A 144179-nucleotide genomic window follows, 5' to 3' on the forward strand; every position below is an offset into this window, starting at 1 on the left:
AATATGGAATGTGGGTGCAGAAGAGGCGAGGTGATGATCTTTTGACGTAGTCCAATTTACGAATATTGTATTCAAAGTAAGGGACTCTATCTAGTGTTTCTATGTTTTCAGTCCCGTTGCGATGCCCCTCGTGAAAAATCAAACTGAGTATCTGCTGACACCATATAGTACCTGAAAAATAAATAATCTTATTTTCAGTGATCAAGTCGGTTGTTTTGCGCCTGGACGCTGTCCCTGAGCTCTTCCCTCAAGGCTAGCGCTCTACCACTTGAGCCACAACACCACTCCTGGTTTTCTGGTGGTTTAATGGAGATAAGCGTTTCACTGCCTTTCCTCAGGAGCCTGGGCTGGCTTTGAATCATGATTCACAGATCTCAGCCTCCTGAGTAGCTAAGATTACAGGTGTGAGCCACCAGCGCCCAGCTTCAAGTCTTTCTAATAACAAATGTCAACTGTTAGGCCATTCATCTTAAAATAGTGTTCTTTTTTCTTTTCATAACTCCAAGGATGCTCATTTATTTGTCTAATTTTGTTGTGTGAATCTAGTGGTAATGGTAAAAGGCAAAGCCAATCTTGAAGTGAAGTAATGTATTTCAAAATGATTTCTACTTATTTTTATGGCCAGATCATGTTTGACTGCCTTCTTGTTTTGGGACAGTTACCTCATAAGTAAAGAAGTTTATGTGAAACCTCAACCACAGCTCTACTTCTTAGTCTGCTTAGGCATTATAAAAAAAACTCAAGTCGGGCTGGGAAGGTGGCTCAGTGGTAGAGTGCTTGCCTTGCATGCATGAGGCCCTGGGTTCGATTCCTCAGCACCACATAAACAAAAAGAAAAAAGCCGGAAGTGGTGCTGTGGCTCAAGTGGTAGAGCACTAGCCTTGAGCAGAAGAGCTGAGGGACAGTGCCCAGGCCCAGAGTTCAGGCCCCACGACCGGACCCAAAAAAAAAAAAAAAAAAAAAAACTCAAATCCTACCCAAAAATCATGGTTGGGCACCATGATCTTTTCAATTGCAGCCTCCAATGTAATTTGTGTAACAGGTATGTGGCATTGATCCAGATAAGGGTTGAGAAGCGGGTTTTCTGAACTTTTGGCTCTGGATGGTCCTAAACTATGTTCCTCTTGTCCTCAGCCTTCCATGTAGCTAAGATTACAAGCATGAGCCACAAACATCTAGCTGGAAAACTAATCTCTATGGGAGACAATGCATCTTTCACAAATGAAGCATTTACTACTTGGTGAAATGATTTCTGGCTGGTTCAAATCTATCCCACAGACTAAGCCAGTAGGTCAGTATTTACCAAGTCCTACTCAGTAGGACTCAGTATTTGTTATCAAAATTGACAACACATAAAATGCAAATGGCCTTATATTAAAGTCCCTTTGTATAACTTTTCTCTGATTTCAAACGATAGAATAAGCTACTGCTGATTTCTGGAAATGAGCAAATTTTATGCCTATATTACCAAACCAAAGCAATGACTAGCACATAATGGCCTACTACGGCACAGTGCTGATATCTCACATCTGTGATTATAGATCATGGAGAGACTGAGATCTGCAGGACTATGGTTATCTGGAGAGAAGAGTCCACAAGATTCCATCTTTAAAACAATCAGCAGGGGCTGGGAAGGTGGCTCAGTGGTAGAGCTCTTGCCTTGCATGCATGAGGCCCTGGGTTCGATTCCTCAGCACCACATAAGCAAAAAGAAAGAAGCTGGAAGTGGTGCTGTGGCTCAAGTGGTAGAGCGCTAGCCTTGAGCTGAAGAGCTGAGGGACAGTGCCCAGGCCCAGAGTTCAGGCCCCATGACCGGACCTCCCCCAAAAAAATCAGTAAAAAGCTAGACTGGAGCTGTGACTCAAGTAGTAGAATAACACATGAGTAAGCAAGTGGGCCAAACAAATGTACCCTTATTCATACCCAGGGCAAACAAACAAACAAAACCAAGACCAACCAAACAACGAAAGATGACCCACTATTTTCACTTACCAGATTTTGGATATGTAATTACAAAAACATCATCATCCCTAATTTCAAAATCTTCTATATTTTTAAGGAACTCGATGTCAACTAAAGTGCGTTCAAAATTATAGCCTCTAAAGTTTAATAAGTATTCATTTGTATTTTCCATGATTATTCCACCTGCAAGTAAGAACATACAATTCTCAAGTTCTTTGGATTTTATAATAACTATTACTTATGAGTGTTCAATATCATAGCCTCATTTAAGTAGTTTCTGTGTATCAATATTTACTATAATAAACACATTACACATATTCAGTGATTTAAACTTCATAACAATCCAAGTTGGTTTTTTAAAACTTTTTCCTATTTTATATATGAAGAAAAAAAGTTAAGCAGACTCTCCTAAAGTCCTAGGAAAGAATTATCATGATTCTAAACAAACAGATGAGAAAATTAAGAAGAAACAGAGAAGCCAACTAAAGTATTCAAAGTTGCACAGCTTAGCAAGACTGAGAGTTGTGGATAATACAATATGGCTACAGAGTTTAAACTTTTTAGAGTTCCTTATTATTTTCTATTTATTATTTTTTAGTTATTTTCTTTTACTGTGCCAGTACTGAAGCTTAAATCAAGACCTTGCACGATAGCTTGGCCTGTTCTCTCTCAGGCAGAACTATACAATATGAGCCATGTCTGGCTCTAGTTCAGGGTTTTGTTGTTGTTGTTGTTAATTGGAGAGGAATCTCTTAGATGTGTCTACCTGGCTGGCTTCAAGTGAAGATCTTCAGATCTCAGACTCAAGAGTATCTAGAATTATAGACATGAGCCACCACTACCTACTAATATTTTCTATTCTTATTGTTTACATAAAATAGAAACTTTCAAAAATAGAAACTCTTTAATAAATGTGATTTTGTTTGTATTTTTTTCTAGTATGTGAATGAAGAAGCTTCTGAGGTTTGGGATGGGAGGTTCAGGTTTTCCATTATTCAAATGAATAATGGAAAATTCTTACCTGATACCAATTGGTTTTACTCTACGAATGTTCTTCCAAATGGCTCCAAGATACTACATGGAAATGATCATTTCTAACAGAAGATTCTAAATCTGAAATTGGATATAACTTTAAAGTAAAACACAGATAAAAAATCTTTTCAAAATCTGGACCAACCAAATTATTTTTATCCAATCAGCCTGAGAAACATCTACTGGTTGGGAAATAGGTAATAGTATGCAAAAGAGTAAGTTCTAAGAACATTCATTTTAGAACTGGTACAAAGTTGTAAAGTTCATTTTTCGACATAACGACTTGTACATCTTGTTGCAATGGGTCCACCTGTATCCCTATTTAAACGATTTACAACTTTGGCTGGGGTAGGGAGGGTGGGTGGGAGATGGGAAGGGATGGGAAGGGGAAACAAAGGAGGAGGCAACAATGCTTGACAAGAAATGTACTCATTAAAACTTGTCCATGTAATTGTAACCCCTCTGTATGGTATTTTAGCAATAAAAAAAGAACTGGTACATACTAAACTGTTTTTTAAAGAAATTTTTGTGCACACCAAAAAGCTGAAAATTTGGATTTGTCTGAATGACATGTCAACAAACAACATTTACATTTTTGCCATCCAAATACCCTGGCCTGATAGAAGAAATCCATCTTCAGTCATTTGCAGAGAACCAGTAGAAATCCTATTAGAATCAGTTGGGTAAAGCTTTGTGGGCTGTGACTTGTCTTGAATTGAAAGTTGTAATTAAGATCTTATTACCATTTACGCGTTTTGTTCTCCAGAAGTTGAAGTCTATGAATCCTGAGTTTTAAGTACGAGGACTAGAAGAGCTGGGTTCATGGATCTCAACAAACGACTTCAAGAGAGATAGATACAGAGCTATTTTGATGATGGCATTGTAAGGGAAACCTTAGAGAATTCTGTCCTTAAAAGGTAGTGTCTATCCCATGGACAAATTAATAAGTACATAAGTGAAAAATAAGGTTGAGGTGAAAAGCAAAAATGAAGTGTGGATCACTACCACACACCTCCTAATAGCCCACTACACATTCATCAAGGATTCCAGAAACTGAATCTTGAGAAAAAGAGAATGTCAAGTACTCACTACAATCATTCTGAATGAAACTTCCCCCACGCTTGTGATATTTATTATGCTTAGATCCTCAACTGGTGTGCTTTTTACACCAGAGAGAGAGAGAGAGAGAGATAGACAGAGAGAGAGAGACAGAGAGAGAGGCAGAGAGAGAGAGAGTTCAAGGCATTTGTGGCAAGAAATGAGATAGTAAAAGCAGTGTGAGAGGAATTTATGTAGGGGATAGACAGGGGTAGTGTATTATTTGAAATCTCTGATACATCGATAGATAGATAGATTTATATATATATATATGAAAAAGATTGTAGAAGTAGCAAGGGTTGGCTAAAGCTTCTTATTCTTTCACCATAGTACAAAGAGAAGAAGGGAAAATAAACACAGGGGAAATTCAAATACATATTATGTGGAAGAGGGGGTGCAACCTGCAAGACACTCTCAACCTGCCTTTTACTACTCACAGTTGTCGATCAGCCAATGAAGCAAAACCTCCTCTGATGAAACGTTTAGACGGCAGGAATTGAGTGCTGCTGAAGAATAAATACTCTCTACAGAACTTGTTTTGACCAACGAGGAGTGTTCTACGAAATGACCTGCAACTCAGCTTGAGTAAATTAGATAAGACTTTGCTGATACCAGGAAAAATATATCAATAATTACAGGGACTGTAATTACCTAGAATGAATTGTAGAACAAATATCACATTTACTCAATTGCAACAATTACAGAACTTAGAACAAGTATGTTGTACAGCTACAAGTACAACATGATTTGGACAAATGCTTGGCTATGATTGCAGGTAAGTAAATATTTTTAGACTTCAGATTCAGGTCCATTCTTCAGGTCTGTTTTTGGACATACTGTCTTGTATATACACACATATTTGTACTGGTCCTGGGGCTTGAATTCAGCCTAAGCACTCACCCTGAGATTTTTTTGCCCAAATTTAGTGATCTATCACTTGAGTTAGAGCTCCACTCTGGCTTTTTTATTTTTTTGAGAAAGTTATTGGAGATAAGTGTCACGTGGACTTTCTTGCCTGGGCTAAGTTTTTACCATCGCTGCCTCCTCGGCAGCTAGACTTACAGGCATGAACCACCAGTGTCCAGCATCTTGTTCTATTATTAATCTGTCTATCCGTGTATTTGTTCTGTTGCAAAACTGGCTATCAAGGATGGCAGGTTCTAGTTGCTTTATTTTTTTTCATGGCAAGACTCTGACCTTTGTGAGATGTACAGCAGTGACATTTTGCCATCCTCATAGGGAGAAATAGATGTATTTAGGAATGTCCAGACCTCATTCTTCACAGAAATAGAACAAGAGCTGCACTCCTTCTATTATGCTACCATTTTAGGATAATATCAGAACACAAAACTCAATTTATTATTGCTAATGGAAAATATGCCACCTTTCCTTGAATGTATTTTTGAAGGAGCTTCTAAATATTCCAATTAGGGAGATTCATTCTCATCCTTTCCAACATGTTATATTCTCATTTGGGCATGGAAATGTATTCTGTGCACATGATAATAACATGAAATTTATTTCTATATACCACCATAAGAACAATTATGTAATTTATTCATATGAACATTTGCTCAACCATATATGTAACTGCTTATTATTTACACATCGTAAGATCTAATCTATGCCCTCTGGATCAAAGAATATGCAGAGTAATAAAGTACAGTAATTTATATTACAGATTTCTAATCTTTTTAATGAACAAATCTCTCTGATAAGGATTAAGGACATAGTGTGTACTCTGCAGATGATTTAACCTTGTGAATGTCGATCCTGTCTCTTGTTTCTCATAAAATGTGTGTGTGTGTGTGTGTGTGTGTGTGTGAAAGAGAGAGAGAGAGAGAGAGAGACAGAGGGACAGATAGAGACAGAGACAGAGAGACAGAGACCCTTCCTCAAAAATAGCTGGGTATGGTGTCTTATGCTTGTCCTTCTAGTTGGGAAGCTAAGATTGGGAGGATTGTGCTGAAAAAGTCCAGGAGCCCCCAAGGTGGGCATGGTAGCATGCACCTTTCATCCCATCTATGACATGAAGTAAAAAAAAAAAACAGGAGGGAAAGGGCCCAGGCATATACCTTGATGGGAAGTGAGACTCTATTTAAAAGTAGCCAAGGATCAACTTCATGAAGTAGGTGAAAGATCTCTAAACTTAAAACTGAGTAGCTGGATAAGACACAAATAGACGGAAAGGCGTCCTATTACTTAATTTTTCACATTGCTAAAATCTCCACATACTTAATTTTCAGATTTACTGCAATCGCTATTACAGTATCAGTAATCTGACCCCCCATAAAGCACACTCAAGATTGAATTTCACCTCAAACATCAGCAGGGAATCTTGGGGATGAAGGTATTGTTACAGGAAATTCAAAACAAGATATTCTCTGAGCTCTAAATCCTTATGTCTACCTATCACTTGGTCATTCTATCCTAGAAATTTATCCTTTCCTATCTAAAATCTAATCAACCCCAAGGAAAAGCTTTAGGGTTTCATGAAAAAGTTCAGTTCTTCAAGCTGAGTGCTGATGGCTCACACCTGTAATCCTAGCTACTTGGCAGGTCTAGATTGGGAGAATCATGGTTTGGGACAAAGTTCAGAAAAAGTTTCTGAGACCCATTGTGAATGGAGAGCCGGAAACGGTGATGTGTGCCTAGGTAGGCCATAAAATGGAATGATGTCCAGATGTATGCCAGATAGGGAAGCAAAGAATAAGCAGCAGTAAACAGGAGTTTATGGCTCAGTGATAACATAACCTGCCTAGAAAGACTGATGATTCAAGTTCAAACCCCAGCACCCCCCCAAAAAAAAGTACCTCAAAGGCAATTCTCTGAATGCAGCTCCAGATCAATCATTTGTCATCAATATATACCTTAATCTTTCCACACAAGAAAACTACCCTCCTATAAAACCCAAGACCTGCCGGGCGCTGGTGGCTCACGCCTGTAATCCTAGCTACTCAGGAGGCTGAGATCTGAGGATCGCGGTTCAAAGCCAGCCCGGGCAGAGAGACCGTGAGACTCCTATCTCCAATAAACCACCAGAAAACCGGAAGTGGCACTGTAGCTCAAGTGGTAGAGCGCTCGCCTTGAGCTGAAGAGCTGAGGGACAGCGCCCAGGCCCAGAGTTCAAGACCCACAACCGACAAAAAAACAAAAAAAACCCAAGACCTGTCATTCTCTTAAATAAATTTCATTGCCAAATCTCTGTCATGGCTGGGTACTATGAAAAATGACCACAAGTAGGCTGTGCTTCCTACTTTTTCCATCAAAAGCCTTCCATACTGGAAAATTATTATCTGTTTAACCCAAACATCTTAACCCTCATTAATTCTTGAGAGCAAAATGAATTGTGATCCTCACTAGTGATCCCTCATCTGTTCTTTGAGAGACTTCATGTCACAATTCAAGTGCACCCAGTCCTGTCTTTTCTATCACAAATGGTTATGTCCACAACTATTCACCCATTATCAATTCCTCTTTCAGCTGGGAGAGATAATTCTCCAAATTGCACTTACTATAAATTTTTCATTGTCATGCTTCTATGGTTGAAGAATTTACTTCCTCCTTAAAAGTAGTATCTATCTCTTCCTTGTTAATGATCATGAAACTGCTGCATTGTTGGTGGGAGTGTAAACTCGATTTGACTTTTGTATGCAAGTATTGTGTAAATCAATGTCAGTACCGTTCATCCAGTTATTAAAGTCAAATCTAATAAGGAGAAAAAAATGATCATGAAATTGTATTTTTGGCATATTCTTTCTCTTACCAATCTTTGGAGAGTATTTTCCTTCTTTTGACTTCATCCTTTTCAATATGCCATTATAAAATCAGAACTGATCAATGGATACTTTTCCTTTATGCCTTAAAGAAGGATATCCCACAAGAACAATTTCAGCCTTGATGGTATATTCCAATCTCTCAGAGGAGCTGAGCCTCAGTAACCAAGAAACTATCAAGGCTCCACCTAGTTCACAAAATGAAACCGACTCCTTGGCCAGGAGTTGTTCTTCAGAACTGCTGCATCTTGGAAGTGCTCACAGCAGTTCAAAGATACTTGTTCTTTTTTCAGAAGACTGCTACTCTGGTATTAACAAATCTATCAGAATCTAAGATCATATAAGATATCTATTATATCAAGAGATTCATTTCAAAATAAACTTTTTGGGGAATGATAACTTGCTCTAGGATTGTCCTGGGACAATCTTAGGTAGCTTCTTCCTACAATTGAGTTCCCTAATCTCAATACTTCCAGCATAAAGTTTTGGCCTTATGATTTTGAAATGCCTAATCTTTCAGGTAAAGTAGCTCCATTTACATTTAATGGTTCATGTAAGATTCTAACCACTTCCTCCATAGGATCAGACAGCAATATCATCTTTTTGATATACTGTGATATGTAGTTTCCTTTCTGATGCATTAGAATTACATCAGATCTCTCAGCTAAAAATCCTAAAAATCCAAAGAAGCATAGAATAATGTATTTCAAGCTCTGGGAGTAAATTATTGCCAACTAAATATATTATGTGCAGCTAATTTATTCTATAATGTTAAAGGATAGGTGGCTCACGCCTGTAATCCTAGCTACTCAGGAGGCTGAGATCTGAGGATCGAAGCCAGCCTGGGCAGGAAAGACCATGAGACTCCTATCTCCAATAAACCACTAGAAAACCGGAAGTGGCACTGTAGCTCAAGTGGTAGAGTGCTCGCCTTGAGCTGAAGAGCTGAGGGACAGCGCCTAGGCCCAGAGTTCAAGCCCCATGACTGACAATACATGACCGACAATAAATAAATAAATAAAATAAAAGTTTTTAAAAAAAAAAGGGGGGGGGGCTGGGAAGTTGGCTCAGTGGTAGAGTGCTTGCCTTGCATGCCTGAGGCCCTGGGTTCAATTCCTCAGCACCACATAAGAAAAAAGCCAGAAGTGGAGCTGTAGCTCAAGTGGTAGAGTGCTAGCCTTGAGCTGAAGAGCTGAGGGACAGCGCCCAGGCCTAGAGTTCAGGCCCTATGACCGGACCCAAAAAAAAAAAAAAAAAAATCTCCTAGGATAAGCACAAATTAAAACAATTCATGACTAATAAGCCAGCATTAGAGAAGATAATTGAAGAAATTACATGCAAGAAGAAGAAAAAAGAAATAACTATCGCAAAGCTCATAGAACTCATAAATATTAGAGACTGTGATAGACAATTTGCTCCAGGAAAGTTAGAATGTGTTTGTGACTTTAACTGAGCATCACTATCCCACAATACTGTGAAATTTGGGAAATTATGTAACCACTAAGTCACAATAAAAAATTTGAAAAAAAAAAAAAAAAGAAAAACTGTCACAAACATGAGATTATGAAAAAATAAATTTCACAAGAGAAATGAAAACACGTTGATTAGAATTAGGAAAGAAGCAATCATTATCAATTCAAATCAGCAACTTCCAAAGATTAGCAATGGTGAAAGTGAAAAAAAAAACCTACTAAAATCAATCAGGAAAGAAAATAATGAAATAGCAATAAAATAGCAATCAGAAAACACTTCTCAGAAACAACTCTAAATTAATAGCAATTCTAATTAAAATACACAGATTGACATCACAATACAGAGAGTTTGGCCAGAGAGGGAAAATTCAGGCAGCTTGGTTAAGGAGACAGATCTGAGCACTTGCCAGTGATCACAGCTGCTGCCGCTGCCACCATATCAACAGAGAGAGTTCAAAGGCACCAGATGTGGTTTGGGAGAAGATTCTACTCACTGCCAGCAAGAACTGACAAGGAGCAGAAATCTTCATCCTGCTGATCACAGACCATGGACAGTCTGGAAACCAAGAGAACGGAGTGAGTAACCCCAAGACATCCTCACTCCTTCTCATGGAGCAGCAGTGGGAAGATAGTCCCTCCCCCACCATCGGAGAAGAATTCCATCTTTGTTTTTGTTTTTTGTCAGTCATGGGGTTGAACCCTGGGCCTGGGCGCTGTCCCTGCACTCTTCAGCACGAGGGGAGCATCCTACCGCTGGAGCCACAGTGCCACTTCCAGTTTCCTATTGGTTTATTGGAGATAAGAGTCTCATGGACTTTCCTGCCCAGGCTGGTTTGAACCATGTTCCTCAGATTTCAGCCTCCTGGGTAGCTACGATTACATGCATGAGCCACCAGGCCTGGCAAGAATTCCATCTTTGATACTGACAAAGCAGCAGCTCCAACTCAGGCCTTCAAAGAAAACAATAGGGGCCATTCAACTGGTAACAGGAATCTGAACAGCTCACTTATATCCCAGGGAAAATTGCCCTTCTCAGGCAGAGGCAGTACTGCCCTCTGAGGAGTGACTTTCCTTACTAGGTAAACAGAGCCAGAGGCTGCCCCTCCCCAATGCAGCTATGCACAGCAGCAGGAGGGGTAAAAGAAAAACAATTGACACTCAGTAAACATAAATCTTGAGAATGGCTCCAGGCTGGGCTCTGTGAATGTCTCAGAAGCTAGCCCCTCAGGGAAAAGATGCTGATTGCTGATAAACTTCAACCCTACCCACAACCTATCTTCATCACAACTCCCAGCTAGAGGAAACAGCCATCTCCCACATTTGTGATACTCAAAACAGGTCTCCCTCTCACTGAACTAGCCTAGGAGGAGGATCACAAAGTCCTGGGTAAGGCAGAATTATCTGCCTGCTCAAACAAACCAACTTAAGAAACCAATCAAGCCACAGGAAAACCAAACACCACAAGCAAACCAGAAACTCCACCCAGAGACTGGTTACAGACACAGGGGAGATACAAGGTCCTTCCCCACTCCCCCAAAAAACAATCAAAGAACTCTTTTTTTCTACCTAATTGTTTTTAAATTAAAAAAAAAATGTTTTCTATTTTTTTCTTTCTTTTACAATTTTTACTTTAGGTGTATGTGATTTTTTTGTTTTTACTTTTGTTTTTTAATCTCTTTTAACCTTTTGGTCCTCTTTTCTTTTCTTTTTTTTTTTGCATGACTTAATTGCTGTTCTGCTCATCTCTAGATATATACCCATCATCCATTATTAGACCTTATCCTTCATGCTGTGCATACTTAATTCAGAAATTGATTACTCAATTTGCAACCTCTTAGGCTTAACTCCTTTAATAGTATTATTTCTTTATACTTATATAATTTTTAAGTATGTCATTTTTAAATTTTTTATTCATTTTTCCATTTTCCTTTTTATCTCTCTCCTTCCATTCTATCCTTTTCTTCTATCAGTATTATTTCTTTATACTTACATAATTTTTGTGTTTCATTTTTTGAAATTAAATTTTTGCTTTTTCATTTTTTTCTTGTTTCTTTATCTCTCTCTTCCTTTCACTCTGCTATATCAATTTCTTCTCTGAAATTAGGGCTTGGTTAAATTCACTCTTCTCTTTTACCTCTCCACATTCCTCTAATCCTATTTTTTTCCCTACAATTCTCCCTAAACCTATGAATTTCTGGTCTGCTGAATCCCTCTTTGACGTTCTTAGCCCATTAATCCATGGTTATTTGGTGTTGAATTAGAGTATATCTGTTGAAATAGCTTGTATCTGCGGCCATTTTAACTGCATCAATCAGTCCGTACAACTACAGGACTCTGGTTGATGCTTGCCTTAAAATAGTGTTCTAGCATGAAATTGGTGTTACTTTCATAGCAAATGGGCAGAACAAGCCAGAGAAATACAAGAAAAATGGCAAGTCTGGGTATCTCAACTCCAACTCATGACAATCAGGTGACAGAACAGTTAATAAATAATCCAAAGGAGAGTTCCCAAAAAGCTCTACAAACACTATTGGTAAACATGGTGAATGAAAAGATTGAAAGTCTGCAAAGGACTCAGTGTGAGAGTGATAGGGAACAAGATGAGGCTAACTAAAGATTAATGCAGGAACTTCACAAGCATAGTGAGCCTAACCAAAAATTAATACAGGAATCTTGTGAGCATGAGGAAGCTAATCAAATATTAATACAGGAGTTGCATTGAAAGACCCCAGACTCCTGGGATACTTTCGTCTACGGGAGGGTGCCCCAGAAACCAAGACTCCAAACCAGTAGATGCAACAAGCAAGAGGAGTTTATTCAGCCTTTGCACAAACGGTCTCTCTGCCCCGGCAAGGGGGAGAGCCCTGAGCAGCGGTTACAGGCATTCTTAAAGGCAAAATCCACAAGATTAGCATATAACACCAAGTGTCCCTGGGATTGGCCCGTTTAAAAGTCACTATGTGCTCCAGCAATCATTTTTACTACGTGGGGAAGTTTATAACACTCTTTGTAAAAACAATTGGCGTGGGTGATTTAAAGGAGGTAGTCACTCTGGGAGGTAAGAGTTAGGGGAGTTCACATAGTAACAGGCTTGTGATTGATTAACATTTAGCCTAGTTTGCTGGACTTGCCAGGTGGTCCTTATCTTGGGTCCCATTCTTGGGTCCCATTTTTGGGTCCCATTTGGCCACTTGGGGAATTTACTTGTTTATTCTTTATCTATGACCACAAACCTTGTCCCAGGGCCGGCATCTGGGCTCCGAGACTTTTTACTCAATTCCTTATTTCCAGAAGGGAGGGGGGGTTAGTGCTAGGGCGAGCAAGTCTACAAAAGCAAAATCAGCAGTTAGCAATTGTAAAATGTAATTCTAATTTTTAATCTTTCAGCATGAGCAGGCTGAGAATAGTCAAAGAGTAATACAGGAATTGCACGAGCGAGATGAGAATAGACAAAGATCAATAGAGGCATTCATGGAATCCACAAACAGACAGCTGAAGGAATCCGGGGAGGCCACAAAGGGAATGTTGAATGGAGCCCTACAGAAGGAAAGGGAGTTCAATGATACCATATCCAATCAACTAAGGGATTTGAGAATAAACACTGAAAACCAAATTAAGGAAGTAAAAGAAGTCCATTCAAGATCTAAAACAAAGCTCCCACAAAGAATTTGAAGCCAACAAAGCCAATCAATTAGAAGGAAAGGAAATAAAAAAACGAAGTAGGAAGTCTTGATTGTAGGTTAGACCATGCAGAAGATCTGGGATTGAGGACAGCCTAGATATTATAGAGAAAGACAAGACAAATCCAAGAAATATGATAGATCTATTCAACATTTGGAAGACACCATCAGAAGGCCTAATCTGAGGATAATGGGTGTAGAGGAGCACCTAGAGACAGAAATTAATGATCTAAAAAAATTCATTAAACAGGATCCTGGCAGAGAACTTCCCAAACTTGCAAAAAGATAGGCCTATTCAGATACAAGAATAGACCAGATCTGAACAGGACATCCCACCATCACATTATAATCCACACAGGATCAATTCAGACCAAAGAGAAGAACCTTAAACTGTCAAGGAGAAAAGATCAATCACTTATAAAGGGAAACCAATTAGAATAACCTCAGATTTCTCAGCAGAGAAAATTAAAGCAAGAAGAGCCTGGAATAATGTATGCCACACCCTAAAGACAAACAACTATCAACTGTACCCAGCTAAACTCTCCTTCATAATGGAAGGTCAAATAAAACCTTCCATAGCAAAGAAAAACTGAAACAATATATCTCCACCAAACCACCCTACAAAAGATACTTAAAGATGTCCTACACATAGAAAACCAAGAGCACTGGGAAGGGATGTGAAGGGTAAACAAAAGAGGAGGCTGCAATGCTTGATAAGAAATGTATTCATTATCTTGCTCATGTAATTGTAACCCCTCTGTACAGTATGTTCACAAAAAATAAAAATAAAAATTAAAAAAAAAAGAAAACCAAGAGCACAGTAAAGGCCAAGAAACTGCACCCAAACTGAAAATCCAAGAACCATAGGAAGAACCCAGTTGTCACAGCCTCCAGGCAGAAACTACCAAACACCTCTCAGTCCTAACTCTCAACATTAATGGACTTAACTCTCCAATTAAGTGACAAAGACTGTCTAGTTGGATTAAAATGCAAGATCCTTATATCTGCTGCCTTCAAGAGTCACACCTTATCCATAAAAACAAACATAGTCTGAAAGTGAAGGGCTGGAATAAAAAATCTACGAAGCAAATGGCCCCCATAAACAGGCAGGAGTTGCAATCCTAATAGCAGATAAAATAGATTTCAAATTAAAATCAGTGAGCAGAGATAAAGAAGGTCGCTACATACTAATTAAGGGATCTCTACTTTAGGAGGATATTACATTCTAATCTATTCACTAAACAATGGAGCACCTAAATTTATCCAAGAAACACTACTTTCTCTCAAATTTCACATAGATCAAAGACACTAATTCTTGGGGAGTTTAACACACTACTATCCCCATTAGATAGATTAACTCAGCAAAAACTCAACAGAGAAACTGCAGATCTAAACAACTACATAGATCAACTGGATTTAACAGACATCTACTGAATATTTCACCCAGCATTCTCAGAATACACGTTCTTCTCAGCAGCACATGGAACATTTTCCAAAATAGACCATATTTTAGGTCACAAAGCAAACTTGTCCAAATTCAGAAACATTGAAATTATGCCCTGCACTGTCTAGGGGAATAAAATTAGAACTCAACACCAAAAGTCACCAAAGAAAGTCCTGTAACACATGGAGGCTGAACAATACACTGTTGAACCACCAGTGGGTCATAGAAGAGATTAGAAATGTTCATGATATTCAACAAAAAAAATGAACACACAAATTACCAGCTCCTCTGGGACACAGCAAAGGCAATACTCAGAGGCAAGTTTATAGCTCTGCATTCCTACATCAACAAATTGGAGAGATCTGAAACCAACAACTTAATGAGACATTGGAACCTCCTTGAAAAAGAGCAGCAAGCTAAACCCCAATCCAGTAGATGGAAACAAATAATTAAAATTTAAATCAGAATTGAATGAAGTAGAATCCAAAAAACCATAGAATCAGCAAAACAAAGAGTTGGTTCTTCGAAAAAATTAACAAAATTGACAGACCCTTAGCAAATCTTATCAGAAAGAGAAGAGAACACATCCAAATAAACAAACTTAGAGATAAGAATGGAAACATCACTACAGAAACAACCAAGATTCAGAACAGTATAAGGGAATCCTTCTCAAACCTTTATGCTAATAAGTCTGAGAATTTGGAAGAATCGAACAGGATTCATTTCAGGGATGCAAAGCTGGGTCAATATATGCAAATCAATTAATATAATTCATCACATCAACAAGAGCAAGGATAAGAACCACATGATTATCTCAATAGATGCAGAAAAAGCATTTGACAAGATCCAACACCCTTTTTATGGTGAAGGCTCTGGAAAAATTAGGAATCCATGGAACAGTCCTCAATATAATAAAGGCTGTTTATGACAAACCTACAGCCAGCATACTTAATGGTGAAAAGTTAAAGCCATTTCCTCTAAACTCATGAATGAGACAAGGATATCCACTGTCTTCACTTCTCTTCAATTTAGTATTAGAATGCATAGCTACAGCAATAAGACAAGATGCAAACATAAAGAGGATCCAAATAAGGAGAGATGAAATAAAACTCTCCCTCTTTGCAGATGACATGAACTTGTATTTAAAGAATCCAATGGACTACACTCTCAAAGTACTTGAGCTGATTCGAAACTTTGGCAAAGTAGCAGGGTATAAAATTAACCCTTAAAACCAATGGCTTTTCTGTATGCCAACAATGAGAAGAATGTGGCTGAAATCAGGAAAGCAACTCTTTTTGTAATAGCCCCACAAAAAATAAAATACTTAGGAGTTAACTAAAAAAATGAAGGACCTCTACAATAACTTTTTTAACCTGAAAAAGGAAATCAAAGCAGAACTTAGAAAGTGGCAAAAACCTCCCCTGCTCCTAGATTGGAAGGATCAACATCATGAAAATGGCAGTACTTACTAAGGCTATCTACAAATTCAATGTGATACCTATCAATATTCCAACCTCATTCTTCAAGGAAATAGAAGAGGCAATCCAAAAAATTCGTGTGGAACAATAAAAGATCCTGAATAGAAAAAAATGATCCTTAACATAAAAAATAGTGCTGGACAAATATCAATACCAAATTTCAAACTATACTACAAAGACATAGTAATCAAAATAACTTGGTTCTGGCACAAGAATAGCCTGAAGACCAATGGAATAGAACTGAAAATCTAGAAATGAACCCACAGACCTATAGCCACCTAATCTTCAATAAGGGAGATAAAAAATAGACGGAAGAAAGACAGCATCTTCAGTAAATGATGCTGGCAAAATTGGTTATTCATCTGTAGAAAACTAAAATTAGATCCTTATATATCACCCTGCACCAGAATCAACTCCAAATGGATCAAAGACCTCAGAGTCAAAGCAGACACCCTGAAAACATTCAGGAAGGAATAGGAGAAACTCTAGGTCTCCTTGGCACAGACCAAAATTATCTTAATAGAGACCCAGAAGCACAATAAATCAAAGAAAGGTTGGACAAATGGGATTGTATGAAGCTGCAGAGCTTCTGGATGGCAAAAGACATAGCTAGCAAGATCAATAGAAAGCCCACGGATTGGGAGAAGATCTTCACTAGCCATACAACGGACAAGGGTCTCATATCTAAAATATACTTGGAACTCAAAAAATTAAGTCCTCCAACAACAAATCCTCAAAGAAACAACCGTCCAATTGCAGCTCTGTTTACATAAGCCAAACTGAAATCAGAAGTGCCCCAAAATACATTAGTGTATATAAAATATGCTGTACATGGATATATCCCATGCCATTATATAATCAATATTATTCATCTACAAACAAAATTGAAATTTACCAAAAAAGTGAATGAAATGAGATTGTCATGTTGAGAGAGATAAGCCAAACTCAAAAAACTAAATATCTCATAATTTATAAGATGTGGATATAATGGGAGATGAATATAAAAGAGAGACTTCTAGAAGGGGAAGTGGGGAGGGAGAAAAGAGAGAATATAGGAGGGATGAAGAGGCTTGAAGGACATTATACACACACACACTCACACACACAAATACAGCACAAGTGCTCTTTGAAAAAGAAGATAGGAAGGGAAAGAGGAATGCAAATATGGTGGAGGAGGTAAATTCATTCAGAAAGCACACTGTGAACATGTATGGAAATATAATGAAAAACCCACATATTATAAATGTATGTTGTTGACTCAAAACTAGTGTTTTTAATACTTGAAATAAAAATCTCAGAACTCACATAGTTACACTATAAATAGGACTAAACATTTAAAGGAATAATCCTACACAGTCTTCCAGAACATGGAAGAGGATGAAATACTTCAGCATTCATTTTACATGACCAGCATTATGGACAATGGTTAGAAGGAAGCTGTAAAGATCAGGCTACGAATTTTTTCCTTTAATCCCAAGATTAATGAGAAGCAATAACTCTGGGATTACTAAGAGTCCAGCTCTAGACAGAGCTTGGGTTGAAGCAGGAATAATAATGAGCATCTTTTTCGATTGCTCCTTCCACTGAGCAGAAAGATAAGCAAGTTCTAAGTATCTATTCTTCCATGATTCTTTTTACTTGGCCTTTCCTCCCTGATCTGCCTTCATTTTTTTCAAGGAGGGGAAAAGGAACAGCCTTTGTCATGTACCTCCAGTTATTAAAGAAAAGATTCACGAAGAAGAAAAATTCTGATCCAAATCTCTATGCCAACTATGGAAAAATGCAGTTCTAATTTATCTTAACCTTTTGTTTTGCTTTTAGAATTCCCCAGAATTCTAAATCTGAAAGATATAACTTTAAAGAGTCCCATCCCAGTAGAAATTTTACGAGGTATGTTGTGAGTTTGTACACATGCATATATTGAGAAAGAAAAACAGCCACAGCTTTTACCAACTTACTGAAGATGTGGCGATTTCCCCACTAGACTGGGAGTGGGGCCGGGGGAGGTGCACTTAGAATTTATTGCCAATATTTTTCTAAGTGGAAATCATGTCAACGGAAAGTGTCATGTGTTAGTGAATTTTTTAAAGAGAGAAAGGATGAGTTAACATGAAAAACTTTTAAGTGAAAGCCAGGTGTGGTCCAATCCCACTCCTTCTTCGTGGTGAAGATAGCATACTGTACGTTGTCATAATCTTCACCTTAAATCATTGCAAGATTATGAACTCACACTTACATGAATGATTCTATCATATCTCTATCTTTAGGGTGAATCTGAGTTTTAATTACAAAGACCAGGAAAGCAGTGAAGTTATATATACGGTACATTTCTGCATTGCCTTCTCCTTGAAAATAATATTCTACCTACTCAACCCGAGGCTTCCATAGGAAGGGGAAGAGCAACCCTTCAGGACTTCCTTGATTCTCCAACATTCTCCAGACTTGGTTGATTGGCTCAATAAGCTAACTTTCTATGCCCTCTAAACGCGCATCCTGGGCTGTCTTGGTTCTCATCCTGGGTGGATGTGGGTGTGGGTGTCTTATCTTTAGCTTCAGGGTTGGATGCTCAAGTTCTTCCCACTCTCTACCTTCCCTTCCCTCTTCCTTTTCCACCCTCCTCCTCCTTTCCGTTCTACTCTTCTTCTTTATCCTTAGCTAGCTCCCTTTCTTCCAGTTAGGTCTGCCCAGGAGAGCAGCCCCTTTCCCCCCACCCTCCTTTTCGTGAGCGGCAGCATGTAGCCTATAATCTCTCTCCCCATCAGTCGGGCTGCCGCTCCGTGCATCTGGTGCAGTTTGGTTTGGTTCTCCTAACAGACTCTCTTCTGCCTGAACCGCGTGGTGGTCTCCTTCTGGCACCCCTTGCATCGCCCTCCTTTCTTCTTGGCTGCCTTCCCTCCACTCCTTTCCCTTCTCCTCCTCCCCCTCCTCCTCCTTCTTCCTCCTCCTTTCCCCTCCTCCTCCTCCCCCCAAACCCTCCCCTTCCCTCTCCTCCTCCTCCCCCTCCCCCCTCTCCCTCCTCCTTCCTCCCCTCCTCCCCCCTTCCTCCTTCCCCCCTCCTCCTCCCAGCTTCTCTCTCTCAGACACACAGATGGGAAAATGCATCCTCTCTCCACGAATGCACGAGTCACTCAAAGCCTAACTTGAGTCCGGTTTTCACACACACACATTTCCTCCAGCACCGGCTCTCGGTTCTCCCTTCCCAGTTGGGGCTCCTGGAACACCACCCGGAGTTCTCAGGTTTCTAAACAAGAGTCCAGGCCGGATTGGCTGGTGTCGAAAGAGGAGCAGAGGCTCCACCAATCACAGTGCTGCGCTTTCCGTCTTTCTGGCCGGCCTGCAGGGTGCTCCCGGAGGAACGCCCCCGGGGGTTGCTAGGGAGACGGGACGCTGCTGCGCCGTCCCGCGCTGCGAGCCCCGAACCCGCCGGGACCCCCGCGGAGCGGCCGCGCGGCGCTGCCCGCGTCCGTCACTGCACCGCCTGCGCATCCAGAACGCTTTACTGGGGAGGGGGCGCGCTCTTGATTGCTTCCATGGAAAGTTCGTTCTCCTTCTTTCAAGAAAAAGAAAGGCAAGAACTCGGCGGGGCAGAGCCGCCCGGGGAAGAAGGAGCCATGGCAGCTTCTCCTCCGGAGCCCGAACCCCCGTCCCCCGCGCCCTGGGAGGCCGAGCGGAGCCCAGCAGACCCCGAGCCCGGGCCTCTGGGAGACGTCCCCGGACCCCGGGGGCCAGCTCCCGCGGCCCCTCCTCGGGAGCCCTCCGCCCCGACGCCGGGCAGCCCCGACCCGGACCTGGCGGCCCCCTGGCGGCCAGGCAGAACCAGCAGCGCGGGCGCGGGTCCCGATCCGCGCCGCCGGCCGTCCGAGGAGAGGGAGTCCGCACCCCATCACGCGAGTCCCTCAGAGGAAGCGTCCTTCCCCTGGGCTCCACAATCCGGAGCTGGCCTGCGTGGGCCGTGGGGTGCCAGCCACGACGACTCCCCGCGGGAAGAGCGCGGGGTGATCATTTCTCCGGAGGAAGACTCAGACGGCCACTGGGACCCGGCTCTGCCCGAGCCCCGGGCCAGCGAGGAGGCCCCCAGCATGCTGGACATCGCCATCCAGAATGCCAAGTCCTTCCTACAGAGCACCAGCAGCAAGACAGGCTTAAACCTGTAAGATTGGGGGGGGGGGGGGCTGGCACAGTGATAAGGGGTTTAGTGGTTGTGGATGGGTGGAAAACCATTTGTTAATAAAAGCAGGGCAGTGGTATAGCTGCATCACAGACCTGCAAACAGCCCACTGGTGGGGACTCTTTAAGGTTCCTTGAGGACCCCAGGCACATAGAAATAAAAGCAAGAATTTATGGAGTCTTGGTGCTTGAAATAGGACATCACATCTCAGCATCCGTCCAGGATGCTTGCAAATACAATGAGCAGCACTTATGTCTGCAATCTTAAGCGATGGGAGGGAGGGAAGGAGAGGGAAAGAGGGAACAGCTGACACTAAGCAAAAGGAAAGAAATGTACATATCACCCGATGTGGAAGAAATCATTGTATTGTCAAAGCTCATAGAATTCACAAACGTGGGCCGGGCGCTGGTGGCTCACACCTGTAATCCTAGCTACTCAGGAGGCTGAGATCTGAGGATCGCGGTTCAAAGCCAGCCGGGACAGGAGAGACCGTGAGACTCCTATCTCCAATAAACCACCAGAAAACCGGAAGTGGTGCTGTAGCTCAAGTGGTAGAGCGCTCGCCTTGAGCTAAGAGCTGAGGGACAGCGCCCAGGCCCAGAGTTCAAGCCCCACGACCGACAAAAAAAAAAAAAAAAAAGAATTCACAAACGTGGTAGACCATGATAATGACAATTTGCCTCATGAAGGTTAAAATGTGTTGTGACTTTAAGTATCACTATCTCACAGTATTGTGAAATTTGTGAAATTTATGTAATCAGTTAATCTCAATACAAAATTATAAAAAATTAAAAATCAAGAAAATGTGATTTACTATTCACTAGTAGATTCTATTTGAATTTGCAAAATAAACTTTAAGTCATAATTCCTTGGATCAAATGAAGAGCTTGATCTTCAAACTACTAAAATTTAAAAAGAGCTCATTGTAAATACTCGTGAGTTCATAAAACTTTTAAATGGGATTGGAAAGCTAAAGTGAAAAATCTCTTTTACTCAATTATTTTATGACTGGTGTTTCTTTATATTTACATTTAATTTCATTTTCAAATTCCTTTTCCATGGTAATCAATATGTTCTATGACATGCATTCATCATCGTCATCCTCCTCCTCCTCTTCATCTTCGTCTTTCTCTCTCTCTCTCTCTCCCTCTTTCTCTCTCTGTCTCTGTCTCTCTGTCTCTGTTTCTCTGTCTCTCTCTCTCTGTGTATGTGTATGTGTGCGTGCACATGCAGGTACCTGTGTGTGCCTGTCCCCCTGGGAATCCCCAGGGCCTGGATGCTGTTCCTGAGTCTTGTTGCTCAAAGCTAGCACTCTACCACTTGAGTCACAGCTCCACTTCCACTTTTTTTGTGTTAAGTGGAGATAACAGGCCAAGGTGGCTTTAAATTATAATCCTCAGATCTCTGCCTCCGGAGTGGAGGCATTTCCTAAGGAAACTTGTTGAATAGATTCTTTCTGGTATGCTAGAAATTACCTACACTGATGATCTCTGAATACTTAGAGTTGTTAAAGTTGACAAAAACCTCCAATAACGTGGTCTGCATGAGATGCCCTTGATGTGTACATTATTTCAATGTTCTTGCTGTGAACATTGAAAGTTTCTCTGTTGAACAGATATGATCATCTTGCTAACATGCTTACCAAGATATTAGATGAGCGTCCTGAAAATGCTGTTGATATCATTGAAAAAATCAGTCAAGATGTAAAACTGGCACATTTTAGTAAAAAATTCGATACCCTGCAAAATGAGAATGAGCTGCTTCCAGCATATGAAATTGCAGAGAGACAAAGGGTTCTTTTTCTTCAGGGACATTTGGAAGGAGCTGATCAGGAACTGGAAGATGAAATGGTAAGTCATGACTACAAATTATAAATGAATATCAATGTCTATTATGAGTCTGGCGATTTGGGATTGTGGAATTTTTTTTTAAGTTCTTAAAATTTTTATAGTATTTGGATATTTTTTTCTTAAATGTATTTTAGGCTTTCTCTCATCAACATTGTTTAGGGGTGTCTCATTTTGTGTTTGCAGTTTTTATTTATTTTACAGGCCTCTGTCTTGTCATATGCTTGTAGGCTGAGCTTTTGTTTTAATATTGTCCAGCTTGCCTGGTACAAGTTTGTGTGGAGAGCTGTTGCTTCTTAGTAAATATTTGTTGAATAGTGAATGAAGTTTTCATAAAATTATGTATTAACTAATAACATTCAGGTAAATGACATTATATTTATGATAGTGATCATATTACTATATAAATTTTTAGTAAGCACTGAGTCCTGGTGGCTCACAATTATAATTCTAGCTACTTAGTAGGCGGTAACATAAAGGATCTAAGTTCAAAGCTCCAGTAGAAAATTCTAAGAGAACCCATCTTCAATTAACAAGCAAAGGCTGGGTTGTAGGCGTGGCTCAAATTGTAAAGGACCAGCCATGAGCAACGAAGCTGAATGAGCCCTCAGTTCAAGCCCAATACACAAAAAATAAAGTTTGTAGTAAGCTGAGCAGTGCATAGCATAGTGACATCAAACCCATTGTAAGGTCATAACACAACATATTACGTGTCTATGCTGATGCTGCTGTAAAGAAACCTACCTCAGTGCACTCATATGGAAGTCAAGCATGTACAGTTGTGTACAGTAGGTACATTTGGAATTCGTAAGTGTATTCTTTTTTTTGTTCTGTTTTGTTTTGGTTGGCAGTGGGGCTTGAATTCAGGGCCTGGGCACTGTCCCAGAGCTCTTTTGCTCAAAGCTAGTGCCACTTCCAGTTTTCTGGTGGTTAACTTTCCTACTCAGGGTGGCTTTGAACCATAATCCTCAGATCTCAGCCTCCTGAGTAGCTAGGATTACAGGCATGAGCCACTGGTGCCTGGCTTTCTATGTTATTTTCATAATACAATTGCCAAAGGATGTGTTTCTCAGAATGTATCCCTGTCATAAAGGGATGCATGACTATAATTTAAAATGAGGTTTTAAGTCAAATTTTGTATTTCCATAGAACACTGGAAACTACTTCTAATGGCATTTTCCTTCTCTTTGTAAGCAAGTTCCTTTATATCTTGAGGATTGTGACAGTATCTGCACATTAATATTATGGGTACAGTATTTATTAATAGAAGAGAGGAATAAAATACTTGTTTTGATCTCGAGAAATAAATGGTGAAAATATTTTGAAAAAGAATTGGCTGTCATGGGCTAAACATCTTTATCAGAGAGTACAATCAAGAATAGCACAGGAATTTTAGCTTTAACCATTTCAAAAGAGTTGCCCAAATTATGCTTCTTAAATGGCTATATCCTTGCAACTTATACATATCGTCTGAACATCTATGCCTTGATCACCAGGTTATCTAAAATCTGTCTGTGACTAGGAAAATTCAGGGGATGGATGGGCTTGGGAGAGATGGGGTAGAATGATGAAAGGGGTGATCTTGACCAAGATGCACTGTACTTAGAAACTGACAGGTTGAATGGTAACCCATTTGTACAAGTTCTTAAAGATCATTTTAAAATAACCATAAATAAAGTGATTATGTAGATGAAAATTTTGGTGATTAGAGACATATATGCAACAAGGGATCCTCTGAGAGAAGAGAGGGAAGGAACGCTGCCTGACATAGCCGCACCCCTAGGGCTCAACAGCCCATGGGAAGGAACCTTGCTCACAAAGTAGGGCCTGGAGTGCGCAGACAAGAGGAACAGGGTATAGATGTCAAAGAGATGATGCTAACTTGCTTTAACAAGGTGGCAGGTGGCTGTGTGCCATATATACAAAGATAATGGGTGTGAGAGAATTCAACACGTGGGGTTCAGGCACACAGGCAGACATTCCCAACAAGACATGAGTCAGCCTCCAGTGGAAGAGTATAGGTAAGAATAGAAATCTCACAGTGAAACCTCCTCATAAAGGAAAAAGATTAGATCATTAGTATCAGTTGCAAATGCTCTCCATTTCTCCATCCGATGGGCCAATACTTGGTCTTGAAAGTTGTCTGAAGTTTTTTCTTCACTTCCAATATACTCACAAATGCTTTAAAACTTCTATTTCTGGGGCTGAGAAGGTGGCTCAGTGGTAGAGCGCTTGCCTTGCATGACTGAGGCCCTGGGTTCGATTCCTCAGCACCACATAAGCAAAAAGAAAAAAAGCCGGAAGTGGAGCCACAGCGCCACTTCCGGCTTTTTTTTCTGACCTGGGCGCTGCCCCTCAGCTCTTCAGCTCAAGGCTAGCGCTCTACCACTTGAGCCACAGCGCCACTTCCGGCTTTTTTCTTTTTGCTTATGTGGTGCTGAGGAATCGAACCCAGGGCTTCAAGCATGCAAGGCAAGCGCTCTACCACTGAGCCACCTTCCCAGCCCTCTATTTATTTTCTTGTAGGGAATTATTTTTCTCTTCATTATTATTTATTTTCATAGAATTGTACAAAGGTCTCATTATCTTAAATGCCAAATGGTTTATTGTAAGTAGGAGCAATTGACTATATTATACCATTATATATAGATTATGCCTACACACTGTTATATGTTCTTTATAATTTGTTACCTTATCTATGTTAATTATCATATTGATATTTATTTGCCATACACATATATGCCCTTGTAGTTAGTAAATATTTTAATACTATGACAATATAAACATACAGACTCAAAAGTACATACATACATATCACATATGTGTATTATATACATATATATATATACGTATACATATATACACATACTACATACATGTTCTATGCCTTAGGATAGTAAGAGAATTGCAATTCTTTTGCCAGTCCTACGGGTTGAACTCAGGGTGTGAGCACTGTCCCTGAGCTTCTTTTGCTCAAGGCTAACACTCTACCACTTGAGCCACAGTGCCACTTCCAGCTTTTTCTGTGTATGTGGTACTGAGGAATTGAATGCTAGGCAAGCACTCTACCACTAAGCCACATTCCCAGCTCAGTCACAAATATTCCTATAAACAAACCTGTTAATTAAATTTGTTCAATTCTTTCTAGAGACACATAAAACAGGTTAATTATCATATCAATGACTCAAAGACACTATTAATATAAAAAGCAACATTCACAAGTCACAGGCCCATGCTTGTAACTCTAGCTACTCAGAGGTCCCAATTAAAAAAAAAAAAAAAAAACAAGCATTTTCCTTAAGAATAGAATATTAACCAAATCATTTGTTTTTCTAGGTAGAAAACTCTCTTCCAAATGTAATGGAGTCAGCATATTATTTTGAACAAGCTGGAGTTGGCTTGGGAACAGATGAAACTTATCGCATATTTCTGGCCCTCAAACAACTTACTGACACTCACCCAATCCAAAGATGCCGATTATGGGGCAAGATCCTGGGCCTGGAAATGAACTATATTATAGCTGAAGTGGAATTTCGTGAGGGGGAAGAGGAAGAGGAGGTGGAAGAGGAAGATGTTGCTGACGAGAAGGACAATGGAGAAAGTGAAGCTGAGGATGAGGAAGATGAACTACCAAAGTCCCTTTACAAGGCCCCACAAGCTATACCTAAAGAAGAAAGTCGAACAGGTGCCAACAAATACATCTATTTTGTTTGCAATGAACCAGGAAGACCATGGGTGAAGTTACCATTAGTTACACCTGCACAAATTGTTACTGCAAGAAAAATCAAGAAATATTTCACTGGGCGATTAGATGCTCCCGTCATAAGCTTCCCACCCTTCCCAGGAAATGAGAGCAATTATTTGCGAGCACAAATTGCCCGGATTTCAGCAGGAACCCACATCAGTCCTCTAGGATTCTATCAGTTTGGTGAAGAGGAAGGAGAGGAGGAGGAAGAAGTAGAAGGTGGACGAGATAGCTTTGAGGAAAACCCTGAATTTGAAGGCATCCAAGTAGTTGATCTAGTGGAATCTCTATCCAATTGGGTTCATCATGTACAATATATTCTCCCTCAGGTAGGAGACTATTTGCCAGGTAATGTATAGATTTAGACTTAAGTGTGTTATGAACTTACTCTATTTTTGTACAGTAAATATGATAGATAAAATAACTATTTTTCAAATTATGCAGATACATTTATTATGGAAACTATTCTATTTCTACAACACATGGAACAATTTTTTTACATGGATACTTATGTTAGACACTAAATATTGTGACAAAAACAAAAATAAGCAAACAGTGCTAAATAGCAATTATATAGTATTGCACTATATGTTGTTAGTAGCACTACATGTACATTATGTATAAAATTATAGAGAGACATATAATTTACTCCTCACAACAACCCCATGAAAGATTCACTGTTACTACATTTATATTGCAGATGAGGAAAACTGAAGCAGTGCTTAGGGAACATGACAAAAACAATATAGCTACTAAGTAACAGAATCAGATGTGAGGCTGTACAAAATGGACATATGCATTCTCTAAACCACTCTGTGGTACTTTCCATGTGCAGTTAGAAAATCTTCATGACACTCTGATCTAGATAAGAGATGCTTTCAAGTATCTCTAGATAACATTTAGTTCATTGAGAAAATTTAACTCACTCCTATTTTTAAATTTTATTGTCAAGGTGATGTACAGAGGGGTTACAGTTACATAACTGTATAGTTACATAAGTAATAGTGATTATATTGCTTGTCTAACTTGTTACCCTTTCCCTCATTTTTCTCCATTTCCCTCTCCCAACTCAATCCCATTATCACACTTAACATTTTTGTTATTAATATTCATAACTTCCTAATTATCTTGCACACACAAATTATTATAAGCCAGTTTGTTACATTTTTTTTACAAGACTTTACCTTCAAGTTTTGTAACTTCAAAATTACTGGCAAATACTTCAAATAAATATTTTTTTGCTAGAAATAAACCTGGATGGAAAACAGACCTTTGTAAGTATGATAATTGCTTCAGTCTAAATGAATATTATGACGTGTGTGCACGCATGCATGTGTGCACTTTGTGTCAGTACTAGGGCTTGAATCTGGGGCTTCCAGCTCTCACTTATTTTTTTTTTTAACAAGTCTGGTGCTCTACCACTTAAACCATACTTCTGCTTCCAGCTTTTTGTTGGTTAGTTGGAGATAAGAGTTTCACAGACTTTTCTGCCGAGGCTGGATCTAAGCCTCTTGGGTAGTTAGGATTATAAGTTATCAGCCATCAGTTTGGTTTATTCTGAGACTTTTTTTTTTTTTTTGCTGGTTGTGGTGCCTGAACTCTGGGCCTGGGCACTGTCCCTCAGCTCTTCAGCTCAAGGCTAGGGTTCTACCACTTAAGCCGCAGTGCCACTTCTGGCCTTTTCTGCTTATATGGTGCTAAGGAATCGAACCCAGGGCCACATGCATGCAAGGCAAGCACAGTGAGCCAACTTCCCAGTTGTATTCTGAGATTGTAAGTTTTGTGGCATTCATCTCTAGGGACGCTGTAATTGGTTCAACCCCACACGAAAAAACGAGGAAGAAGAGGAGGAAATAGAAGAAGAAAAAGAAGAAAAAGGTGAAGAGCCTGACTACATAGAACAGGAAGTGGGGCCTCCTCTTCTGACACCTATCTCTGAAGATTTAGGTAATTTTAAATAACTTAATGTGGACACACACAAACTGTATACCATGTGATTAGATAGTGAGTATCTGAGCGTTGGAAACCTCTAAAAGGTAGAGAGGAGTCATGCACTCATCCTCTTTTCCCTTCATGGGTTCTGGAATGGTGGAAGGAAAGAACGCTTCTAGCCATTCCATCATGTTGCATACTGAAGGAATGATGCAGAGAGAAAACTCAAGTAGCCTGTAGTTCTTACTGAGACTGGTAACAGTCATTTAGTCATTTGTGCAATATTCCTGTCTTACATTCTGCAAATCATAAACATGGCATAGCTGTAGAAAGAATGCCCCATTATTTTCTTGTTTTCTAATTAACTCATGTCTACATGTTTTTGTTTCTTTTTCAATTTTGTTTGGCTTATTACCTTTATTCTCTCCCATGGCAATAACCTTTGCTTTAGTTACCAGACAGCATTCCCTCTAACACATAACCTTATCTATCTTACTGGTAAAAACAAGCATACATCTACTTCAAGTTTTCTTTTTTCCAAATCAAGGGACTGCTCTACTGATTTGTGCTTTGTTTTTATGCTGCTGAAAAACAGCATTTTTTGGCATAGATGTCATACACTGATAACATTTTCATATATGCAATTGAGTTTTTTGAAAGTATTAGATATGGAGCTTTGTGCTTGCTAAGCAAGTGTTAAGCTATTTTAACTTTTTTTCTATAACAAATTTGTGTGTGTGTGTGTGTGTGTGTGTGTGTGTGTGCGTGTGTGTAAAACCAAGATTTACAAAAAAGTAACTTTGGTTAAATAGTAGATTCTTACCTACATAAGGGCTAAGCTTTCATGTTTCTTCTTTGGTTCTAGAGATTCAGAACATCCCCCCTTGGACAGCACGGCTATCATCACATTTCATTCCTCAGTATGCTATTGCAGTCCTTCGTTCCAATCTTTGGCCTGGAGCATATGCTTTCTCCAATGGCAAGTAAGTATCTGGCCATTTATAAGGCCAGAGTAAGTGCTGGAAATGGTTATCACTGGAATGTTGAGGCACTAGTATTTTAACTCATCTTTGGCATATGAGGTGCTAGTGGCATAAGTTTTATTAAAATACCTGTAGGCTGTATGCTGGTGTCTCAACCCTGTGATTGAAGCTGCTCAGGAGGCTGATATCTGAGAAATCACTGTTCAAAGCGCAGCCTAAGCAGAAAATCAGGAAAAAGTTCAAAGTGGAGGTGAAGCTCAAATTATATATATACATATATATATATGTATATATGTATATGTATATGCATATATACATATATATAAAAATATATGCATGTATAAAGGAGTGGAGATACGTCTCTATAGCTATTTATTATTTATATCTATCTCTGCTCTTGCCATGTATCTAAATCTGTATCCATATAGAGCTACACTTTCCTGAAGGCTGGCATTCTTCTACTTGACTGGATTTTTTTTTTTTTTTAATTTGCTGGTTAATTTCCATAAGGGTCCTACCAACTTTTCTGCCCAGGCTGGTTTCCAATTGTGATTCTCAGATCTTAGTCTCCTGAGTAGCTAGGATTACAAGGCAAGAGCTATCAGCATCCAGCAAATTTTCTTTTTTAGCAGTCTAGATGTAGGGTATATTTTGATAGAGTCTGGCCCTATGGTTTTCTTAACCAGCTTAAGCAGTTTGGATCAAAATAGATTCCTTATGGTAGAATCATTGAGGGCTTCTTTACCTCTGGTATTTTAAATGTATAGCATATTGCTTCAAAAGAATCTGTATTTATTTCTTACTGAGTAGAATATTCCAGTGACTTTTGTTTTATATTTAACAGAAAGTTTGAAAATTTCTACATAGGCTGGGGTCATAAGTATAGCGTGGACAATTATACTCCTCCAGTTCTACCACCAGTTTATCAGGAATACCCGAGCAGATCAGAGGTTATAGAAATGGATGACCCCAGCGTGGAGGAGGAGCAGGCTCTGATGGCTGCAAAAGAAGCATCTGAATTTGTGGCAGAGGAGATTGAAGAATCAGAGGAAGATGAATATGAGGAAGAAGATGAAGACTAACAACTAAATTAGCCCACTCTTAGGTGTCCTTAATATACACATCCAATGTAGGCAAGGGGTGTGTGTGATTATATGCATAGATAAAACTCATGTGCAAAGTGTCATTCCTTGAAAACACCAAACTTGACATTTCATACAATTTTTATAGAAAGATGTCCAAAGACTTTCCCGAGGCTAAATGACATCACTGTTCTCATGACTGCAGTAAGTGTATACTGTGTCCTCTATAAATCTCACAGTTCAGATTTTAATCCACAGAGCCTTTTTGAGACTTCTATAAAGTATTGAGGGGATGTGGAGATTTAAAAAAAAAAAAACCAACAAAACACATATTGAAAACTCCTTAACTCCAGCATGTATTTTGTTAGCATTGTAAGAATGGAAGTAGAACATGTAGCTTTCTTAATCCTGCTTTACCAAGCCTATGTGTGATATTTGTGTGCAATTGTGGTGTATGTGTATATAATCTTCCCTGGGTGAATGTTCATAATTCTATAATCACTCAGTCTATAGAGACACTCCATTTTTTTTATCCCTTTTGTTACTTTTCAGCTTCCTTAATCAAAACTAATTTGTGGGGCCAGGTAAAGAGATTTGCAAGTATAATCCCAACTACTCAGGAGGTAGAGTTTGGAAGATCTTAGGGCTGGCTCAGGCAGAATTAACAAGACTCTCATCTCAGAGAACAAGCCAGATGTGGTGAGCAATGCTGTACTCCCGGTTATGAGGGGGAAGAATCATGGTCTGAGGTCAATTCCATGTAAAAATGTGAGACCCTACCTGAAAAACAACTAAGGCCAAAAGGGCTAGAAGCATGGCTCAAATTGTTGAGAGCTCACCAACCAAGGACAAATTTCTAAGTTCAAATCCAAGCAACACAAAATATTAATTTGAATTAAGGAAAAATGATAGGCAGAGAAGGGAAGGGGGGATTATCCAGACACCTTAAAGTTCTTTAGCGTTACTTCTTTAAAATATTTTCATTTACTGAGAAGTATTTTTAAGTTCAAGTGTACTAATCAAAAGTAGGCATAGTTCACAGAAGGGAGGAATTATGAGAAGGTAAACAGAAAATGAGACTAAAATATAGCCTGTAGTATGATACAATCCACTACAAGAGGCCATAGAATAGCACATGTCAAATTCTGTGGAAAAGGAACAATTAAAAAAAAATTTCAGCCAGGGATTGGTGGTTCATGCCTGTAATCCTAGCTACTCAGGAGGCTGAGATCTGAGGATCACAGTTCAAAGCCAGCCCGGGCAGGAAACTCCCTGAGGCTCTTATCTTGAATAAACCACTCAGAAAATTGGAAGTGGCACTGTGGCTCAAGTGGTAAAGCACTCACCTTGAGCTGAAGAGCTGAGGGACAGTGCCCAGGCCCAGAGTTCAAGCCCACGACTGACAAAAACAAACATAAAACATCAGTCCAATGCTGCTGTTTTACCAAATAAAAATATATCAGATGAATTCTTAATTCCTGCACTTAGACTGGAAGTCTATCACTAGTCTATAGTGAGCATAACACTTTTGTCATGTATTTAGAAGGGCACTTAATCTAGACTTGAGCAGGTCAGGAAACACTAAATTAAGCAAGCATGACCAGGTATAGTAGTTTTGGGCAGTGCCAATTGTTTGGACATGAGTTTGTGCTGATAAAAGCGCATGTATTGAAGGCTAGGCCCCAGATGATCAATTCATGTCCAAAGTGAAAAGCAATTAGGTATAAGGGTTGTGATTAACATATTTATCCAGCTAACCATCAATTGATCCAAGGATGGAATCCTAATACGATAGAATTGGGAGGCCATAGAAACTGAGAATCTGATTGAATGGGCAGGTCACTGGTTTCATGTCTTAGAAGGGTGTATCGCTTTTGTCAGTCGTGAGCTTGAGCTCAGTGCCTAGGAGCTGTCCCTGAGCCTCTCTGTGCTCAAGACTAGTGCTCTACTACTTCCAGCCTTTTCTGTTTATGAAGTACTAAGGAATGGAACCCAGGGCTTCATGTATGCTAGGCAAACACTCTGCCACTAAGCCACCATTCCCAGCCTCTGGAAAGGTATATCCTGGGTGAGATTATAGGTCAGTTAGAGCAACTGCCTAGCATAAACAAGGTCATGGCTCAATTCCCAGCCCAAGTTGGTATACCTTTTTTACAGCCCCCTTTGTCTCTGCTTCTGGCCATCATGAGGCCAGCAGCTTAGCTCCACTATACCTGCCTCACAGCTGGCCCAGAAACAACAAAGCTGGCAAGAATGTACAGTAACCTCTGAAACCATGAGCCAAAATACATCTTTCCTCCTTGATATTGCCTCTCTCAGGTATCTGTTACAGTGATGAAAAATCTGATTACCGTAATGGCCAAGCTAGCCAAATGGTATAGTGTTAAATGTTTCAAAGTGAGAGGCCAAGGTTTGTATTCTGGATCATTATCAGGTTCTTGGGCAAATTCCTAACCTTTCAGAGCTGCAGCTTCCTTATCGGGCTACTGACAGTACTTTCTGAAAGAATTAAATGGAAGATTAAAGAAATTGATGGAATACAAGTTAGGACCTGATACAAACTCTGATATTTGAAACATGGATTAAAAAAAAACAAAACCCATAATGCAAACAAGATGTTTTATTGAAATAATTACTAAGTAATGATATACTATGAGTAAAGGCATTATAGAAACTTAAATAACATGCTTAACATTAAGGGAATTCAGGTATATTACAGAACTCAATGTCTGAATTTGGAAAACAAAGTATAATTAATTCTACCATTATTCTTCAAGGAATCTTCTCTGCTGTAAAGACTTGAGATGCTTGTCTTCTAGCCTTGAAAAGGAATTAAAAAATTATTTGAAAATGAACTCCAAGAAATGGAAACAAGAAATTTTTCTTTGTTGTTTTTGTTTATTTTTCTTTTTTGTCTTGTTTGTTCGTTTATCTGTTTGGGAGGGTAATGGGCACAGAAATGGTGAGACAAACGGTGAACAAATGCAGCAGTGGTACTCATTAGACACTACGTTGAGAATGAACTATACAACTTGTGAGAGGGGACAGGAAGGAAAATATGGGAGAGAGGAAAGGAGTGACATTTTCCAATAAGAAATGTACTCTTTACCTGACTTATATAACTGTACCCCTCTATACTCATCTTCATAACAATAAAAAATTTAAAAATTATTTGAAAGCTATATTTAATTGATTGTACTATATCTATGATTAGTCTATTGTGGTTAAATTTTATGACTCCATAACATTTAACTTGAGACAATATAGCTCTCAAGTGATATAACTATAGGTCTATCATTGGTAAACAAACATCTTCATAGTTTAAAATAATTAAAATGAACCCCTAACTTAATATGACCAAACGAGAGGTTAGGTAAACAAACAAACAAACAAAAAAACCCAAGAGTACAATTTGGTATTTAGGTCATTGCACAGAAATCTTCTGAATTTTGAGTGGGTGGCTTACACCTGTAATCCTAGGTACTCAGGAGGCTGAGATCAATTGAAGTTTGAAGCCAGCCCAAGCAGGAAAATCCATGAGACTTTTTTTTTTTTTAATCTCCAATTAGCCACAAAAAGCCAGAAGTGGAACAGGGCTCAAGTGGTAGCTTTGAGCAAAAAAAAAAAAATCTCAGGGACTGGGATAGTGCCTAGGCACCAGCATGGAAGAAAGGAAGGAAGAAAGGAAAGAAGGAAAGAGGAAGAAATAAAGGAGGGAAAGACGAAAAAGGAACCTTTTTGAAGCATTATAATTAAACTGAATAGTTTACCCTTACATCTCAAATTATTAGGTTAAAAAGATTAGCTATTTCTCCTTTCAAATAAGTTTATTGCTTTCCCCTCCCCCAAGATCCTATTAGTTTCCATGTTCTTTCCAGTAGTGTATTTCATTTAGCTTTAGAGTGAAATAATCAATATGAAATACCCTACGGTAACAATGTGTGGCTTAATATCCCGAGGCCTATGCATCCTCCAGACTTAATGTGCTATCATATAGCTTCAGTTTACAGCAAGTGGAGATTTTTCACTTCCTAGAAACTTTGCTGCAATATGCCAGTTAACTAATACCAATTAATTGAATAAAGGCAAGAGCTACATTCACTAAATCATTAATATTTACCAAGCATATAACACAGAACCCAAGGAATCACAAGAATTGAATTTTGATAGTAATAATAAAACCAGAAAAAATAGGTTATCAGATTGAGTTAGGTTTAAGGAATCTTTATCCATCACAAGGCATTAAAAATTGTTACAGCTGGGCACTGGTGGCTCACACCTATAACCCTATCTACTCAGGAGGCTGAGATCTAAGGATCGTGGTTCAAAGCCAGTCTAGGCAGGAAAGTCCATGAGACTCTTATCTCCCATTAACCACTAGAAAACCAGAAGTGGCAATGTGGCTCAAGTGGTAGAGTGCTTGCCTTGAGCTGAAGAGCTCAGGGCAGTGCCAAGGCTCAGAGTTCAAGCCCCACGACTGACCAAAAACAAACAAAAAACAAAAAATTGTTACATATGATAAAATGAGACTTTTTTATGAAGCTGAGTGAAGCAACTGAAAGTCTTTTAAGTACCACTTAAGTTTAAAATGTTCAGCCCAGAAATTTATATAAAAACAAACCTATTTGTTCAATTTAATGAAATAGGATAAACACAAAGGGATAAAATGATTTTAAACATTTTAAACTACATTTGGGGAAAAACAAAACCTGAAACAAGGACACAGGATGACCCACTGCAACAATGATACCCATAGGACAGTATGTTGGAAACAAACTACAACTTTGGGCATGTGGGGGGTGGGGGGAGGTGAGGGAGGGAAGGGATAGTGGGATAACAAGGGAAGGGGTAACAATGATCGACAATGTACTCATTGCCTTACTCATGTAACTGTAACCCCTCTGTACAGCATCTTTACAATAAGATTAAAAAAAAAAAAAATAACCAGTAAAAAAATAAAAAATAGGGGCTGGGAAGGTGGCTCAGTGGTAGAGTGCTTGCCTTGCAAGCATGAGGCCCTGGCTTTGATTCCTCAGTACCACATAAGCAGAAAAAGCTGGAAGTGGTGCTGTGGCTCAAGTGGTAGAGCACTAGTCTGGAGCTGAACAGTTGAGGGACAGCGCCCAGGCCCAGATTCAGGCCCCATGACAGACCAAAAAAAAAATAATAATAAATAAACAAAATAAAAATAAATAAAAAACAATATTTGGCCCACTCAAGCTTCCCATACTGAGATACTTACAATTTTCTCCTCAGGGGAAAGAGCACCCTCTACTGCCACTATTTGATATTGCTTGTGTTTTAAATTTCCCACAAACTTCCGAAGCTGTTTGAGACTGCTAGCCTCTATATCTTGTTTTAATAATTTCTGCATTTCTGGAGAAGGACATCCAGGATCAAATATCAGTAAACATAATGTTCGATTTTTTCTCTCTTCAATTCCAACAACTGTTCGACTATGACCTGTGAAAACATAATATATAATACACACACACATATATGCATATATATAATATCTATGCTATACACACAAATATTGTATAATTATTCTGGTATAATTTATACAGCATGTAGACATATGTAAGTGCATTTAGAATATAAACATTGTTAGTTTCTGATGTTTATATATCTGAGATCTCTTAAATGATTCGTTTTACTTCCTTTCACTTTTTTGCTTACTTTTAGATTTTTAAAGACTCCATTACAAAAAATTCTGCAGCTATTTTACCACATGTCACTTTTCCTTTCCCAATTTCTCATTGAAATAATCTCAAAGGAAAGGACTAGATATTTACCTAGCATAAAACAAAAGGTGAACAAAATAAAGTTAAATATACTAGAATAGCAGAATAGAGAACTTCATCTTTATGTTCCACACCCTCAACAGTGATTGCTTCACTTTATTTCTGTCAATTCAGACCATCCATTCAATAGTATTTGTTAAATATCTGCATTCCAGGCACTATCCCAGTAGTAAGTTATTTATCAGCAAACAAGACAGACAAATGTGCCTGTCTTCATAGAGCTTCTATTCTAATAGAAAGAGACCCTCTATAAACCAGATAAACAAGTAAAGGAAATACCAGTGGTGACAGTCTGGGGTAGAGCTGTGCTTTTATATAAGGAGACGGCTGGTGGGGAGGGCTTCATCTTAGTGACTTCTGGATAAAGACTTGAAGGAAGTAAAGTATGAACCACGAAAGAAGGCAAAGGCCCTCTAGAAGCCAGGAATACCATCATTCATTACCCGAAAATGTACTGAAATGACAAAGTAGCTCTGGAAATCAGAGTACGTCACAGTACTCCCAGCTCAGTTCTAATCTCTTAATCTGACTTAAAGCAACAGATGTTTTGTTGTCTTATAAATAACACCACTAGCTATGAGTTACACTCACCTTGATGTTGTAGATAGATAGGAGGTTTAGATGTACATATGACCTTTGAATCCCCTTCCCTCTCTGAAGAATAATAGTTCAATATCCATTCAAACAAGCGAGGATGTGTACCCAAGGGACCAGTTGGCTTGTGGAAATCAATAATACGGCACCTATAAAGAATCGACAAAAATGGATTACTGACAGTGTACTTTGAAAATATTTTCATCAATATAATGATCTAATATACAAAGAAAGAACAAAGGAAAAATTAAAATTTTATTGTATATTTGGAAAACTGCCATTTTCTTAGAAGACATATTTAAATAACCAAGATAAGCTTGATGGTTGACTTAATGGTTGTATTTTTTTTCTAACATATAAACATCTCCTTGAATAGCTAAAGAGATACTTGCAGTTGAGTCTGGCCTGGGAAAAAAGGGAAAGATCTGATCTGAAAAATAACCTAGAGGTAGAAAAAGTTGGGAGCTTGGGTCAAGTTGTACTTTCCCAACAAGCACGAGAATGAGGTCAAAATCCAGTATCACATAAAAAAACCAAAAAGGTCATATGGACGATGATTCCAGAACAGACAAGAGTGCGGTGAGAATATGGAGAAGCAAAAGAAAACAAGGAAGTATGCGACCACGAAAAGAATACTTAGTCTGAGAGATGAAAAACTTAAAGGATAGGTTAAAGCCTAAAAAAGACAAAAAGGATCCTAATGTACTAAAGGAAAGAGAAGTTTCCCCAACATCCTTCCTGCTTATTTTTCCAATATATAATACACAGCTGGGCCCACCTTACCACATCCTGGTTAATAGCAACTTTATCAACTTTTCCATTAAAGGCAAACTGGACTTAGTACAGTCAATGATGGACTGTCTGTATGCCAAGTGTATCTATCTCTTGCATAAGACTGTGTAATGGCTGAAACTGAGAAATTGGGGCAGAAGTATCAAGTGGTTCTAAGAATAGTCAAGGATCAACAATTTGAATGATGACCATGTACACACAAAGGAACCTATGCAGATGACTGCTTAGTTCAAAGAGCAACCCAGCACAAATGTTACACTGTGGCTACAGCTGACTGTGACCTTAAAGGAAGAATCTGAAAAATCCCTAGAGTTCCTATCATGTACACAGATGCAACATCACAGATACAACATCAAGTGGAGGTCAGATGATTATGCAGCCCCTCAGTTCTAATTCTTACAAGACACAGTTCTACTACCTTCCTTGGACCAAATTTCTTTATTGCCAGTTCATACCAGTTCAATAATCAGCATGATTATTATTCTCTTCACTCACTGGCTCTATTATGAGCTGAATATGGTTAAATACACTCACTTTTTGTTTTTTCTTAAAGAAGAAAAAAGAAAAAGGTAAATAATGGTTGCCTCTGAAAAACAGGACTTGGCAGTAGAGAAAGCAAGAGATTTGAAAGTAAGTTGCTGGGTTTTACTCCTTTTAATGCTATCTAATTTTATCTTTAAATTGTTCCTTTGATAAAAAAAAATAAAGTTTACAAAAACAAAAGAAGTTCCCTGCTATGGCAGCAACATTAACAAGGCTTTCTAGGTACATACTTCACCCTCAGGGAGGTCAGAAGTGTATATATTTCACATGCTCCGATCCAAGCCTTTGTCCCCTGTAACCTGTTATTGAGTTGAGAGGCTCCTTGAGGATCAAAACCTTCCTTCCACGCATCTTCAATCATTGCCTGAATTTTTGGAATGCAAGGAATAGACATACCTAAAATTATATAAAAACAAGTTATAAGGCTGTTTCAAGTCATTTAATGATTTTGTTTGCTAGTATATCCTATACTAGAGGATCCTATACTAGTTTTTCAGTCATTTCTGTTATCTTCTAGTATGTCATGCCTTCCAACCAGAATTCTAGTTTTTTTATATAAATTTTCAGTACAATGCTTCTTTGTTAAAGCTATTCATTATTCAGGCTATGCATTAATTCACTCCTTATCACAGATATTATCGTTTGTTCAGTTCCGAGAACCGTATTTCACATACCTTTCAAGCAATCATCAAAAGTATCATCTTGTAGTAATGATGAAAGTAGCATCTGGAAGTTTCTATAACCACATCCCCAACCTTTGTCACCTAAAGATGAATGAAAATGATCCACCACTGCAGAAAGCCACACATGCCTCACATCTGTGGCAATGTTCTGATAGTATCTATGAAGAGCTTCAATAATCCCTAAAATAGAAAAGAAATTAAGAGGATTTAGAAAGAGCTATATTATATATTTCTAACATCAACCTCCAGCTCTACAGCCAAATCCTATCACTCCATCCATTTTTTTAATCTTCTCTCTGATATAACCCTCAAGTTTATGTTCTTGTTATAATCCACGTTTCCTATTGCTGATGTGTTACTGGGTACACTGAAATAAAACTATATTACCTCAGTATCTGTAGGACGTGGCAAAGGGAAGTACAACTGCTAAATGCACACCCTCATTTCTGATTTGCTATACATGGTACCACCCAGAAATCACTCAATTCTGATCAATTTGCTTTCAAACAAAAGACAAGAGTGGACATGTAGCTCATAAGCAGTGTCCTGAGCTAGCATGCACAAGGTCCTTAGCTGTTATTCCCCAGTATTGCAAACCTCATGGGATCATATCAATCTATGGTATATGAAATTATACAGCAAGCTAGCCTCAACCTTAACTTTATTTTAGATCACTATTCTTGCCATAATCTTGACTCTGGTCTAACTGAACAATCAAATTTTGCCCATGGTGTTTTAATTCAGTTCTAGTCTTTCACTTTGTACATATCTTGTACTATAACAAATACTGAACACAAAAAGACAACTGTGACAATACTTGAAATCTCATGAACCCAGACTGCAAGTGTTATAAATGGATAAACAAATGTTATTAAGACAATATTCATCCCAAGAGTCTGGAGATGATGCCTATAATCCTAGTTTTTCAGGTGGCTGAAATCTGCAGGACCACTGTTTGAAGCCAGCCTGGGCAGAAGAGTTTGTGAAACTCTCTCTAAAATAAGCAAGAAGGTAGGCCACGGGAAGGTGGCTCAGTGGTAGAGTGCTAGCCTCACATGCATGAGGCCCTGAGTTTAATTCCTCAGCATCACATAAGCAGAAAAAAGCCAGAAGTGGTACTGTGGCTCAAATGGTACAGTGCTAGCCTTGAGATGAAGAGCTGAGGGACAGCGCCCAGACCCAGAGTTTAGGTCCCATGACAAACAAACGAACAACAATTACAAAAAAAAAAAAAAAAAGGTAGGCCAGAGGCATCATAACAACACTGCTAGCCAGCAGCCAGCCAGCTATCAAGCAAGTGAGCGAGTATGAACAAGGCCTTGAGTTCAAATCCTAGTTCAGGTGGGAAAAAAATGATACACCTGATTTTGTCCCTTTCCTTCAATTAGAACAATCACCTTATAGTTAGAATCCTACATATAAGATCCTTAAAGGATCAAATACTCTTGTCTGCAGAGGTCCTTTTTCTGAACAATCACTGCATTTATTCTTTGTGACTCCTAGTACTTCCAGATTACATTCTGACATATTAGAATATTCTAGCTCCTTGTGTATATTTTATTTACTCCGTAGATTCTGTGAAGGCCTATCGGTAGTCTTATGTAGCCCATTCTTTCTCATAATGTGGTATACCAAAAGGAAAATCACTATTTTAAACTTGGATGAAGGGGATAAGTGTTTTTTTTTTTTTTGTTTTGGTCTTTAAGAAGGTAGATAAAAGGTGAATAAATTAGTCAAAAGGAACCTATAGTAGTTGTCATGCTTAGTATATAAAGAACAGAAATACAGATCATTTTAACCATTTCCAAAAAACTCAGAAAAATAGACTTGAAACTTAAAGAAAAAGAAAATTAAAATGTTTACAACTGAGTTCTAAATGTTGTGAGTAAAGAGCAGGACAAACGTAAACTTCGGTATATATAGGTATCCTTATTACGTATAATTAGGAGTACTTTGCTATTGGGAAACTGCCTCAGTAATCACATCATGTAACTGATTTAAGGGAAAATTTTTGCATAATCAAGTATTTTACTTTCCAAATTAATTTACTTTTGTTATTAAAATACAAACAAAATTGCAAGTATATATTATAAATGGACACTAAGAGATGGTTGTTTCAATCAACTTGATAGAATAATAAAAACCTTTGCCACCAAATCAATCACTTCTAAATTTCAATGAAGTTTATAAAAAAGATGGGGAATAATGCCATTTATTCTTATATAAATATTTTTATTTTAAGCTATATGCACTAATGCACTATAGAACACTAATATAAGTAGACATTTTTATGTTTTTTCCCCTGTACCCTAATGGTTCATATTTCATATCAGCTGGAATGTCCTGTGACACATTATACTTTAACATGGAAACCCATGAAGTTAAAAAAAAGTTTTCAGAACAGACTCCTGGATATAAAAATATATAATATGTGGTATTACAAATAAATAGAGAAAACAAAGGCTCAATAATTGGTATTGAGATAAATGAACCCTTAGAAATGTTGTTACAAGTGGAAAAAAAAAGATCCCTACCTTCCCACCTACCCCTCCTACAATTCCTAGTGAAATTAATTAGCCAGAGGCTAGTGGTTCATGTCTGTAATTCTAGCTATTCAGAAAGCTGAGATCCATAAGATTGCAGTTCAAGGCCAAACAGAGCAGAAAAGTCTGCCAGAATCCATCTCCAAAATAAGTTCTACCACTTGAGCCACACCTCTAGCAAAAAGACAGGCAATTGTGAGGTTGAGCTCAAACACATGTACCCACCTAAAAGGGGGGGAAAGTAAAACAGAGAAAAAAATTAACTTCTAATTAACTGCACATTCAACATTTAAAGGCAAATCATAGATTTGTAGTCTTATATTTACATTTATTTACCCAACAAAGGATTAGTTGCTTGAACAATTAAAGGACTCCCAGAAATAAAAAATAAAGACAAGCTAATATAGACAGAGTTAGCAAATAAGTAATTTCTTTTTTTTTTTTGGTCGGCCGTGGGGCTTGAACTCTGGGCCTGGGCGCTGTCCCTCAGCTCTTCAGCTCAAGGCGAGCGCTCTACCACTTGAGCTACAGCGCCACTTCCGGTTTTTATCTGGAGATAGGAGTCTCACGGTCTCTCCTGCCCAGGCTGGCTTTGAACCGCGATCCTCAGATCTCAGCCTCCTGAGTAGCTAGGATTACAGGCGTGAGTCACCAGCGCCCGGCCAAATAAGTAATTTCTTTCAGCTAACTCAGAAACACTCAGAAACATATAGAGTATGTTTCACCTCATGTTCCATTAAATGGCAAAAAAATCACTCAGTATTCCTGTATTAATTGACACATATAATTATTCACACATTAGTGTGAATGTAGATTGCAATTATTTTGGAAAATAATTACTTGGTTAAGTTGAAGGTGTTCATACCCTTTAACTTAGCATTCAGTTCTGAATGCAGTTATTAAGAGAAACTCTTAAGTTTTTTAAATTTAAAAGCAAATAACTAGAAATAAAAGGTCTATGTCTGTGAAAACAGGTAAGATGGAATTCATATAGGGAAATATGATATAGCAGAAAAAGTGAAGTATAGTAACAAGAATCAGTATATTTAAACATAGTATTATAGCCCATGTATGAGTAGATTAAATACATGTAGAATATTTTTACAGACATAAATACATATGTGGTTAAGACTAAAAAACATGGTTTGGAACAAAGCAGACTTGATCATAAATCCAGAGAAGTCAATAACTAGCTGTAGCACCTTGCTTTGGGAAGTTATTTAACCTATGCCACAATGACCTCATTCAGAATCTGTAACAGTACACAAAAGGATATTTATTTAGAGTTAAATGCTAGAATATATACAAACTTCTTAACATCCAAAACTGTGGGGTAACAGAGTAGCCACTAGCTATGTTATTATTCAGCATTTATAATGTGGCTTGTCTAATTGAGATGTGCTATAAAGTATAAAATACGTAATAATTAAGCAATCTCAATCTTAATATTGATATTAAGTTGAGATCATGGGTTTAAGCTCCTAAAATTTGGTTTTTATAAATCTGATGTAACTTTTTCAGTAAGATGTTCCCTTTACAGTAGTAGTAGGAAAGGAATATGCATTCAGTAGAAACCATGATCTCTGACTCTTTCCTGAGTTATGGATATGCAGTGAAGTAAGCTCCACAGACTCTAGGGAAAATAACTGGTCAATAACCAGTACACTGGGGGCTGGAAAGGTGGTTCAGTGGTAGAGCGCTTGCCTTGCATGCATGAGGCCCTGGGTTCGATTCCTCAGCACCACATAAGCAAAAAAAGAAAAAAGCTGAAAGTGGCGCTGTGACTCAAGTGGTAGAGCTGAAGAGCTGGACAGCACCCAGGCCCAGAGTTCAGGCCCCACGACCGGCCCCCCCCCCCCAAAAAAAATAACCAGTACACTGCAGAACACTATCTTGCTATGATGTACAGTAGTTTATTTATATTAAACGCACTTTCAATTTAGGATATTTTTTTGGTGTACAATGGGCTTATCAAAACACAATTCACTTCAAGTTGAGGAGCTTCTTTTACCTTTTTAAATATTTGTTTTCAATGGTTTTAGGAAATTTAAAATTCCTTGAGGCTCACATCATATTTCTATTAGATAGCATTAATCTAGAACATATAAACACTCAATAAAAACTCCAAAAATTGATTTCCAGTAACAAATTACACAATATAAATTATCTTATTATAAAAACATGCCTACAGATCCTTCAAAAAATATTTTAAAAAATAAAAAATTAGGGCCGGGCACCTGTGGCTCACACTTGTAATTCTAGCTACTCAAGAGGCTGAGATCTGAGGATGGTGGTTGGAAGAGCAGAAAAGTCCCCATGAGACTCTTCTCTCCAATGAATTACTAAAAAAACTGTAAGTGGCGATAAGAGCAAAAGAGCTCAGAGACTGCGCCCAGGCCTCCAGTTCAAGCCTCACAACTGACAAAAATAAAATAAAAGCTGGAGAGTGAGAAGTGCAGCTTAAGTGGTAGAGTGCTTGCCTAGCAAACTTATGAGTTCAAAGCCCAGAAATATCAAAACAACAACAACAACAAAATCAAAACATACACGCTTAATTGGTTCTATCACTTCAGCAGCATATGCACTATTAAAATGATGGTAGTGATGTTTCAGTACTTACCAGAAGTTTTTGTTTGCCCATCATCAATACCAAGAGCCAGTGATTCCATCATGCCAGCTTTTACTCTATGAAATTCAGATGGAGGCATTCGTCCCCTATTTACTTCTATTTCCATCTGCCGTAACTGCTGTTGTTTATATCCTCCAGAATTATCTAAACCATATTGTCGCTTTTGGACATAAAAACAAATTACTTAATTTTCACGTCCCTGTACTTCAATGAGATGTTAACTTATTACAGTTTTAATATTTGGAAATTGATTCTGAAATATTCTGGTTTATATGTCATTTTTTAAGTCCCTAACTTAATAATTAACCATTTTTCTATAACTATGATAGCACTTCTTTGTAAAAACCTGCTTGCTTTCCTTACACTAAACCGATCTTTCTTCTAAAGGCAGAAGAATTCTGAATGTTGACGTTTTTAAAAAAACTTGTCAATCTTTGGTTCTGAGGTTAGTTTGCGAAGGCTTACTAAATCGTCATTCAGACAATCATACTGTTTAGTAAATGAATTTACATTTGTGTACATTGGACTAAGAACTCACATAGCATGCATAAAACCACCTACGGAAAAGCTTCTTGAGATATAAACAATTGCAAAGGTACAAGATAAACCTCTTTAAATATTCGAAACATTTTGTTTGGACAATGTTCAAAAAACATTTTTGCCTTAGCAAAAGCCAATTTTCTTCTCTCTCAATTATGGTAAAAATATTTTGCATATAAATAAATCAACACCGAGTAAGAAATCCTAAGTCACATCTTCCAAACTATATTTCAAGGAACTATCCATGTGTAAAGTCAGAAAAAAAAAGATTTGAAGGTTAAACAAGCTGGAGGCTGGGTATAGTGCTGGATGCCCACAGTTCCTGCTACTTAGAAGGCAGAGACAGGAAGATCACAGTCTAAGGCCAGCCTGGAGCAAAGTTAGTACAACATTTTATTTGAAAAACAAGCTAAAAGCAAATAGGACTGAAAGTGTGGCTCAAGTCTTACGTGGCAATACCTTGAGTAAAGTGTGGCAAAAAATGAAAACTGAAAAGGTCTAGAAGAGATGTTTAACACTCAGGTTTTGAGAAGTATAACAACTTGTCAAACTTAATTGATTAAAATCTTTTTTGTTTGTACTATCCTATTAACACACTAAAAACTAAGTAGTAGGCTGGGAATGTGGCTTAGTGGTAGAGTGGTAGCCTTAGCACGTATGAAGCCCTGGGTTTGATTCCTCAGTACCACATAAACAAAAAAGGTGGAAGTTGTGCTGTGGCTCAAATGGTAGAATGCTACCCTTGCGCAAAAAAGAAGTTCAGGGACAGTGCCCAGGCCCTGGGTTCAAGCCCAGGACTGGCAAAAAACAAAAACAAAAAACAAAACAATTAAGCAGTAGCACAAAAGAAAAAAATATGTTAAATTTGTGAGTTAGAAATGAGGGCACTGGGAAGGTGGCTCAGTGGTAAAGTGCTTGCCTTGCATGCATGAGGCTCTGGGTTAGATTCCTCAGCACCACATAAGCAGAAAAAGCCAGAAGTGGCGCTGTGGCTCAAGTGGTAGAGTGCTAGCCTTGAGCAGAAGAGCTGAAGGATAGCGCCAGGTCCATAACCAGGCCCCATAACCAACCAAAAAAAAAAAAGGAAATGAAAAGGGAAATAATATCCATTAAATGCATTAAAAACATAATGTGCTACCAATTTAGTTCAACAGCTGCTACTGTCCACCTAAGACAAATCTATCATCAAAAAGTACATTCCAATAATGCCCAGCCAGGTACTAGTGGCATGTGCCTGTTCTAGCTGCACAGAAGGGTGAGGCCAGAGGCCTGAAGTTTGAAGTCAACCTAGGCAGAAAAGTCCATCATGAGATTCCATCTCCAAAATAATCAGCAAAAAAAGTAAGGCTGGGGGCCAGCTCAAGTGGTAAGGTGTCAGCCAAGTGAGCCAGTTGAATAAGCTGATCAAGTATGAAACCCAGAGTTCTAAGCCTAGTACCAGAGGAAATAATAGAGAAAACAACAACAACAACAAAAAAAACCCTAACAAACTCCCCTCACAAGAATGTCTAAAATTAAAATTGTTAAAGTTTAATACAAAAAAATAAGAAAAAAAAGAATTTAAGATTGAAGACACATAAGCTTGTAATCCTAGCTATTCAGAAGGCTGAGACCTGCCCTTCAAAGCCAGCCCAGGCAAGAAAATCCCTGAGACTCTGATCTCCAATTAGTATTAAAAGGCTGGAAAAGGAGCTGTGGCTCAAAGTGGTAGAGTGGTAAAGCTCAGGGACAGTGTCCAGGCCCTGAGTTCAAACTCTAGGACCAGAATTTTTTTTTTATTTCTAAGTAGCTATCAAAATAGATTTGGAGTATCAGTTCCCTAATTTGTCCTATCAAATTATATAGATTTGAATATAAGTTTCACCACCTAATCCTTGACAAATGATTTAACCATCTCTTCCCATTTCTTCATCTGCAAAGTAAAGGAGGAGGAGGGACTAAAATAACACCTTGTGGATTTAATGTGAAGGTTTTCAGATACTGTATTTGGCCAAAATAAGTACTTATAGTGTTCTTATAAACTGTATTATATATAGAGAAAAATAGCTTAATGATAAGGACAAAAATAATAGTCTGAAGTCTTGTAAGTATATTGGAGAACTAAGATCTCTACCAAAGCAACACATTCTAAATGCTATTAATCATTATACCTGTAGTTTTTGAAATCCTTCCATTTCTTGTCTGGATTCCTCAGATTTCCTCTTTCTGTCTTCTTGCTTTTGAAGCTGGAAAGCCAATTCTAGATCACTAGAACACTGTACTTCATCCATGCCTATTAGATATTTTAAATGTTCAAAAATTTAAAAAAAGTCAAACTTAAAAATGGACACAATCAGAGCTTACTTAGTAGGAAATATTTTGTACAGTCAATATAATTATTTGCTGTTCATTCATGCCTATGCTGTCATAGAACCATGGAGCACAAATCTAGCAGAACTGCTAAGGGAATGACATACATCCAAATAAAAAATATCACTGAGTGCTTAAACTACACAAGCACTATTCATTAGTTACCTGATTTCATCTTCATGACAACTTTATGAAGTAGGTATTACTATCTATTGAGAAAATAAAATTTAAAATGGTTAAGTAACACATTCCCATTGATGCTTTTTTTTTTTTTTTTAAACTGGTCCTGGGGCTTGAACTCAGGGCCTGGGCTCTATTCCAGAGCCTCTCTGTGCTCAAGACTAGACCTCTACCATTTGAACCACAGCACCACTTCTAGCTTTTTCTGTTTATGTGGTACTGAAGAATCAAACTCAGGGCTTCATGCATACTAGGGCAGGGACATTACCACTAAGCCACATTCTTAGTCCCACTGATGCTTCTTAATGTAAGTACAGCAGATTTGTTTCTCAAAGCAATACTAAATAAGAAAGGCACATAAAAGTATACATTTGTAAAGTACAGGTGTTAAATACTAACAAGAGTTTAGCCTCAAACAAATTGTGTCACTGTACAACATCCTGCCCTGCTTCCTCTCTCCCAGTGGCCTTCAGGATCAGTGCCTTCTGGCTTGTATCTTCTCTCTCTCATATCTATATTAGTCAAGAACCTAGGGAGAAACTGAACAGAGAGGAGGTAGGGGAGATGTGAGGGAAGAAGAGAGAATGGGGAAGAACTGTGTATACATCATGAGGAGATAGATTCTTCGATAGGCCATCTGAAGCCTAGACAAAGAAACCCAGGGCTAGGAAAGTAAGGGTGGCAGCCTTAGTCTAAGTCCAAAGGCTCAAGAGTCCTGGAAGAAGGACCAACTATGCAAGTCCCTGAGTAAAAAGGATGAATGAAGAATCTGATTACCAGGGGGGCAGCAAGAGAAATAGGTTCCAATCAAGAAGGAAGAGCCAAAGTGAGTCTGCACCTACTTAGCCTTTCCTGGTCTACCTGTACTTTCAACTTAATTGGATGAGACCTGCCCACATCTAGGAAAGGTCTTCCCCAATCAGTTTACTGACCAATTTCTTCTGGAAACATCCTCACTGACATACCCACAAGCAATACTTTATCTGTTTTCCTGGCATTCCTCAATATAGACAAGTTATATCCAGCCTCCAATCTGGTCGTTTAATTAAGCAACCAAATAGTTTTCCTTCTCAAATCTCTCACCTGATGCCACATCTTCCCATTTGGTCCTCTTTCCACTAAATCTTAGGGCATGTAATCCAAAATTTGTTTATTTCCTCCCATTCCCTGAGGCTATATGTAGTGATGTGCTGGGACCATATCTTTCTTCACAACCTACTACAGGCTTACAGTATAGGTTGGGCAAGCAGGTAATGTACATGGAGATCACTGATACTGGTATTAGATCACTGATATTAAATGCTAAAGACCCTTGCATTGCTAGGATTATCTATACACCTTCAGAAACAAACAGAATATAATTCATTTCTTTTAGCACTCCCCCCACCCAGTGGATTTGAGGAACCCATGTAAGATCCTTCAACTTGTAAAGCACATGAATGATTACTTAATGCCATCATTAAAATAAAGGAAAACTTTTATAAGATACCAATAAGTAACTTTAGAAGGTGGGGCAGGCAACTAGAAATGCAAACTTTTAGTCTGTATACTTCATGTGCAATTAGAAAATTTTAAGTCTCATTGGCAACTTCCTAGTTTAGCAGTTTTACTGGCTAAATACTAAGCTGAAGCTGAGTTATTTCTATCTGATAAAGGAGTTCTCTCAAATTATATATTGTTGCTCCAGAGAAAAACGCAAGAAGTAGAAATTAAATAAGGTATTTTTAACTTCAAATGCATAAACATACCTTGTCTATAGGTGCTTTCTTCTAAATGCAAGTTGACATGTTCCTGGAGAATACTGTAATTTGTACAAAGGAGCCCACACATAGGACAGTCATAGAGTGGTTGATCTGTATTAAAAGGCAGAAGAAAGCTGGTTTATTTTGACACGAGATAAGAAAGCTCCATAATACATATGCAATTCAGGACACTAGAAATAGAAGAGATGTCAACTATGCTTCCCTTTATCACTTTCAAATAAGTTTTCTTTTTTCTTCTTCAAAAACTCCTCATGTCACTAGACTATAGCATCCTATTCCCCTTCTTGGTAGCTAGGATTTTCTGAAATGGTGGATATTTTCTTTCATTTACAAAGATTTCAGCACCCGAATCAAAAGTCCTTACACTGTGATCATTTTTAGCTACTTCAATATGCCAGTGAGGTGGTTCTTTGCTTTTACTTCCAACAATCCTTTCCCTTCACCCTAACTTAGACACTCAGTAACATTATTTGATTCTTGATTATCATGAGTATTAGCTGACCAATCTCTGAAACAGTCTATTTCAAACAATCATCATCATATTTTTTGTGTATTTTATAACTATAAAGTATCTAGCTTAATTAAAACCTATGATATAGAATACATAAGTTGATCCTAAAAGTTTTGTCATTCATCCATCTCCCTCATGATTGTTTGCTTTTCAGTCTAGATTCCACGTGTTCTCTGTGGAGAAAATAAATAAAACAACTAGATAAAATACCTTCAACATCTGTAAAATGCCTTGCTCCATATACTGTATATAAGCATTAGTTAAAACCTACTCCATTTGATTTTTGTACCTCTAATGACAAGTATTTACTTATTCAACTAAACATGCAGACTCCTGATACTATTATAACTGACATACTTAACACTGAGAAACTTTCAAAATAGTGTGCCAATAGTTTGGTGTCAAGCATTTCTCAAGTGGGAATTGTTGTACTAGCCCATAATAGCAGTCATTAACAGCATCTACTTAGAAAACTGATGGGATCAATGGATAACAAATTAGAAATAAGACTAGATATAGTTATAAACTAAATTTGATATTATGTCGACAAACTTGCAAAAGTTAATTAGATAAGAGAAAACATCCAACTCATAAGCAATAGAAACTATAATCTATATAGGAATAAAACTAACACAATTTCTAAAGAAAATAAAAATTCATGCCACCTTGATGGATTACTGTGAAGATATATTCTGATCTAATATCAAGTAATATTTCAATAATATTTCAACAATATTCTCATAGGACTTGAAAAATTATTCTAAAACTCAAGCAAAACCATAAAGTGAACTTGTCAGTTAATACTGAAAATGAAGAAAAAGGGAAGAACTTCCCTGTCTGATATTAATGGTATGTTACAAAATTATGGCTATTAAAAGTAAGACAACGAATAATAGCCAACTAAATAAAAATTAAGATCAGGAAACTGGTCCACAGAGAGATGTAAAAACTTCTAAAATACAAAAAAGTCAGTGTTAAGCCCAGTATACAGATGCACACAATTTAAATAGAATAAAATAAATATGAAAAGGCGAACATAAACATTTTCAAGAAAATGTGAGAGTGCTTTAGGCCCTCAAGAGTCCAGAACTCTGCTTTAGACAATAAACAGAAAACAAAATTTAAGTCCTGCATAAGACTGAAGTAAGCAATAACCTATGGATTAAGCTGAAGTTAAGGATTATACTGGAAAAATATTTAAAAAACAACAAAAATCAATATATATGAACAAGAATAGAAGCAATTGAAAAGCACATGACATAGAAAACAGACAAAATATATGGCATATACAACAGAGGAAATTAACTGAGAAAGACATTTCACTTACAGTCAGGGAACAGCATTAAAAAAGAACCTAAACACCAACTTTATGTCTTTTACAAATAAAAAAAAAGTCTTGCAAAATTTAAGTCAAATGAGTTAAGCTAAATGCAAATCTCTAAAACTTTTAGAATTTGGTAGAGTTTTCAGATACAATACCAAAAGCATGACCCACAAAGATGAAATGAAGATGTGTTGCATAAAAATTAAAAATGTGTACTGTAAGCTGGGCACTGGTGGCTCACACCTGTAATCCTGTTCTCGGGGCACTGAGATCTGAGGATCATGGTTCAAAGCTAGCTCTGGCATGAAAATCTGTTGAGACTGTTTGAATGCCAGAAGTGGCACTGTGACTTAAGAGATAGAGTGTTAACCTTGAGTAAAAGAAGCTCAGGGACAGTGGCAAAAGAGGTCAAGCCACAGGATCAGCAAAAAACAAAAACCAAACTTGTACTGTATAAAAAGCAAAAATATCAGTCATATACATATACTGGAGAAAGTATTTGCAAAACACGTGTCTGATAAAAAGTTTGTATCCAAAATATCCAAAGAACTCTTAAAACTCAAATATAAGAGCTGGAAGAAAAAACAAATTCATCATTACAAATGGAGATTTCAACAATTTCTTCTCAAAAACTGACAGAACTACTAGATAAGAATTGAGCAAGGAAAATAATCTGAACATAAAACAACACAATCTATCTGACACATACAGAATTCTACCCAACAAAGCAGAATATACTTTTTATTTATTTCAAGAATCCAGGAGATATACCAAGATAGATCACTAATAACTTGAGCTACAAAACACGGCTCAATAAATCCAAAGGAGTTATTATACAGGATATAATTCCCTGACCATAACAGAGTCAAACCAGAATTCACTAACTGAATAGAAGTTTATCCTCTGAAAATTAGGACATTTCTGCAATTATTTTAAATGTAGTTAAAACATTTTGTATCTGCATCAATATTTTTTTCATAATTGTATTTTTATATTGCAGTAATTGCAAATAAGCAATGTTATGGACATGAGCTGGATTTTAAAGCATATTTACAGCCATCTGACTTAAAAAAAAAACACAACTTCTAGGAGACCACACTCTAAGGAGACTGTTAGTTATAATTATTTATAATAAATACTCAACCTTCCAAAACATTGGCATGTTTTGTTTTCATGTGGATTTCCATATCGTCACTACATGCCTCTACTTTGCCACAAAATGGACAGTCAGGAAGACTATACACTGCTTCATAAGTTGATCCTTTTATTTCAGACAATCCAGACTGCTTTTCCCTGCTTTTCAGCATTTTTCTAGATTCTGTTAAGTTTTCTGAGTAAAAGGCTTCCTGTTTAAAAGGAACATCTTTAGGCAGGCTTTGAGCTGAACTTTTTGGATGGTTAGACGCACATGCCGAACGATCACTTGAATTAACTTCCCCAGTACTCTGTAGGGTATTGTCCTTGTTATCTGAAATCCCAAACTGTGTTGTGTCTGTCCTCTCAAAATTTCCTTCTACTGTATTCTGCTCAAAATGAGCTGTTTCAATATGAAAACATATCTCATCATAATTTACCCCCGACAACTTGCAAAATGGACAAGTAATTTCATTTTCCATGTGAACAATTAGGAGGTGAGTCTTCATATCAGGTTCTGAAGCTACTGTTTCACCACAAATATCACAGCAAAGCATGGTAGCTAGAAAAGAACACAATATCATTTTTAAGTTTCAAAGCCAGGATTTAAAGGAAAATACATTTCACAAAATGATATGACAATTCTTTGGTACTGTTGTATTTTAATGGAAAAATTTCCAGTGTATTTACTGTTCCAAAATATACAACTTTATAAATCTCAAACAAAATTTCATCAGAATGATAAAAAACTCATACTCCAAATGCTTCAAAATTTGAACATCTTTGTTTTGTGTTTTTGATGCTGGTCCTGGGGCTTACACTCAGGGCCTTGCTCTCTCTTAAATTTTTTGCTCAAAGTTGGAGCTCTACCATCTGAGCCACATCTGCACTTCTCAAAATTTGAAACATTTTAAGGGTTGACATGCCACAACTAGAAAATTCAGTATCTGACCTCGGGTAAAAGGTGGCAGTCAAAACACAGGCATACTGAAAACAGTGTATAAATTCACCTTTGGGCTATGTGCACTACATATGACACCAAAGTGAACTTTGTGTTTAGAGTTGTCTCATCCCCAAAACATCTTATTATGCATTCGTAAGCACTCCAAAATTGTAAAAAAAATTCAAAAATTAGAAATATTTCTGATGCTGTGCATTTTAAATAAGGAACACTTAACCTGTACCTCATGTCCAATTTATAATTTCAAGAATTCAGTACAAGCAATAAAACAAAATAAAGGATTAAATATTTAAAAATAAGGAAGAATTATGTTTAAAAAGCTATCCAGCCAGTCTCATGCCTATAATCAAGAGGTTGAGATTCATAAGTTTACAGTTCAAGGCCAGCCTGGACAGAAAAGTCTGCTAGACTTCTCTGTTTCCAGCAAAAAGCAGGGCTCGAGGCACAGCTCAAGTGGTAGAGAGGTAATTGGGCTCAACTACAGAAGAGAAGCAAACTTGGGTCCTTAGATTCAACCCCCCCCCTCCCCCAAAGTGTAAGATAGCTAGATTAAAAAAAAATACATGTCCAGCTACTAAGTCGCATAAAATACTTTAAAACTTATTAATTGTGAGGGAGTATAAACATGTCCTAATGTGAGAATCAACACTAATAACACTTCAACAGCTTTACGTTTAATAAATACTACTCTATCAGTCCACACATAAGGAAACCCTGGCGCTAATAGATCTCAGAAAATGGTGGTATTCAAAGTGCTAGTACAGTCTGCTCCACAGCTTGTACTCTCAGCCGAAAGCACACCAATAGTAGGAAACAGCACTTCCTAGCCTAGATAACCGACTTCGGGCCTCAGGTTCTATCACTCTGGCTTTCTCATCTCTTCCAGTGTCAGTCTACAAAATGGGTTACATTAGATTGGCCAATCTCTTGTAGACTTTAGGGGCTAGTTAAGTCTCACTACTCACATGAAGGTGAAAAACCAACAAGAGAAGCAATCACAACCACCACTCTCCTACACCGTTCAGCTAAGTACTTTGGGGAAAAAAAACCCCACCCAAGAACAGAGAACGTTGTTCCCTCCGTTTACAGAAAATTAGCTTTACAAAACCTCCCTACATTGCTGTCCTTCTGCTCCTCCTTTCTCTCCAGACAGGTAAAAACTAGTTTCTACTTCTACAAGGACGGTGTCTCGACTCCCCAGTGTCTTCTCGGAGAGGAGACCTCCAGACCCCGAGGGCCTCCGCAGCGAGAGGGAAGTCGGCCTAGGCCGGTAGCAGGTGCGGGGCCCGGAGGGGGTGGGGAGGGCCGGAAGGCGCGCAGCCGGGCCTGGGTAGGCCCCAACGTCCCGAGTGGGCCCCAACGTCCCGAGCGAGGACACGAGAGACAGTTCAGACGCGTCCCTGAGCCGGAGCTCGAAGCCCGGGAACCAAGACGCCACCGTCGGCGTCCACCCACCCGGAAACCCAGCGGCTCCGACACCGTGCTTCACTCCACCCGCTCCGGGTCCCGCCGCCGCAATCGCCGCGGCCTCGTAGGCAGAGGAGTCCGAGCGTGGCGCCCAGCCTCTCTCCTGACCGTCACGCACTCAAAATACAGCTGACCGCGAAATGAAACGAAGACTCAAAAACACAAAGCACTTCCAGCCCTCGAAGGAAAGGAATCCCAGCATGCCCTGCTCCACGCGGGTCTGTAGTGCATTCTGGGAGTTGTAGTCTTTTTATTCATCTCTTTCGCGCTTCCCCCCCTCCCCCTTCTTTTCCCTCCCGGTTTACTACTAGACAAACTAGACCCAGAATTTTGTTTTATTTTTATTTTGTTGCTGGTCCTGGGGCTTGAACCAGAGCTCAAGACTACCGCTTTACCACAGCCACAGCACCACTTCTGGCTTTCTGATGGTAACTGGAGATGAGTCTCAAGGACTTTCCTGTCCAGGCTGGCTTTGAACCGTGATCCTCAGACCTCAGCCTCCTAAGTAGCTAGGATTACAGGCGTGAGCCACCAGTGCCCGGCTCAGATCCAGAACATGTTAAGGTCTGAGAAACTTCATAAGGCCCGATGCTAGGGCAAATGTATCTATAGTTCTTTATTTATAGCTTGGTTGAGTTACAGGCTATTCTTTGTATTGGTAGAGGAGTTATATAACTACAACATGTCAAGCCCAAATTAAGTTCTATAGATTCAAAATAACTAAGACAAGTCATTTTTTTCAAGGTTACAAGATCATATGTACATATTTATATTTCTCTCCCAGTTGTTATTTATTCAACAATAAAGATCGCCCAAAAGAACCATTATGCTTGGCACTGGAGATGCGATAGTAACCAAAATACAGGGCTTTTGAAGCTTACATTCTTGTGAGATAGTGGAAAGAAACTAGTGATAAAAGTCTGGGAAGATGACTCAGTGGTAGAGTGCTTGCCTTACCATGAGGCCCTGAGGTCGATTCTTCAGTACACATAAGCAGAAATAAGCCGGAAGTGGCGCTGTAGCTCAAGTGGTGGGGACCTAGCTTTGAGCTTTGAGCTGAGGACAGTGCCCAGGCCCAGAGTTCAGGCCCCACGACCGCCAAAAAAAAAAAAAAAAAAAAAGCTATAAAGCAAAACGGAGTTAAAGATATACTAGCGTTATTAGAAAAAGTCTTATTGTGGAGGTAAAGGAGCTGATGAATAAATCTTGCACCAACATTTCATTTAGCTAAAACAATAGGAAGGCAGACTTAGATGACTCAAAAAAGAACAAGTAGTCAACAGAATATAATATTAGGGAGAAGGGGAAGAGTGATTATAAAATTAGGTCAGAGTTACAGACACTAGTCAAATCACCTAGGACCTTCTAGAATACTACTGAATATCTAAACAGAAGAATGGCATGATCTGATGTATGCGCAATATAAGGTTTTAAAAAATTATTCTGCAGGGTGCCAGATAGGGTAGCTCATACTTTTAATACCAGCTGTCAGGAGACTGAGGCAGGACTGTTTGATCATAAGTTCCAGGTTGACCTGAGTCATAGGTCAAGACCCTGTTTCAATAACAGCAAATTATTCTGTGGGTTTATGGTTAAATATGGAACACTGAACAGGACATTTGTATTTCTTTGCTTCTCAACAATCTACTAAAATAACAGTATAAGAACAAAAATAGGGCTGGGAAGGTGGCTCAGTGGTAGAGCGCTTGCCTTGCATGCCTGAGGCCCTGGGTTCGATTCCTCAGCACCACATAAGCAAAAAGAAAAAAGCCGGAAGTGGCGCTGTGACTCAAGTAGGAGAGCGCTGGCCTTGAGCTGAAGAGCTGAGGGACAGCGCCCAGGCCCAGAGTTCAGGCCCCACGACCGGACCCAATAAAGAAAGAAAGAAAGAAAGAAAAATAAACAACTAACGAGTGCTTACAAATTCTGGAAGCTAGAATGAGCAGTAATCACCTGAGAGGTCAACCAAAACCAAGCCATTCACACTCCACCAGAAATTTTTACCAGGTTTCTTGGACTGTTGGATTCCCCCCTCTCCAAAAAGGTGCGAGTCAAAGATTAGTCTTCTCAATCAGCACTGCACTGTAAGACGGACAGACAGATGGATGAATTGGTGACCCGATGAGAACTCATTCCTTGTGGGTACGCAGTGGATCCGTGACGGTCTCGCCACTGGGAATGAGAAACTGAAGAAGTGAGAGAAGAGCTAAGGGGTAGCAGAGGTCTGCACACACAGCGCGCTTTTCTCCGCCCCGCCCACAATCGGAGCCACGCCTCCCCTCCTATAGCCACGCCCCCTGCCGCCTCCACCGCCGCGGCCGCCGCGGATAGCAAGGGCTTCTGGGAAGCGAGCGGCGGGGTCTCGGGGAAGGGGCGCAGGTGGCCGCCATCTTGGGCTGCGCTCGGGGGCTCTGAGGGAGCAGTGCCTATCGTTCGGCTATCCGCCGCGGACGTCGCCGCCGGGGACCCGCAGGTCAGGGTGCCGGAGAGTTCCACTCCCATGGGTAAGTGGGGTGACGTAGGCCCGGTTGGGGGGATTCTAGCGCTTGGACTCTCCGGCGGGGGGCGGTAGTTAGCGGGACCACCGGGTTTGCAGCTGGGTCCCCGGCGGACAGCGGCATGGGGGGGGCGGGGGGCGTGGCAGCCGCACCGCCGGGCGCGGCGACCGCGGCGCGGTGACGCCGTCGCTGACCGGCGCGGGGCTGTCGTGCTGGGGGCCCCGGAGCCGGGTCGGCGGGGCCGCGGCCACGGGTCACCCCCGCCGGGTCCGCCCCGCCGGGTCCGCCCGCCCGGCCGGCCAGCCGGCCCCCGGCGCTTGTCTCCCATACCTGGTGGGGCCCAGACGTCCATCTGTTGTGGACGTGCCAACCCTAACCTCACGACGAGACCGGTGATCCTGGGGACCCTCTGTGCCTCACCCCCACCTGCCCCTGCCAGCCGACCCCTGCTGCCGCGAGAACATTTCATTGCGTTTCCTGGATCACGCCGAAGAAATGGGAAGATTGGAAAGCTGTGCGATTGCACCATGATACTTCAGAACGCCAGCAGGGAAATTTTACTCTTGAGCTTTTTGGGGCGCGGACACACACACACACACACACACACACACACACACACGAGAGACAGAAGGATTTATAACTTGCCTCTCTATTTCGATGCTTCATAATGAGTCATATTTTGCAGGAAGGAGAATAAGTAAGCCAGGAGCAGACACCTGTCCTGTCCTTCAGACCTAAGTACTGCTTGTTGTAAGTGCGCCCAGTCTGCAATCCCTCATAGAATCTTGTGATATTCTAACTAAGCATCCAAACATATAGACCTGGCTTCAGAAATCCAGGTTGTAAATTTCAGAAAAAGAAAACTTGGACTGGAGGTGTGGCGCAAGAGGTAGAGTGCAGGTCCTAGCCATCAAGCTGGCCCAGTGTGTTTGAGATCCTGAGTTCAAAATGTTAGTACCAACAGCAATAAAAATAAGTATTTTTATGAAATCCCAGCCGATGAAGAAAGACAGTCCAAATATTTTATTTCCAGGAAACAGTTTCATTGGGTGAGGAAGCATCTTTAGAGATTTTTCCTTGGCCTTGACATCCTTTTTAAAGCAGCACTGTGAAAATGAAGACAGCGAAGAAAGAATAACATGACATATGCAATGTTGGGGCTATATTTTATTTGGAAGACAAATTTATATTGAAATGTACCTGTTGAAATGGTTTAGTTTGGCCAAATAGGTTAACAGTTGCAGAAGTGGTTTCTAAATGTACCTGTGTGATGGAGTAGGCCCAAAGTGGTATGATCAAACGTGGTCAGAAAATATTAGTAGTTTTCCTTTTAAAATTATTCTTTTTTAAAAATGCTATTTCATTGTGAATTTAATGGTGGGGTAGTACATTAAGATATTAACACATGTATAGAAATAAGTACTGAGGATAAATGTGATCTCTCTTTCATACATACAGATATGTGATCAAAAACGTTTAGAGGTCTAGAATATTTAGTAGCCATTTGGGGGAATTTTTTTAATATATAAAATAATTATCCCTTTTAGTATCTGGGGATTGATCTTACTGTTTCATTTTGATATAGGCAAGAAAATGTGTTCTTTGCGCATAAGTATCAGAACAAATTTTGTTCTGTGTAATATGCCTGAATTTAATGGCCTTAACGTAAGCCTCTTACAGTGTGCGAACTATCTGTTTTCTTCTCTTAAGATTCCATGGCTAGTCCAGGGAAAGATAACTATAGGATGAAAAGTTATAAGAATAAAGCTCTGAATCCTCAAGAGATGCGTAGACGAAGAGAAGAAGAAGGAATACAACTTCGAAAACAAAAAAGGGAAGAACAGGTAGAATTTAAAAATAATTTACTTAACACAAATGTATTCAGGTTTAAAATTTTACTATTGCCAAGTTTGAGATAATTTTGAATGGAAATGTGATTTAGAAAATTGATTACCACTAAATCTAATGTTTAATTACTAAATTTTAGGTATAATGTTTGTAAATATTACAGTTTCTATTTGTCACTGAGAATGACTTTCCTGTTTTATCAGTGAACTTTTTAATGTTATGTCTGTACCCCACTGCTAAGAATGTTTCAGCAAAGATTTATTTTAGTATAGGCTTAAAATAGGGAGAAATAAAAAAGAGAGAAACATTTCTTGCTCCCAGGCAAGAAAGGTGAATTAAGACTTAAAATGGTGGCTTCTATATGTACCTTGTACCTTTTTGAGGGAATATTACAAGGTCATGTCATCTGGCAAACTTGTAATTCTTAGTCGATAAAATAGGTGGAGCCTACCCAAAGCATAGGTAAGCTTCTTTTGCCAGGTATTCCCTTTCATTCAATCTCTGTCCATTTATAAGGAGTTCTGAGATTTTTATCATTTCAAAGGAAGCAGATTTGGGTATGTGTTGCTTTGTCTTTTTACTTCCCCTCTCAAGGCGAGGTAGTACTCTACCACTTGAGCCTACCTTGCTGGTTAGTTGAAGGTAATAGACTTAGATTGTCTACCTGAGCTGGCCTCAAACTATGATTCTCAGATCTCAGCCGTCTGTGTAGCTATAGTTACAAATGTGTGATACCTAAGTCCAGTAAGAAATTAGATTTAGATACTCCTTCCTATAGGAGATTTAGGCAGATTTAGATAGCCCTTCTCATATTTTCAGTTTTATACTTTAATATTAGAAGAGATCTGATAAAAGTAACTAATCTACTTTTCCAGTTTGTTTGCTGGGTTTAACTTCTTATTCTGACTCTTGATATTTGTCAAGTAAAAATAAAATAACTTCTCTGTTTCCTTCTCTATCTGTCCCTTTTCATTGCCCCTTTAAGTGAAATGACTGGTCCCTTTTAATCTTTTTTTTTGGTTGGTCATGGGTCTTGAACTCTGGGCCTGAGTGCTGTCTCTGAGGTCTTCAGCTTAAGGGTAGTGTACTTGAGCCACAGTACCACTTCCAGTTTTCTGGTGGTTAATTGGAGGTAAGAGTCTCCTGGTCTTTCCTGTCTGGGCTGGCTTTGAACTTCGATCCTCAGATCTCAGGCTCCTGAGTAGCTAGGATTACAGACGTGAGCCATCAGTGTCTAGCTTCTTTTAATCTTAAAAGGGATAGAGAGAACAGATGGTCTATCTTCTATTGCTGTTTTCTGCTCAGAGTGGACAGTTGTTGGCTCTGCTTGGAAAAAGTGAACTAAAAATTATTATCCTGTCAAATTTCAGAGATGACTTGGAACATTCATTTGGCCCGAAACTCTGTTGACAAGCTGCCATGATCAAAACCAGAAGATGATCAGAATCAAGATACTGTTATCTTTTAACTAAAAGAAAGAAGTTAAAGAGATATTACTGAAAACCATCCTTTAAAAGCAAACAGCATTTCCTATGTGAATACTCAATAGCGTTTTTTTTTTTTGTCCATCTTTGGGCTTGAACTCCAGGCCTGAGTCCTGTTCCTAAGCTGTTTTTGTTTAAGGCTAGTACTCTGCCACTTAGAGCCACAACTCCATTTTGGTTTTCTGGTGATTAATTGGAGATAAGAGTTTCACAGACTTTCTTACCTGGACTGGCTTTATACTGTGATCCTTAGATCTCAGCTTCCTGAGTAGCTTGGATTACAGGTGTGAGTCACCAATGTCTGGTGAATCTGACTTCTTGTTTCTGTTGCAAAAACTTAAGCAGAAATAGGTTTTATTTTGAAATGTAAATCTGAATGCAATTGTGTCTAATAGTTTTGAGAAACTTTTATTCCTGACTCATTTTTCATTTTTTGGTTTTCCTAGAACTCAAGTTCATTATAGATGTCTCCCCATGTTACTCATTTTCTTCTATCTCTAGTCTCACCCACCAGGTCTCTTAACCTCTTTACATTTGTGACTTTATAAGGAATAGAAAATCACTTAAGAGAGTATATCTTGCTGGGTGCTGCTGGCTCTTGCCTGTAATCTGTAGGTACTCAGGAGGTTGAGATCTGATGATGTCAGTTTGAAGCCCAGCCGAGAAAATCCATGAGACTTATCTCCAATTAAATCACAAAAAAAAGCTTAAAATGAGCTGTGACTCAAGTGGTAGAACATGATCCCTTAGTACAAAAAACTCGAATGGTGGGGCTGGGAAGGTGGTTCAGTGGTAGAGCGCTTGCCTTGCATGCCTGAGGCCGTGGGTTTGATTCCTCACCAGCACATAAGCAAAAAGAAAAAAGCTGGAAGTGGCGCTGTGGCTCAAGTGGTAGAGCGCTAGCCTTGAGCTAAAGAGCTGAGGGGCAGCGCCCAGGCCCAGAGTTCAGGTCCCATGACCGGACCCAAAAAAACCTCAAATGGCTCCCAGGCCCTGAGTTCAAATCTTAGTACCAGCACCAGAAAAAGAAGAAAGAGTATCTCAAATCTTGACATTCTTCATTCTAATCAGTATTAAAATTTAGAAATATAAATAAAAGAAGAGGATATGGTGTCATCTACAAGTTAAAACTGATGTGTTTTAAAGACTAGTAAAGAAAAAACCCTGTCTTAGAAGTATATCTAATTTGTTATCTCCTTATCTGTAGTGTCTTGAATAAAACTATATAATAACTGAAAATAAAGTAAATAATAAAATGTCTTCTACCAGAAACTATAGAATAGTGGCAACACACTTTTAGTTGTAGCTACTTGGGATGTAGAGATAGTAGGATCGTGATTTAATACTAACCTACAAGAGAAAGTTAATGAGACCACCAAAGTTGATGATCCACCATAATACCCACTATAAAGGAGACAGGGAGATCCTTGGCAAAAAAGCACAAGGCCCTATCTGAAAAATAAAGCAAAAAGGCCTGGGCATGACTCATGTGGGAGCATCCCAACCTAGCAAGTGTGAAGTCCTGAGTTTAAGCTCCTCATCAGAAAGCAAAGAAATACATACAGATAGAAAAATAGTATTTATTTAGCTATCAAAGAAGAATATAGCCAGATTTATCTTAATTTTAATTTAGGAAATGTTCTTATAATTTTCCTTTAGTGACTTCACCATGTCTCTGTCCTTCTCTTCTACATTATTTTAATGTACTCCTAAATTTAAAAGTATGTGGTCCTTTTTCTTGAGAATTTTTCTTTACTGCTTGTTATTTGGATATTCTAATTTTTAATATACTATGTGTTATCTCTGACAGATTTGTTTAAAAATTCTTAGGTATAATCCAATGTGGTTATATATATATATATATATATATGTATATATATATATATATATACTCTTAAATGGCTTTAAACTGTATAAATATTTTTATTAGCATCAGTTATACAGGGGGTTGTATTTAATATTTTAGATTACTAAATTTTTGTTTTGCTTGCTCAGATGCAAAATGGAATTCTGTGGCAATTGAATATTTAACGGAAAGATAAGTCTATAAAGTGGTTTCTCTGTTGCAGCTGTTCAAGCGCAGAAATGTCTCTTTGCCTAGATGTGATGATTCTATGCTAGAAAGTCCTATCCAGGATCCAGATATCAGCTCCACCGTACCCATTCCAGAGGTATACTTTATAAAAAATACAGTAGGAATTGTACCTCAGTAATACTTAAGACCTAGTACATACGTCAAATATTACTCATGTAAAATACTTTATGTTAATTCTTTTTGTGTGTTTTAGGAAGAAGTTATTACTGCAGATATGGTTCAGATGATTTTTTCTAATAATGCTGAGCAACAGCTAACAGCAACACAGAAATTTAGAAAGCTGCTTTCTAAAGGCAAGAATTAATTTAATGTGCTCATTTGATATAGGATTCTATAGTGGTTTTATTTTATTAGGTAAATTTTAAGATGTTTCTTTGCCACTAGTCTTAGTTTCTTAGGCCTTTGTTTTTTCTTTAAAATATACTTGTAAATAACATTTTAAAGCATATTATCAAGGTAACATTGTAGAAAATTGCAAAATACAAAATAATTTGAATAAATATGAAGGCAAAAATAATATTGTGCTAAAAATAAAGTTATAAATTCTTATAGAAGCATTTTTTAGGTTTTTTTTTTCCATTGGATGAGAGGGTCTTGCTATATATAGTTCAGAATGGTATCAAACTCTCTAGAAAGCCCTAACTCAAATTCTTGATCCATGTTGTCAGCCTCCTAAGTGTATGACATTGTACCTAGCTAGCTGCTTATTTATTAGCCAATGGAATTTTTCTTCGTTTATTTTATTTATTTATTTTTGCCAGTGTAAGGTTTTGAATACAGGGCCTTAAACTTGTGTGGTTTTGCTTGACCCACTGACTTTGTACAGCTGGAGTCATGCCTTCAGCTTTGTTTTTTGCTGGTTATTTTGGAGATGGAGTCTCTTGGACTTTTCTGCCTAGGTTGGACTTCGATTCTCCTGCTCTCAGTATCCTAAGTAGGTAGGATTATAGGTGTGAGCCACTAGTACTGCAGTTTGGTTTGGTTTTTGTTAGTTTTTCTTCTTTTGTACTTTCAGTATTAGGGTTTGAATGGTAAACTTTGTGATTATAATTTCCTGTTTGTTATTTATCTAATTTAATATGAAGTACGTAAAACTTCATTAGTAAAAATGTAAACTTTTGTGTTTTCATGTTATTTATATATTAGCAATCCTTATGTGGAATTACATATATGAACTGATAATAATTTTAAAAATGTCTTTGGATCATCTGCCGTATCTTTGAGAAAGATAGAATTTATTAAAACAGGAGTAATGAAAGAAATCCTTTAGTCAGGTCAGCATGGATTCTAAGGCTGTTGTCATTGTTTTCTTGTTTGTAGTACATATTCATGAATACATTTCCTTTTGTGTTCATTTTCATCATTCATGCTGAAGTAATTCAGCAATGTTAAGAAATCTTTATACAATCAATAATCATTTTTCCTCCTACTATGTAAAGATTTTTGTCTTTTTTTGTCAGATTCATATTTTTACAATAATTTTTTACATTTTCATATTCTCTTTCAGGATTTCTTTTTGATATGTGCCTGATATCATAACTGATTAGCAGAGCTCCTGTCAGTTTAATGATGTTTAAGAGTTTTAGAGTTTGTCCCCATTATTTTTATACCACAACTTCACCATTCTTGAACTCATGATTTTGATTGATTATGGTAAGAACATGGCTTGAAGAATTTTTTTCTCTAAAATCTTTTCCTGTGAGAGTTGCATTAGTACAGTTCCTTTTATGTCTTTACATGTGTAAATAATATCTTCCTGGTGCCTTTGAGCTATTTATCTGAATTAGAATTCTTTGGTTAGAAAATTTCATTCTCATTTGCTGTAATAATGCAAAATATTGTATTTCTGTTAAACTATCATCATTTTCATAGAGGCAGTCATTTTTTTCTCTGTTCTTCTTGATCCTGGGATTTTGTTTGCTCAGATTGGGTTTAGAGCAATCGAGATATATTTCTGCCGTACCTGGCAGGCCTGGAAAAATAGTATCTTGACTATAATTTTACTTGATTTGTCAGTGGAGTTTTACTTGATCTGTCAGTATAGGAAAGCAGCTATACCTAGAACTGTAAGCAAACACAGCAGGAGGATTTTTTTTAACAAAATAACTTATTATGTTATTAAAACACATGTCAGATAACTCCAGTAATTTGACTTAAAGGCATATAGATTTACTTTGTAAATATACTTTCATATTTCCACAATCCAAGTGGTCTGTTTCTTTTTCTTCAGGTTGAGTGGTACTTAAGAGAAACACAATTCATTAGACTTTGTCTTTTTGGGGGAGTATTTACTTATTGTAATCATTTTACTGTTGGCACTAGGCAGATATTGCCTACCCTCTGCTCAGAGCTTTTTCTTCTCTGATTTAAACCATGATAAAACATTTCATAAGATTTATTTCCCTATCATAGCCACTCTTGTGGATATAAATCATAAATGACACTTTAATCCGAGTTTTACAGAAATTTCTCCACTTTTTTTTTGTTTTCATCACTAGTGCTGTTAAAGCACAACAGCACTATTTTGCTTATATTTTTATAACATATATTGTCATAATGACAAAAAGTCTATTGTGTAGTAGTTTTCATGTTTATAAGATAATGTAGAATATTCTGTAAATAATATAATTTCAGTATTCTATAGATCAGTATTCCAGTTCAGATTTATGTTAGATTCTCTGATGATCCAGTTCCACTTTGAATGATTTCTTTTTTTTGTATTTATTTTCTAAATGTATTGCTCATAATTCTCCATGAAGAGACCATATTTGAGTTCTTATTTATGACATTTAGAGACATCACTAAACTATATGTATTGATATAGCTGATAGTCCAATATCTACTTCTCAGACCCTCTAACCACAACTTTTTCTTTTCTTTTCTTATTGTAACCTCAACTCTTATTCCTTGAAAAGACAAGGAAAAAAATCTGTTCTTAAGCTTAAAAAAAAAAGGTAGTATATTTAGAATTTTGGAAAAGGAGAAGGTAAATGTAGTAACTACATTCTGAATTTTTATTTATTTTTAAAAAGGAAGTAAAAAGGATTAATACTGTATTGTTCTGTTTTATTACTATAACAACATATTGAGCAGCTAGAATTAACATTTTGAAAAATCTAAACTGGGTATAATTACACAAGTTAGAAGTAGAAATGAGAATTCTGTGTGTAACTACATGGGCAGATGACACAGTACTAGACAAATTTGGATTGTGGACAGGAAAAGGTTAAAGAGTAAGCAGAGTTATGTGTTTGATTTAGGTTATGTTACATTTTAAAGGTGTGAAAATGAAAATGCATATAATGCTTAAATCTGGTCTGAAATCTAGGAAAGAAAAAAACCATTTAGGTACTTTGTTAGCTATCACATCTGACAATGATGATTGAATTAACAAAAAAGTTACTGAACAGAGAAGATACTGAACCAAAGGGTACAGTTTTTATCTGTCCATGGATAGAACAAGGATTTCTCTGTTCTCGGTTAGTATTTAAAATAACTTTCTGAATTTTCCATAAATTCTCCGGAGATTTTATGATTTTAAAGACCTCTAAATTTCATGAAATTTATTAAGAGTTTTAGGTAGTCTAGTAACATTTCTGAACATCATAAATATATCCATAAACAAGAGAACTTCATCTGGCTGAGAGACTTTAAGCAAGTTCTGGTCAATAGTGAGGAAGAGACCTTTGAAAATTGAAGATAGTATTGTAGAAAGTTAATGAATACTTTCTCATCTGCTGTTTTCAGTATTAGATTGATATTTCTCTCACATTCTAAAGGTGGCTTCATAAAATAGGCCTCAGCTTATAAAATTTAAATACATAGAAAATACTGTTGAAATTCCCTATTTTTTAATAGAAATGTAAAATTTGCTTTGCAAAAATGTTTATTTTGAAAACACTTGTTTTCAGTTACATTCAGATAATAGCTTTAAACTTAGATCAGTGAAAATTTTTGTGTGCCTGTTAATTGAATGACAACCACATTATTGTCTTTTCATGTCTTGTTTGATAATACTTTTCTCTCAATTTTTAGAACCTAATCCCCCAATAGATCAAGTTATACAAAAGCCAGGAGTTGTACAGAGATTTGTAAAATTTCTTGAAAGAACTGAAAATTGCACTTTACAAGTGAGTCTCAAGTTTTCATTCTTAATCTCTTTATAGAAATAATATATTAAAGTTTCTAGTGGAAACAGTTTCTTCTTGTAAGCATTCAGTGTTATTTGGTAATAAAAGAAAAAGTAGTGTCAACTGTACTGTCCTGGACATGGTTATAGTACTAGTTTATTTTGTCCGTTGCGGAGCTTGAACTCTGGCCTGGGCGCTGTCCCTCAGCTCTTTAACTCAAGGCTAGTGCTCTACCACTTGAGCCACAGGGCTACTTGTGGTTTTCTGAGTGGTTTATTGGAGATAAGAGTCTCATGGACTTTTTCTGCCCTGGTTGGCTTTGAACCTTGATCCTCAGATCTCAGCCTCCTGAGTAGCTAGGGTTACAAGCATGAGCCACTGCATGGTGCTTGCCTAGTACTGTTTCTTCTGAGAATTGTCTTTTTTTTTGGTCGGTCATGGGTTTGATCTCTGGGCCTGGGAGCTGTCCCTGAACTCTTCAGCCTAAGGCAAGCACTCTACCACTTGAGCCACAGCACCATTTCCCTGAGAATTGTTTTATTGAACAATTCTGGAAAGCATATATAAACTCATTACTAACATTAATAAAAATGTTTATAGTTGTTAGCCTTAATAACTTTATGTTTTAGAAACTTCAAACTAAGATATAGTTAAATTAATTCTTAGATGATCATAGTTCACTTTTATCCCTAAAGTCATTTTTCATTGATCAGTTAGATTTTTTTTTGAAAAAAATACTAAGTCCAATCTACTAAAAAGTGTGATCATCGTTATATTGGTCTTAAAGATCATTACTTCTGAACCATGATACTATTACAGTTTGAGAGATCTTTAAAATAATTTGCTGACTGGGTGTGATGGCACATGCCTATAATCCAAGCTATTAAGGAAATGAAGATCTGGAGGCCACACTAGGCAAAACGTTAGGAATAACCCATCTCAACATACAGGCCAGGCAAGGTGGGCCATGTCTGTAATCCCAGCTGTGCAGAAGGAATAGGATCATGGTCCAACATTAGCCAAGACCCTGACTAAAAATTAAAGCAAAAGGACTCCAAGGAAAGGTCAAGTGGTAAAGTACTTACGTAGTAATGGCAAGGCCCTGAGAATCATTACTAAGAGGAAAAACAACTTTTCCATTTTATAATTACTCCATTGTACCATTGCCTTTGATACTTTGACTCAGCTTTTGATAAAGGTGAAGACAAATAAAACCAGTTCTTATGTAATTTACTACTGATAATAAAACAAGTTCTTATGTAATTTACTACTGATAATAAATTTACTAAAGTTTACAAATATTTTAATGTCAAAAGCCCTCTCAGGTTTTTGTTGTTCTGTATGATCTGTATGTTTTGTTTTTTTTTTCTTTTGAAGTATGGTGTTTGGACTCAGGCCAGGAGCTTGCTAGGCAAGTGCTCTACCACTTGAGCCAGATTTCCAGCCTTTGACTTTTAATTTTCATGTTTTTATGTGCAGTTTAGTGCTAACTAGGAAAATAGGTACCTCTTAAGATTCTCTTGCTGTATTAAAGAAACTACTAAAAGCTGGTGCTGGTGGCTCACACCTGTAATTCTAGCTACTCAGAAGGCTGAGATCTGAAGGTAGCGGTTCAAAGCCAACCAGGGCAGGAAAGTCTATGAGACTCTTAGCTCCAATTAAAAAAAAAAAAAAAAGTATTGATTTTTGAACTGTTTACTTTGAACAGCAGACTCCCTAATAGTAAGCATTACAAGCTATAGGAATTACAAAATGTATTTATTGTTGGGATTACAAATTTCCATTATGTTCCTTCTTGTCTTTTGATTAAATTCTAATTTTTCTTAGCTAAGGGTTTCTGTCTCTGAAACCTGACTTCACAGAGAATCTTATTTTACTTTTACCCCTTAGTTTGAAGCTGCGTGGGCATTAACTAATATAGCATCTGGAACTTTTCTGCATACCAAAGTAGTAATTGAAACGGGGGCTGTTCCAATCTTTATTAAACTTCTTAATTCAGAACACGAAGATGTTCAGGAGCAAGTAAGTTCTAGTTTCCATTTGTGATTATGGCTTGTGATTGATTTTGTGCCTAATGTGCCTGTGCATTGCATTTGTTAAAATACACCAGTTTCTGTACAGTTTCTCTCAAATTTGAAGAATAGAAGAATGAATTGCCTGGGGCATAGAACTTGGGTTCTCTCTATGTGTGATCTGGACTAGCAAAGGAGTCACTGTTCTTATTGACAGAAGAGTATAATGAGACCCTGGAAAGTTAGTAGCTCAAGTTAGTATTTAAAAATTGAGCCTTGGAAAGACTGTTCATGTTTATGGAGAAGTAGAATTAATATTGTAAAAATGGCCATATTGCCAGAAATGATGTACAAATTTAATGCAATCAAATTTTAATGCAATCCCCATCAAAATTCCAATGAAGTTCTTTACCAAGATAGAGGAAACAATCCAAAAGTTCATATGGGACAACAAAAGACCTCAAATAACCAAAGCAATTCTAGGCAAAAAAAAAGTAATGCTGGTGGTGTCACATTCCCAGACCTCAAACTCTACTATAACACTATAATAACAAAAACAACTTCGTATTGGCACAAAAATAGACCCAAGATCAATAGAAGAGACTATAAGACCAGGAAATGAAACTATATACCTACACTTATCTGATAAGGGAACCAAAGATACACAGAAGAAAAAAGATAGCCTCTTCAGTAATTGGTGTTGGGAAAACTGGTCATTCATATGCAGAAAACTAAAAATGAATTGCTGTTGTCACCATGCACTAGTATCAACTCAAAGTGGGTCAAAGATCTTAACATCAGACCTGTAAAAAGAGAGTAGGCAGAAACTTTCTGAAAAAAGTTCCAGGTGTGCAGCAGATAGGAGAGAGACTTGACAAATGGGATTATATCAAACTAAAAGTTTCGGTACAGCCAAGGACAAAGGACATAGAAAGTCAGCCAACAAACTGGGAGATCTTTATGGGCAATACATTAGACAAAGACCTAATACTCAGAATAAACAAGGAGCTCAAGAAACTAGCCCCTCCAAGCTAATAAACCAATCACTAAATGGGCAAAGGAACTAAGGAGAGACTTCTCCAAAGAAGAGCTAAGAATGCAAAGAAACACATGAGGAAATGTAAATCATCCCTGGCCATAAAGGAAATGCATATCAAAACAACTCTTAGATTCCATCTCACCTCAGTTAGATTGGCCAACATCATGAATTTGAACAACAAATGTTGGGATGTGGGGGGAAAAGAACCCTATTATACTATTGGTAGTAATGCAAACTAAAACTAGTACAACCACTCTGGACAGTAGTCTGGAGGTTCCTTAAAAACCTAAACATAAATCTTGCTTATGATCCAGCCATTCCACTTCTGGGCATCTGCCTAGAACATCACAAGCCAGGATGCCGTAAAGATAACTTGCACATCCATGTTCATTGCTGCACTATTCACAGTAGCCAAACTATGGAAACAGCCCAGCCCACAATAGATGAGTGGATCCAGGAAATATGGTACTAACATACAATGGAATTTTACACAGCCATTAGAATAATAAGCCATTTGCAGAGAAATGGGTGGGCCTAGAACAAATCATGTTAAGTGAAGATAAGTCAAGCGCAGAGAGACAATCTGCATGTTTTCTCTCATATGTGAAAGCTAGTTTTAAATATACGGGGACATGATAAACTATATGGCACACTGGGAGGATACTCTTAGGAGAAGAACACAAAGGTGCAATGCCTGTGTGTGCCTCTTCATATAAAATAATATTTATCAAAATAACTCCAGGAAATGGAATCGAGAGGTTTTATTTCTTTTGATGATGTTCTTTTGTTTTTGTTTTGTTTGTTCATTTATATGTCTTTGGGAGGGTAAGGACAAGCATAGAAAAGGAGTGACAGAGGGTAAAATAAACGCAGCAGTGGAACTCACTAGACACTTGAGAATGAACTGCTTGTGGGTGGGGAAGGGAGGGAAAAACGGGAGAGTGGGAAGGAAAGAGTGATGTCAAAAAATAAATGTACTTTTTACCCGATTTATGTAACTAACCTCTCAGTACCTCACCTTTATTATAACAATAAAATTGTAAAAGAAAAAAATTGGCCTCTTAAAAAATAAGAGCAAGTAATACCCTCACTAACATTATAGTCCACAGGATGATAAGTATCTTCACAGGGGTTGTTTGCTCTTTTCAGGGATTAAAAAAAAAATGCAAATAGTTTTAAGTAGATGTTAAAAGTATTTACTCATGTTTAAATGTCAAAGTTTTCCAAGTTGAAAACACAATGTCCTTTGTACTTACATGAAAAGTTTGAAATTAGAATATAATAATTTGTATTTGCATAATTGGTTATTGAATTGGAATTTAGAATAACTAATTTTATCCTTTACTAACATTTATTAAAAAAGTATAATATACCCTGACCAATTTTAAATTTATACTCATATTCAATAATTATAATATACCCTGACCACTTTTAAATTTATTCTCATATTCACTGTTAATTTTTGTCAGCTTTATTTCTTTAAAAAAATTATTTTAAGCTTGTGGTTTGAACTCAGGACCTTGCCTAACTAAGCAAGTGCTCTATCACTTGAGCTATGTCTCCTGCCCTCTTTCTCATCTTATTTACAAGCCTTTCCAGTTAGGGGGTTTCTTAGCATAAGCGCAAACTTCAGTATAAATATATTGGAAAATTTGCTAAATTTGACTCTCCATGTAGATTGTTCTCTGTGTTGAATGGAATAGAAATTTTTACTAGAATGTAAGGGAAACTTTTTAAATGCTCTTTCAATTTGATTTAAAATACTATAAAATCACCTTTTATTCTTTTTTCTTTCTTGTTTTCTATTTTAATTTTGCTTTCTCACATTGCTAAAAATTATTTCCTTACTCATTTTGTACTGAACTCTTCCTCTTAAGAGACAGCATCTTACTTAAGATACTGAGAGAATATTCTTTCTTACTTTTCTAAGGCTGTGTGGGCACTTGGTAATATTGCTGGTGACAATGCAGAATGCCGAGATTTTGTTTTAAATTGTGAAATACTTCCTCCTCTTTTAGAGTAAGTATTTTTTTAATTGTTTACAATTCTATTTTTAGAAAACAAAATTTATACTCCCATATTTTCTACATGTATAGTTAGTGTTTTATAATTTTGCTTAGAATTAGCAAGGCTAATTAAACCATATTTAATGTCAGGAGTATAAAAATAAAAAATCTTAAGATAAACTTCTGTATTAATGCAGCATTATTCTCAGTTGTGTGTATTTCAATGATTAACCAGCCATTTCACCGTCAAGAAAAACAGGCTAGTCCCCTGAAAGGATCTTCAGTTAGGCTAAATGCCAGTGGCAAGGAAAACAAAAACTTTTACCATTTATCAGTTCTGTATTATTCTCCATTTCTAGGTGAAGATTGAGTGGTTAACTTCTAGACACTAATATGTAAAATATTTCATTCCTGTATAAAAATAAGTAGTTTCTGTGGGCAGAAATAATTTCTCCAAAGGATTTTAAGTAACTGACATTAATTGAGGAACTACTCTGAAGCCACCAAACCACTTATAATTTCATCAATTTTGGTTTTATCCAAACTTAATGTTCCATTTATGAGAGTTTAGCTGAATCGTAAAAGAAAATACTGATAGAGTTCAATATCAGAGTCATTCTGAAGTCTTCATATTAAAAACAAAGTTTCAGTATGACATTCTTCTGAACTGCATATATGATGATATATTAACTGAGCATTTAGTTTGTCTTTTTACTTTTGGTGTCTGTCCCTAGGTTTCTTCTCTTTCGTATCCCAAGTTGGTAGTAATATATAAAATAATAAGTATGTAATAAAAAAAAAAGGTTAAGTCAGGTTAGCTATCAGTTGCTGTCACTTCAAGAATGGTTAAAAATTATGAATTATCTGTTTTTCATGTTGAAATTCACACTCAGCGAATGCTAAAGTAAGTACACATTGATCAGAAGACAGTGCATTTATACTCTGTCTTGTAGAATCTAAACCCCTTTGTATGACTTAAAAATATAAAAAGCAGGGGCTAGGAAGGTGGCTTAATGGTAGAGTGCTTGCCTTGCATGCATGAGGCCCTGGGTTTGATTCCTCAGCACCACACAAGCAGAAAAAGCCGGAAGTGGTGCTGTGGCTCAAGTGGTAGAGTGCTAGCCTTGAGCTGAAGAGCTGAGGGACAGCGCCCAGGCCCAGAGTTCAGGCCCCACGACCAGACACCCCCCCCCCTCAAAAAAAATATTGTGGAAGAGATGACAAAAAATAATATATATATACACACACACATATATGTATGTATATACATGTATATATATACATGTATATACACATATACACACATATATACATATATATAAACACATATTTATAAAGCAATTTCTCTTAACATTCAGTTTTGTTTCAATGAAGTTTATTTTGTTGCTAATTCATTTGAGTCTCAGTAATATAAATCTTTTATTACTATAGGACAGATTTGCCTACACATTGCTTAAATGTACCTAAACTTTAAGGAAAAGATTTACATAAGTATCCCAGTTACACAGAAAAAGGAAAGTTTATGCTCTTAAGCCAAATCTGGTTTGTTTCATGTCTTTTCAAATAAGCTTCATTGGGACACAGTAATATCCGTTCACTTAGTTAACATCTAGTTGCTTTCATACTCCATCAGCAGAATTAAATAGCTCCAGATAAAGAATCTTTAAGAGTTCCTGAAAAAACAGTTGTCAATCTCTTTACACAAAATCAGTATAATTATTTTATTTCTAGTGATTTTATATATACACATATATGTATATACATACACACACATATATATAAGGAAGCCTCAAAGCTATTTATAGGAATATCTTCATAATATTTTTATGTATAAAATACATAAGTAGCTATTTTAAAGTATACAGTTCAGTAGAATTAAGTATATTTCTAATACTGTTCAACAATCATTTCTTTTTACTTCCTTAACATTTTCACTAACTCAAATAGAAATCTAATATCCAAATCTAATATCACATACCATTTTAGCATCATTTTAGCCCTTTGTCTTTATGAAATTTGCCTGTACTGAATATTTCATAAATGAATCATCTAATATGACCTTTGTTTCAGGCTTGTTTGTCTTAGTATATTGTTTTTAGACTTCATCCATATTGTACTATATATAGAGTAATTCATTCTTTTTATAGCTGAATAATATTCTGCAGAAAAGGTCATTACTATTTTGAATGTCTATATTGTTTTGCATTGTATTTTGTCTTTCAATCAGTGAACATGGGATGTATCTGTATGATAGATTAAAATTTCATCATTATGTAATGTCTTCTGTCTCTTTAAAGTAATATTTTTTCATATTATCTATTTTATCTGATCAGTGTAACTACTTTTGTCTCTGTGTTATGCAAAGTAGCTATTTCTATTTTTTTTTCCTTGGCAGATTATTAGGAAATTCAAACAGACTCACAACAACCAGAAATGCTGTGTGGGCCCTCTCAAATTTATGTAGAGGCAAAAACCCTCCTCCAAACTTCAGTAAGGTATGCAAAAAAATATACTAGTTACACAGTTTGTCTCTGCCAAACAAGTTGCTTTATGAAAGATTTTTTTCTTGAGGTTGAAAGTACTCCTTTTTGTTAGTATATATTTTTCTCATTATCCTGACAGTATTTGCACATTCAAAAAATTCAAAACCTTTGAGATTTACAGATTTCTACTCTCTCATCCATCCAATTCTGCTGCCTGGAGACAACCACTATAATCAAGTTTATGGGTTTTGTAGTTGACTTTAAAGGTATTCTAGTTTAGTTCTTTGAAACTTGAAGCTACTTGTATTTAAAAAAAAATAAATAAAAGATTAAGGTGTTTCATTCAGGTCTGTGGTTGTAAAGTTGGGAATATAAAATGGCATAGATACTTTGTATGAAATGTCCAGCATACTTATGTCTGATACTTACCGAGAGATAGGGAATAGTATGTCTATAAAAGACCTACATGCAAATATTTATTGCAGCTTTAGTCATTGGAACCAAAAACTGGAAACAATGCAAATATGCACAATTGGTGTGCAGATAAATAAGCTGGTATGTTTATATGATAGAATACAACTCACTATGAAGAAACAAACTAGTCCATGCAGTAACTTGCATTAACCTCATAGGCATAAATGTAACTGAAAATATACACATAAATGCTGCATCTTGCATGATTCCACTCATATAACAGAATCATTTTGGAGAAGGCAGACTTAGGATAAAAATATTATTGAGAAATGCCTGAGGAAAGAAAATTGACTACCAAGAAGAGAACTATTCAGAATGATAGAAATATCTGTAGTTTGATTGGATGATGGTTTACATTTCTAGTAAAAAATCTACATTCCTGAAATAGACATACTGAATTGCATACCTACAAAGAGTATAGTTTTACTATATATAACTACTTTCTTAAGCCTTATTTTTAAGGTCCTATTAAAGATACATAACATGAAATAATCTTTGGTTAGATTTTTCATCATAATTTGTTTTTTTATTGTTTGTGGGGCTTGAACTCTGGGCCTGAGTGCTGTCCCTCAGCTCTTCAGCTCAAGGCAAGCACTCTACCGCTTGAGCCACAGCACCACTTCCAGTTTTCTAGTGGTTTACTGGAGATAAGAGTTTCACGGACTTTCCTGCCCAGTCTGGCTTTGAACTGGGATCCTCAGATCTCAGCCTCCTGATTAGCTAGGATTACAACAGGCGTGAGCCACCAGCACCTGGCTTATATATCATAATTTTTAGCTTAAAAATCAGAAGGTGACATTTCCTTTAGATAATAATGTGTCACTGTTAAATTATGTTATAATTATATTGTAGTAAAAAAAATGGGATTTCCTTGTGCTTAAAAAATGTATGCTAAACCATAATAATGTTTGTAACTAATTTTTAAAGTGATCTAGTTTTTAAAAAATAAGGAAAGGGCTGGGAAGGTGGCTCAGTGGTAGAGCGCTTGCCTTGCATGCATGAGGCCCTGGGTTCGATTCCTCAGCACCACATAAGCAGAAAAAAAAAAGCTGGAAGTGGCACTGTGGCTCAAGTGGTAGAGTACTAGCCTTGAGCTGAAGAGCTGAGGGACAGTGCCCAGGCCCAGAGTTCAGGCCCCACGACCAGACCAAAAAAATAAAAATAAAAAATAAGGAAAATATGTGTGTGAATATAACTGGTTCTCATATCTAGTTTTTAAAAGGAAAAATATGTGTATGCATGTACATGCATGAATGAATTTGGGAAGAGAGTATTTGTTAACTGTATGAATGGTATATAGATGTTTTTAGCATTGAGTGTTTTTGAAAATGTTCTATGGATTTGAAGTTTTTCAAAGTAATACATTCAGGAAGCATCTATATTACCTACATGGTGTGTACTATCTATGTCATCTGGATTATTTCAGTCTAGCAAATCTTGCTTTTGACTTTGCCCATGGGACCTGGTTGCTATCCCTGAGCTCTTCAGCTCAAGGCCAGCACTTTACCATGTTAGCCACAGCACCACTTCTGGTTTTCTGGTGGTTAATTGGAGATAAAGAATCTCACGGACCTTTCTTGCCTGGGCTGGCTTTGAACCATCATAATCAGATCTCAGCCTCCTTAGTAGCTAGCCATGCATCATTTTTCTCTTCCTTAGAAATTGGCCAGAGGTTCCTGTTAAAATATTTCATAATCCACATTTGTTCATAAGCATGCAATTCCCCTGTGTATTTTATTTAAAGCAATAGATCATTTCGGCAAATATTCAACAAGAACCTTCTTAACACCTACTATAGAATGGGAAATTTACCTAGATTCTGGATATCTTAAAATTGGGCATTGGAAGGAGGTTTTCATCAATCTGTGGGTGCACTTTTACTGAATCTTCATAGATCCCATCTGCTGCATTTCACCCTTTCTCTGTCTCATGTCTTAGTTACTGTACTTCACGTTTTGTTGTCCATTTTCCTTATAATTAACTTCGACTTTTTTATGGCCTTGAGAATGCTAGTCACCTACATGTATAGTAAGCTTGACTTGGAGCTAAAGTCCTTACTCAGTATTTCATTTTTAGCATTGTCTCCCCTGCCTTCTGTGATGCTTGAAGCCTCTGATTTCTAAGGCACTTGCTGGAAGGTAAATTAGTATACTCCTACCTCAGTTTCTTTTTAGGAACTTTTCATCTTAATATATTGTAGACAGGATTGTAATGTCTGCTTGTCTCCACAAAGATGAAGTTTATATGTGTTTCTTTTCCTTGTTTCTAACAAGATAGTAGGGCAGAAATGTTTTCTTTTTTTAATTGTAAGACTAGATATTTTTTCTAGAAACTTAGTGCTTACTTTTTATTTAACTCAATAAAAAGGCACTTATCAGCTAATTCTGGTGTGTGTGTGTGTGCGTGTGTGTGTGTGTGTGTGTGTGTGTGTGTGTGTGTGTGTGCGCGCGCGCGCGCTCGCACACCAGTCTTGGAGCTTGGACTCAGGGCATGTATACTGTCCTTGATCTTTTTGATCAAGGTGAGCACTCTACCACTTGAGCGACAGCTCTACTTCTAGCTTCTTACTAGAATAGTTTTATCAGAGAGAAGAGCCTTATGGACATTTCTGCCTGAGCTGGCTTTGAACCGTAATCCTTAGATCTCAGCCGTCTGAGAAGCTGGGATTATAGACCTAGCCCCTGGCACCTAACTTTGATTTCTAACTCAGATCTGTTTTTAAAGTTGCATTTATGCATAACTGTTTAAAGAAGGTATTTTTGTCAGGGATGGAGGCATGATTATTGAGGAATGATCTAGATGTGCTTATTCTGCTTACTAATCTACAACAGTTACAAACACTATGATAGAGTTTAGTTAGAAAAAAATACATTAATTTTTTTATCCATAGGTATAGAAATAATACAAAATATATTGAAGTCCCTATTATCCACAGTTTGAGGCATCCATAGGTCTGTGGAGGAAGAGCTATTATAGCTCTTATCTGAGGAAGGACACTATAGGATAAATTAACTTGACAAAACCTTAAGGAAAAGAGAACACTCATCATGTGAGTAAAAAAAAAAAAAGATGATTATTTCAGTGGTTATTGTATGCCAGGCATTATTCTTAGATGGTATATGCACTCTTATAAATTTATTAGTACATTATTCCCATTTTATAAATGAAGACATTTGAAAGGTGTTGCCTACCTCTACAACTAATCAGTTTTAACGTTAATAAGGATTAAAGTAGCTATACTTAGAGGGATTACAAATCTGCTTAGGTGTTTAGTTTTGGATTTTTTATTTTGTTGTTTTCATTTTTGTTTGTTTTTATTTTTGAGACAGTCTTCCTCTGTAGCCCAGGCTGGCCTCAAACTTAACAGTTCTCCTATCTCAGCCCTACTAAGTGTTACAATTATACATGTACACCACCAGACCTGGTCAGTTTTGATTTTGCTTGAAGATTTAGGTTCTATTACATTAAGAGCAAATATATCTGGTTTGTGATTGGTGATGCATACCTGTATTCGTAGCACTGAAGCAGGACGATTGAGAGCTTGAGGCCAGATTAGGGGATGTAGCTTAGTGGTACACCATTTGCCTGGCATGTAAGGTCCTAGGTTCAGTCCTCATAATCACAGGAGAAAAAGAGAAAAAAAACTCTAGGTCAACCAGCACTGCAACCTGTCAAAACAACAACAGAATACAGTTTATTAATGACTGCTATTTGAACATCTTTCAGAAGTACATTTACTTTTATATTTTCTATAACTTTTCCACAAATGGATTAGATTTATTTCTAGTAAAGTTCATGTAATGAGTGAAGTAAAACTTATTTAGGTCAACAATTCCATGTTTGTTACAGTAAACACTAAACATGAAGTATTTAGACCCCTCACAGTTTTTATATATGTTTTGAGGAGTATTTATATGATATTAACAAAGACAGGAGATAGCACATATATTTTTGATTATTTAGAAAAGTCTTCACCACATATTTTATTCAACATAAGAATCAGTATCACCTATAATCAGTTGCATGTTCATATATGTGATGATAATTTTGAAAGACTTTTAATTTCTTTGGTATTTTTATAAGATTAATTGTTTTAAGCTGAATTTATAAATTTGCCTAAGGAAAACTGGTTTTGAATAAAGAAAAAATTGAAATTTAACTCTTTCTTCCCTTCCAGGTTTCACCTTGCTTAAATGTCCTCTCAAGATTATTGTTTAGCAGTGACTCAGATGTGTTAGCAGATGTATGTTGGGCCCTTTCTTACCTCTCTGATGGACCCAATGATAAAATTCAAGCAGTCATTGATTCTGGAGTGTGTGTAAGACTGGTGGAACTTTTAATGTAATTATAATTTATGCTTTTATAATTGTATAGTTTTGTAATAAGATTAGCCCAGTAAAGAACTCCTCAGAAGTCACTGTCTTAAAGAGTAGTTAAAAAATTACCAGTCATACACTTTACAGAGTAGCTATAATCCTAATTGAACCTTAAACTCCTAATTTACAAATTTAACTATTATAATTTACAAATTAGTTTGTAAATTAATCTGTTTATTTTTATATGTTTTTCTTCTGAGTAAGGAAGATTTAATTCAACAAGTATGTATAAATGCCTTGGTATATGAGACACAGTAAAATACAGAACACTATTTCTTTTCTAACAATCACTGATTTATTCATTGCAATAATTTTGTATAAAAGGTCATGTACTAAAAATCATTTAATATCTCACTTGTATAAAAGATAATGTTTATAACGTTTGTCTTTAACAGGCTGGTTAGCTGTTTTCTTTTTAAAAGAATAGCATTTCCGTATAAATAAAACTTGGTTTAAAAGACACTATAAGCTAGGTGCTGGTGATTCATGCCTATAAGCTACTCAGGAGGCTGAGACAGGAGGATTGAGGTTTGAAGCCAGCCCAGGCAGAAAAGTCTTTGAGATTATAGCTTCAATTAACCAGAAAAAAGCTTGACTACAAGCATGTTTGAAGTAGTACAGTGTCAGAATATTAATAAAAAAAGAAAATGAGAACATATAGGCCTTGAGTACTGACATGCATGCTCACAGAATATTTAGCTTCAATATCATGAGAAGAATGTGTGTGTGTATAAAACCTGGATAAAATTAATAGCTTGTGATCTTCAAAAATGATGAGATTATGAAAATCAAAGGAAGATTGAGGAACTGTTTTGATTATGACAGACTGGAGTGACATAACTATTTGGGTGTAGCACATGGCCTCGAGTTTGTTTTTTTCTTTTTAATTACTTGGAATTAGTAAAATGTGAATGAAATGACTGAATGAACAGAATAGAGGGATTGGTACTGTGTAATTTTCTCTAAATTAAAATTTTTTAGTATATGAGGTCAAATTTTTATTTTTTAGGCACAATGACTATAAAGTTGTATCACCTGCATTAAGAGCAGTTGGTAATATTGTGACTGGTGATGATATGCAAACACAGGTAAGTTCAAACTTTAATATGACAAGTTGCTATGTTTTGTTTATTATGTTTCATACCACTTAGTTGTATATACTTTATAATAAGTGCTACAGTGTTTTATGCATTCAGGGCAGTGAGCATATTTTTGATAACATGTAATCTGTTTATACATCTGTTTAGGAAAATACTATTGTAGATCCAAAGAAATATATGATAAGCTGGGTGCTGGTAGCTCACACCTGTAATCCTAGCAACTCAGAAGGTTTGAAGCCAGTCAGGGCAGAAAAGTCTGAAAGACTCCGTCTCCAAAATATCCATGAAATAAACAGGGCTGGAGGTGTTAGGTCAAGTAGGAGACTGCCAGCTGAGAAAAGAGGAGACCCTAAAGTCAAACCTCAGTACCACCCCCCCCCCAAAAAAAAGTATATGATAAATATTCTTTCAGGAATTTATATCTAATTAAGGAGAAAATATTTAAATAAAGCAAATAAACCTAGTTGATATGTATATATGAATAATCAGTGGACCAGACAGTAAATGTTGTAAAAGTTTTTGAAGAAGATCAGCATACTAAATTTCGTTAAGGAGTTAGAACTAAAACTAGATGCTAAAAGTAGAGAAATACAGGAGTTAGAACTAAAACTAGACGCTAAAAGTAGAGAAATACTTAAATAGAAAGTGTTTTTGTGATGATAAATGTAGAAGCAGACATGTGTAAGGACTGAAGTCAAAAGCCAGCCCAGGTATGAAAGTCCGTAAGACAATTATCTGCAATTAATCACCAAAAAAGCTAGAAGTGGAGTTGTGGCTCAAGTGGTAAGGTCCTAGCCTTGAGCAAAAAGAAGCTCACAAATAGTGCTCAGGTCCTGAATTCAAGCACCAGGACTGGAAGCAAAAAAAAAAAAAGCATTAAACCTAACCAGAAACATTAAATGGTAACTGATTGTAAATAGGTTTCAAATGGGATTAAAAATAGCACGGTGAAAATAAATAATTCTAGAATTAGTGATTAGCTACATGTATATGTGTATGTCTTTGAAAGAAAGATGAGACATCAAATTAAGGTTTGGTATCAGGATTCTCTTGTGTTTACCATCTTAAAAGTATGTTTGTTTGTTTTTTTAAGTTCTAGTCTACATTTTGTTTTGTTTTGTTTTTGTCAGTCATGGGTCTTGAACTCTGGGTCTGAGCGCTGTCCCTCAGCTCTTCAGCTCAAGGCTACTAGTGCTCTACCACTTGAGCTACAGAACCACTTCTGAGTTTCTGGTGGTTTATTGGAGATAAAGAGTTTCACGGACTTTCCTGCCCAGGCTGGCTTTGAACCGAGATCCTCAGATCTCAGGCTCCTGAGTAGCTAGGATTACATGTGTGAGCCACCGGCACCTGGCCTACATTTTTTTTTTTTTTTTTTTAGTTTTAACTTTTTAAATTCTATTTAATCACCAAAGTAAATAAGCAATTGATTCTGGTAACTGATAGTTATTCTATCAAAATACCCATTTAATGAAAACACTGTGTATTTTCAACTTAATTTTTACTACAGTGCTCTTTACATTCTTTACCAAAATTTAAATCATTTTTGAATATAGGAACATAAAGAATTAGAAGAACCGGTGCTGGTGGCTTATATCTGTAATCCTAGTTACTCAGGAGGCTGAGGTCAGAGGATTGCAATTCAAAGCCAGCCTGGGCAGGAAAGTCTGTAAGACTCTTTATCTCTAATTAACCACCAGAAAACCTGAAGTGGTGCTGTGGCTCAAGTGATAGAGCACTCACCTTGAGCTGAAGAGCTGAGCGGACAGTGTCCAGGCCCAGAGTTCAAGCCCCATGACTGACGGGGGGGAAAAAAAAGAATTAGAAGGGAATAAAGACCTTTGTATAGTGATAAAGTAGATCTTTACCTAAGAAGTAGAGTAATAAAACTTACTCTGCACATTAAGGTTTCTTCTTTTTGTGTGTGTGTATGGGGGATGGTTATGAGTATTGAACCTAGCATTCTTCTCCTTTGTGTATGTGTATAAGTACAGGTCCTGGGGCTTGAACTCTGGGACTGGGCGTTGTACCTGAGCTTATATGCTCAAGATTAGCTCTCTGTTTCTTGAAGTACAACTCTACTTCCAGCTTGTTGGGTGGACTTTCCTACCTAAGCTTGAGCTACCCGTACCTGGCTTGAAACTAGAATTCTTGAGAATGCTACTCAAGCATTTTACTATTTGAGCAATACACCTAGCCTTCATCAAGGAGAGAGAGAGAGAGAGAGAGAGAGAGAGAGAGAGAGAGAGAGAGAGAGAGAGAGTATGTGTGTGTGTGTGTCAGTCCTAAGGCTTGAACTCAATGCCTGTGCATTGTTGCTTAGCTTGTGTGCTCTACCACTTGAGCCACAGCTCTACTTGCAGCTTTTTGGTGGAAAATTGGAGATAAGAGTCTCATGGACTTTCCTGCCCTTGCTGACTGAACCTTGATACTTAAGATGTTCAGCCTCCTGACTTGCTAGGATACAGGTGTGACACAAGCATTGGCCATTAAGGATTTTTTAAAATGTCAGATTGCTTTTAGATTGCTGCATATGTGTGTGCGTAGTGAAATATGTATCTATTTGTATAATAGGAATTATACATTTCTGTATAGATTATTTACTGTAAAACTTTTTGTTTCCATTTCTAACTTGTTCTAGGTAATTTTGAATTGTTCTGCATTACCCTGTCTCTTACACTTGTTGAGTAGCCCAAAGGAGTCAATTAGAAAAGAAGCCTGTTGGACTGTTTCTAACATTACTGCTGGAAACAGAGCTCAGATTCAGGTAAAATACCTTACCTATCTGAGACAAGAACAAATGTTACTTTGAACAAAAGCTGTCATTTTATCAGTGACTGTAGAGAATAGTACTGCTATCACTAAAAAAGGATGTATTTTGAAAGAACCTTCCTGAAAAGTATTTCAAAGAGCATAGTATTTCCTCCTGTAAAATAATGGCATTGTTTTTGGTATTCTAGTGAGGAACAGTAATTACATTTATTAAAATGCTTAATGGTGCCCAGTGTAATTGTTAGTTTTTAGAAAGTAATGGTTTTTCTTCAGTTTTAAGTAAGTTAGGTTGTTCTCTCAGATTTTAATGATTTATTAGGGTCTTATCAAGCTCCTTGGGTTGGTGAATGTCTCCATTGTATCAATTATATACCTGTGCTTTACTGTCTTTAAGACTTATATCCTACCCTTATCATCTTTATTCTTTTGTTTGTTTTTTTGGTTTGTTTTTGTCAGTTATGGGACTTGTACTCTGGGCCTGGGTGCTATCCCTCAGCTTTTCAACTACCACTTGAACCACAGCAGCACTTCCAGTTTTCTGGTGGTTAATTGGAGACAAGAGTCTTAGGGACTTTCCTGCCCCGGCTGGCTTTGAACCGTGATCCTCAGATTTTAGCCTCCTGAGTAGCTAGGTTTACAGGTGTGAGCCACTGGCTCCTGGCTCATCTTTATTCTTTTATTTTTTTATTTTATTTTATTTGTGAACATACTGTACAGAGGAGTTACAATTACATGGGCAGGATAATGCATACATTTCTTACCAAGCATTGTAGCCTCCTCCTTTGTTTACCCTTCACCTCCCTTCCCAGCCTCCCCCCTTCCCCCCACACCCAATCCTTCCCCCCTCCCCCCCCCCCCCCCCGACATTGTAAAGCTCGTTTTTGACATGACAATTTGTACTTCTCATTGTTGCAACAGGTCCACCTGAATCCTTAAACGACTTGTTTTTCCCCATCTCCTCCACAAGTTATACTGACATCATCTTTATTCTTTTGAAAGATAATTTCCAGCTAGACATGGTGGTGCACACCAGTAATCCTAGCATGCAGATATTAGGATAGGACCATACCAAGTTTAAGGCTGGCCTGGGCTATAATGTATCTCAAGACATACACAAAATAATAAAGGTAATTTCCTTTTAAGAAGAAAGTATTTGCATATTTGTTGGCAGATTAGAGATCAAATAGTTTCAAAGATTTTGTTAGAAACCTGACCCAGGTTTATGGCAATTTGGAAATACTTAAGTATTTATAATCAGTACATCTTGAGCCTGGGAAGGTGGCTCAGTAGTAGTGTGCTTGCCTTTAATGCATGAGGCCCTGGGTTCCATTCCTCAGCACCACATAGCAGAAAAAGCTGGAAGTGGCTCTGTGGCTTCAGTGGTAGAGCGCTAGCCTTGAGCTGAAAAGAGCTGAGGAACAGCGCATAGGCCCAGAGTTCTGGCCCCATGACTGGCAAAAAAACAAAACAAAAAAACAGTACATCTCTACTTAGTAATGCTTTTAGAAAATGTTTTGTACTAATGTTGTTGCATCATTTTTCATCCTCCTCTCAGGCTGTTATAGATGGAAGTATTTTTCCTGTTTTGATTGAGATTCTTCAGAAAGCAGAATTTCGCACCAGAAAAGAAGCAGCTTGGGCTATAACTAATGCAACATCAGGAGGCACTCCAGAGCAAATAAGGTGGATTTAAGTTTTGACAATTTTTTAGGAGTAAATCAGACAGGATCTGAATTAAAACATGCTCCTTATTTAGTGATGAAACTAACATTTCTGTGCCCATAATTATATAAGCACATATTAATATGAAACAATATTAGCTGAATCTTTCATAATTAAAAAAATGTAAATGATAATTAGCACCATCCTCTTTTGCAGAATGGTGTTAATTTGAACAGAAACTGTTTATTTTCAAATTATACTGTCATGAATGTTTTTCTTTTTTATTTGAGGTTTAAGCTCAGGGCTTGGTACTTGCTAGGCAAGTGTTCTACTGCTTAGGCCATGATTATAGCCTTTTATATCAGTTGATTTTTTGAGATAAAGTTTTGTTGTTTCCCAAGGCTGTCCTGGACTGCAAACCTCCTGTTTACCTGAAGTACCCTTGGTCAAAATCCTTCTGATATCAGACTTACTGTGACTGGCAAATTTTTTTTTAAAACATATTCATAGAAATCTTAACACTATTACATAAAAGTGACTAATAAATTTGAATATCAATTACAGGCAAAGTGAAGTACACATTTAATGATTCTGTATTCCTAATTGTCATACCAGTGTTTTTTTGTTGTTGTTTTTTTGCACTGTCCCTTTTGCTGCTCCTTTTGCTTAAGGCTAGTGATTCACCACTTGAGTCACAGTGCCACTTTCCTCTGATTAATCGGAAATAAGAGTCTCATGGACTTAGCTAAGCCAGTGCTGGCTTTGAATCACAATCCACAGATTTCAGCCTCCTGAGTAGGAATACAGGCATTAGCCACTGACCCAGCTAACTAGTGGCATTTTTTTTTCCTATTCTAGTTATATTTCATATGTACTAGTTTTTGTTTTTTGTTTTTATAATTTAAGCTTCTTACTAACTTAACTGGTAGTTGTAAATGGGCATTTAAATCAGACTAGTTTCAAATTTTACTTTAGTAAAAATTGTGTGATCTTAACAGAGTTATTGATTCTAGTGTCTTTATTTTTTTAAGTTCAATAATACTAGTATCATAAGTGAAATTTATGCATTTAAACTGTTCAGCATAGTAATGATACCTGGAGTTCTCAAGTAAAATTTGCCACTGTTAATCATTTTTGTAACCATATTTTTTTATCAGTATTAACTTTTTAGTCTTTTGAACTGTATTTTCTATCTTTTTATCTCCAGTAACCAAGTTCCATTTTGTGCCTCAAATAAAAGTTTGATTTCCTACAGAATCTTACTTTGAAGATTCCTCCACCTGACTCAAGAATTCTTAGGTTTCTTTCTTTTTCTTTTTCTTTTTTTTTTTCTTTTGCCAGTCCTTGAACTCAGTGCCTGGACACTGTCCCTGAGCTTCTTTTGCTCAAGGCTAGCTAGCACTTTACCATTTGAGCCACAGCGCCTTTTCTGTGTGGTAATGAAGAATCAAACCCAGGCCTTCATGCATCCTAAGCACACGCTCTACCACTGAGCCATATTTCCAGCCTTTCTTATGTTTCTTAAAGTGACTAAAGTTACATTAGTATTTTATAGTTCACAGGATTTTATGGATTTTGGTTTGGTTTGGTTTTGGTTTTTGACACAGGAGCTCCCATGTAACCCAAGCTAGCCTTGAGTTCCTAGTGCTCTTACTGCCTTGCCTCAGCCTCCTAAGTGCTGGAATTACAGGCATATACCACTGCATTCAGCCAAGTCATTGTCCTATTCCTGGCATTTGTGCTATTATTTTGTTCCCTTAAATTCAGAACTTATGTATAGTGATATTATATTACCTGTTTCTATTTTATGTTTTCCATATTACCTCATTGCTTTTTATCAGTTTTTCCTACTTCATTTGTGTCATTAATAAAGTAGTAATGAAGCAATATCATTCCTTCGGTCTTATATTGGAATACTAATTTATTTGCTTTGAGTTGAATGTTTTCTTGTCTACAATTAGATGCGTATTTTTTCAATTTATTTTTTTATTTTTCAACTTAATTTTATTTTCCATGTATGATCTTTTAAGCTTATTATTTGGATCAAGTGTCTTAATGGATAAATGATTTTCTAACCATTTTTGTCATCTTGTTAACTATACATACAGGAGAAGAAAGCTTTAAATTTTTCCTTTTTTTAAATGTCAGTATTAGGGCTTGAATTCAGGGCCTGGACACTGTCTTTTGGCTTTTTTGCTCTCTCACTTCCATAGTTCCACTTCTAGCTTTTTGATAATTAGAGATAAGAATTTTCTACTAGCTAGCTTCATTTGTGATCTTTATACCCCAGCTTCCTGAGTAGCTAGGATTTACAGACCTGAGCCACTTGTGCTAGAGTTAGAATTTCTTGAACTCAGATTATATTTGGCCTACATTCCACTTGTAGTTGTTAAGTACCAGCAATCAGGTACTTTTATGTCTTATAACTGAAGTAGTTATTCATTCAACAAATATTATTGCTTAATTATAGTTCAGTATATAGGAAGGATGTGCTCCAGTGAAGGTACATCCATTTATTAAAGTTAATTTTTATTAAATGCTTTTACTCTATTCTCATAGCCTTATAAAATTGACACTATTATTATTCCCACTTGAACATGGGAAACAAATATCTAGTAGTTACTTAGGGTCATACAATTAAGAGTGAAATTAAGACTCATGGTGTCTGACTTCAGACCCTGTTCTTAACTTTTGTGCTTAATATGAACTTTTTGCCAAGTGAACAGATTAGTTACTTCATTTATATTAGACAGAATGGAAAAACGTGCTAACTAGGAAAGAATGAAACATTAGGAAATGAATGTAATATTTCAATGAACATTTTTATGAATATTTACAGGATGACTTGTTTCTGGACATCACTTGCATTTCTTAAATGTAGCATGTTTAAGAATATTATAATTGCTTCCAGCCCAAGCCTCACCTTAAACAAAACACAAAAAAACAAAAAAGAGTGGAATCTACTATTTTTAGTGTTGATATGGTATACAGAAACAAATCCAAGTATCAGTTTGCCTGTGTGTATAATTTTTAGTATTTATAAAATTGTTTATTACTAGTTATTTTAGAGGAATATAGAATATAGGATTTCAGGTTCCTGTGTACATAAAAAATATAAATGTTTGTTGGGGCTGGGAAGTTGGCTCAGTGGTAGAGCGCTTGCCTTGCATGCCTGAGGCCCTGGGTTCGATTCCTCAGCACCACATAAGCAAAAAGAAAAAAGCCGGAAGTGGTGCTGTGGCTCAAGTGGTGGAGCGCTAGCCTTGAGCTGAAGAGCTGAGGGACAGCGCCCAGGCCCAGAGTTCAGGTCCCACGACCGGACCCAAAAAAAAACAAACAAAAAAACCAAAAAATATAGATGTTTGTAATATTTAAGCTTTTATAGAAATATTTTTCATAACTGCTTGTGCTTTGTTATGAAGAATGTTTTTGTTATTATAAAATACAGGGTTTATTAAGTCTTAATTTTTTTAATTTTACCCACTTCTCTTTTTTAAATTTCTTTAAAGGTATTTGGTAGCTTTAGGTTGCATTAAACCCCTTTGTGACCTTTTGACTGTAATGGACTCCAAAATAGTGCAAGTGGCTTTAAATGGACTTGAAAATATATTACGTCTTGGAGAACAAGAATCTAAGCAGAATGGAGTAGGCATTAACCCATATTGTGCTCACATTGAAGAAGCATATGGTAAGCTATTAGTTAAAAATATGTAATTTTAGTTAATTATTACCTGTCTGAAGTAGTTTCCCCTTGTGCCATAAATTGTTTTTACTGTAAAAGCAAATTTACCTATAACTTTTCCTAACCATGTATTTTCACTATTTAGCTTTATTTTTACATTGTTCTTATGCAGAAATATTGACTGATTATAGTACATATCTGGTTTTATGTTCTCCTTATTAATATTTTAAGACATACATTTCTTTATGATTTTTTCTTTTTTGCCAGTCCTGGGAGTTGAACTCAATCTGAGTGCTGTCCCTGAGTTCCTTTTGCTCAAGGCTAGCACTCTACCACTTGAGCTACAGCACCACTTACGTATTTTTTTCTGTAATTACTTGGAGACGAGAATCTCATGGACTTCTTGCCCAGGCTGGTACAGGCTAAGTAGCTAGGATTACAGGTATGAACCGCTGGCAACTCAGCTTCTTTATGATATTCATGCTTACAAGATCCATGGTGTTATATTGAGTGAGCATTGAGAACAGTTTTAGCCATATACTTACAGTTTTACATTAGTTTGTGTGCCACCTTATATATGCTAAAATAAATATCCTTCTACATATAAATTTGTTTCTTCTGTTCAATCAGTATCTTGATATAAATTTTCAGGAATAGAATTGTTGAGTTTAACCTTCCCATAGGTTTTATTCTGCTTTCTAGAAGCCCGTTACCTCAGAATGTCAATGGTTTTGTAGAAATGTCCATAGCTTCATAATTGTTGAGCTGCTGTTGTAGCAGATGCAAAATACTATTTCAAGTTAGTTTAAGTGCATTTCTTGGCTTATTTCTTATAGAAAAGTATGTACTATCCATATGCTAGTATATTTTGTCCTTCCAATTAAGTATTTATTGTACTTTGTCCATTTACATATTTGACTGTAACTTTTGAAATAACTGTTTGTACTTGTTTACTTTGATATGGCTCCTGGACTTTTTCTTACTTAGTTGACAAATTCTGTTCATTCATGTTTAATAAGTACTCAGTTTAATTCTGTGTCTTCAGAGTTTCCAAAGTTGCTGTTACTGGTGGTCATTTGATGCAAATTAATCTTTTTAGTAACCAGATTTTTCTGATTAGATTATTAAAGTATTTAACTCATAAAATTTAGTTAAGTATAAATCTATTACTTATTTGACTATTCCCTTTTCTAGATTAAATCTCCTTATATTTTATGACAAGTCAAACTTTTACCTATGGGTTTTAAATGAAGCCCAGAAAAATCGCATTGCCTTTATTTTGCGTTATATATTACTGATTAAAACACTATATAAACACAGGATAGTAATTACCAATTTAAGATATTTCCTTATTATGGCTACTATTTTGATCCCAAATTCTATTACTATTTTGTGGCATTCTATTGTATAGATGTGACTACTTTGCTTACTCTTTCTTCTATAAATGATTTATTGTAAATGACTTACTTTTAAATGAAAAAGTACCTTATCATTACTCAGATATATGTAGATTGATTGATTGACTAATTCATGCAGTGCTGGTGTTTGAACTCAGGGCCTTTCACTAGGCCTTTCACGTCGGAATGAAGTTTCTCCATTTCATTTATAGATTGCATTTTTGATAAGTTGTGTAGCAGTTAGCCATACATAGTATGTTGTAGTGAAAAGATGTCATGGGTTTGCAAATGATTTGCATTTATTAAGAACCTTCAGCTCAGCTTTTGATGTGTTCATTGAAGTTTTGTCACTTTCTTTTGTTGTGCTTTCTTTTTTAATGTAATTACTTTGGAAAGGACCTGTGGAGGTCCTAGCAGGGTGGTTGGTGTTCCTGTTCCTATTCCTCAAATACTGTGATCCTCTTCGCATCCTATTTCCCCAGACTCTCATTGTTAAAGAATAAGGCATAGATTGGCAGTTGATGTGGACATTAATTGAAAATAGTCCTATTGCCAGTGGAGTAGATGGATGCTGTTGATTTATTATTTTGATTTAAATGTTATCAAAACTAATACTGTGTTTTTATATATTATGTTTCTATAATAGGACTGGATAAAATTGAGTTTCTGCAAAGCCATGAAAACCAGGAAATTTACCAGAAAGCTTTTGATCTGATTGAACATTATTTTGGTGTAGAAGATGATGACTCCAGCATTGTACCTCAGGTGGATGAAAACCAGCAACAATTTGTTTTTCAGCAGCAGGAAGCACCAATGGAAGGTTTTCAACTTTAACTTGATGGACCATTAAAAAGTAATGCCTAAAAGGTAGCTTAGGATCTCTTCCATGTTGCCAGTGTCAGAACATGGAGGAAAAGAATGAATCTGATGCACTTTTACAAGCAAAATGAAACAAAAGTTTCCATTCAGATGCAACCTTTGCTTATACGTTTTTGTTCTTTGTTTGTTTCTTGGTAATTTGTTTTGTTATGGCTATATCTGCCTTTTGTTATTTGGATTTTTATATCTTTGTGAACGATTAAACACATTATGCAATTATTTAACTAAAGCTTGAATAGGAGAATTTTGATGAAGTATTACATAATGGTTCTGAATTTTTTTCAAGTATTCTTGGAAACTGCACAATAACAGATTAGCTGTCAATAATTGCATTTTTGGCAGTAGTCTGACATGCCCAATCTACCAAATCTACCTCTTACCTTGAAGCAAAAATAAAAACAAAAGCTTCCGAAGCATTGTAAAAGCTGAATTAAAATGTGAAAATATTACCTTTAATTCTAAATCACTGTGCTGTAGATTGTACTTTGCAAAAAATGATTACAACAGAAAATCTGCAAAATTTATAAAACAGAAGAATCAGTTGTACTGATAACTGTTAAATGTGGCAATTGTAAAGAGAGAAGCTGTTCTTCATGTTGAACACATTAAAACTACAAAACAATTGTGTTTTTAACATGTAAATGCTATTATATTAGTATATTTTCTATTTTTCACCAAATATGCTACCATTTTGAAAGTGTTTTATTATTTTTACAGTCTTCCTTTTGAAGAAAATCATGACAGATGCTTGCTCTCATGAATCTAAAGTAGTGCTGCATACCTAAAATACTGTACCTATATCTCTGATTTTTTTCAGAGCAGTAATTGAAAAATTTTGTTCTGTGTATAATGTGAACTTAAGTTACATGAGTGACAAAACTATCCTGAAGAAGTCACGTTATTGTGTATTAAATTTTATTAAAAGCATTTAATGTTTGGACTCAGTAAGTGATGATATTAATGAAAATTGCTAAAGATTCTTTAATAGAAATCTATATTAGAAATGTTTTCTTTTGGTAATAACTCAGAGGGCCACACTGCTGCTTGTTATGAATCATATGTTAGATTGCATTTGTATCAGATTGGTTATATATATATGTGTGTGTGTTTTATGAATTAACAGCAAAAACCTCTTCAAACTATAAAAATCTAAAAGGTTTCAATAGAAAAGTTATATATATATTTACACATATGTATGTATGTCTTTGTTACTCTCCTGGTACTGTGCGTGGTAGAATTTTCTAAGTAGCTGTGGTACTGTTCAACTCAATCTTTTAATTTATAGTTACATGCAGATTATTTACATTTCCAATTATATACCTAGAATTCTTACTTAAAATCTAATTTACAGCTTGTTTTAGATGGGAATTAAAACATTTTGATATGACTCATAGTTTATTCTGTAAAGAAAGATTTCATTTATGATAGCATTTATGTTTCTGCTGGAAATCAGAGGCATGATATGAGAGTATATATAGGAATACTTTAAAATAGAATTATGCTCTGTAAATTATGTGTCATGTTAAACTTTGAGTAGGCACTTAAAATCTGCAACTATAAAATCCAGGTTCAGTGGTGTCTATAATGCTGACTTCATCTGCCAGTCCCTTTTATACTGCAAAAAAGAGGATTGTGTCTGTGTCCTTTTTATTGTAGTAGAAATTACATTGTTGAGTATAAAAAGTATTTCTTTTGCATTATATATATTAAAAAAACAGGGTAATGATATTAAAAATTACTGAATTGATAGTGAAGCTATCAGATATATACTATGGTGTTGGACGTTCTAAGTATCAGGTGACAGGGTATTCTATTCTTTGTAATCAGTTGAACTTGATATTACAGCATAATTCACAAACTAGCCAGCTGTGCCTGCTTTTGAGGACCCCATAGTCACTATAATAAATCTGTGAACCCAAACTTTCAAAACATAGTTCTTATAAAACTTAATGTATATGTATGCACATGCAGGTACACATAGAATGTCTCCAAGGAAGGTTTCAAAATTTGCCACTAACAAGTGTTGTATTTCTAAGTTAAAATATGGCCCTGTCTCAAAAACTTAAATATTTATATTTACTTTATCTATTACTTGAATAATTAATTTAATTAGATTTGAATGCAAAGGTCCTGGACAAAGTCTAAGTCTGGTGATGATTTATTAGATTATGACTAATTGGGATACTTTAAAAATTATAAAAAATGTGACCAATGTTTTCAAGTGTGCCATTAAAAATGCTCCAAAATTTAGCTGGGTGTCAGTGGCTCATGCCTGTAATCCTAGCTACTCAGGAAGCTGAGATCTCAGGATCAAGGTTTGAAGCCAACAACTCCACCCACCCCTCCTCCACGAGGGGCGGGGTGGGGTGTGAGACTGTTATCTCCAATTAATCACTACAAAAGCCAGAAGTGGAGCTGTGACTCAAATGGTAGAATGTAGCCTTCAGCAAAAAAGCTCAGGAATAGCAGCAGCAAGATCCTGAGTCCACAAGACCAGCACAAAACACACACAGCTTCATAATTTGTTTTATTAATCTTTATTGTCCCTTGTGAAAAGAATAATTTGCTTTCCTAAGACTTATGGTATGTACATCTGAAAGAAACTGCCAAATCAAATCAGAATGTATTATAAAGAGGAATGTATTGGCATTAATGTAAATATCAAGACAATACTGGAAAGTTCATTTCATTTAATTACATTTGGTATTTGAAGTTCTACTAGTTAATCTATGAACTATGCTTGCTTACTCATTTATGAGCACTCCACTCATTGGCCTGTTTTCAAAATGTCACTAACTTGAGTTTTAGCGTCATTTATTCACTTGTAGCACTGGAACACACACAAACAAAAAAAACAGGAATAAATTACTGGCAGAGAAAGAATAGTGTTTGGTAATGATAAAAACCTGTTTGCAGTTAAAGATTGATTTATGGGGAGGACTAAAAGAAGCATTTATTACCTTTGACTTTTTCTTATAGGAAAGAGCATAACGGAAAAAGGAAATATAAATCTTAATGAAGTTTGGTACTGTTCTAAGTTTAGTGTACTACTCGCTTAATAGTGAAACTGAGATCGAATATTCATTCTAATTGGTAGTACTACTATTTTATGAAATGTGACATGATAAATGCAATATAATAGGGCTCTAAAATGGTAGCATTTCTTTACATTTTGATTGGGAAGTAAGGTAAAGGGAGGATATTGTTACCTAACTAAATAAACACAAGAATTATGCAATATTATAAAATATTACAGCCCTATATTAAAAATAATAAAATATTATTTTACAGTTGCATTTATATGAATGTGTCTATTTCATTTGATTTCACTTAATGTGTTTTGCTAACAGGGAGCAAAACTAAATGGCTGTTATTGGTTAGCATTTTATCTATATAAAACTAACAAAGGAGATACACAGAATCAAAACATAGTTGGTTAATCCAAAAAACATTCAGAGAAAGGAACAGTGCAACCAAAAAAAAAAGAGAGAGAAGAAAAGGAAAAGGAAGAGAACAGAAGCAACAGTGACAAGATAGTAGATCTGTTTTTTGGGGGGGGGCGGTTATGGGGCTTGAACTCTGGGCTTAGGCACTGTCCCTCAGCTCTTCAGCTCAAGGCGAGTGCTCAACTGCTTGAGCCACAGAGCCACTTCTGGTTTTCTAGTGGTTTATTGGAGATGGGAATCTCATGGTCTTTCCTGCCCGGGCTGGCTTTGAACCGTGATCCTCAGTTCTCAGCCTCCTAGGTAGCTAGGATTACAGGCGTGAGCCTGGCTAAGATAGTAGATCTTATAGACCTAACCTCAACCACATCAATTTATAATTTAAAGACTAAATTGTAAGATTTAAAAAAAAAAAGCAGAAGTGGAGCTGTGGCTCAAGTGGTAGCGCTAGCCTTGAGCTGAAGAGCTGAGAGACAGCGCCTAGGCCCAGAGTTCAAGCCCCACGTCTGACAAAAACCAAAAAAAGCAAGACCTTTATGATTCATCTATTTTCAATGTTTTGAGGTGCTTTTATATTCTTCAGCACGGCAGTAATTATAGTTTATATTGCCACCAACAGTATATTGTTTTCTTTTTCCTACATCCTCTGCAACATTTATTATTTTGGCCTAGTCCTAGTTGCTCAAGGAGGTTGAGATCTGAAGATTGCAGTTCAGAGCTACCCCAAGCAGGAAGGTCTTTGAGACTTTTCCCTCTAATTGGCCACCAGAAAATTGGGAGTGGTGCTGTGGCTCAAAGTGGTTAAGAGTGCTAGCCTTGAGTTAAAAAGCTCCAGGACAGCACCCAAACCTTGAGTTGAAACCCCACAACTGACAACAAAAAAAGCCATTGTAACTTGATATTTATCATGGTTTTAATTTGTATTTCTCTGAGTGCTAATGATATTGAAGCCCACTTGAGATGTATTCTAAGGATACAAAATTATACCAGCCAGGAACTGGTGGATCATGCCTATAATCCTAGCTGCTCAGAAGTCTGAGATCTGAGGATCAAGATTCAAAGCCAAGGAGGAAGCAACAATGCTGGATAGGAAATGTACTCATTACCTTGCTCATATAACTGAAACCCCTCTGTACAGTATTTTTACAATTAAAAAAAGTTGGGCTGGGAAGGTGGCTCAGTGGTAGAGCACTTGCCTTGCATGCATGAGGCCCTGGGTTCGATTCCTCAGCACCACATAAGCAAAAAGAAAAAAACAAAAAGATAATAGAAAGTTAAAAAAAAAAAAAAAGATTCAAAGCCAGCCCTGGCAGAGAAGAATCTGCAAGACAATTATTTACAGTTAACTACCAAAAAAAGCTGGTGGAACAATGGCTCATGTGGTAGAGCATTATCCTTAAGCACAAAAGCTCAGGGACAGCACCCAGGCCTTGAGTTTGAGCCTCAGGACCGGCACCAAAAGAAAACAACCCCAACAATCATCATACCAAAGAGATAGTGGCTTTCCTGTTTTTTCTTACTATTCACAATAGTTAAGACATGGAGAATCAACCTGGTGCTTGGTTTTTAACTCTGTTAGGACCCACATTTAAATTATTCTTTTACACTATTAACCTTTGTGAGGAAGTTACTAAGCAGCATTTTCCAGATACACCTCCCATTCTGAGCACTGATAACCTTGAGCTACAAGGTATTTCTGCTGAGCTGGCAGAAATAAAACTATTACAGCCATCTTTGAACTCTAAAAACTTGCCACTTCTCTGAGGAATAGTCTTGGGTAATAACCATGTGGTCACCTTAGCTGAAGACTCCATCTCCCCACAATGCAGGCCTCCAAAGTTTCCTTTGTATCACCTGCAGCCCTCAAACATCCAAGGAAACAAAATGAACAACCTTAGAGCTCAACTAATTTGTTTCTTTTATTTCACAAACCACTACCCACACCTGACATCTGCTGTTTGTTTCTTATTTTTATCTGTAGTTTAGTTGTTTCAGACTAGTCCTTACTGTTCTATTTTGGTGGTAAAAAATGGCTTTCCAGTCCATACTTTTCTTCTAGACAGACTATATATCTGAGGCTAGGTTTGAACTTACAATGTAGCCCCAGCCCCAACCTTACCACCTTACTGTCTCAGCCTCTTAACCAATAGAATTACAACTGTACATCACCATACTTGGCTCTTTAAAGATCTTTTAGCAAACTGTATGGAATGAGCTTTGCTCCCTTTTCTCATTTCCAATGTATTTTCTTGTTTATCTCAATGACACTTGCCAAATTTGACTATGGTGATCATCTAGGTCTTTTTAAAAATTTATTTCATTAGTTTCTGCCTTTGACCTGGGTAGTTGATGCAGACATATTCACCGTGTAAAACTTACCAAGTTATATATAGTTTGGTAATATTTTAGAAAGGTCTTATACTTGTGGATAGTAAAATCATAGCAAATATTTCTTAAATATATTGTTTTACCTATCATTTATTGTTGCTGATGATAGTAATGGCCACTTAGACTATCATTTCATTTTAGCCTGTGCAGCCATTGCAGCTTCTTCACGCCACTTTGCTTTCTTTGCCAGGTTCCAACTTGTTAAAGATTCATGTCGTCCTGCAGCCTGTTAAACAGAACACACGGCCTTGTGACTCTTTAGAAGAACTTATATTTTAGTTAAGAACAATAGAAAAGAAAAACATGTCATAGTTCCTTAGGAAAACTTCTTTATTATGGAAAAAAGTTACATGTCTAGACTTCCAGTCTGCAAGACAGTTAATGTCAAAATCTGGCCCTTTCCCCAATTCCCATCCTTCTATATGCACAGACAAATTTGTTGGATAAAACATAATATGTAAGCCCAAAATCATAAAAGGGAATCTTCCACTACCAGAAATGCCAGGTGGTTCAAGGAAAATAGCCAAGATGGGATAATTGGACTTAAAGGCTTTGGGATAGACTGAAAGCATCAGAAAAATGTATGAAGTAACTGAAATTCCTCTCAGGGTCCAGGGATCTCACAAGGAAAGTAGGCATTTATCTTGGTGCAGGGAGAGGAGACCTAATATTTATGGTTTTTGTTGCTGAGGCAATTTACTAACCATTAAAAGATGCATAAAAACTTGAGAAGCATGAACTTAGTAGGTAGTCACTTATAGTACCTTATCGAGTAGTCATTTACCTAATACAGGTTAAGATCAAGAAATGACCGGATCTCTTTCTTGCATGTTTGATTTCTTAGCCCAGGGTTTTCTAGTTTCCATTTAATGAGAACAATATTAAAAGGACAGATTATTTTCTAAGCTAGTAGGATTGAATGGGTGTATTTATGTAACAGTAAGCTTAATGGGTCTTAGTTCCAGTGTGAAGTTAGTGGGCTCATGTATACACTAGAGAACCTGAGAATCATAGCATTAGGCACAATGAAGATTGGTGGGTGGAATGCTGGGATTGAACCTAGGGTCTCACACAAGCTAGGCAAGTGCTCTGCCACTGATCTATCCCTAGGTTCTCTCTCTTTTAGGGACATACTCACCCTTTTGGCAGAAATGATCACTGCAAAGCAGGCCACAATCGTGAGTCCAATCATTATGTAACAGGCTTTCACTCGAGCTTTGTTTCTTGCAGCGTCTATCATTTCAGGCCTAAACCAAGATTAAATATTTTGTCGATATGGTTTGTGACAGGCATGATAAATAATGATTTATTTTGCTTGCCAGTTAGTCACTGATTCCAAATTATTAGGTGTTCTATTCAAGTTGAGATCTTTTTTTTTTTTGGTAGGTCGTGGGGCTTGAACTTGGGGTCTGAGCGCTATCCCTCAGTTCTTCAGCTCAAGGCGAGCGCTCTACCACTTGAGCTACAGCGCCACTTCCTCAAGTTGAGATCTTAAGGTAGTGTTAGCCGCTATGAAAGTATAGTACAGAATATTTAATTTCCAATTGCTCAAAATGAAACCATAAGAAATTATGGCTTTTTACAAAACGTAAGGAGATATGACAAAGTAAACAGGACTCGAGAAATTAAAGGACCTCCACTCAGCTGGTTGAATCATTACCAAATGACCCCATGCTACTGACCACATATATGGTATATTTGTGCACATCGGAGGGAAACTAGGAGGAGGATACAGAAACAGAGGGAAATGGGAAAACAAACAACAGCAGGACCCATCAGCTGCACTGGTCATTGATCAAAACAAACTAAGCAACTCAATGACAGCTGTGGGAGGGAGGGAATGAGTGGGAAAGAGGGAACAGCTGACACTGAGCAAAAGGAAAGAAATGTACATATCACCCAATGCGGAAGAAATAACTATTGTCAAAACTCATAGAACTCACAAACTTTATAGACCACAATAAAGACAATTTGCCCTATGAAGGTTAGAATGTGCTTGTGATTTTAACTAAGTATCACTATCCCACAATACTGTGAAATTTGTGAAATTTATGTAATCACTTCATCACAATTGCTATAAAAAAGAAATGATAGCTTTGTTCATTAACTAAAAGTAGGAGTTAAAGCCATTTAAGCAGGTTTTTATAAACCCATTTTCAACATTCCCCCACAGTCTTTCCCCCCACCAATCCTATTTTCAAAAGAGACCATTAAACATTTTGTGTAAATAACTGTCAGAGAAAGGGTCTTTCCTTCATAGCTTCATGTAAGAAGTGATCAAAATTACAATAATTTTTCAAAAAAAAAAAAAAGACAAAAGAATGGGTGTGGTGGTGACTCTAGCCTGTAATACAGGTGGAGAACAGGGGACCCAGGATCAAAGAGAGGACAGGGATAAAAGTTCTGGAGATTCCATTTCTTTCAGTGGCTGAGTGCCTGTCATCTCCAGCCACACAGGGAAGCTCAAACAGGAGAATGGCAGCTCAGGAAGACCTAGGAACAAAGCAAGATCTTTTTTTAAAAAAAAAAAAAAGGCAAAAGGAGGTATGGCTCAGATGGTAGGTATCTGCCTAGCAATTGTATGGCTCAGGGTTCAAAAAAATACTCAAAACAAAAATACTCAAAAACAAAACCAAAACTGTTAGCTGGGTGCCAGTGGCTCATGCCTGTAATCCTAGCTACTCAGGAGGCTGAGATCTGAAGATGGAAGTTCAAAGCTAGTCCAGGCAGGAAAGTGCATAAGATGCTTATCTCCAATAAATCACCAGAAAGTAGGATGTGGCACTGTGGCTCAAGTGGTAGAGCATTTGTCTTAGCTGAAGAGCTCAGGGACAGCGCCTAGGCCCAGAGTCCAAACCCCACAACTAACAACCCTCCCCCCCCAAAAAAAACCCCTCTTACTCTTATTAATCTGAAATTTGATAGTTACCTTGGGAAGTAGATATTAATTTATATTTTTATTAATAACGTTCTATGAGAGATAAGATTTTTTTAGCAATACTACTTACAAACTAGTGTTACCAAAGAAGTCATGCCTGTGGAACTTTTATATTAACCATTTATAGTAATATATACATTATATAAGTATAGTGTTTGATGATAATGATGAAGAAGATGGTGATGATGATGACGATGATTGGTGGTGGTATTGGCCTTCTGCTTGCTAGGCAAGTGCTCTATCAGAGAGCCATGCCTCAATGCCCTCAGTATTTTTTTTTTTTTTTTTTTTGGTCCGGTCATGGGGCTTGAACTCTGGGCCTGGGCGCTATCCCTCAGCTTTTCAGCTCAAGGCAAGCGCTCTACCGCTTGAGCCACAGCGCCACTTCCGGCTTTTTTCATTTTGTTTATGTGGTGCTGAGGAATCGAACCCAGGGCCTCAGGTATGCAAGGCAAGTGCTCTACCACTGAGCCATCTTCCCAGCCCCTGCCCTCAGTATTTTTGAGATAACATTTTGTTTCTTGCCAGGTATACATCCGAACCACAATCCTCTATATTTTGCTTCCCATTATGGCTAGGAGGACAGGCAATTGGCCTTTTTCCAATGAGATGGAGTCTTGTGGACTCTTCCGCCCAGGCTGGCCGGAAGTGTGATCTTCTCTGTCTCAGCCTCCCACATAGCTAGGCTAACAGGCATGAACCACAAGTACTTATCCTTGAGATTGCATCTAGTGCCATTTGTTTCCATCTAATGTTGAGTTTAAATAGAAGGTAGTTAATTTTTTTTTCAAAAATTCTAAGAAGACAGGTTGCAATTTTTCAAGATAAGGATTCAGGTGGTTTTTCTTTCTTGCTATTGTTTCTAACTTATTTATAAGGTGATTTTTTTGTTGCTTTGTATGTCCCTCCCCCACAGTATAACCCCTGTTTTCACTGTTTTTGATGTTGGTATAATTTGGGGAGGGGAAAGAAAAAAACAAATTGTTTAAATAGGGATACAGGTAGACCCATTGCAACAATGAGATGTACAAGATGCTATGTCAAAGAATGAACTTTACAATTTTGGCAGGGGGGGGGTGGGGGTGGAGGGGGTGGGGGGTGAGGGGGATGGGGGGTGGGGGGGGTGGGGGAGGTGGGGAGTGGGGGTGGGGAGTTGGGGGGGGAGAGTGTAGTCATGGAGATGGGAGGGTAGGGATGGTAAGGGAAAAACAAAGGAGGAGGCAACAATGCTTGATAAGAAATGTACTCATTACCTTGCTCATGTAATTGTAACCCCTCTACGGTATTTTCAGAATAAAAAAATCTTACTAAAAATGAAAAAAAAAAAACTGTAGCTGAACATCAGTGGTTCACTCCTGTAATCCTAGTTACTCAGGAGGCTGAGATCTGAGGATCTGGTTTGAAGCCAGCCTGGAAAGAAAAGGCTGTGAGACTCATCTCCAATTAAGTACAAAAAAGCTGAAAGTAGCACTGTGGCTTTGGTGATAGACTAGACTTGAATGGAAAAAGCTCCGGGACAGTGCCCAGACCCTGAGTGCAAAGCCCTAGCACACACACACACACACACACACACACACACACACACACACACACACACACACACACGGAAGGAAGGAACGAAGGAACGAAGGAAGGAAGGAAAGAAGGAAGGAAAGGAAGAGGAGAGGAAGGAAGAAAGGAAAGAAAGAAAGGAAAGGAAGGAAGGGAAGGATAAAAAAAGTGAAGCATGTTAGATTGATAGGAATATATTGTAAACACATGTGGAAATATAAAAGTGAAATCCTCTGTATAACTAATATTAGCTAATAAAAATACATAATAAAAAATTAACTTTTCTGTATTTAGCTTGTACTCATTATATTTTTGGAAGAATATAAGTTTAAAGTGTTAGCTACAAGCAGGTTCAATGAGTAGTCACTAGCTTGGAAAGCAGTATTAGCTTTTATTCCAGATGGAACTGAACAGATCTGGTCTTTTTTACCTGTCCATCTAGCTTTGATTTGTTATATCAAATTAGTTTAGCACAGAGAAAAAAGTACAGTTATTTTTAAATATAATTCATGTATGGTACAAAAATTATAGTTCACTTGCCAATTAAATATCCATTAAAAACATAAGATGAAAGCTATTTACACTCTAAAAACTTAATAGGAATATCCATCCTATGTAGAAATACATTTAAAAGATTTATTTAAAATAATAAAATGAAAAACATTGAAGAGGGAAAGGAGAGTGAAGGAGAATGTAATTGAAGTACTTCATATGCATGTATGAATATAGAACAATTACACCTGGTTAAAATTAGCTTAAAAAGAGGAAGAATAAGAATGAGACAGAGGGGGGCAAATTCGATTAAAGTACATTATATGCATTATATATAATGAAATATAACATCCCTTGGCAAAATTAGTATATGCTAACTATTCAAGTACTTTCATGCTTCTAGCTTAAAGCTATAATGCTTTTAATCAGCATTTTGCTTTTTGTTAGAAATAGTACATAATGCTTTTTTCTACTGTGATCCTGAGGAAATTGTGTTTTCTGTAAAATGGCTCTCTTCCTCCACACAGCTATTCTAATGTAATACTGGACACAGACCCTCTTGACAAACAGTAATTTACAGTACTACCGGTTGTTTACATTCTTGATATCTCTGTTAAAACTCCAGATATCAAAACAAACAAATGGAGGGTGGTGTTTTGTTTTCTGTTGTTTTTATTTCTTCAGTTGGGATTTAAAGCCTTACATTCCCAAGTACCAATTACAATTTAATCATCAGAGCTTGTGCTGCTAAATGCTTTTCTGAGGCAAATTCATGCTTCACGCCTAGGTTACAGTTTGGAGTCTACAGATCTTGAGAAAGCAGTTCATTTTTTATCACCAGATATTAGAAAATATTTCTGTAGTTGAATAATTGTGGAAACAGGTGTTAAAAGGCCACGCTATTTCAAATTCCATGTCTAGTTCTCATTACATAACTCTCGATCCAAGGAGGATTCAAATTGTTTCAGAATTCTTTATTGACTCTACATTGCCCATCACATTTGGTTTTTCCTCTTCCATTTATTTGAGTTGCTTTTGGTAACTTGCAAGCTAGTAAGTGAATTTAAGGGAGGAGGAAGAGGCCAAGCTTGCTGAGGGCCCTGGCTTTCCAGTGGTAGTAGTCAACCTGGTACCCAGAGAGTTGGAGAAGAATCTAGGCTCCCCAGAAGAATCTAGCCTCCCACTCTGAAAAGAGGAGGCCGCCTCGTGGATGAGGTTTCTTCCCAGAGACGCTCTAGCAACCCCAGATGGAATGACCAAGGAACAACCCCTTCCTTGGGTGGATCAGGGAGCAGATTTCCACCTCACAGCCCCTCTCCCTTGTCTGGTGCCAGCACCCACTGGGGGCAGGTGATTTCTGCTTGGCCTCAAAGTCCATTGCTGGGCACCTGGGAGCTCTTGGTGGTGGTGGTGGGGTTCGGGGTGGGGGTAGGGTGGTAACTGGGCCATGATGGATGTGGGCAATAACCGTCTGCCATCTTCCCCCCCGGCCCCCCCCGTAAGATAAGCCATACTGGAGGGGATGTTATGGCAAAGAACTTGATGGCTCTGTGGCCGCCTTGGCCCCCAGGTGCGCAGCGGCGGGAGGTGCGCAGCGGCGGGAGGGGCACGGAACGACTCCCTCCCCCCAGCTCCTCCCCCTCCCCGCACCCCTCCCCCACCCTCGCCCCGCACCCCCACCCCCTCCCCGCGCCACACTTACGGGACGCGCGGTGGGATGTCCTGCACGGATCTGAAGCGCCCGGTCCACAGCAGGATTTTCTTGTCGAACTGCGAAGGCTTGAGCTGCGCGGGGACCCCGTGGAGCTTCTCTGCGGGGATGGGCGAGGGGACAGGCGGATCAAACCTGGAACCCCCCCCCCCCCCCGCGCCCCAGGCTCCGAGTCCCTCTCCCCCAGCCTGTCTCCCCAGCAGTGCCATCTCTCCCCGGCCGTTCTCCCCGACGCTGGCTCACCTTGACCTCGGGGGGTCCCGCCGCTGGCATAACGGGGTAGGCTCTGGGGCCAAGGAACCCAGACCCGGGACCCCAAGCCGAGGCGCAGGAAGCCTCCCAAAGCTGGGAGCATGCTGCCTGTCCCGCACCCCGCACCCGCACCTGCCGCCGCGCGCAGCGTTCTCCCCGCAGCCCCGCACACCCCTCTCTCAGCCGGGGTGGGGGTGGGGGAGCCGCGGGAGCCCCAAGGGGCCCACACTCCGCCCCCTGTCCCCGCCCCGGCCGCGGCCCCAGGCCCCAGCCCCCGAGGCTGAGAACTGCCCAGTGCGCAGGCTCTCCGCGGGGAGGGGGCCGGGACGGCTGCTGCGGCTCCTTTTAAGCTTATTTCATTAGTCAGTCTTGGTCCTATTGTTCGTGCCCAAGAGAATAACCGTAACCCCCTCCCCATCCCCACCCTCGATCCACTTCAACTGTCCACCCAAGATGGGTTAGGGGTACTCAGCCAGCTTTCTGATCTAAAGTTAGCACTTCACCCCACCCCAAACTCTACACCCTTTTTCTTTCCTAGGCAAAATGACTTGAGTTCCTGCCTCTCCTCTGACTCTCTATCTCTGTCTCTGTCTCTCTGTCTCTCTCTGTCTCTCTCTGTCTCTCTGCACGCGCAATACCGTGGCTTGAACTCAGGACCTGGGTGTTGTCCCTCAGATTTTCACTCAAGGCTGCCACTCTACCACTTGAACCATACTTCCACTTCCAGCTTTTTTTTGGGGGAGGGGGGAAGGAGTTAATTGGAAATAAGAGTGTTATCATTTTCCTGCTGGGGTTGGTTTGAACCACTACCTTCAGATCTCGGCTTTGGGAGTAGCTAGGATTATAGCCACCAGTGCAGTGTTTTCTATTTTTCAGTAAGCCACAAACTCTCCAAACTCCTTCAAAATACACTTTGCTTCTGTCGATTTCCACTTTGCTTTAGCCATAAAGGGGAATAAAAATTCAGCTTCAAAGATGGGAGACAACCGGCTACCTGAAAAATTCTTTGTTGTATTGCACTAGCAGCAGGTCCTAGCCAGGTACGTGTCCAGCTGTCCAGTTCTCCTGCCGCCTTCCTCTGCTCACTCCACTGAGGAGCTTTCCATGCCTCACAGCGCCTTTTTAGGTTTCTTGTTGGATTTTCACATGTTCTTTTCCTAATCAGATTCTGAAAAACCGCCCCTTCTCTCTGACTCCTAGACCGATGTCATTCACATATGAATGTTTGAAGAGGATGGATGAGCAACCTTGTTCACCCGGCCCCTGTAAAGAAATTGGCATTTAGAGGCTGGGGTAACATTAGCAGGACCGTGGGCTTTGCCTTCACACACAACTATATCTCAGGTGTGTGACTTAAGAGTCACAGTCACAGACAAATCGTTTCTGTTATGTCTTGGTCTCATTTGTAGAACTGGATTTTCTCTCTTTCATCGGTTTATACAATGATGACCTCAAACCTACCAAGTCTGAGAGCTGGAGACAGAGCAGTAGTGGCCTGGGTCAAGTGGGATTAGTAGATAAAAATCAAGCAAGATAGGAAAGGAAGTCAACTGGTGCACATAACTATATCAAAAGATGTGGTTTCTTCCGTTTGTATTTTTGAACCAGTCCCCAAACCCAAGAACATTTTAACCCAGGAAACCTTTTGTATGGAGAGGATTGTGAGCTCGCTGGAGGATTTGTGATTGTATTCCAGGATATAGCAGAAAAAAAAATCAGCACCTGGGAGATAATTAATAATATTTGTTAACTAATCAATGGATGAAGGGAAGTCTTTTAACTTCTTGTCTCCACTGCCTATCAGGCTGTCTAGCACACAACTGTCTCCAGATAAATATTTACAGAACTGCACTGAATGGAATCCTATTTGAGAAAGCCTGTTGATATAAACAATATTCGAATTTTCCCACCATCATGCTACTTGAAAAGTCTTCCATGTTTGTGTGTGTGTGTGCATGTGTGTGCATGTGTGCACATGTGATCTAGTACTAGTGTTTCCACTCTTACTTAGCTTAAGTGTAGCATTCTACCAACTGAGCCACACCTCCACCCCCAGATCTTCGCTAGTTAATTGGAGAGTAGAGTTTCAGATTTGTCTGCCTGAGCTGGCTTCGAATCATGATTCTCAGATTTCAGCTTCCTGAGTTGCTAGGTTTATAAGCGTGAGCCAGAGGCATCCAGTTTAGAATATGTTTCTCTCCCCCTCCCCCTCCCCCCTCCTCTTCCTCCTCCTCCTCCTGTTGTTGGTCATGTGGCTTGAATTCTCAGCCTGGGTGCTGCTGTCCCTGAATCCTGCAGCTCAAGGCTACCACTCTACTTCTGGTTTTCTGGTGGTTAATTGGAGATAAGAGTCTCGTGGACTTTTCTTCCCTAGGCTGGCTTTGAACTGCTATCCTCAGATCTCAGCCTTCTGAGTAGCTAAGATTACAGGCATGAGCCACAGGTGCCTGGCTAGAACATGCTTTCTTTCTTTATTATTTTAAAATTTTTTTATTATCTTTAAGTGCTTGTACAAAGAAGTTCCCATTTTACAAAACAGTAATGGACACAAAGTGTTTGATAACATTGTCACCCATCGCTCCTAACAATGTTTTCTTAGACATAGTTTATAATCACTGTAGGGGAATATCTTAAGATAACTCTCCTAGAAACTATCTCTCTAAAACTATTTCTGCTAGAAAGCCAATGTCTCATTAAGGAACATTAAACTAGCTAAGTTTATTTTTCTGGAACAGATCAAGTGTTTCACAGAACACCCAGACTTCCCTAGTTATTATATGCTTACTGGTGCAAGGCCAGTGAACAGGACTCTAGTCAATAGAGAAAGAACAATTCCATTCTATTCTCTTTCCCTAATGGGTTAAAAAAAAATCTCACCATTTGGTAATGGTCTAGATAAAACAAATTATTTACATTTTCACTTGCATAGAGCTTGAGGAGAAATCTTAGTCCAAGTTTTCTTTAGCTACAAAGCCATTTTTGGGTTAATCTACATTTTTTTTATTTTTTAAAATTTTTATTTTTATTTTTCAAAATTTTTATTGTGAAAATACCGTACAGAGGGGTTACAATTACATGGGCAAGATAATGAGTACATTGCTTATCAAGCACTGTTGCCTCCTCCTTTGTTTCCTTTTCCTTTCCCTTCCCATTCCCCTCACCCCCAAAATTTATTTTATTTTGTTGTAAAGGTGCTTTATACAGGGTTACAGTTACATAAGTAAAATAATGAGTACATTTCTTGTCAAACAAGCCAATATTGTCAGTGATTTCTATGTGCTGGATACTGTTCTAGGCTGATAACCTGAGAAAAGTCTGTTTCTTTTATGTTTTTTCGTCTTTAAAAATATTTTTTATTGTTATTAAAAAGGTGATGTACAGATGGGTTACAGTTACATAAGACAGGTAATGAGTACATTTCTTTTGAACAGTGTTACCTCTTCCCTCCTTTTCTCACAGTTTTCCCCTCTAACCCTCCCACAAGTTGTATAGTTCATTTTCAACATAGAGTCTAGTGAGTATCTCGGCTGCATTTGTTCACCCTTTGTCCCACTATTTCTGTGTTTCTCTTTACTAACTCCCCCAAACAGATAAACTTACATATAAGACAAAATGTACAGAAAAAAAAAGTGATGAGAGAGAAAAAAAGCAAACTAACAATCGCTCTTGTTATGAATCCACTCTAGTTTCCCAGTGTATTTGGTTATTTTTCAGTCCAAGGGTTTAAATGTACTATTTTTAGTATTGTTCCTTCCAGACTTGTTTTTGATTCATGTAGTTTACATTTCCAATCCCTACACTATTGTACCCTAAAGATATACTGCTCTGAGTTCCCCCCTCTTTTTCTGACCTTTCCATAGAGAAAGTTTTAAACTGACAATGTACAATAGATCCGGTTTGCAGTGGTATCTAGGACACAACTTACCAAGTAGATATGCTGGGCAACTCAACCTGGCAATTTTTTTCAGGGTTGAAAATAAATAATTTTTTTTTAGTGGAGTTTTTTTTTAGAGGAGTTAAAAATTGGCTATTTTGTTTATTTTTTCTCCCTCTCATTCACCTGCAAATTGTTAACTAAGCATCTGTTTTTAGAAGCTTAGCATGATTAGATTTCCAAGAACTATGCAAAGAGGTTGTTCAATAATAAAATCTTGAAGTTCTAAAACACAGTGGTCTCCTTGAATACATAACGCATTATAAATTCTAAAAAGAATTTATGACACTACAGGATAAGAGGTATTGATTCAATAATAAAGTTGTGCTCAATTAGGTACAGAGGGAGATTTCCATTAGTGTTAGTCTTCTGTGACAACTGTTAGGAAGAATTTGAAGCACCAATGGAAAATCCCCGAAGTTCCTTCATAGGAAGCTAGCCCCAACAGTCTCAGTTTCTTATAAAGAAAAAGTAAAAATAGAATGCCCCACCAGGTGGCAGTATCTGCAAGTAGTTTTACAGTCTCACATTAACTCACAATTTGTATCCAGCAGCATACACATAATATGCATTTCTGAGGTCAAAATTCCTACCAGCAAAATTCCAAGTCAGAGACTGTGTTTCTTTTATTGTGACAACTACTGAAAAAATTGATCTCCAAATTTTTTTTTCTATCTGATAGGGAAAAAGATTTTAAAAAATATACAATAAAGGGAAGTCTTTCTCTCTCTCCACACACACACACACACACACACACACTCACACACACACACATTGCTCTGACTTACTCTTCCATGTGTAATATAGAGTAATTCCTCCATAAGTAGCAAATTTTGGTAGTCCAGCCCTATCTGTTTCTTTGCCATGGGGAAAGCATTCTCTGGGCTCCACTATTTTCTCCTTTTTCATGGTTTAACTAGTTTGACCAGAGAAACTGGCTTATAAATTACAACAATCATTTTACTTGAAGATTTATAAAATAGCTTAATGTCTGTTTCAAGCTTTAAGTAACATAGATCAAAGATAGGAGGAAAAAGTGTTCATATAGAATTCCAGAAATCCTTCCCTTTCCTGATATGACAGTGTATGAACTGGTGTGCTAGTAGCAAGTTGAATTTATTTCCATGTGGCTACTAGATGAATCAAGAGCTCTCAGCAGGAAACTAATATGACTGATCTTAGTTTTCTCCTTAATACTTATTCACCTCACAAAATTGCTGTGAAAATAGTGACTGTGATGGGGATAGCAATAATATTTTGAATAGTGACTAATAACTTTCAAAGTATTCTAATACATGTGATCTCTTTTGAACTTTATTATAACATCGTATGGTATGCCAGAAAAGCAGTTTTGTCATAGTTTTTCATGAAAAAGAAACCAAGACACTGACAAAGTTTGGAAACAATATAAACAAAACTTCCTTTGTGAGGTTGGAAATGTAATAGGAAGGACAAGAAATACAAATGTTTCCGGGCAAGGAAATGTAGAAAATAGCCCTGTATATATAGTAATTTTCCTCCCTGTATGCCTAAGGATATTAACTAGAAAGAAAAGGTATTTTGATGACCAACCCTTCTTCCTCACATTTCCACATAAACTCTGTGTATATAGTTGCAGAGAAAAATATAACCACCAGAAAATAATACACCAGTATGTGCATGATTTATAAATGTATACACTATACATGTTGAGAAATCATGCAAAATCACTGCTTTTATATGGAAATTCAGCTTATTCAGGTCCACTGACAATAAAGTATAATATCTTTCTTCTGTGGGCCTTGATTGGTCCACCACAGTACTGCATTTCACCAATAGGCCTGGTAAAGAAAATGTACCATGATATAATCCATGTGCGGAGGCAAGTCTTTTTATGAATTAATTGTTGTACCTACTGAAACAGGTGAAATAGCTCTTTATCTGCTGTTGGACTAATTAATTATTAAATTATGATTACTTGTACTTGATGCAACTACTTACTATGAGTATAGAGATTAAAGGATGTGGTAGGATACAGGGAAAAGGCCAAAATAACAGTAGCCAACTCAGCTCTTTGTACAGAAGTGGGATAGAATTTGCCTAGTATGGATGGAACCATCAACATTAGCAGCAGCAATTTCTTTCTTGGATCTGTCAGTAGGCACGAAGGGCAGAGGAGAGGAAAAAATAATTTGGGGGAAGATAAAGGGAGTAGTCTTAAAAATTTGTCAAAGTATATTGGGAGGATAATGTGAGGAAACAGAGCCAGGAAAGTCAGCCAAAGCCATTTGCCAGGGCTGCGAGGATTGTAGAGCTATCGAACCTGTAAGTTGGTATAAGGATAAATGATGAGATCAGCTCTTGTCCCAATAATGGGCCAAGTCTCTGTCATCCCTTTAAAATTATCACGCTAATTAAATGGTGATATAATTAAAGGACTCAAGTTCCAGATGTAGGGAGTAGTAACCAATTTATTGGCCCTTGTGGTTGACAAATAAGCCCAGTGGGAGTATAATCTGTGGGCAAAATAACAAAATAAACAGGTTTATTAAAGTTAATAGGGCTACGTGTGTCACTTTATTAATTAATTGTAAAGCCTTTTGAGCATTAGGAGCCAGCTTCTGGGGGGAAGTAGTATCAGAAGGTCCCTGAAGAATATTAAACAGAGGTTTAAGGTCTCCAGTGGTTAATTTTAGACTAGGTCTAATCTAATTAATGTCTCCCAACACTTTTTGAAAATATTTTTATTTTTTGGTTGTGAACTCTGGGCCTGGCCACTGTCCCTCAGCTCTTCAGTCCAAGGTAAGCGCTCTACCACTTGAGCCACATCACCATTTCCAGTTTTCTGGTGGTTAATTGGAGATAGGACTCTCACAGACTTTCCTGCCCAGGCTGTCTTTGAACCAGGATCCTTAGATCTCAGCCTCCTGAGTATCTAGGATTACAGGTCTGAGCCACTGGCACCTGGCTCAGTTCAGGTTTTTAAATGATCAGTTTTCAGTACAGGCAATTAAGAGTGAATTGGTTTTCCAGTTATAATATGGCCTAAGAAATAAAAAGAGACATAGTTTGACTTTTTTCATCAGCAATACATAGTCATGCAAGAAAAAGATGCTGTTGGCAGACGCAGGCGGACACGGAACTGTAGTTAGTGTTGGCTCCGCGGCGGTGCAGCATCTGTCCAAGATGGCAGTGGTGGAAGAGACACTGAAGCGACTTCAGAGCCAGAAGAGAGTGCAGGGCATCATCGTGGTGAGTCCAGAAGGCATTCCTATCAAAGGCACCATGGACAATCCCACCACTACACAGCACGCCAACCTCATGCATAACTTCATCTTGAAGGCTCTGAGCACTGTGCGTGAAATTGACCCCCAAAATGACCTGACCTTCCTTCGAATTCGTTCCAAGAAAAATGAAATTATGGTTGCACCAGATAAGGACTATTTCCTGATTGTGATTCAGAATCCAACAGAATAGCCACTCTTGGCTCCCCATGTCATTCCTTGATTTAATGCCCTCCAAGAATTATAATGTCAATCATGTCATCTGACCAGACCATAAAGATGACCATAGATCCCTTGTGAAACAATAGAGATCACTGCAGATTCCTCATAAGCCAATTCAGTGACCAAGTGTGGCCTGGCAGCTCCCCTCTACCTTCACCAGATGGAGGAATTCTTCTCCCTTCCCAGCTCCAGTGACCCCAGAGTTCCCAGGAGGGCTCCTCCCCCGCTTCCTGGCTTTGGAGCCTCTGCTTAGGAGAAGCCCACATCCAGCTTCCTTCTGACCTTCAGTTCACAGTTGCTCTTGGAAAAGGTTGTTTTTCTTTAACTAAAAATAACCAAGCCACTTAAAAAAAAAGAAAGAAAAAGATGTTATTGAACAGTAAAAAACAGGTGCTGCAACAATTCCAGGTTGGAACGAGCCAATCAGATATCTAGTAATAGTATGTGCACACCACATAGAGGTTCCCTCAGCCTGACTTTGACCTATAGCCTCATTTTCGGGTCCTTGTTTAGCACCACTTGCCGGTTACTACAATACTACTTCAGAACCTGAGAGAAACTGGTAGGGGATTAAGGAGAAGAAAGACAGACCAAAGATGGGGTTGGAAGGACCAAGTAGGTTGAAAACCTAAATGGCCATGATCTTTATTTGTCACACAGTATTACAGTCACACAAGCAGAATATTGGCTTCCCATCCTCAGGAAGCCCAAAAGTTCAGTAACTGCTTAAGATAAATTGTAGACAGCGGTTTTCCTGAGAACACAAACATTTCTATCTATACACAGCATGGTTAGAACAGAAAGTCTACTTAGTTGAAAGCACACCAGCCAGCACAGGGTATTACTGAATGCAGAAGGGCATGTGACCAGTACCAAGAGTTGGTCCCTGGCCACACTCAGCAGCTGTAGGACCCTGTGTGCAGCTTCAGTAGCTCCATGCCTTTCATTCTCTATGTGACAGAATTTGAACCATCATGTGAAGCATACTGTAGTTCTTATTCTTTAGTTCCAAGTCATAGAAATCCCTGGGGGACAAGCGGGATGGGGGGGGGGGTAGGGGCGGGAAGGAAGGTGAAGACAGTTTATGGTTCTGTGCAGGTGAATTATAATCATTGAATGATTCTCTCTTTCTCTCGTTCCTTCCTATCCCTCATTGGATTTACTTGAAACATCATTATCTCCTACTGCAAAGGAGTTCAGCCACTAATGAAGATCAAGCAGGAGCCTTTCTGCATCTTCTCTAGAACAAGCAGGACCCAGAAGGATTCTCCAAGCTTAGCCTGTACTCTTTTTTACTCTGGTTTGACCACCTGTCTAGTGGTGTGTGGAATGGGGAGACTTGATTTGTTTCTATTTTTATCATGGATAGCTCTTTAGATGCAAAACACTTCAACACAGACTCACTATGTACTTGCAGTCTGGTTTTCAAACTCTAGGTTTACATGCTTTTCAGTTATGTCCTTGTAAATAAAAAAAGCACATTAAGCCCACAGATGCACAGATGCAAAACAATGACTATAAAAATCAGAAGATATTTGGTTAATTTTTTATGCTAAAACTTTTCTGGTAACCTGATTTCGGCTGTAAATGCAAGGCCAGGTTATCAGAAAAAAAATAAAAGGAGTTATACAATGTAATAAATTTCAATCACCTGACATTTTCTTACAAAGGATTGAGATGGAAAGACCACTTCTGCATTGTGGCCAGCAGGAAAGGAAAAGGAATTAGGATGAGAGAAGACACGATTTTTTTCCAGTTCCAGGGCTTGAACTCAGGGCCTGGGTGCTATTGCTGGGCTTTTTTGCTCAAGGCTGGCACTCTACCACTTGAACTACAGATCCACTTTCAGCTTTTTTGGTGGTTAATTGGCGAAGAGTCTCATGGGTGTTCCTTTCCCAAGCTGGCTTTCAGCTACCATCTCCCAGATCTCAGCCTCCTGAGTAGTCTTGTTTTTTTTTAAATGTTACAATTAAATAATTACATTTTAAATTTATTCACATCCTTCTTCTCCATCTCCCTTTCATCCAAGTTTTTTTTTTTTGGGTCTGGTCGTGGGGCCTGAACTCTGGGCCTGGGCACTGTCCCTCAGCTCTTCAGCTCAAGGCTAGCACTCTACCACTTGAGCCACAGAGCCACTTCCGGCTTTTTTCTTTTTGCTTATGTGGTGCTGAGGAATTGAACCCAGGGCCTCGTGCATTCAAGGCAAGCTCTCTACCACTAAGCCACCTTCCCAGCCTTATCCAAGTTTTGAGGATGTACAATTAATTTTGTTTTCTACTCTAAATTTTTGGAAGACTTATGGAAAGATTTCTGTATGAGAGAAAGAATTTGGAAAACTGTCATTGAATTACTGTGTTGACGAAGATTTTAACAATATTTGTGAAAATGCTAGTTTCTTATTCATAATTTATTGAATACCAATTTGGGGGTAGCTTTACACACAACCTTTACAGGCAGAGGACATTTATACTCGGCCTTTCCTTTTAAGAGTAAGACAGAACCTGAATTAATGAGGGTCTTAGTCTGTCCTACTATCTAGCCTGTATGTAAAGCTGGATTATTTCCCTAGACTCTAGTTTAGGAATAACATATTTTACCATGTATATATTTGGACAAGGGAAGATATAATTACACAATTAGTCAAACACTTAATTCTGCATGTTTTCTCCCTGAGTCTTAACTAATGTGTAAGTACCTGCTTGAGAAACGATTTGAATTTTAAAAGACAACTTGTAAAGAGTTATGTAATTCATAGTGGAGAATTAATTGCTGGTTAATTGGAATTGTGGGTACTTTTTGTATGTTTTTTTGCTTAAATCTCATTTAAAAATAATATTTAAGCACTATATCAATATTATAAATTAATATTGCTTTTATCTATTTTTTTGTTGGTTCTGGGCCTTGAACTCAGGGTCTGAATGCTGTCCTTGAGCTTCTTTTGCTCAAGGCTAGTGTTCTACCACTTGAGCTATCACACCACTTCTGGCTTTTTCTGAGTAGTTTATTGGAGATAAGAGTCTCATGGACTTTCCTGCCTGGGCTGGCTTCCAACCACAGTCCTCAGATGGCAGCCTGATTACAGGCAGATTACAGGCAGGAGCCACCGATGTCCGACTTTTTTTTTTTTTTTTTAAGGGAAGAGACTTTATTTCAAAAAGGACCTAAGAATCATTTCACTTATATCCAACTCAATTTAAGATCTTCAATAGTTAAATAAAAAGTAAAATATCCTTCTCTTACTTGCTTAATTTTTGTTTGGCAAAAATCTACTTTTAGCTTCAAATAATACTCAGACTGGGTAGCCTTTCCTCCCCTCTGGATTAATGACTGAACTTTATGTAATAGTAGGAAAACTCACAACCTGTTCTTTTGGCACAACAGAGCTGGGAGTTTTGTTTTGTGTGGCTACATTGAAGAATTGGGAAATTCTCCTGTAACTCTGATCTCTTATCAATAGGAGAAACTGTTTCTAATGACAGCAGAACCACACGTCAGTGAAATCACCAACAGAATACTCATTTCTTGATATTTTCATGTGGATCAGAGTGTTTTTATCCATTAGCAATCTTATGTATTGTGTGTGAGTAAACTTAGGCTGAGCAATAAGCTAGAGTTAATCTCTTATTTTTCTTTCCAAGAAAAAAGTCGAAGTTGGAAGGTCTTATTTAGCCAGGTAAGGACATTCAATTTAATCACGAATGCAATGGAAGATTATTAAATTTTCCTAAGAGTCTGGCGTCTTCAGAAATAACTGGTGAATGAATGATCTGTGTAATGTGTGCTATGTGTTAGGCTGGGAATCCTAAACATGGTCTCTCCTCAATAGAGATAGGAAGTCCTGAGAAACGGCTCCAGGGTGACTCAATGGTATTAGAAGTGAGAGTAGAAAGGCAAGATTAGTTGAGACAGCTGTTGCTAAGGAATTGACACTTCACTGAAAAATGATGAACATACTAGAATGCAAACCTCCCGAGAACACAGATCTTGTCTGTCTTTTCTCTGGTCCTCAGGCATAGAATTATGCCTGGTCCGTATAGGCACTTGGTGAGAGCTACATGAGTTAAGATACAAGCAAGTGAATGCAATGGAGTGTAGTCGGTGATGAGATAGAGGCAGAAAACAAGACTTCCTGGAAGAAGAGACATTTACATCTTGTCTGATGCATTTAGCTAGAATGTTACAGGAAACCATGAGCAATAAAGACACAAAAGCTGAGAGATGAGCCCAGGCTTTGAAGCATTATTAATAAAATCTTGGGGTGGGGCTGATGACCACAAGTTGCTATTGAAGGGCACTAAACCAGAAAGAAAAGAGTGAAAGATGGTGCTGAATGAACGCCTGGGCAGTAGTTTTGACTTATGAAAGATTTTATAATAACTGAGTTAACATGAAAGGGATTTTTACTATAAAACTAGGAATTAGGATTGGGGGGCATGGATCGAGGGGTACCTGTGTAGCAAGCACAAAACCTTGAGTTCCTCTGTACCACCCAAAAAAGAAAAGAAAGGAAAGGAAATTAGAAATAGATGAAATGGGAGTGGAAAGCTTACTGAGAGTTTCTATATGTTCATCATCAAATAGTTGAGATTCGAGTCAATTGCAACAATGTGTAAAGAGGTGATGAAGGACTCGATTGAGAAAGTGATAACAGGAAGCAGTAATGGCAAAGCTTTGAGAAAATGTAGGTGTTAGAAAACAAATGACAGATTCAAGGTGTTGAAAGGGCAAAGTAGACAGCCGACTCAAGAATGAATTCCTTGCCAGGCACTGTTGGCTCACTCCTGTAATCCTAGCTACTGGGGGAGGGGGCTGAGATCTGAGGGACTATTATCTCCAATTGTAATTGTATCTCCAATTGTAATAATGTGTGTAGAATGTGTTGATTGAACTTGGAACTCTGGGGAATATCATGTTTAAGAATCGAGGTAAACTGGGTGCTGGTAGCTCATGCTAGTAATCTTAGCTATTCAAGAGAGGCTTATAGGGTCTGAGGACTGCACTTAGTCTGAACTTTAAGTCATCCCTGAGGCTTCAGGTAAGTATCCTATTCTTCATCTAGCCCTCCCTTCATCCTTCAGCATGGCTAATTGAAACTTCTCCATGTCGTGTGCCACAGTGCCTATGCATGAGACAATCAGAATCCCCACAGTGAAGCAAAGAGCACTCTCCTGGACTGTGTATTTTTTGCACTCAGGAATGATCCCTTCCTGCTTCTTGTCCCACTAAATCCAGCTGTAACGCCTGACCCATAACAATGGCTCAAATGCTTGTTCAGTTGCCCTGAGGCAAGAAAATGGAGAGGGGAAGATGCTTCAGAAAGTAGCAGCAGCCATACAAAGAAAGAGGTTTGAGCGTGTGCTGGACGATAGAACATGAGTGGTAGCTGATTGGTTCCACTGAATAGAAGAAGAGATAGCTTTCACCAGGTGCCAAGAGGAAAGAGGCTAAGACCACTAGGGGCAGTAGGGCAGAGAAGATCAAGGCAACTTTGGTGAAGATGATGATGGAGAAGACACAGAGGAAATCTAGTTGCCAGAGAAGTAAATGCACATTTTTGATACGAAGACCAAGATAACGTTTTACTCTAGTATGTGGCATTTCCCAAAGCTCTCTCAGATACTTGAAATTCTTTTCCTAGGCCAAGTCTTACACCCACGGGTGGCATTTTCTTGGCAGATGTGGGGGGATGCTTGTGTCTGGAGGCCTTTGCCTTTCTGCCAGGCTGCAGGCTGGCACCCAGGCCTGGGATTGGTAGTGACCAGGCCATTGGCAGCATCCAGGGAGACGTGACTCATGGCCAGGCTGTCAGCACTGTGAGAAGAGTAGCTGTACAACATCTGGAGGAAGGCGGACTTGGTGTTTGTCTCTTGCTTGTAAAGAATGACGTAGCATTTGGGGAAGAACATGCAGCACAGGATCCCATAGTTGGATATTAAAATGACGATAATCTCCACGGCAGGCAAATACTTGCCGAAGGTGGTAGCATACACCGGGATGAACGTGATCCAAGCTATGAAGTAAATGAGCATGCCAAATGTGATGAACTTGGCTTCGTTGTAATTCTCAGGGAGTTTCCGCCCTTTGAAGGCAAATATGAAGCAAATGAAAGCCAGAAGGGCAATGTAGCCCAGCATGGTGGCCAAGGCCAGAAGGGACCCCTCTTCACATTCCAGGATGATCACCCTGGGCAAGGAGACGTTTTCCTCCACAGCAGGTGCGGCCAGTACGAGCCAGAGGGTGCAGATGACAACTTGCACCCCGGTGCAGGAGACGATGATGGGGATGGGCTTATAGAGGCGCTTCAGGAGCTTCTGTAACTTGGGATCGAAACTGAACGCTAGTAAAATCTTCAGGGATTTCATCAGAATACAGGAGATGCAGAGAGTAAAGCTGACCCCAAAGAGCGTCTGCCTGGTTTTGCACGTGAAATCTTGCGGCTCCCCAATGAAAAAACCCGTGCTGGCAAAGTTGAGCAAATGGCAGAGGAGAATCACGTAGCACACCGTCAGTCCCCCAGACGATTTCACAACGGGTGTGTTCAGGTTTCTGGTGAATATTATTCCGATGGCCAGAACCAATGTGATCCCCAGCAGGGAAAGGGCCGCAAGCAGGATAGCCAGGGAATCGCTCCAGTCAAGGAATTCGACTTCCTTTTCAAAGCATGTGCTGCTCCTTACAGGAGCCCAGTGTGTCTCGTTGTTGCATAAGAGACAGTGATCCATGTCTAGAAGGCAGATGGGACTCAGTTACATGGAAAACACTTAAACCAGGTGATGGTCCACAGAACTACCAATGAGACTCTTCTGCAGTTCTGACTTGAAAACTGGTATAGGTTAAACGAGTTACTTATTTAAAAATACTAACTAACTAAATATTATACATACATGACCCCCAAGAAAGAAAGGTAAAAAGAAGGGAGGAGAAAGAGCAGAAGAGAGACAAAAAGTTAATTCTGTTATGAAATCTTTAGGACACCAAAAAATTCCTCAAAAAAAAAAAAAAAAAGCTGGCTTTGTTGAGAATTCTGCATTGACATCCACTATGTCGCATCCTCTATTATGAATTCGCCTGCAATCAAAAACACTGCCTCACTTTAAAAGTAGAACAGCACTTTCAAGCTTCATGGTATATGATTCCATGGATGCTTATTGAGATGTTGTGCCTGGGGTTGGAGCCTGTCATCCTGAGGGGCTGGGAATGGGGAGAGGAGACAGGCAAAGCCTCAGTAGCTCCGTCATCAGTCATTCACCCCACCCAGAATCAGCATAACTACTGCTCGGGTTCATCAGTAGCAGTGTGTGGGGCTCATGTTTACTAAAAATCTATGGGGAAAAATAAACTTTAATTATTCATCAACTGCCACTGATTATAATCGTATCTTACCTCACAGAAGGGAACTTGATGCATTCATGGAAATACGGTAAATTCAAATAATGTAACTCCTTAGAAAGGCAAAATCAAAGTTCAAAAAAGTAAACACCACGGAGAAAAACTTGAAAGGGGTGGGATGGAGTCTAGGGGAAAAGGATGGATGATCCTTAGATCTTAGCTTCCTGAGTAGCTAGGCTTACAGGAATGAGTCAATGATGCCTGGCTTTCCTCTTGCACTTTGTGTATTTTGCTCTGATCTTGTTAACTTGATAAAGACAGAGTAGACAATCAGTGACTAATACCTCAACTCTCTTGGTAGCTAGTCTCCTTGTCTCACAGCAACTTCTTATTGTGAGGGACTTAACTTTTACTTCCTTATAGGAATGTTATGATCTTCTGGGAACGGGTGCCTACCTCTTAATTCTTCTCTGAGTTTCTGTTATACTTGGTTTAGCTAACTCAACATTGATTGATATTCTTGTGCTCCCATTAGTATGTGTATACACACACACACACACACACACACACACACACACACATAGGGATAGATGTGTGGGACAAAAATAACAACAGAGTTATGTTTTTAAAATGGTTTCAAGGAATCATGCACGAAGGAACGGCATTCTTTCTTGGAAGTGAACTTATTTCTATGTCTCTAGTATTTAATGGGCATGTTGATAGAATCGAACAACTTCCAAGATTAAATGAAATTTCATGGAATTGAATCTAACAGGAGGTTGGGAAGCTTCCTTACCTGTCCCAATGAGAAAATAGAATTAGTGTACAGAACATCAGCTTAAGAGAAACTGGGCCAGGTGAGCTGCTGTCTGAGCTGTAATGACTTGAGTACCTGTCTGGTTGCTGTAGTGGTTTTCAGGACAGCTCGCACACTCATAGCAGCAGGTGTGTTGACTTCTTGTGGTTCTCTTCATTTGTCCAGGACTACATTCTTTGGAGCATTTAGACAGAATTTTCTATGTTCAAAGTGAAAAGAAATTCCAAATAGATTTTTTTAACTTCTATTTTCCCTATGCATTTCTTTTTTTTAAAGATTTAAAAAAAAACAAAGAATTATCCTTAATTTAAAGAAATATTGACTACACACTATCTTTGGCTTTTTTTTTTTTATAGGATTCAGTTTTGCCATTTTAAGAAATATGAATAATCTTAAAATATATAAATGCTGTGGAAATTGGTTCTTTCAGGCCATTTCCAGTGAGAGGAGAAAAGTGTCATGGTAGAATTACAGAAGGAAATGATGGCCTGGAAATTACAATCCCACACTGAATAAAGAGTTCCCCTATATAAGAACAACAGTAGGGATGGGAAGGTGGCTCAGTGGTAGAGTGCTTGCCTTGCATGCATGAGGGCCTGGGTTTGATTCCTCAACACCACATAAGCAGAAAAAGCCAGAAGTGGCACTGTGGCTCAAGTGGTAGAGTGCTAGCCTTGAGCTGAAGAGCTGAGGGACAATGCCCAGGCCCAGAGTTCAGGCCCCACAACTGACAAAAAATTAAATAAATAAATAAATAAAAGAACAACAGTAAAACAATGAACTTTTATACTTTTTAGAAAGTTCTTATCCATGGAGCATATCCAATCTACCTCTTAAACGCAAAAGCCCTCTGGAGTTTGGAGATTACAAATTCAAAGTGAGACCAATCAGCAAAGCTTTTCTTTTCCTGTTTTCCTCCCCTCCAAGCTATGTAGGAGTTAAACTGATTGGTCAAAAAGTTGAATTTCAGCAAGATTGAGTATAATGAATAGTGAGAGCCATAGGATTAAGGGTAAACTGCAAGAGGGTTACATTGTTGGCCCTGGAATTTAAGGAGGCAGGTGGGACCAGTGAATAGTTGAGAACTCTTTGGAAGTCCTGGGAGAGTCAAGGACATTTCTAGGTGAGATGACAACAGATCTCGTGCTGCAAAGCAGCTTGTAACAGAGTTACCTTAAGTTTCCTGAATTCATTTTTTGTTTCTTGGTTTGTTATGATGAAGAGATCATTCTGCAGGTCATATTCGGCCATCTTGGTAATAGTCATGTGGCCATCAGTCTCCTTCCAGAGGACCACATCATAGCCAGTGTTCAAGTCCCCATTAGTGTCAAAATGGAATGAATTTCTTCCATCGGTGAAGGTTACATTTTTCAAGGCAGCAAGCAACTGTAAAAATTAAAATGTAAGTGAACACTGAATATAAATATTATAAGTTAATCTTTTATCCTAATTATAATACTACCTTATTAAAATATGATTTAAAATGAAGGAAAAAAGGATTCTGTGTCACTGGTTGGGGAACATTTTAATATCTAGAAGAAAAATGAGTTCCATTTGTGTTCTAGGATCTCTGCCTGCCAAAGTTTTACTATGTGAAATCGAAGAGCAAGTTAGTTTCTATAGGTAATAGCTTCTTCTGACAATAAAATAGAAGTATAAAGTGTCTGTATTCATCCACATTGAAGAACTTTGGAATGGATTTTTTTGAGCACAGATTCCTGTGCCCTGATTCTGTTCCATTCTTCTTTAGTGGTTATCCTTGGTGGTTAGTTAGAATGACTGGGTTGTCTTAGTACATCTGCTGGTTCTGAAGTTTGTTTCAGTGGTTGAATGCATAGTAACACAAACCCTAAATTCTATTTTTAATTCAGTTCATAAAATGTTTTTTAACTTAAGAGGAAAGAATCAAAATAAAAACTATTTGTCTTACTACAGCATTTATATAGGAATTACCAGCATATGATAGCTCTACAATGAGAAAGATCCTACAGACAAATGAGGAGCTACACGGAGCTTATGTTCCAGAGAAGGAACACGAGTTGAAGGCAAGAAAACATGTTGCAGCTCTGGCCCTATCATTAACTTGATACATAAGCATGGGCAAATTAGTGTCCTCTGAATGCACTAATTATGGCCCATTTTACACATACATTTATGATTCTATGTAGATTTGTTGGGATAAAAATCCATGAAATGAGGCAGACCTTTTTTCTGATTTTATACTCTTCAGTTCCTTTGCAATGAATTCTTTGGGAGCAATTCATTTTTTGTCAATAGAATATAAAGAAGTTGCATTGTAAGGTAAATATATTAGTCAAAATGATCATGCCTCAAATGTCACTTTAGCAAAAATCCTTCTAATGAATGTAAACTACTTAAAAAAGGCAGATTATCAGATCTAGCATTTTTTCTAAGAAATGTAAATTAATTACTTTCAAAAGATAGATGATCAGATCTAGCATGGTAGAATTAGTAAAAAATGTTCTTTTAGAATTTTAAAAAGAAAAAGTGAAGGGAACAAAAATAAAGAATAGATAGTGTTCTCACTTCTTCCTATGTACTGTCCCTTCCTCAGACAATATACCCTTGTAAGCCATAGTAATTGTGTTCTTCATGGAGCATAGATTTCTCCCCTCTTCTATTTGAACTATAATCTCCACCTGTTTTTTTCCCCGTGCATTTAATTAGGTTTTACAGGGTAAGGCTTTGGCATTTATATTCTGTAAACAATGATGGCATTATATAAGGGAAATAAACTTGGACACTTTTATGCTTGTTTTTACAAGAAACAGGACAGAGGCACATAAGACAACAAACTCATTAAATATAGTAGAACTTTTGCTTTGGTTAAGGCAAAATTTGAACATCACCTAATTATTAGGCTATTACTTTTTTTTTTTTTGTCGGTCTTGGGGCTTGAACTCTGGGCCTGGGCGCTGTCCCTCAGCTCTTCAGCTCAAGGCGAGCACTCTATCGCTTGAACCACAGCACCACTTCCGGTTTTCTGGTGGTTTATTGGAAATAAGAGTTTAACGGACTTTCCTGTGCGGGCTGGCTTTGAACAGGATCCTCAGATCTCAACCTCCTGAGTAGCTAGGATTACAGGTGTGAGCCACCGGCGCCCAGCAAAGCTATTACTTTTTAATCCATTATTTACTTTTTTAGAGAAGACCCTGAACTTCTTTATCAGTTCAATTACAAAATTTTTGAGACTGAGATTTGCATTTCAATTATTATATAACCTATCTCTGGATGATGATACCATGTTTTTAAGAACAAAATCCAAGAGGCCATACTAGTTAAGGTGTTATGTCAGAGGAATACTGAGAGTCAAGTTGTACAGTAGTTTGGAGATGACTGAAAAATAAAGATGTGTCCCATATGACTCACATGGTTAGTTCATATGTTCTCTGTGAAACCGCAGAAACCTTCATTAAAGAAAAAGACATAGCATGGGCAGGACAAAGTAGTGAGGCCTTTCAATCTCTTGCTCTCTAATTAGGCCGCCTATGTACTTCTTTCTATAAACAAGTTCATGGAAATGCAGCTGAATAAAACAAATGTGACTGTGCTATTCCCCAAATACTACTATCACCAAGTATAGAGCCAAAATAAATACTATTCTCAAATACAAGGAAAAAATGAACCCCTTTCAAATTGTTTGAACCCCTTTGAATTGTTAAAATCATTCAGAACGTATTGCTTAAATATTAGCAAATTTTGCTAGGGACAGAGTGATTTTAAGTATACATTCCTGGTTAAAGATCCTAAATGCTGCTGCTTCTTAAAATTTAGTGTTGTTTGAAGACTTTTTCATAAAAAGGCCATTGTTTGCTTCATGTATCCTACTGAATCTGGCACTGATGGGATATGGCTCACTTGCATCCTGATCAAAGGAGCAAGTCACTCACTACTTCTCCATTCCAATCTGTGTCTGTTGGTTTCTAGATTAACAGGTTCTCAGGGGCATGAAGAATGACCCTAGGCTCCCCGTGTTTGAATACAGCATTTTAGAATGTTTAGAGTAGACTTTCTCAAGTTGTTTCTTCAGAATGTTTGAGACATATCCCTTATTTTAAACACTTTCCCAGATCTTTCATGGGTTTCTCTTCCTGTTTCCATTTCCCCCCCCATGATTTTGTTTTGTGTTTTTGTATATCCTTACTTCTTTATCTCCTCTGTCTCTGTAGTTATTCTTCCTCTCTTCAGTCTCTCATCCCTAAAATTATAGGTAGTGGTATTACTACCAAAATAAAAGCCTATTTCTTTTCCCCCAGGCCTACTTCTTTTTGTAAAGTGGTTTTCGTGTGTGTGTGTGTGTGTGTGTGTGTGTGTGTGTGTGTGTGTGTGTGTGTGTATGTGTGTATGATACATAAGACCCAAACTACTGAAATGCACTAGAAAATGACACACTAAGAAGAGTGCCTTGTATCTCATACCAGTAATCCTAGTTAATCATGAGGCCAAGCCCTGGAGGACTGCAGCCTAAGGACAATCCAGGCAGAAAAGTTCACTATACTCAATCTCCAAAATAACCCAGCAAAAAATAGGACTGTTAGTCAAATGGTAGCGTGCTAGCACAATTATGAGGCTCTGAGTTTAAACCTCAGTAAAACACACACACACACACACACACACACACACAGAAAATGTTATACTGAACGTAGAGTATACTGAAGACTAGTTATAGAGAAGAATAGCAATCCAAAAGTGGTAATTTATAATTTTCTCAACTCCCTCTTTAAAGTTACACTAAAAAGGGAAACTTTCAAATAGACATTTAATAATCATCAAATAAAAGAAGGTTTAATTGAGGCTGGGAAGGTGGCTTAGTGGTAGAGTGCTTGCCTTGCATGCATGAGGCCCTGGGTTCAATTCCTCAGTACCACATAAGCAGAAATAAGCTGGAAGTGGTGCTGTGGCTCGAGTGGTAGAGCACTAGCCTTGAGCTGAAGAACTGAAGGACAGTGCCCAGGCCTAGAGTCCAGGCCCCATGACTGACCAAAAAAAAAAAAAAAGAAAAAGAAAGAAAGAAAGAAAAGAAAAGAAAAAAGAAGGTGTAATGGCCACAGTACTTAGGAGGTTTGTGAGTTTGGGGCTCACCTGGACTATGTAGCAAGCCCCTGCTAAAAAAAAGACAAATAAACAGATAATAAATAAACAAAAATCACTGGACATATAAATCTAAGAGCGTTTTAGTTTTTAAATAAAGCCCCATTCGTTGTTGGGCATTGGTAGTTCATGCCTCCAATTCTAGCTACTCAGGAGGTTGAGATGTCAGGATTATGGTTTGAAGCCAGCCTGGACAAGAAAATCTGTGAGACTCTTATCTAAAATTAAGCATCACAGAGTTGGAAGTAGAGCTATGGCTCTAGTGGTTGAGCACTAGCCTTGAGCAAAAATGCTCAAGGATAGCACCCAGATCCTGAGTTTAACCCCAAGGACTGGCACACAAAAAGATCATTAGTCTTCCATCTCTATTAGACTTTGGGCTTTGCATTTACAAGTTGAAAAATGGGTAATATATGCTCATTGAATATATGCAATAATCATGTTAGTTACAAATGAAAATAAATTAACTTGAAAACAAGCAATTTATACCACATGATCCATCCAGATGTCAGCTTGTTTCCTCTTACCTTGGAGTTTATGTTGTTGGGTAATTAAATTACAAATGAGAGAGGCTGAGGACATAGCTTAGTGACAGAGCATACATTTTGATGTATAAAGTCCTGGGTTCGGAATTCTCAGCATGCACACACACACACACACACACACACACACACACACAGCAAAAACATTAGAAGTAGAAATATCCTGTCCATATATGCAGTTATCTGATCATTTATAAATATGAAATATATGTGCTTTGTAATTCCATTCTGCCTCAAGATATCCAAATTTGGTTTTGAATACACACATTATGAAAAACTTCTTTCTTCTGAGTTAAAACTTGCCACCATTTAAATAAGCAGTTTACTTTTAATTGCTTTGTGCATAGGCACGTAAGAAAATACAGTAAAAAATCTCTCACTAAATAGAGCTATATTAAGCTTGGAAGTTTCACTACATTTATTAGGGAATAAAGGAAAACACTTTCTTAAAGGCACAGTTGTGGATTCATTTAAATCTAAAGTGATATAATTGACCTAACAGTGTTCATTTTAAGAAGTCCTAGGAATTTAGTAAGAGAGTCTAACTGGCAGTGTTGAGATTCGAACAACAAAGGCTGTGTTATCCACACTGGTATCATGTTTAGGGAACTTCCTTCCCTCAGTTTCCACATCCATTACACAGGTTGGACATCTCTAATCCAAAACTTTGAGAGTCAAGGTGCTATAGAATCTGGAAGGTTTTGCATAACAGCATGAAGCTACATGTGGGAAATTCCTCACAGTCATATGGCAGGGGCATGTAGAAGTACTCTGCATGAAATATGGAAGCAAAAATGAATTTTGGGTATAGACACAAGTCCTAGCTCTCAGAAATCTCATCCTATGTATGCAGATAGTTCAAAATCTGAAAAATCCAAAATCTGAAACAATTTCCATATCAAACGTGTCAGCTGTGTTTAGTGATAAAAAAAGAATAATTCATGCATTCTAATGCTTATTCACAACATTAAACATGAGTTTATATGACATGTGTGATATGTACAAACTCAATGAAGATAGTACTATCAAAAGAATCTTCTTGGAAAATGAAAGAATAAAACTTCCTTGAGTCAGACAAGAAGGAATTGAAGGTAAAATAGAATTCTATTATCTTAAAAAATGAAGAACTATGATAGACATGCTGGTTATTCAAACAATGAGTTTCTACTTAGAAAAACACTAAGAGCAGATAATATAAATCTTTGTGAGAATAAAGCAAAGAAGGCGATAGGGAGATGATGACAAGGAGTTTTCTTGGATCTATGGGTTAGTACCTCCCATGTCTGAAAGGCGTTGGGTTTCTGGCAGTCTCGAACTTGACACAGATCTCGAACAGCATAACCAAGAGCAAGCACTGCAAGCTGAACGCTATGAATGAGTCCTGGCTCAGTATAATGCCAGAGGAAGTCATTTTTCATGAAGTTCCTTTCCATAGCCTTGTTAGCCTTGTAGGTCAAATTCTCCTGAGGATGGTTGGATATGCACTTACTCAATTCACTGTTATTGACATGCTCACAAGCAGAAATGAGCATGGCGTATTCACGGAGGGGTTTGTTATTAATGTGGGGATATTTGTGCAGAGTTTGAAGAAAGGAATGGAAAGAGGACAAATTCCCTCTTGTGAAGGTAAAACCCACTACTTTGCCAATCTTTTGGACATTGGGAATGGTGATGATCTTGGTGGCAGTCGACCAGTTGTCACTAGCAATCCAGACCTTATTAATATTCCTTTCAATGGCTTGATTGAAGAGACTGAAAACATGGAATTTTCTCAGAAACACCACAATCACATTAACCTTGGCTTCTGCAATGATTGTCTCAAGTGTCTGGTTGACCCTGACTTGGATGGTATTGTCCGAGAGGAAGGCTGGGAAAACTTCTTTGAAGGCAATGCACACATTATTTGCTGCAGCCTGAATGGTGAAAGTGTGGAGAGCCAATCGCCCATAGTCATCATCTGTAGTTATGATGCCAATCCAGTTCCATCCAGACTTCTGAATCAGGTGCGCCATCGCTTTAGTTTGATAGAAATCACTAGGCACAGTCCGTAAAAATGAAGGAAAGCGGACTTTATCACTTAAGATTTCCACAGTTGATCCATAACTCACCTGGAAATGAACAAAGTCTTTTAGTTATGGTGTTTGATGGGGTCCAGGGGGCTACTGGAGGTAGGTGCTCCTCTCTTTGATTTTTGAAACCCTCTGGTCTTTTCTGTCTTACACTCGCCATAGATTTCTACTTTATAAATACTTTTAATTATGATAGCATCAAGGATGCTTGGAGTTACTGCTTTCTGATAATTTCATATTGTATAATAGAAGTTCTCGGAAAGTTCAGACTCTATCTTACATCTCCATTTACACCACTGTATCTGTCTAAAATCTCTGGCAAGGGCTAAGAGTGGAAACAATTTAGTTTTAATTTTAGAGATAAATATAGGCTGAATGAAGTCAATAGGGTGAAGAACATATATTTTGGGATGCCAGAACATACAAAATCAAATTTAATTCACAATATTGGTCATTTTCTTCTAGGTAAAATTATCCAAAAAATTTTTCCATAAAGAACCAAAAATAATATATTTTAAACTTGGTGCCTACCTAGGGTCTACATCTCTATCTACCTAGAGCATTTCCATCATATTCAGAAGCAAATAATCCATGCCACATCTTATAAAATCCAAAATGACTGTGCTTTTACCTGTCTACAAATGTATCTCTTAATAGTTTTCCTTCTGCTCCAGCTAATCTAATGATAATGACCTTGTTGCTATTCTACTTTTGCACTGGATGCTTCCTCCAACAAGTAGATCAAATTCTTTCTTCCACTTGCCCAAATTTCCTTAGTATTGTTTCTCATTTAAGTTTGATGCTAAATATCACTGCCTTGAGAAGTTCCATTTGGTACCTAAATCCTCTGATTCATTGCTCTCTTCAAAACTGGACTGATGTAATGAAGAAAACAGAAGAGTTGGCCACTTCAGAGATGCGAATCGTATCCAAATCAAGCTAGAACAGTCAGAACTACACTTGACTAATGTACAAATTAGTCTCTTACTAATTTTTCCAGCTTTTCTGGATGTCTTCTCCAGCTTTCCTGGATTTTTAAAAATAATAATGAATAGGATTAAAAGCCAATGTATAGAAATAAGACAAAACCCACCTGTGGCATGAGCTGTAAGTTTAACATCCTGGAGACAGCCATGGTTATCTCTGAGTATCCAGCGCCTATGACAGCCTTAACCCTTGGCATGTAGCTGGAATAGTCACACTGAAACTCCACGGTTTCTCTAGAGCAGTTGAATTTAGAAAGAAACCTTAAGGTGGCTGCCATTGCAGCTGTGACTTCTGTACAAGTGTCATAGATTTCATAGCCCAGTTTGACTCCAGGTAACAGTGTTGAATTATTGATCATCTCGATGCTGTGGATCATGGCAAGAGTCTGAAGAAAGACTGATATTTCAAAGCTGTTGAGAAAACAGTATTTTTTAAAATAAAAAAGTAATTATTTTATTGATGTGATGGTACTTCATCTTACCTCTATCTCTAGCTAAAACTATTTTTGGATAAGTTAAGCTTATTTTTTTTTTTTAAATTTCATTTAAGCTTATTTTTTAAAGTGCAGAAACTTTGAGAACTATTATTGATGGAAACTTTTAATGTTAGAAAGCAGATTCCTTCCTTCCTTCCTTCCTTGCTTCCTTGCTTGCTTGCTTGCTTCCTTCCTTCCTTCCTTCCTTCCTTCCTTCCTTCTCCTTCCTTCCTTCCTTTCCTTCCTTCTTTGTCTAGTGGTGGTGGTCTATCGTGATGTTTAACCTCAAGGCCTCATGTTCTTGCTTGGTTTTTTTTTTTTTTCCTTTTAGCTCAAGGCAGCATTCTACTGCTTGAGCCACATTTCCAGTTCTAGTTTTTGCTGATTAATTAGATAGAAGAATCTCATGGATTTGTCTCATGGGTTGTGAGGCTCAGATCTCAGTCTCCTGAATAGCTAGGATTATAAGTATGAATCACTGCTGCCTAGCTAGAAAGTAGTTCCTGAAGTGTAGTCTATTATACAGGATTTAACCTTTTCTGGAGAAGTCTGAGATCATTTCACACATTTGGTTTAATATTCTGTAATATGAGATGTGTCTGATTTTTGTTCACTCTTGTAGCTAGATGAGAGCAATTTATTACAATCAAAGTACTTGCTTCTTAGACTGAAAGTACATTTTTGTTAACTCTCTAATGGTTATGGTTGGAAGGCAGAAATACAAGTATTAAGAGTTATCCTTAGGCAAGGTGCACTGGTTTAATTCACAGACACCACAGCATTTCTATAGTCAGTGGCCATTTCCAATGTTTTTCTTAATTTGTGATTATTCACAGACCTGACTTGTTTAACACTGCATTTCCTCTCTACTACTGTGATGAAAAGATTACAAATATATAGCGCCTAGTGTGCAAGAGACGTTTAATTCATGGTTTTGAAATGAAGAAAAGGGGATATTACTGTTTAGGGTTTTGATATTCCACAGTTTCCTTATAATTCATGAAGTTAGGATAAACTCTTTGGAAAATATTTGTTTTCACCGTGGACAATCTAAATATGATTTGGAAAAATCAGCACTAAAATTTCCATTTGCAAAAAGAACCAAGGAAAGGAGCTGGGAAGGTGGCTCAGTGGTAGAGTGCTTGCCTTGCATGCCTGAGGCCCTGGGTTCGATTCCTCAGCACTACATAAGCAAAAAGCCAGAAGTGGCGCTGTGGCTCAAGTGGTAGAGTGCTAGCCTTGAGCTGAAGAGCTGAGGGACAGCGCCCAGGCCCAGAGTTCAGGCCCCACGACCAGACAAAAAAAAAAAAAAAAAAAGAACCAAGGAAAGAAAAGGTAAACCAACATATTACCTCAATTAAAATTGGTAACCTTATCAGTGACCTCTGCATGTTAGCTCGACAATATGTATTTATTTATGTATTTACTTTGGTTTTCTTGGTACTTAGAACACAACCCAGGTAATGTAGGTTCTTAGAAAGTTCTTGTTCATTGTTAAATGAAAAATCTTTCTCTTTTTGGCTGACAACGAGCCAATATATTTTCTTTAAAAATTTTTAATGTGTTTTAATTGTAATGGGTTGCAGTTACATAAGTCAGATAAACAGAACATTTCTTTTCGAACAATGTCACCCTTTCCTTTGCTCTCTCCCAGCTTTTCCTGTTTGTCCCAATCCACAAGTTGTATAGTTCATTTTCAGCGTAGTGTCTAGTGAGTACCAATGCTGCATTTGTTCACCCTGTCTCCTACCATTTCTGTGCCCCTCCTTATCCTCACGAAGACAGATAAACAAACAAGACAAAAGGAAAAGAAGATAAAAAGAACAACAAAAAACCTCTTTAGGCAATATTCCTTCCTTCCTTCCTTTCTTCCTTCCTTCCTTCCTTCCTTCCTTCCTCTCTCTCTCTCTTTCTTTCTTTTTTTTCTTTCTCTCTCTCTTTCTTTCTCCTTCCTTCCTTCCTTCCTTCCTTCCTTCCTTCCTTCCTTCCTTCCTTCCTTCCTTCCTTCCTTCCTTCCTTCCTTCCTTTCTTTCTTTCTTTCTTTCTTTCTTTCTGTCCTTCCTTCTTTTTCTTTTGTTGGTCATGGGGCTTGAACTCTGGGCCTGAGCGCCATTCTCAGCGTGAGGGACAGGCGTGAGCCACCAGTGCTTCTAGGCAATATATTTTCTATTTAGTAAATTTTCCTCTGGAAGAAAATTTATCAGACCAAAATATTCTTTAGTATTTTCTATTAATTGTTAGCTTATAATTATGTGGATCTCTAATCTGTAGACTGAATATCAATGCAGCACTCTGAAAATCCTTACTAATAATTACATGCCTATCCCTTAGTATTCCTGCTAATCATTGATTCTGATGACAATAGCTCAAAGCACCCAGCTTTGGGGAAAATATGAAGAAGGAATCATAGAATGATTTTTTTTTATCAGAAAGTATTCTTAAATGGTCTAGTAAATAATTTTTTGATAAAGAAATAAAAGGAGCCTAATAACTACCTCCCTCTTCCTACAAAAGAAAGACATTTTGTAAAGGGGAGTTGAGTGTGGTGGTTCCTACCTGTAATTTCGCACTTGGGAGGCTGATGCAGGAGGCTTGAAAGTTTGAGATTAGCCTAGGCTACTTAGCAAGACAAAGAAAAAAAGGACTAGGCACCAGTGGCTCATGCCACTAGCTACTCAAGAGGCTGAGATCTGAGGATCACGGTTCAAAGCCAGCCCAGGCAGGAAAGTCCATGAGACTCTTATCTCCAACTAACCACCAGAAAACTGGAAGTGGTGCTGTGGCTGAAGCAGTAGAGTGCTTATATTGAGCTGAAGAGCTGAAGAGAGCGCCCAAGCCCAGAGTTCAAGCCCCACGACCCCCACCATCACCACCACCAACAACAAAAGGAAGGAAGTGATGGAGGGAAGGAGGAGGGAAAAAGAAAGAAAAGACTAAAGGAAGAAATGAAGAAAGAGGGGTAAAAGAAGAGAGGAAGGAAGAAGGGAAAGGGAAAAGAAAAGACAGCTAGGAGAAAATAAGATATTAAATTTATAATCAAAAGCAGAATTTTAGAAAGAAGCTTAGTGTGACATTGCCAGGGTCCTTGAAGCTGCTGCCACCTCCTACATCAACAGACATTCTCCACACCCTAGTTCTAGAGACAGGAATGTGGAAAATGGAAGCTGAAGAATTGCAAAATTAATGTCCTAAAACTGGAATTAGAACTCAAATACTCCTTTGTGACAGCCACCAACTCAGCTTTACTTTCCCCAAATTCCATTATGCCAAATGTCATTTTGCACAATTAAGACTCACAGCACAACCTGATCATCAAGAAAGAAGGGACATATAAGATCATAACTTGTCATCTAAGATCTGGATTATTTTAAGATTGGAATAAATACAAAAAAGTGTTAGTATGGGAAAAATGAAATGTATTCTGTTGTAAATAAAGCATTAAATAGGAGGCCTAAATTAACAACAAAGTACCTGCTGTGAGTGATAAAAAGGTAAATGATTGTGTGAGATGCAGGATAAGCTACTGGGTCTGCTCAGGTGTCTTCCGAGACTTTTTTTTAAAAGCACAATCCAAGAAGTACATTAATGTAGTTTTCCTTGCCTCTGCACTTAAGGCTGATTAAACTCCCTTTCTAAGGATTGTGAGACCAATCTTGAAAAGTATATGTTTCTTTTGTATGTTCTTCCCTTCTGTGGTATAGCCTCTGTTGTTACTGTATTTGATTATGGTACCCTGGTATTGTATATGTACTTAGTAGAATTAGGGAAGGGAAGGGGAACAACAGAATGGTGAGACAAAGGACAAGGGGGAACCAATGCAACAGAGATATTCACAAGACAATATGTCAGAAACGATCTGTACAACTTGGGGGTGGGGGTGGGGGAAAGTAGGAGAAAAATGAGGGAAGGGGAATGTTTGACAAGAAATGTACTTATTACCTTACTTACGTAACTGTAACCCCTCTGTATGTCACCTTGACAATACAAAAAAAGAAAAAGAAAAAAAGTACATGAGTTCAAATTGATCGAACAACTTAGATCTTAACACAAGGAAATGGTTAACAGGTTCTAGCCTTTCAGCATAAGCTGGAGTCTGGAGGCTCGACTCACCCAGCACACTTCTGAATTTGTGGTCGTCTGGGATGATCTTCTGAGGACAACATTTTCTCATGAATGGCAAACAAACCTCCAATCATGACATGTCCCGGAGAAGCCACAGCCACAAAGTCATCAGGAGTCTGGCAAGGTTGAGAAGTAGCAAGAATAATCCCAAAGCAGGTAATTACTATAATTAATAGTGCCATGTTTCTGTCTTATCTACTCAGTTCATGGATGGTCTCTGGAATCACTAAGCTCATGGAGGCCAACAAGGTTCATGTTTCCCCTAAACACCTTGTAAGGTACTTAGGGCCAGCAGTGCTCATTGTGAAGTTGCTTGATGATAGTAACAACAGTTCTTTCACCAATAGGAATGTGGTAGACTGCCAAACATTCTCCAGTGTTATAGACTTGTAAAAGTGGATATGTCACAGCTAGGTAAAAGCAGGTATCCTAAACACAGGTCTCACTGTAATCATATTCTTTTCCTCCAGGGATAGGACATGGGCTTTGAGTCATGTTGGCATTTCTTCTGACCTTTCTTTCTGGATCTTCAGGAGGTAGCAATTTGGAAAAAAAATTCTCCCACTTCTGCATTTCTAAACATATATTCAGTGCACAAAGGATTCAAGATAGTTGATTGGCTGTTTAGAACAAAAAGAAAAAAGACTCTGCTTTTATTTCCTTAGACAACTTTTACCTTTTTTTTTTTTTTTTAAAGCAAGACTCATTTGAGTTTGTATTATTCCCATTTTACATGGGTTAATGACAAATAGCTTTTGTGGTAATAGGTGAAACTAAAACAAGAAGAAAAAGCCAGTCTGATAGAGTGCTTTGTTTTGAACCAGGGAAGTCTATCGTGGGTCACTGACATTTCCAACATTGTTGGGCCACTTATTTGGATACATTTTTGATTAGTTTCAGGCTATGTGTTCCTAGATGTTAGGCATCTGAACTAATATGACTTGACTGGTACTTTTGGAATTTAACAGAGGCTAGATAAACCTCATACATTTAGTCACCATTAAAGAAAAGTTGAAAGTTTAAAAATTAACTTTTCAAGACCAATGCCTTAAAAATATGTGAAATAAACGGAATCTCTCACAGGATTTCATGTTCAAATCCAATACTTCTAATTTAATAGGTAGCAGACACATTTAAAGGATTTTTTTTTAAGATAGAAAAGTATAGTGGCCACTGTGGTATATGTAGTTATTCAACTTAGTATTAAATTTCATAACTCATATGTTATCCCAACTGCCGAGTGAAGTTACAGGTCATTACATTGCATCAGTTATGTTCTTAAACTTAACTAGGATTTCTAGTAGAATACAATCCAATTAACTTTAATAGTCCAGAAAGCTCAATGAGCATCAATAAGTTTGAAGACTTTTCAAATGTTTAGCAATTGCATTTTACTTTTCTTGTTTTTTCCATATCTATGTATGTATGAATGTATATATGTATGTAAGTGTGCATGCACAATTGGATAGACATATTTTTATTTAGTTATTTTGTTCAGATAACCTCAAAGGTCTTGTAAAATTGTAAGTTCAAAGATGACTCTGAAGCCCAAGAGCAGTGACTCATACTCACACTCCCAAGTACATGGGAGGCAGGTATCAGGACAGGCTGATGGAAAGTTACCAACACCTCAACTCACCCAGCAAGCTACATGTGGTGGTTCAGCTACATAGGAGTCAGTAAGAAGGAGGATCACAATCTGAATATAATACCTACCTGAAAAATAACTACTGCATAAAAGGTCTAGGGATGTGTCTCAAGTGGTAAACACCTGCCTAGCAAATGTGAGGCCTTGAGTTCAAAACCCAGCACCATGAACATAAAAAGTCCAACAAAGATGATTTTGCTAAGACTGTTCTAACTATATAATATATACTAAGCAAATATGAACAGTTCTAAAAGTGTGTTGTTCATGGTGGACATTTATTTGAAAACTCAGCAAGAAAAGTTTCTCCAACAATTTCTCTTAGGTTACTATTTTAATCATATTTAGAGTTTTTAAAACTATGAGAAGCCGGGTGCTGTTGGCTCACACTTGTAATCCAGCTACTCAGGAGGCTGAGATCTGAGGATCACGATTCAAAGCCAGCCTGAGCTGAAGAGATGAGGGACAGTGCCCAGCTCTGGAGTTCAAGCCTCATGACTGACAAAAACAAAACCAAAACAAAAAAACTATGAGAAAACATAAAGATAAAGCAAATTTCCTTATTTTAACAAAGATAATTCATCCTTCAAGATTTGTTTCTATAAAGGTGCTTCTGATAGTATGAAGACAAAGGCTTCCCCACCCCCCTTCCTCCCTATACAAGGGGCAGAAAGGCTGCAAGTTATGTTAGGTGTCTGAACAATGATTTTCTCATCTATGATAATTAAGATGTTCTATTTAATGAGTATCAATAATTAGCTCTTTACTTTTCCTTCCCAAATGAAACTGAAAATTACTAATTTCAAATTTAAAGCACTCCCTAACTTTGATTTTTCTCAAGAATCTTAAACGCATTCCAGAAAAAGATTTTCTTTTGTATTAACTCCATGACATGATTAAAATTTAAGTCTGAAGGAAGATAGTCTATGAATCACTTCAAAATTCTATTGGATATTATTTTGGCTGTTGTAGTTACTTGTTTCCTCTGCTTTAAAAATTACTACTATTATTTATTATTATCTTTAAGTAGTTGTACAAAGGAGTTGCAATATGACAAAGCAGATTATGAATACAATGTATCTTGGTCAGGTCACTCCTGTGAACGTTCTCACCTCTCCCCCTAACCACCTTATCATTCTTAATTTTAACTCCTTAGCCATTATTTAAAACCTGTAGCTACTTCATGTTTTCTGCTACTTAAAATGCACACAGCACCAATAATAATTTCTTTTTTTTTCTTTCTTCCAGTCCTGGGGCTTGAACTAGGGGCTGGACCATCATCCCTGAGCTCTTTTTGCTCAAGGCTAGTACTCTATCACTTTGAGCCATAGCACCTCTGCCAGTGTTCTGGTGGATAACTAGAAGTAAGAATCTTGTAGACTTTCCTGCCCTGGCTGGAAATCCTCACATCCTGCAATCCTCACATCTCAGCCTCCTGAGCAGCTAAGATTAAAGGCATAAGCTACAAGCACCTGGCTAACTATTCCTATTCCTAAAGAATATGACTTTTTACCTTGAACAACTGTTTCTGAAAGATAAAAGTTCTTGCAGGTATGAGTTAACAGTGAGACTAGCTTGACCATTCCTTTGATCTCAAGGTTCTGTGTCTTTGTCCTGATCTTTATGTGATAAGATATAGCATTAATATTACTTAAAGAGAATGGCATGTCGATGGGAAATCACTATCCAAGCTATCCTTATAGAGATATCATTGGCCTGCTTGGAGTGATCTAAAAAGAAAGAATACTCACTGATTGAATATACTTTATTCTAACACAGTGAAGATTAGGTGAGGGTTAAGATTTCTTGCAGAAATCTTCAGATAGGAGTTAACAATGAGACTAGCTTGACCATTTCTTTGATCTCAAGTTTCTAAAAGTGGAACTTGAGAGCCAAAGGCACAGAATACAGCAGCAGCACGTAAGGCAGCCTGCAAGCAAGTCACCAGCACAAAGGTTGGGAGAGGTACAGCATCACAGTGCTCATGGGAAACATGGAATAGATGGCTGCCTGTTCCACCCCCACACAGTGCCAGCCTGACCAGGCAGGTGAGAGTTCCCACTGAGAATGAACCAAGAAGCTGACACCAGTGTTATGAAAGTAGCTGCCAAGACCCACAGCCTAGAGGGGAAATAAACAGAGCTGAAGAATCAGCTCTGACTCACTGTTTCACGTTGTCAATCTTCTCCATTTTTTTTCCCAAACCTGTACAAACAAAAATATATTTAGCTTAAAACAAGCAGGTATTCAAAGCACAGCACCACAACTACATTTTATTTGATCAACAATACATGTGGGCGCATTTTTTCCATTTGTGATGCATTTCTCTTCCACAATCATCTTTATTACGATATCACAACAGGTGAGATTTTTTTTTTTTTGATCCTGAAGAGCACAACCTTAGGCACTGAGTCAGGAATGCATGATTAGGCATTTCCAAATTACTTCTTTTGTGCCAATACCTTACATGTTCATTTGCTCCTACTATTATTTTTTTAAATTTTAATGTGCAATATATTGCCTGTTCAACTGAATATTAGCATTCTGAGATAAGGATTTTGTATGTTGCAGATCTTGTAGTACATTGTTTTACAAATGCAATTATAGTTTTGTTGTTGTTGTTGGTCATGCGCCTTGAACTCTGGGCCTGGGTGCTGTTCCTCAGCTCTTTAGCTCAAGGCTAGCGCTCTACCACTTGAGCCACAGAACCACTTCTGGTTTTCTGGTGGTTTATTGGAGATAAGAGTCTCACCAACTTTCATGCCTGGTCTGGCTTTGAACCTCGATCCTCAGATCTCAGCCTCCTGAGTAGCTAGAATTACAGGTATGAGCCACCGACACCCGACAAGTATAGTTTTACGATGTATCATGAAATACATTTGAGTCCACCAAATATATTATGTACATTCCAAACACATGGCTCAGCTTAATTTTCATAACAAGTCAGCGATAAATTGACTTAGTACTAGGCAGGATGAGTCCCTTAAACCAAGCTACAATATCATTACATATGATCAGCATTTTACAGGTTATTGCTATTATTATTCATTCATAAAAATAAGAACATCACCTCATATAATTTGATCAGTAGTGAGTGCTAAAAGATACTGTACTATATTCCTCCCCCCACTGGAGAAATTTTTTTTATTTTTAAAAATTATCTTTTAGTTGTACAAAGGAATTGCCATTTAATAGATCCATATATGAATATAATATATCAATGATCAATGTCATCCCGTTCAACTTTCTCAACCTACCTCTTTCCTCATTCCTCTTAATTCTGTAGGATAAACCTTAGATTCTTGTCTGCATTTTCTTCCTCTTCTTTTCATTCATCTATACCTTGACCCAACCATACTCCTTTTGAGTACCTGCTTCCTGGGGATCCATTTTGCTGAACTTTGATTTTGGTTTTCCAGGGAATTAAACTATTTGAGATCTTCTTTGAATCTACAATATATTTGAATATACTTGCATACCATCCGATATATTTACTTACAACTTTGTAAGCTAAATCTAGCTTTCACATAAATCGTTTGTCTCTCTGGGCCTGACTTATTTCACTAAACATAATTTTTCTCAAGTCTTTACAGATGGTACAATATTCATTCTAATGGATGAGTAGAATTCCATTGTGTGTATATGCCCCATTTCCTTGATCCATTCATCCACTGAGGGGCATCTGGGCTGATTTCAAAACCTTGGCTATGATGAATAGTGCTACAATAAGTAGAATTTTGCTGGTGGCTTTACTGTATCTGGTTTGTAATCATTTTTTTTTTTACTGCTGCAATTTAAATCATGAAGTTGAATACATTTACAAAATAACGGATTTTGATATTTTGGGCCCTTTCCGCATCGAGGAACACTTTGACTTGCTCAGCTGGTTCTGTATTCCATCACTATACTACTCCATACAGAATCACCAAGTATTATCTTCTTACTTTTTCCCTGAAACACCTCACTCGATCATGTTCTTCTCCTGCTGTGCCTCTATTTACAGTTGGAATCTCTCTTCTTGTACTTAATAATATAGATTTTGCATTTATATAACTAGGCCTATGAATGGAATCCACAGAAATCTTCCTTCCTTAAAATTATATAAAAATTGTTAGTGAACAGGCATCAGAAATATTTAGCTTTTTCATTAGGAGAGTATTCATCTAGAACCTAGACTACTCCCCCATTTTTGAAAGATGTCTGTATATCCCAGAAAGGAGATGAATTGTTATTAAAATAATTTGAGCCCTGCTTCCCAGGACATATTGGATTTTTTTTTGAGATTTTACTCTTGCTTTACTTGTTAGCCATTTGAACTCAAATCATCCTTAGGAATCTTCTACCACTGATTTCATGTGTGCTTCATACATATCACCATTCAATATCATCAGTCAAAAGATCATCTTAGCCAAGTATGACTGCCTTGCCTTAGTTCTCTAGGTACACCTACTTTACTTACCACAAATGACATTAACAAGGATAATTTTTCTGGTGAAGAAATAGTAATAGGCTATTTGTGTTCTATTAGTTCTGCAAAGTCCAAATATTCACTTTTCAAAGCTATTTTTAATTCTCTATCAATCAAACAAAAAACATGGACTGTTATTTATACACTGTGGTTATTTGTGTACTCAAAGAAATTCGGTAGGAGGATGAAGAGTATGAGGCCAGCCTTGGCCACAGAGGGCATCGGAGTCTATCCTAGGATATTAACAAAAACGTCTCAAAAAATAAAACTAAAAAACTTCAAAAGTAAATATTTTGCTGTGACTTGTATATGGATGTTAACACACAACACACACACATATCCTTTTAAGAGGAGAACTTTAATATTTTAGGTAAGCATTTTGCTCTACCTTTTATTTTCTTATATGGAATGGTAATAAAGCATTTCACAATCCTATTATAGTTCCAGTTATAAAAATTAATTATTTTATCCAATAGAGAACTAATTTTAACATAGGCAAGCGAATCAAAATTCTAAAGGATCTACTACTTATCTGTCTCAGCATTCAATCATTTTTTCCACTTTTTTGTGTATTGAATCTCTTATATTGCAAATCATGTTTTCAGTAGACTTATAAAAACTCTATAAGGATTTAGTCTTTATGTATTACGAGTTAAATAGGCATGAAAGCTAATTTTTTTATATCAATATAATGAAAAACCATTAATTAGCACAATTTCATTGCTGTTTATACAAAAACAAATAAACACAAAAACAATTCCATTTTTGATGAGCATTGAGATAGATCAAACCAACCTCTTAGCTTTCTAAATAATGCAGAATTTATAAAATCAAATTGTATCAGGAATCTCGAAGGGTGCTGTCCCTGTGCTCTTCAGTTTAAGGCTAGTGCTGTACCACTTGAGCCACAGTACCACTTCTGGTTTTCTGGTGGTTAACTGGAGATAAAAGTCTCACAGACTTTCCTGCCCAGGCTGGCTTTGAATTGTGATCCTCAGATCTCAGCCTCCTGAGTAACTAGGATTTATCTCCACATTCTTGAATAGACCATTCTGCATAGAGTATAGCATATGTGCTTCCATTTCTTCTTGCCCAGATTGCTATGTTAGGCTCAAAAAGCTGAAGAAGCAGAATAGATATTAATATCATTTTCAGGCTTTACATCTTTGACTTATGATTTCCTCAGAGAAATTGATTTTCTTCACAAAGTGAATAAGAATATGTCATTGCTAGCTGTTATTGTCGACTTCACTTTTTAAAGGTCTATGGGAACAGTCTCTGTGTATGCCAGAATATACCCAGTATCTAATTTACAGACCACATATAGTAGACACTGAATAACTATTTGTTGGACGAATAAACGAGTACATTGGAAAAGCACAGAAGAAGGTGGCTACAGCTTAGAATGCTCTTCTTACCTAGGTGGATGTTGCTTTAGGAAGCTACAATACCTGGAAGAAAGAACTCTGAAGGTTGGATATTGGCAAAGACAACTCACAAGCTAAAATCAGAAACTCCTTGTTCACATTGGTTTTCTCCAGTTTGCCATGTCAGAATAAGCATTTATTTGGGGAATTAGTAACACCTGCTTCCTTATTTATTCATTCTTTGTATTCCTCTCTTATGGAGACAATATGGCAATCTCCTAGCTGTGGTAGGAGACAGACTGGCCACCACCTACTTAATATTTGTTTTCAACAGATATATTCCATTGGGTTCACAGTTCATGTTGTGAGTGTGGCATGTCTGTGTTGTAGTATAAACAATCCCTTTTATGTACTATGTTTGCATCTCTTAAGCTAAGTTCAGTAGCAAGGAGCAGGCCAAGTCAAATAATAAGTAATCAGAGAACAAATAAGAAATTATGTCATAGAAGTAGACTATCAGTGGAAAGATTGTAAGAGTTCACTAAAAATAAGAGTACTTCCATTATAAGTGTTTATATTAATATAAACAAAAATAACAGATTAGCAATTTGGAGTGAGCAGTAAGAGAAGAAAGCAGACTTCTTGAGATTCCAGAAAAATCAACAGTTTTAATCTCTCAAACAAAGACAGACAACTATGGTGAGACCAGGTTAGTGAATTATTGCAGATCTGGCTGCTTTGGTTGACAAGCAATCATTCACTGAAAGTTTTCTTCAAATCTTTCTTGTAGAAAAAAGATAATAGAGCTATGTTAAACAAACAGATAGAAAACTGCTGTATTATCATAAAGAAAAACCCCACAGTGTAACAGATAACTAATTTAGAAAGATAAGAAATTTATCTATGCTTGCTGTATAGAGTTCTGGTTACTCAGTTTCTTTCACAGACAAGTAGTTCTATTTAACCTTTTAAGTTAATCAGCTTGTCCTCAAATATTATAGTAGTAATTATATACTGTATAACCTTTAATTGAGCAAACTAGAAACTAAAAGTTGGAAATAAAAATAAGATTAAACCCAGGGCTGGTGGCTTCTGCCTATAATCCTAGCTACTAGAATTGAGGATTGAAGTTCAAAGCCATCCTGGGAAGACAAATCCAAGAGACTCTTATCTCTAATTAATCAGCAAAAAACTGTGCTGTGGTATCATGGTAGAGTGTCAACCATGAGCCAAATAAAAAAGATGAGCCAGAATTCTAAGTCCTGAATTTAAGCTCTAGTACACACATAGATACACACACACACACACACACACACACACACACACACACACACACACACACACAGAGAATTGAGATTAAATCTTGTGTGTTCATGTACTAAAAAGTATCATCAAGGAAAACAAGTTAGGTAGCAATTCAGTGCTTTGGGGAAGCAGAGAGAATTTGAGTCATTTATGTTGGCCCTTAGTTTACCTAAATGAGCTTGGACAGATACCTGGCCATCAATCGAAGTTATTTTTTATTTGCCCATAGTTTCTTCCTTTTCATGTTGAATAGGTATATTAAACCATACTCTATAGTATATTCACTGATTGACCAAATATTTACTCTTTACTTTGTCCAAGGCATTGTTCCAGATGCTGAAGGGCAGAAGTGATCACAGCCCTAATGAGATGAAAACATCCCTGATGAAGTTTACAGTCGAGTGGACAATGACAATACAACCCCTAAGGAAACTGAGAGAAAGAACCTTTGGTCCAGCTAGAAGTCAGCTCAAAGGCCTGAAGAAAGGCCACAGTAAAGTTCCAAGGGGGCAGATGAATTTAAAGATAGGAAGGCTGAAAACAGGCACCCAAGAGGCCTCAGTGTGAGGAAGGCAGCAGAAGGAGAAGAAGCCATGACTGAGCTACACAGAGACTCAGGAGTTGAGATGGTTTCAGGACTGATCAATCAGGTCAAATGTTGCGTGATAAAAGAGGAAGAATGAAAATTGACCATTGGCTTCAGCAGTGTTGAGGACAGTGATGACCTTATAGTGTTGTTGGAATGGTGAGGGGTAAATTAAACGTTCGTTAGTCCTCAAATGACCACCTCTATATGGATGGTGGGGGTCAATCTCCAGTGTCTCAAAGGTTCTGGTATTATTATATCATAACATATAAAATATTCCCAAGATTACAAATCTGACAATTCAGACATCTAATCTAATTATTTTCTTGCCTCTAAAACATAATGGATAACAATACTTATTATTTACTGAAAGTTCTATGAAGTAGGGCCCATTTGTATCTATTTTAAGGAGCTGAGGGTGTAGCTTAGGTGCTAAAGCACTTGCCTACCCTGGGGAAAAACAGAAGGAAAGTAATGGGGAATCTTACACTAAATGGGACTGTATAATTCTTTGAGGATGACAAGACCCAAATACTGCTGCGGGAATCCAAATCTATATCTGTCTGGATCCAGGGCCTTAGTTCTCACCTGTATCTCATACCTCTCCCCAGTGCCCAGAAGACATTTGAATCATGAATAAATCACCAGCTTCTGTGCCATCTGGCACAGACTCCAATAGCCTTCTACATAACAGCAATTTACACAAGGCTTCCTCACTACCTAATCCTCCATAGCAGCTCCTCCTCTGATACACCTCTTTACCTATTTCGCAGCAACAGTGAATGTATTTCCTACCTCCATATGGATTTTTTTTACATATATTCTCTGCTTTGAGTATCTTTCATCCTTATTTCTGCCTAGTGAACTTCAGCCTCTTATTTCGAATCCTCATATCAATGAATTGCATTTGAGGGAGATGTGATCAAAGTACTTTGTAGGTAGGCACACATGGACATGTCAAAATGAAACCCTTTTGTACTACTCATTGATGCTTATAAAAATGTTGGGGGTAAAAAACATACATAATAATAAGCAAATGAATCAAACTAGTTGTAGATCTGACAAAATCAATGTAGCACTTGTGCAACCTATCAGACTGTATAAGAATGTATGCTTCATATGTCAATCATAACTTAAGGAACTCCAGAGACAAAGGGTATGCTCTAATTACCCATATTTTTATTTGTTCCTTTGTCGTTTCTTCTTCCCTGGTATGTCAAATTTCTTCTCATATTAGTCGCGTCTTTTGTTCTTAGCGTTGATGCTTTGATATGTAGGGACCTTGCTGTTGTTGGATAGATGGTTCTTGCCAAGGACAGCTAATTCCTAATGGCAGGAAACAACTTGCCTTTCAGAGGTACAGCCCATACTTCCAGCCAGCTCTGTCTGTCATGGTCTCATACACAGGTCCACTACTTATTTGATCCAATCACTTCAAGGCCAGGAACCAGACGTCTAGGGATAACCCCATTCTTTTAAGCCCATTAAAGATCTTTCAACCAGCGAATCCTAGCCTTGCTTACCCAGGCTCCTCCATTCCTTCCTTCAGTAGCTACAATAAAGGCTCTTACCCTCTTTCCACATTCTCAACTCTGACTCCTGATGTACCCCAGTGCTGCCATTTTAGCACGCCCCGTGTCCTGTTTCCAGCAATCTGTGAATATTGATAATTTCCTTCCTAATAGCAGTCATTACTTTAAAAAATTATTGTAAAGATGCTGTACAGAGGGGTTACAGATACATGAGTAAGACAATGTTGATCATTGTTACCCTTTCCCATGTTGTTGTCCCACTATTCCTTGCCTCCCCCACCTCCCACACTCCCAACTCCCCCCACTGCCGAAGTTGTAAAGTTTGTTTCCAATATACTGTCCTGTGGGTATCCTTGTTGCAATGGGTCATCCTGTGTCTTTGTTTCAGCATTTTGTTATTCCCCTTCCCCTCCCCAGATTAGACAAATGCACATACAAGATGCAGGGTACCAAAATCAAGTACAGTGACAGCAGGGGATATATGTCTTATCATCTGATTTAAAAGAATCCTAGATACCCTTAAACAGCTCTTTTGTCAATTTCTTTTCATTTAAAGGATTTTCTGTAGTCCTTCTTTCTAGAGCTGTTGACAATAAATTTCCTGAGGGTTTTTTTTCAATGGGAATATCTTATTTTCCTTTGATTCTTGAGAGCTGTTTTCACTGGTAATATGATTCTGGTTACAAGGCTTTGTCTTTCAGCATTTGTAAAAATGGTGCCACTTCCTTTGTATATCAATAAATGTTTAGTTTTAATATTTGCTTCATAAAATCATAACCATTTCTTGAGATATCTGTGTCTTCCACAAGATCTGTATACCTGGAGGATTTTATTAAAACCCAACTCCCAAATGCCAGGTGCACTATCTGGTCAATACTAAGTATGCCACAGGACTTAAGGACTTGAGGAAATCATATTTTGACACTTAAAACAACATTTAATACTTTCTCTGTTTAAGAAATTTCAAATTAATAATCTACTAGAAATAGATATTGCTATTTTAAAATATTTTTTTCTATTAAGGAACTTATTCCTCTGTGGTGTATAGATACTATACTTTATAAAAGGAAAAGAGAACTGACTCTTTGGTTCTACTTTAATTCAGGTTACACCACCAGTTCTAAATATCACACAATTTTCCATCCAGACACTGAAGATTTTATGACAGATTCAGGATGTCAGGTTAATCTTATATGAACTATAATTTGAAGTTATACATTTTAAAGAAAACTGCAAACTGAAAACATTTTCAGTATGTTTGTGCTGTTACTTTATTTACCCTAAGATATTCAGACAAAGATGGGATAAAAGTTAAAAAACAAATGATTTGCCTTTTCGCCCACTAAGTATGTAAATATAATTTTTTAACAGGCTGTGACTGAAACATTTTAACTTTATGGTTCAGTGTTCATGTTTACTTAATGACAAACAGAACACACAGATCTTGTAAAAACACAGATGATCAAATGATCCTTCCATATTTCTTCAAAGACAGTAGAGGGAAAAACAGGAAAAGAGTAATAACATTTCCAACTTTTGAACTTTATTTCTTTTACTTGTGTACTTTACATCTTGAATAGTTAGGTTAAATCCCACTGTAATTTGAGTTAGTTAATGAAATGATGAAAGCATTCTCTTGGTATCATACATAAACAAAACTTAACTTCACTTTTAAAAATACTCCTCCAGGATATATAAGACAAACAAAACATTAAAGATTTATAATTTTGTGGAATGATAGAAGTTTCTGATATATTTTGTGTTCAAGGAAAATCCGATAAAGCACTCTGTGCATTCTATTAGAAGCAAAGAATTAAAATTTCTGGATTAGTGTTTCCTGAAATGTTTCTTAAGATGCTGTGGAGAGTTGTCCATTGATAAAAGGATTTTTTGTGTGTAAATAAAATGGAAATATGGTTTGAACTAAGTATAGTGTCTTATTTATCTTAGGGCTCTCAGTCTTCATTCTAAAGGGATGTATGTACTTTGACATGAATTTCAAGTTACATTATGAAGTACATATTATATATATATATATATATATTTGTAATTGTTATATCTTCTTTATGGGTCTTTCCTTTTATCTCTCATAATGCATTTTTGTCTTAAATTCTACACAGTCTAATACTAAAAAATTTCCACTAGTTTTCTTTTTTTTAAAACATTGAATAACATG

The 144179-nt window shown here is 37.7% G+C and overlaps 6 protein-coding genes and 1 pseudogene across 17 annotated transcripts in view; 4 read left to right on the forward strand and 3 right to left on the reverse strand.

Annotated features, from left to right (window-relative positions):
- LOC122124234 (amine sulfotransferase-like) overlaps window positions 1–3076 on the reverse strand; it is an 11487-nt gene extending 8411 nt beyond the window's left edge. The window contains exons 1-3 of the mRNA XM_042698992.1: window positions 2982–3076; window positions 1993–2142; window positions 1–171 (exon numbers count right to left, since the gene is read on the reverse strand). The exon at window positions 1–171 is cut by the window's left edge and continues 38 nt beyond it. Of these exons, the coding sequence (XP_042554926.1) occupies window positions 1–171; window positions 1993–2134 (313 nt within the window). The 5' untranslated portion in view covers window positions 2135–2142; window positions 2982–3076. The remainder of the gene's footprint in view (window positions 172–1992; window positions 2143–2981) is intronic.
- A 14233-nt stretch (window positions 3077–17309) lies between these two features.
- On the forward strand, window positions 17310–30917 carry Rsph4a (radial spoke head component 4A). Its single transcript, XM_042694788.1, has 8 exons — window positions 17310–17367; window positions 17764–17839; window positions 19193–20092; window positions 21726–21960; window positions 25294–26031; window positions 27502–27649; window positions 28500–28617; window positions 29462–30917. The coding sequence occupies exons 1-8, from the start codon at window positions 17310–17312 to the stop codon at window positions 29697–29699; spliced, it is 2511 nt and encodes an 836-aa protein (XP_042550722.1). The 3' UTR covers window positions 29700–30917.
- Window positions 30918–32301: 1384 nt separating this feature from the next.
- Zup1 (zinc finger containing ubiquitin peptidase 1) lies at window positions 32302–55692 on the reverse strand. Of its 7 annotated transcripts, none has more exons than XM_042680727.1 (10): window positions 55521–55692; window positions 51099–51650; window positions 48105–48209; window positions 45978–46099; window positions 43279–43447; window positions 38107–38295; window positions 37663–37828; window positions 36095–36246; window positions 34942–35162; window positions 32302–32519 (listed from the first exon to the last, which is right to left on the reverse strand). In XM_042680727.1, the coding sequence occupies exons 2-10, from the start codon at window positions 51643–51645 to the stop codon at window positions 32472–32474; spliced, it is 1719 nt and encodes a 572-aa protein (XP_042536661.1). In that variant the 5' UTR covers window positions 51646–51650; window positions 55521–55692; the 3' UTR covers window positions 32302–32471. The 7 variants fall into 7 exon arrangements, with proteins under 7 accessions (XP_042536661.1, XP_042536722.1, XP_042536611.1 ...); XM_042680788.1 differs by having other exon boundaries at window positions 55470–55692; XM_042680677.1 differs by lacking the exon at window positions 55521–55692 and adding an exon at window positions 53505–53701.
- On the forward strand, window positions 36273–37653 carry LOC122109040 (annotated as a pseudogene).
- A 164-nt stretch (window positions 55693–55856) lies between the features above and the next one.
- Kpna5 (karyopherin subunit alpha 5) lies at window positions 55857–91094 on the forward strand. Of its 6 annotated transcripts, XM_042696213.1 has the most exons (15): window positions 55857–56020; window positions 56700–56764; window positions 57725–57858; window positions 61416–61517; window positions 61635–61734; window positions 65477–65571; window positions 67462–67593; window positions 70553–70641; window positions 73024–73123; window positions 77763–77926; window positions 78971–79049; window positions 81703–81828; window positions 83389–83516; window positions 87005–87183; window positions 89221–91094. In XM_042696213.1, the coding sequence occupies exons 3-15, from the start codon at window positions 57730–57732 to the stop codon at window positions 89406–89408; spliced, it is 1611 nt and encodes a 536-aa protein (XP_042552147.1). In that variant the 5' UTR covers window positions 55857–56020; window positions 56700–56764; window positions 57725–57729; the 3' UTR covers window positions 89409–91094. The 6 variants fall into 6 exon arrangements, with proteins under 6 accessions (XP_042552147.1, XP_042552098.1, XP_042552232.1 ...); XM_042696164.1 differs by lacking the exon at window positions 56700–56764; XM_042696298.1 differs by lacking the exon at window positions 56700–56764 and having other exon boundaries at window positions 55857–55989.
- Window positions 91095–109296: 18202 nt separating this feature from the next.
- Window positions 109297–109717, forward strand: LOC122123574 (dynein light chain roadblock-type 1-like). Its single transcript, XM_042697980.1, has one exon. The coding sequence runs from the start codon at window positions 109328–109330 to the stop codon at window positions 109616–109618; it is 291 nt and encodes a 96-aa protein (XP_042553914.1). The 5' UTR covers window positions 109297–109327; the 3' UTR covers window positions 109619–109717.
- Window positions 109718–115198: 5481 nt separating this feature from the next.
- On the reverse strand, window positions 115199–131312 carry Gprc6a (G protein-coupled receptor class C group 6 member A). Its single transcript, XM_042700357.1, has 6 exons — window positions 131089–131312; window positions 126610–126913; window positions 124722–125555; window positions 118967–119179; window positions 117869–117992; window positions 115199–116371 (listed from the first exon to the last, which is right to left on the reverse strand). The coding sequence occupies exons 1-6, from the start codon at window positions 131280–131282 to the stop codon at window positions 115260–115262; spliced, it is 2781 nt and encodes a 926-aa protein (XP_042556291.1). The 5' UTR covers window positions 131283–131312; the 3' UTR covers window positions 115199–115259.
- Between the last annotated feature and the right edge of the window lie 12867 nt (window positions 131313–144179).

Source organism: Dipodomys spectabilis, unplaced genomic scaffold (genome assembly GCF_019054845.1).
Source record: "Dipodomys spectabilis isolate Male_0828 unplaced genomic scaffold, ASM1905484v1 ptg000001l, whole genome shotgun sequence".
Lineage (NCBI taxonomy): Eukaryota > Metazoa > Chordata > Mammalia > Rodentia > Heteromyidae > Dipodomys > Dipodomys spectabilis.

Bases quoted from the DNA above. Each gene is read 5' to 3' on its own strand.
- Rsph4a (XM_042694788.1), top strand. From the start codon at position 17,310: ATGGAAGAGGATGAAATACTTCAGCATTCATTTTACATGACCAGCATT. The intron at 21,961-25,293 runs GTAAGTCATGAC...TTGTTTTTCTAG, and splicing joins AGGAACTGGAAGATGAAATG to GTAGAAAACTCTCTTCCAAA. The intron at 26,032-27,501 runs GTAGGAGACTAT...ATTCATCTCTAG, and splicing joins TACAATATATTCTCCCTCAG to GGACGCTGTAATTGGTTCAA.
- Zup1 (XM_042680727.1), bottom strand. From the start codon at position 51,645: ATGCTTTGCTGTGATATTTGTGGTGAAACAGTAGCTTCAGAACCTGAT. The intron at 38,296-43,278 runs GTAAGTACTGAA...TTTCTATTTTAG, and splicing joins TGGGCAAACAAAAACTTCTG to GGATTATTGAAGCTCTTCAT. The intron at 37,829-38,106 runs GTATGTGAAATA...ATATAATTTTAG, and splicing joins TTTTGATGATTGCTTGAAAG to GTATGTCTATTCCTTGCATT.
- Kpna5 (XM_042696164.1), top strand. The intron at 57,859-61,415 runs GTAGAATTTAAA...TCTCTGTTGCAG, and splicing joins AACAAAAAAGGGAAGAACAG to CTGTTCAAGCGCAGAAATGT. The intron at 87,184-89,220 runs GTAAGCTATTAG...TTTCTATAATAG, and splicing joins TCACATTGAAGAAGCATATG to GACTGGATAAAATTGAGTTT.
- LOC122123574 (XM_042697980.1), top strand. From the start codon at position 109,328: ATGGCAGTGGTGGAAGAGACACTGAAGCGACTTCAGAGCCAGAAGAGA.
- Gprc6a (XM_042700357.1), bottom strand. From the start codon at position 131,282: ATGGCACTATTAATTATAGTAATTACCTGCTTTGGGATTATTCTTGCT. The intron at 126,914-131,088 runs GTGAGTCGAGCC...TTTTCTCAACAG, and splicing joins CAAATTCAGAAGTGTGCTGG to CTTTGAAATATCAGTCTTTC. The intron at 117,993-118,966 runs GTAACTCTGTTA...CTTTGAACATAG, and splicing joins ATGAATTCAGGAAACTTAAG to AAAATTCTGTCTAAATGCTC.